Source organism: Dryobates pubescens, chromosome 2 (genome assembly GCF_014839835.1).
Source record: "Dryobates pubescens isolate bDryPub1 chromosome 2, bDryPub1.pri, whole genome shotgun sequence".
In the NCBI taxonomy this organism is placed as follows: Eukaryota; Metazoa; Chordata; class Aves; order Piciformes; family Picidae; genus Dryobates; species Dryobates pubescens.
In genome coordinates, this window is record NC_071613.1 from 36,010,831 (window position 1) to 36,155,009 (window position 144,179).

The 144,179-nt window shown below is 38.6% G+C and overlaps 2 protein-coding genes across 3 annotated transcripts in view; both read left to right on the forward strand.

Moving 5' to 3' along the window:
• The first annotated feature begins 10,399 nt into the window (after window positions 1–10,399).
• COBLL1 (cordon-bleu WH2 repeat protein like 1) lies at window positions 10,400–91,898 on the forward strand. 2 transcript variants are annotated; one of them, XM_054175035.1, is made up of 14 exons: window positions 10,400–10,704; window positions 54,347–54,526; window positions 62,544–62,745; window positions 63,755–63,983; window positions 65,586–65,624; window positions 66,480–66,574; window positions 66,702–66,941; window positions 75,231–75,375; window positions 76,417–76,485; window positions 81,907–82,165; window positions 84,664–84,749; window positions 86,060–87,672; window positions 88,278–88,460; window positions 90,820–91,898. In XM_054175035.1, exons 1-14 carry the CDS (start codon window positions 10,661–10,663, stop codon window positions 90,904–90,906), a joined length of 3,471 nt encoding a protein of 1,156 aa, XP_054031010.1. In that variant the 5' UTR covers window positions 10,400–10,660; the 3' UTR covers window positions 90,907–91,898. The 2 variants fall into 2 exon arrangements, with proteins under 2 accessions (XP_054031010.1, XP_054031018.1); XM_054175043.1 differs by lacking the exon at window positions 65,586–65,624.
• A 22,417-nt stretch (window positions 91,899–114,315) lies between these two features.
• Window positions 114,316–144,179, forward strand: part of GRB14 (growth factor receptor bound protein 14) — a 59,834-nt gene continuing 29,970 nt past the window's right edge. Inside the window, exons 1-2 of the mRNA XM_054175056.1 lie at window positions 114,316–114,614; window positions 116,262–116,394. Coding sequence (XP_054031031.1) covers window positions 114,472–114,614; window positions 116,262–116,394 — 276 coding nt within the window. The 5' untranslated portion in view covers window positions 114,316–114,471. The remainder of the gene's footprint in view (window positions 114,615–116,261; window positions 116,395–144,179) is intronic.

The window sequence follows — 144,179 nt, forward strand, 5'->3', positions numbered from 1 at the left end:
TTAGATAGTTTGAGATAACTTCCCTTTCCTCATTATTCTCTGAGTGACTCCTAAGTCCTGTCTTTCATCTGCTGTTCTGAAGTGAAAGAATTGAGGACTTAAATCTGTGAGAATTCTTTGAGAAATTAAGCTTCTAAGTCTGAATCATAGGAAGAAGGAAATCCCTGAAAACACCTATGCTTGAACCTTGAAACGTCAGGTACATCTACACCCCTAAGAATCCCAAAGGATCTTGCCCTTGAAGGCAGTAGGTTGGAGTTTATTCGTGATGTCTGTATGTTCTGCCTTGGTGGCTCAGTAGAATAAATTATTTTCTAGAGTTATTTCTGTTTTACTGGAGACGCAACATATGTTTCTGTGAGTCTGACTTAGAATAAAACAGGTTCACTTTCATTGTTTGTTTTCAACATAACAACTGAATAAAGATGCATTCAGGTTAACTATTGTACAGAAAAAATAATCCAATCTAGAAGTTACTGTTCGCAATGAAGACAGAGTAGTTCTGTAAATCTTTATTCAAATAAAGGGAGAGTCCACAGTTTCCCTTTCATCCTAAATTCCCAGATACAAATTTCCCGCTCCCCCATTGGCTAAGGTACTCAGGATTTAGTCTTCCTGATACACCTATGTGGTAGGTTGAGAGAGGGCTTAGCTCTCCCTCCTCCACAGAGTAAGAAACCACAGCTAACTCAGTCGAAGAGCAAAAGCTATATATTTACAAGCATATATGGAAAGCAGGTTATATATAACACAATATATACAGGTATTTACAATATATACACAGAAATACACAGCAAAGACAAATAACACAACAAAAATCCCTCCCTCAGGGAGGGATCCCCTCTTTGGAACCCCCTCTCTTCCCCCCTTACCTCCCTTTTTCCCCAAAAAGGGGTTAGAGAGAGAGAAAGGCAAGTTACTAAGGAAAAGAGTTGTTAGCAAGCTTCAAAAGCCCATGCAGGATTAGTGTTTGCTTATCTGAAGGCCAAGTCCAGCAGTTCGCAGAAGAAGCAGGCAGGGAGAACAGGCTGAAACACCAAACTCCCCCAACTCCCAAACCGAACTGAACTGAGGAAAAAATTTTCCAACCGCTTCACAATCTAAAGCTGAATTTTTGTTTATCAACCAATGAAATTCGTTTAGAATATCAGAATGTTTTGGTTCTAGTACCAAAAACATTAGCCAGTGTGTTCCAGCAGTGTTTGTTCTTAAAGGCACAGCCTCAAACGACCACAACCTACTACATGCACCCCTTCACATGCAACCCCCCTGGTATCACGCATTGTATGTTCATTTAAATTAGTTTCTTCACTTCTCTGGGTGAAGAAGTTAATATGCAGAAGTCTGTTAAGCTTGCACGCCATCCTAAAAGTTCAGAAGTTCAGACTGTGTTCAGTGTCTGTTGTCTTCAGACAGCCCCCCCCATTGATTTACAGCAAGACCCCAGATAAGGCAGAGGCTATTTGTGATTTGCGAGCACATAGATAAGGTGAACTGTATGGTTCTTTCTGTGTTATTTCAACTCCCTCTTAGCCAATTCTTCATTTGCAAAGACAGTACCCACTTTATCACTATTAGTAGTTCAAATCTTTATGAGCTAGAGTTTACTTTTTGTCAGCTACAGATTTATTCTGTAACAGATACAATTTTTATCATAAGGATTTTATTGAAAAACATGGGCAAAAATAATTTAATTTTATATTCAGTCATTCCAGACCTTAAAGAGTACCAGCATTAAACTGTTTCCTTCCTGATTAAGGATGAAAATGTGGCAAAACTCACATTGCGCTTTTCTTTATGCACTCTGCATTTTTTTCATCAGTGGTTTGTGAAATGGAAAACGGTGGCTTGAAAAAAGTGGAAAAGATAAAAATGATAGCTTATTTGCTACAAATAATGACCAATAGTTATACAGTCTAGCTTAATAGTCACTCTTATTTGGAAAGGACAGAGTGACTTGGGGATTAAAGCCTCAGTATGCAAGGTTAACCATCTGTCCAGCCTAAGAACAGGATTTTTTATTGTGCCATGAATCTGTTCCTATAACTTCATGTTCCTTGACCATGTAGCCTGACCTTGCTGGACTTTTTAAACCTCTTAATTCTCTTCCTCTCATCTCAGTCTTTATATTTTATGCTGAAAAATTACCTGTTTGCTTTTAATGTTGATAATCACAGTTTATATTTCAAAACAATTTCTGTCTGCCATCACAGGAATCTATCCCCTGAGCCACATTCATTTTCATTCACTTTAAGTGTTTCAAAAACTTTCTGCCCTTGGGGCAAGGATTTTCCAAGGTGTGTCTTGAATTACTTAAAACAGGTTAAGCAGCAGGGTTCTGTCTCTAAAATCAAGAGACAAAAGTTCGTTCCTTTGAAAATGGTTGTGTGACTCAACCCAAACTGGTATCACTTAACCAGAGTCTAGAGCTCTTTATTTCACAAATGCAGTTTCATAAGTAGCAAAATAAAAAGAAGTATAAAACATTTAGGGTGACTCTTTATTTCCCCTTAATTTCTTCTACATCTGAACAGTTCAACCCTGTTTCAACCTTTTCTCTTTAACTGTTTGGTCTAAATAGACTCTGATGCCTTTATTAGCATATACATGTTTCCTTTGGTGAATCTTAGCCTGGAATGAAGCCCAGGAACTTGTATCTGACTATAATGGGCTGACTTTCAAGGTTCAACCAGGTCAATAATCGTTTCATAGACTGCTAGAGAGAGATAAAATGTCTCCTTGTCCCAATGCTGACATTTTCACACACACACGCCTCCAGAGTTGTCAATAAGGCCATTCACCATCACCACTTTACATAGAGCTTCTAAAGTCAATAGCCAATCAAAGCCATTCAGCAAAGCTGTAATTTACCTTCTAACATCAGCAAACTGCCTCTACAGACCTTTGAATGCCTAATGTATGAAAAGTGTGGTTCATTACAATGTGAAAAATAATGCTGAAGGCAAAATCTTGAAATACAGCAAGTTCAAAGGAACCACAGACATCTCTAGAAGTCTCTTACCTTTATTAAAAAGTGAGACATTCCTGTTTTAAAGTCAAATCCCCAAATTTACCTAGAAGAATCTCGTAAGAATGGCTTCTCTGTCAGAACTAGTATACTGTCTCAGACAATGTCCAAAAACGGATGTCAGGGAACACATAAATGAAGGGAAAGTGTACATACTTCCACAAATATCCCTATTATCAGGCAATCTGTTGGTCAGGAACTTCTTGATGCAGAGATGGTGCTTTGTATTTAAGTAACTTTTGATGGATTTCTTTCCCATTAACTTGCCCAGTCTTCTTCAGGAAGAGATAAGGGAGATAAAACTAGTGCTCTTTTAATTTTCTAACCTTTATTTCTGGGAAAAATACTGACTGCATTCCACAAAGTCAGAAATAGATGTAGTTCTGTTACAGCAGCTGAGTTGCCTGTGGCTCCAGTCTAGAATGATGATGGCAGTTTCACAGCTCCTGGTATAAATGTGTGACACTAGAGCTGCACATTGGTCATGGAGTGGGACTGACTGATGCATTCAAAATCTTTTTACCGTATTTAGTTTTGTTTGTTTGTTTTTTGGTGGTTTTTTTTCCCAAAGGAAAAGGTTAAAAGGACCTTCAGTGAGCTACTTAAAATTTGACACTTTAGATCTTTCAATTGTGCAGTTGTACTGCTATGCATAAAACATTGCAGTCTTCTAAATCTAATCTAATGCCCAAGTCAGTTTGGTTGAACTAAGTATGGGCATTTCTGTTTGGTGGTTCCATGTGGAGCATATAAAGCTGTAGCCTACCTAGCTTGTGTTTTGGTGGTTGTGTTTTGGTTTTGTTTGTTTGGGTTTATTTTTAATGAAAATATCTGGAAAAGTGCATAAAACCTTTGTCTCTGATTAGTACACAGTGCTTAACTAGAGTGAATTAGTGGATATTAATGTACAGTAACGTGCAATGTAAATTCCTGCATGTATACACAGTAATTGCATGTGAGAATTCTAAGTATCATTACATTTATTTTTATCCATATTAAACAGCAAAACCAAAATAGATGGTTAATGGTTTTTTATACCTTCTCACTGTGTCAAGCTGTGAACAAAACTTTACAAACCATGGTGTAATTAGTGGATATAAGCAGTGACTTGAGTGTAGCAGTTTGGAGGGAAGGAATAATTAAAGAACAGCAGGTCTGATGCCAGGAAGAGTGCTTCTTATGGTGTATAGAAAGAATCCCTCAATAAAAAAACATTTAAAAAAGGGGAATACTAGAGCTAAAAAAAAAGTTTCATGTATTTCTTAAATAAAATTAAACTTACTTAACTGCTTAAATTAGATATATTTCTAGATGTTGAATATATACAATGCAGTTTGGTAAATCATTAGCAAGTAGGTATGCACACAAGTTATGTTTTTATACAACACACGCAAAGACAAAGGCTAGACAGCCTTCTCAGTCCCTGTTGCCATGGGCTCATTGTTATGTATGGCACTACTTTGCTGCTTAATTACCATTTTTTGTTTACAGGGCAGATACACTGATAGGGTGCATACATACCAAAGAATATACTTGGGCTACCCTTGAGCTATCCTGTCCTATGTACTGCTGCTAGGCATAGCCAAAGAGATATACTAATTTCACTTCTATGTTCTCCAGGAAACTTGGCTCTGAAAATGAGTTGTTAGCACGTGCTGAGCTTCACGCAGCTGCTACTTACAAACAGTTTTTGACATGTCTGCACAAGCTGTGTTGACTACACATAGATGCTCACTAACGAGGTAATTCTGTAAGAAGACACTAGCAAACTGTTGAAACAAAACAGAGTCAGAGCTAGGATTTGAAATTTCTGGGAATTGTTTACACAAATTCTCAAACTCAGCAATAATTTTTCAACTGAAGACCTCAAAAGAATTTCTGCAGATGATGTTTTATCTCTGATGTGGCAAATGCAAGAAAAAAAGCAACATTCAGCTGTAATACATGGCCTTGAGCTCCTGTCCTTGTTCATTCTTGCTTCTTAGAATCACAGTGATAAGCAGTCTACTTGGAAAATGTGTCTGACAGGGTTGTGGGAATTACCACAGTTGGTAAACTCTGACAGGTACTGTAACTGAAACCTTTATATAAGTATCTGTTCATGATGTTTGATCAAGCTTGTCTTGAAAAAAAAACCCACCAAAATCTAGCTTCCTAAAAGCTTAGAGCACAATAATTTCTGGATCTATGGAGTGGCATACATGCCTATGGTGTGAATTTACGAAAGAAAGTGGCACAGTGTTGTATTCTTGAAACTGCCTCCATTTGAAGGTGGGATGAGTCTTTTATTTTTCTTACAAGCAGATTTCTTCAGGCCCCTAGAATTCACTGTATGCACAATGTGACCAGAACTATCTTGGATTTGCCTGTACTGAACATCTCAGTACCATCCTGTATTCAAACTAGACATGATAAATGCTTCCCTTTGGAACTCTGTTGTGGAATCCATTCCACTAGTAGGTCCTTAAAGTATACTTTGCACATGCACATACTTTGCACACAGAGCAGCATCTCTTTCTTGTCAGCATTCCAGAGGAACACCTCTTCCCTCTCTGCTCCTTGTGCATTCAGTTGTCTAATTAGAGTCCACAGTTCATAACATCTAAATGTTTAACTCTCCATGCTTCAGAAGCATCTTAATATTATATTAACACCTCATTCCACATAAATGTACATTGTGTCTCAGGACATGTCCAGAAAGCATGAATGCTGCAAAGTTATCCAGGCTAGCTCTGAGCAAGCTAGCTAAGGTACAGCAGTGCAAAGCTTCTCCTGAGCTAAAATACCTTGCTTTCATGAAACAGTACAACCATAGCAATATAGCTTTCAGGACTTAAGGTAATGCCTCTACTGATAGCTTAGCAATTGCTACATATCCTGTATCTCTGTTGAAGAAATTCTCAAATCTGGTTTGGGTCTAAGTGTATTTTTCTAACAGAAGAGGGAGATGATCTTTCTTGCACTGGTCTTGTATGATCCAGTAAGACACAAGGTAATGCATTACTAATCACTTGATCAAATAATATGAATTAATTTTTTTCCCAAAGACATTTTTCTTTGCAAATATTTCTTTAATGTTTAGACTTTACAGGCTTCAGTGTTTTAGTACAGAATACTTTTGTAGTTATAACTGAACACTGATAATTTATAAATCTAGTGCATGATAGCAGTTTAGTGAACTTGTAGTTTCTTATAAACTTTAGGTAAAATGAAATTCATTCTTATCTATCCTTCATTGCAGCTATTGTGGTTAACATCATGCAGAAGGATTAGACAAAGCTATTTTAAAAAAATAATAGACATTGCAACAGGAGACTTCAGGGCATAGGTGATTCTGTGTCTTACCTCAATCCCTACTACACCTCACCTGAAACTTTCCTGGCACCTGAAACTCAAGTGCAGCAAGGTATTTTTAACTACTGTCTAGTGGTAACATTTTACTATTTAGAAATGCTTCCCAAGCTCCTTAGGAAAAGGGTGTTAACAAAATGTGTATTTGTAAATGAGATCTGCGTAGTGTTTTTCAATTAAGCCCACAGTTTAAATGGACACAAAAGCCAGTCCGTGTGCCTACAGCAGTTTGCAGTGGCTATATGCATGTGTGCGCATGCTTCCCTAAACCTCACCCACATGCTGGAATGCAAACAGAAAAGACAACTCTTCAACAGGATGCAGTGGCAGCTGATTACCTGCTCTGTAGAATAAAATCACATACAGATTCAGTTTTCATTTAAATAAATCAAAAGTCATATAACAATTTCTTGTTTTATCTATAAAAACCTGATTTTTGCCACATCTGCTACATCAGCAGAATAAACCATCCTAGGTTCCTAATATACTTTAATTATACATCATAAAATACATTCAGAAGGGAAAACACACATCAGATCTATATTCTCTTTCATGCCAATTTTGCACAATATTATTCAAAACAACTGCCGTGTGATACAGTATGATTTTCAATGTACCAAGCTACACTAAGAGAGCATTCAGGTTACATGCTTAAATCACAAAGTGCCACTAGTATGCTGTTACATATGAATAAATGTAAAAAGAAAGACCTTGTAAAGAGATCCTTAAAACAGTGAAAAATACTGTAAAACCCCTGTTGTCTGTTTAACACTTCTAAATAGCTTTAACCATGGGCAATAATGGGCATACCTGTTTGAAAATCATATGGTCTGTTAAATTTCTGCAGCATCTTTCATCCCAAAATATTTGTATTCCACATTTCTTGCAACCTCCTGTACAGAGGAGAGCAATCACCAGCACTATCCTACTACGTGGGTGAAAGCATGGAGATTTTCCCAAAGCCATCTAGGACAACCTCTGGTTGTTATGAAAAGTGCCATGGGATATTACTGCTTTTTTGAAACATGCAGGACTTTGTTTTCAGTAATTTAACTTGAGTGAAAACCCCATAGTTAGCTACCTGGAACTCCATGTCTCTATTTAAGATAGTGGTTCTCCTTCAATTAGCAGTAGTTCTCACTACAAGTGTACCTTGAAGGTTATGCTAACAGTAATCAGAACTGGGTATTAATCTGCAAACATTTATACAGAATATACAATGGCACCAAGTACATTCATGACTGCAGTTAGGTAGCAGCTCCTCACAAGGATTAATGCCTCCAGATAAATAAATGATTGTTTTACCTTGAACCACAGACAAAAGATGACATTACTGCAACTGTGCAATTAACCTGCCAATTTATTAACCACTACAAGGGTATCTTCACAGATCTGCCTGAAAAAAAGGAAGGAAATTTTTCTTTAAATGTTTTTTCTTTTGACTATTCAATAGGAGAGACATGGATAGTGTGTTAATAGCCCACTTACTTGGCATTCTCTGTGTATGATACATTTGCTTTATATGAGCAACATTTTGAGTTCAGGACAAAGCTGGGAACTTTATAAAAATAGAAAAATGTAAAAATGAGCATTTTACTCTGTCAACATCCTTTGAAACTCAAGCACAGAAACTGTTTTCTCTTGTTTAAAAAAACGAAGTGCCATAGGAGTCTGGAATTAGTTTTAAAAACCTGAGATCCCTAGGACAAATGGTATCTCCAATATCTCCTAAAGCCAGCTATTTCAAGTCTAGTCATCATAAAACGGTCACTGCAGAACATAGCATGCAGGCACTCAGGTTCAGAGCCTACAGCGTTTCTAGTGATCACTATTTCAGACCTGCTTAGTTAACAATGAAGATTTGAATGAGGTGGTTTAAGAAGGTAAGTGTAACCTCTTAAGTGGGATTGGCATTATTCAGTGAACTGCTTTTTTAGATAATTCCCCAGTGTCTGCTGGAAACTGCCACCACTAACAGAGTTACTATTTTAAGGCTGTTTCCCTGGTGTCACTTTTCTCCCTGGCTTTGCCGAGTTTCTGTTATTAGTCCCTGAGAGCTCAATAGATTGCAATCTTCATGACGTAAGTACTTGCCAAAAGAATTAGACTATAGCACATAGTGGTTTTCAGATGAGATTTTAAAGACAATGTTACAATAGTTCCTTATCTCTGGTAGTCTGGCAAAGTTTATCAGAAGGGATGACAACATCACACCGGTTTATGTAATTAACTCATATATAATCATCTGCAGTGGTCTTCAGTTCAGTTGAAACACCGATGTAGTATAGAATCATCTCACACCTTTGGAAAAGGGAGTTTAATTACCATTTAGAAGATGCGGTCATGTCATGGTTTTGCCAAGGAAGGTACTGGTTGGAAACACAAAGTTATTTTGTACTTAAACCAAGCCTATGGTCCCAATGCAGAAAGTTACCCTTCCCTGACTGCAAGAACAGCCAACATGCAAAGGAATTATTTGTCAACCTCCATTCCAACCTATGAAGTGGCCAAATGATTTGAGGAGTGTGAGAAAAGAAAGTTGACTGTCAGAAAAAGGGTCAGAGATTTACATAAGGTCTTCAGAGGTATTGTTCTTGAGATTCATTTTACTGATCAATTTCTTGACTGTAGTCTTTGAAAACTGGACCATGGAAAATCCATCTGACTCAGCAGTGAGGTTTTTTTTTTTTTGGTCTGTTTAAGAAACGTACACAGATTAATGGGGTGTGCCTGGTAATGGCATGTGGTTATTTAGGGTGTCAACAACCTCCAGAGTATATCAAAACAGACAGCTTTAGGAGTTTTCAATATCTGTTGAAGAAGCAGAAAATAAAAGCAGAAGAACATATTTATTGAAGTGCAAATGCGAAGGGCATACAGGGAGAAGCAAAATGTTACTAAAGTACTGCATTACCTTATATACAGTATTATACTTGACAATGTCTGTATTATGAATAGAGTGGCCAGTTATAATAGTTTTTCCAGATGCGTAATCTCAGAACTAGTCAGAAAAAAATAATTTCATTCTAGTATAAATGTCTTACTTCCTCTGTGTAGGGGGAAAAAAAACCCGAAACAACCAAAACCCATTTAGCTTTTTTGTTGGCTGTTGCCAAACTTCTGTTAAGCACAGGCCAAAATATTACCTGCATAAAGAGCTGCATTTTACGGTGCAATGTCATCTCCTGATCCCACGGCACTGGAAGGGTGCTCAGTGCTGGCACGGACTGCCAGACCTACTCACTAGGAGCAAAGGAGCTGCAAAGGAGCAGCTCGGCACAGGGAAGACTGAAGTGTCATGCCCAAAGAGCAAATTGATGGTCTAGTAGAAACCACTCTAAACACCAGTGGTTAGTTACCCTTGACAGGCGTAGGTCATGCTGTGCTCAGTGCTGCTGCCAGCTCGGCAGACCCTGGCACCTGCCGGACCGAGGGACGAGCCTAGGGAGGCGGGGGACAACTGTAAGGAAACTTCTAAGCACACGGTCAGAACACACACGTCCCAGGCGCGCTGCACAACAGGCATGGGATCTGACTATTCACAGCAGAGCACTTTGCGGGAGGGCGCTGGATGCGCCGCGGGGTCTGACTGCCGCCCCTGGCCTTGGGCTCCCCGCCCGGCTCTCACTACCTGTAGGGATTTCGCTCCGCGCCCTGGTGGCTGGAATGGGGAAGGACCGAGCCAAAGGCGGCCGCCGGGACTCTACTCGGAGAGGAAAATTCCAGCCCAGAGAACCGGCCCTGCCCCCGCTGGCAGCTGACAGCCCCCGGCTGGGGCCGAGCGGAGTCTCCGTACCGGTCGAGCGCCGGGCAGCCCCTGGAGAGAGCTGGGTATGCGGAGGCGGGCAAGCAAGCGAGAGGACGAAGGAGGAGCTGGGACGGGAACAGGGAGTGTCTGTCTCTGCGCGGCTGCTGGAGAGGGGATCGTTCTGCGTTTCAAGTTTCTCGCCGCGAAGTTGATTTTTATTTTTTCCCCTCCCTCCTTCTGTGGTCCCCCCCCAACCCCCTGCCTAAGGTGTGGTCCAGTAAGCGGCTGCCCCAGCGCAGACAGCCCAGCGGAGCCGTGTGCGTGACCGCCACCGCGGCCTCCGCCCCAGGAAGGCGCCCCACGGCCACCCTGTAAACAGCGAGGAATGCCTGGGCTCGGAGGCAAGGCGGCACTGGGGGTGGCAGAGCGGAGCTGCCTTCTTCAGCCCGCCCCGAGCAGGTGAGGCGGGTCGCTGAGGCTGTGCGGGCGGGTCCCAGCGACTACGCCCGCCCAGCGCTCACTCGACTGCCGGCATGGACGGCTGCGCTCAGCAGGCAGCCGCCCCATCGCCTTCAGGGTAAGTGCAACTCACCGCACTGATGGGAGGCCTGGGCACCCCACGGGTCCGGGGAGGCTGCTGGCACGAGGCTGCGGTCGTGCCAAGTTGTTTGTGAGGACGGGTGAAGAAAGGTGTGAGGGGGCAACTTGGGGAGGGAAGGCTGTTACTGCGAAGGGTACGGCGTTTGAGAGGGTACCAGTAGCGAGGGGCGGCTACCCATAGCGCCGGGGGGTGAGTGAATACACCCCTTCCTCCGGCTTCGGAGCGAGGGAGGCGGAAGGTCCACGCGGGACCGCAGCGCCGCGGCCGAGTCGAGGGAGAAGGCGGTAGCAGATGGGGCAGCGCGACCGTTAAACGGCTGCCGGCGCGGCGGGAGCAGGCTGGCAGCGCGCCTTCTCCGACGCCTCGACGGCATCGCGGCCGTGCTGGTTCCCCTGGCCGAAGATGGGCTCTTCGGCGGGACGGGTCCGCCGGCGCCCTCCTCGGCGGTGCCTATCCACAGCGGCGGGTGTGCGGGCTGCAGCGCCAGCCCTCGCCAGTCGCCTGGGGCATTTCTACGGGGCGGGCCGTGACCTGCCTGTCGGTATCGCCGTCCAGGTACTGCTGCCAGGTTGGAGTATTACCAGCAGGCGCTGGTGCGGTAGCGAGCGCTTCGTGAAGGAACTGTCGGTGACGCCCCGTTTAGCCGTGTGAGCACCCGTAAGGTGCGGTACGCCGGCTTCCAGTTCGCTCGCTGTGAGGTGTGGGGAGCTGGGCGGTTTTCAGTGCTTTGGTAGCTCTCATATTAAAAAACAACAACAAACCAAACTAACCAAACAAACCCCACCAAGCAGCATCTTTTGGGAGAAATAAAATCACAAAGGGTTCGTTTGTTTAAGTGTTGGGCTTCTCTGGAGAAATGTAACTTTACATTTTTACATCTGAGTAAAACTACTTAAGTAAGAGATCAGGAGGAGGAAGGAGGACTTGGCATTGAGTTCAGGCGTGCTTAAATAAAAAAAATCATGGAACTTCATTAGGAACTTGATTCAAATTACAAGATTACTGGAGTGATACATAAATAGAAGGGACAAAATACATGGTGAGTGTATTTTTTTTAACCCCAAGACTTTCTTGAAGCTTCCATATTGCTGCAAAAACTTATTGGATTTCAGAGCAAGTAAGCACAGGCTAAACAGGTGCAGTTGATGGTAATTTGCAGTAGCAAGCATCATTTTGAAGTCGTGGCTCTAATGGATATGGAAGACCCATGGAGGAGGCGTGTTAATTGATTTAGGCCTTGTAGCTATTCTATGTTTATGTATGGCCATTGAGAAATGAAGTTTGTATTGTTAATCAGTGTCGAAGGTATAATTATGTTATAGATAATTAGTGCATTTGTAAGGCTTTGGGTATGTAACCACAGTTGAAAGGACTGAGTTTAGGATGATAGGGGGTGGTACCAGGTTAGGAGGTGACTAAAACAGTATGTTTTGAAGGTTCTCAGTTTTACTTCTGGGCAGGAACATGAAAACAAGCAAAAAGGCATAATTAAAATTTTGGTGGTTCTGACAGTTTCTGTAGGCCTGTTAGCTGCTCTAAAGCTGTTAGCTAATACTGAATTTTGGCTGCTGCTTGACTTAGGTAAGTCAGGAAAAGGAGTCTGTTTAATGTGACAAAGTATCTGTCAACATTTACATCTTGGTTTTGAAAAACATAAAGCTAACAGCAGTGCACATTTGCATTATAGATATATTTTCAGGCCTTCTATCAGATGTTCCCATATAATTTGGTGCTTATGAAATCAATTTACCATTCCTTTCTTGGTACAAGAAGTTCTGTATTGGCAGTAAAATTATTTCCTGAAGGTGGTCTCATTTGCTCATTTTCCCCACTGGATGTGGGGAAAAAAAATCTGGACATAGTAACGAAAACAGCAACTCCCAGTTTATTGAAAATGATCCACAGGTACATTTTTGAATAGTAAGCAGTGCTGTGGTTCTGCTTGAGACAACAGGATACATTGTGCAATCTAGTAAGAATTTGAGTCAAAATATCAATTTTGTTTATTACCAAATGATGTGATACTACATTATCTCGGCTTGTCTGGCCAGGTGGAGAATGTTGTTAATCCATAGCTGAAAGCTGTTAGGAAGTAAATGTATTCTTAAATCACTATTTCAAGTTACATAGTTTAATTGCTGAAAACTTCACAGCTTAGAAAGGCTGTTTATGCTAACTGCCAAGAAGGATGGAGGTATTTAAGGTGGGTTGTGAGTTTCCAAGCATTAATATTTTCTTAGCCTTTGAACATCTATATAACTTAATCATTGGTGGCTTTTCAATATGTAGAATTTTCTTATCTGTTCTTTTGGGACAAGCTTTGGGAAAGGATCCTTTAATTGTATCCTGGATGACAATTGTTTTTGCACGCAGGATTATACTTTCCCGTGGAAAAATTTTTTTATTAAAACCCATACTGGATGAAAATTTTTGCTTCAGTTTGGGGAAAAACAACATGCCAGTGTTGTTCTTACTGTAAAATCAAGGTAAATTAGTAAAGATTCTTGTAAAAAACAGCCTGTGCTAGATTTTTATTTTTTTTTTAATATGATGAATAGAAGGTGTGCCCAGTCGTTGGCTGGAGTTTTTTGGAATATGGTGAATAGTAGGTGTGCCCAGTAACTGACTGGATGTAACACAGTTTCTTCTCAGAGCAGAACAAACTTGGCTAGACTGACTTTTAAGGCATTTTATGCCTCATCTATTTTGCCTTGAATCTGAGCAGCACTTAGAACAGTGTGCTCTTGCCAGGTTGATTGCCACAGTCTGCTCAAGTTGATCACAGAGCTGGACTGGCTTGTATTGGCAGTGTTATGGAATGATAGGGAAATGTCTGTTTTAATACTGATTTTATTTTTTTTTTCTTAATGGCAGTGGTTGGTATCCCACTTCTTGAACACAATTTTCTTGCTGTTGCTAGATAACAATCCTGTGCTGTGGAGTAAATAAACTTTTACATTACCAAGTAGATGTCACAAGTTGACAGGGGCTTTTACCATGAAGAACTGTAATGCAAGTTAATATGCTGTTCAATTACTGGAGCAAATGTGGCTTTTGATAAACAGAAGATTTCCTCTGAAGTATTAGAATGTGCATTGGGGTCCACCTGCCGTGCTAATCAGTTTCTGGTAATTTTGCATTATTTTGTAGTAGTGTTTGATGTGCTTTGCCTGAGAAAAAGCCCTGTGTTCTGTCATTTTGTGTGTCTAATGAAAACAGGCTTAGGAGATAGCAGCTGCTCTCCAGGGGCTGAAGAGAGAGATGGTTGTGGGGAGCAGAGTCAAACTGAGCTTTGGTTAGGTTACTGCCAGAAACACTCCTTAGATGTGTCTTTGTGCTCCCCTTTCCTGGTTTCTTGACCTAGTGGATGTATTTGAAAGGTTTAATAAGAAGAGCCGGTGGTAATACTTTTTTTTCATGGTTAGTGCTAGCCCAGGAAGTGAGATATTTTTTAAAAGAACAAGAAATTTATCTTTCCTCTTGAGTCTGTAACTGTTGAGGTTTTATACAATAAATTAGATTATGCATCTCTGGAGACATCAGCTGTGGCTCTGAGAAGTGTTTGGCGTGAAGCATAAAATGCTGATTTGAGCTTTCTTACTCTTTCATGTTGGCTGAGTTGGTTCACAATGTAGCCACAGGTTTGTTAAGTATAAATGAAAATTTTCTCTGTTGTGGAGCATGGGAAGGGCAGAAAATACATCAATAGCTTCAAACCGACCATTCTATTGCCAAGCCACAGTACCTGGCTGGCATGGGAGTGAGGGGGAGTGTGTCTGAATTTGCTCAGTTTGAAATTTAGGTCAGGGCCAAAACTACATTTTTATCTTGCAATGAATTAGCTGCTGTTGTTGCTCTGTGTACTGTGTTATTACATACACACATTTATGAATAACACAAGATCTTTTGTGCTTGTGCTACTAAATGGTAATGCTATCTAGGGTCAGAAGTTAGGCTGGCATTGGTCTGACAAGTGGTCCTTCGATGTGCTTTATCTCGTAGACTGAGTAGCTTATTTTTTATCATCTCTGTGACCCTGATGAAGATCAACTAATTGAGCAATAACAAACTGGAAAGAACTTTGAAAGTTTGTGACCAGAGAGTTTGCTGAATGTTTGAAACAGGGAGTTAGCTTCTTTGTGGGTGGATGCCTGTCAGGAGCTACTTGAATACTAATCATTCCAAGGAGTAATTTGCCAACTGAGTTCTGAACATACATGTAATATTTCTTGAAGCAATTATGTTGTTCTTTTTATGTTCTCTGCCTTAACCTTGTTAGGCAGTATCAAATAGTTCCATGACATGGTGTTGCCATGAACTGAATGTTATATTTAAAAGCTGTTTTGGTTACTCAGACTTTTAAATCTAAAGTCATAGCTGGGTGCCTATGGAGTAGTCAGTGGTAATGTTCACTGTTGGAGTGTGTGGCTGTGGGAATGAGATCAAGGAAACATTAGGGGGTTGAGGAATGTGGATACTAGGGTGAAAAAATGTGTGGGAGGGTAATATGCAAATAGAGAAACCAGCAGAATTATTTCAAAGATTTGCCCAAGTGTGGTGGTATCCTGTGAAAAGTAAAAGTGAGAGCTAGTGAGCAAGGTATCAAAAGCATGTGAGGGGAGAAAGTGCTTGAGAGTGAAGGTGAGTTGGTGTTATTTTAGAATAGCTTCTTCCTATTGTTACTGGACTTTTTTGGTGAACTTTAAAGGAGATTAAGGTATTTGTTGTAAACTTGAACAGTTTGTGTTGAGTAAGCACGAATGTGTTAAATGGAAGAAGAGAACCCATTGTAGAGCACCAAAAGCTTAGATTCCAGGGGAAACTGAACATATTGACAGGATTCTTGTTTTCTGACACTCAAGGGCTGTTTTAAAGTCACAAAGAAAAGACTTCTGTAATCTGGCAATAACTAAAAAGGTCTCCCTTCATGAAGGCCAGTAATTCTGACTTTTTTTGACTTGTATATTGAAAGAATGTTTCTAAGCATACAGGTTTTTCTAGCTTCACTGCTGTTGTTTCTGTTTGACACTGTTGTAGTTTTAGGTGTGCTGGGGAGCAGCAGATGCCAAATTATCCATCCAGTCATTAGAGTTTTAACAATGTTAGTCTGCTCAACTAATTTTTATATATTTTTTTTTTTAATTAATAACTCAGTAAGATGAGTTGCTCTGTTAATATTGTGAATACAAGGAATGCTTAGTGTTCTCTTTTACGGCAGCTTGCAAGTTAAAACAGATCTGATTGTGTGCTTTATTTTCTTTTCACCTGGCTCTGACTTTCTTCCCCAACAGCTGACCTGCTACTCTGAAGTTCACATAGCTGCCTGCTGTTTGAGAAAGAGTTGCTCTTTAAGTATTTGCTGTACTGCTCTAAAACTCAAGAGAGTTTATTTTCTCCTAAAATAAGGTCCCACAATTAAAAATGCAACTCTTTATATGAAAGTGAACCTAAACATCTACAGGAACTCCAATTAGTAAGGGCTTTCAAACTAAAAATCTGCATTGGTGGTAGACTAGCAGATAGAAGTGCGTTTTTTTTCATAGCTGAAGAAACATATTTTTTATGCACTGTAAGTGGAATGCCATGGGAATCTTTACAGAACTGAGAGTTCCTATATTTGTTTTTTGTCAGGAGGTTATCTAGTTCAGAAGGGGCATGTGCATTTATGTGTCTTCTGGTGATTGTAAATTGTCGAAGTGCTGTAGGTGGTTGAACGATGAATCTTATCTTCAGAGTGTCTCTCTGGGGAGGTTACATATATGTTGACTGTGTTACAAGACTAGGGTTGTCAGGATTGCTGTTTCCAGTTAAAGAAAATAGAGTAATTAAATACTTTTAGCTGGGCATAACTTTTCTTCTGTCAGAAAGCATTGGTTTGTTTGTAAGCTTTAGTTCCGCAGAGATTTTTCATTGAAGAAATAGTTTTTGAGCTGTACTTTCTTAGCTATATTTTTAAACTCTTTTCTGCACATTTATTTGAATTTTACTTTGGAAAATACAGCTACTTGATTTGCAAAATATGGATCAATCTTATTTGAAAATAAGCAAACTCTTCCTCCTCCCTAAACAATGCAAACAATTGCTGTATGCTACACAAGAAACTTTGTGAGCTTGAATTTTTCTCAGATACCAACAATTGTACAGTTTTTGTTCTTTACTCTACATTTCTCCCAGAAAATGATATGGTCTTAGTTAAAAAACCCCTACCTCGCTATCTCAAAATAACAGCATTAGAAATGTATTTTTCTTTAAATCAACCCCCTTTTCAAGTCAATATTCCTGAGTATTGATTTATTGTTTGAAAGTGTTTATGTGGGCCTTGGTTTCCTGTTGGAAATTAGTTTTCACTTTGCAGTTTTTACCTGGATTTCATGTTAAATCTTCAGATGCATTTTTTTCCCAAAGATTAAAGCTTTGTACATTTTTATTTTTTTTAGCAGGTAACTTCAAAATGTTTTACTATGGGAAAGGTATAAGTATCACTTTTACTTGTACCTATAAAACAAAAAGTTGCCTGGAGGAACTGCTTTTTCTATTGTTTTTGCACAACGAATTAGTTTTTTGTGTGTTGCATCCAGTTTGACCTTTTTTTTTTCTTTTAATTTTTTTTTCTCTCTCTCCAGTTTGATGGGCTGAGAGCTTTGCTGATGAGTTAAATAAGAATAAATAAGTTCAATTAAGAATATAAGAATATAAAGAATATAAATAAAGAATAAGTTAAAGAATAAATAAGAATAAAAAGTTAAATAAGAATGTTCAAGGATATAGGGGACCATCAGTAGGGTGGTAGTGGTAGGTGCATTATCTTTTTATGTGGAGGCATCACCCATTAGAAGTGCAGTAGGGCAGAACACAGTGCATCAAGTTTGGTTTTTGTAATTTCTGTTTTACCATGTGTTTAAGTATCATTGTATTGCTTCTGATTTTTTAAAACCTGGTAGAGTCTTTCTGTGTTGTCAAACTAGACTGACAAAACAACTGAACTTAATACTGTAGCTATAAGATAATCACTGAAGTATCTATTGTTGAATCATTTGTGTGAAAGCAATACTGAAAGCAGTTTTTTACTTGGGAGAAACATTGTTTTGTCTCTGGATGTAGGAAAAAATACTATAGGAGATAAAAATGTCTGTTAGTAACAAAGTTCAGAAAACTAATGTTTACAACTCATGGTACTGGGTTGTAACCCCTTGAGGCAAAAATGAAGTACATTTTTCTTCACTAGTAGCTTAGGACTTAAACCTTTTGTTTGTTTCATTAAAAATGCATGTTCTATGGACTTAAAAATGAAACCATTACATCTTGCAGAGCATAGAAACTATTCGCATGCATGGGTGATATTTTTAGTTCAATAATTTTCAAGACAAACAAAGTGTGTGTTAGTGACTAATTGTGTAGTACATTGAATTTCCAGAAGTGGAATTTCTGATGATTTTTAGGAGCTTGTATAAAATCAGAAATTTAAGCCATGACAGAAATCGGGGCTTTGACAAGTCTTTTTCTTTGTTTTTAATTCAAACTTCAGTTCCTCAAAAATCAGGTATCCCTGTTGTTGGAAGTTGCCCCTAGGTTCCCAGGCTTTTATTTCTTAGGAGTTATTGCTTTCTTCATCTAGTCTATGAAGCCTCCTGACATAAACTTTTCTGTATCTTCTCCTGTTCTCTGATTCATGATTTCTGACTTCCCTTTGTCTCAGTTTTGATCCTTATATTTACATGGACATGGAGACTATTTTCATTGTGGTGTTTCAGGGGAGAAAGGCTTCCCAGGCCCTTTCTTATGGTAGCTGTTCTTGTCTGCTTGCTTATCTCTGGTTAGGTAATGCCTTAGACATAGCAGGGCTTGGAGCTGAGATCTTGAAGCAGCAGTGATAGCTGGAAATATGAAATAGGATTTGTTTTATTATTTTTCTTCTTTCACCTAAATCAGAGTTTACTTATGACCTTTTTGGGGGCAGTACCTGTCATTTTCTTAGTCTGGTGTATACTGACCTTCCTCAGAACTAGATATATTTAATTTGATGTCTACATGACAGGTTATCAGGGCATTTGGAGTAGAAATGAAGTGATGGAAGTGGGTTAGGTGTGTTGATATTCCTTTAGCTTCTTAATGCTTGTCTTTTGTTTCTTGCTGCGTGGGCGGATTTTTAGGGAGCTTGTCGAAGGAACTGTTTTTTCTTCCAAGTGATACATTTGGGGCTCAGAGGATTTTGAAATCAAGGTAACTTTTGGCCTTTGTTTTGATTGTTCTGTAGTGTAGGATAGATACCCCATAGGTTTCCTGGAGAAAGTGTCAATACACCAGGCAATGCATGATGAAAATCTAGAAGGTTTGGAAAACCAAAGCATTTTGTAAGAAGTCCTTCAGAGCTGATTGTCAATAGTTAGTGAGATAGGAGAGAATATGAACCAGCTTAGCATGTAAAACGATCTGACATCATTGTCTGAACTGCTGAAATCTGTCTTATTTCTAAGCATCTTCAACTGTTCTCCTATTTCTGTCATGCAAACATTCTTACAAACTTTCCAGTCTGTAATGCCACTTTATCTGTTAATCTCAAATTAATAAAGGAGGAGGAGGGAAACACAATGAATTGCAAATGTTAAATGAAACGTTGAAAGTATATGGTCATTAGTTTTGGAAAAAATTGGGGTTTGATGCTATCATAGTTTTAGAATTGCTCAAAAAAAATCATCTGTTCTTGTTTTTTTCTTTATGATACTGTTGATAGGCTTCTGTCTTTTTTTTTTTCTCTCCCCCCGCCCCAGCTTTTACTTTCTCTGATTCTGTAGTGCCAATACATAAATCCTGCCATCTAACAGGTTTACAGGAGTTTTTTCTTTTCACAATAACTTGCCAGCACTTAATCCAGAGTAAGTTTATAGGGTAGAACTGACAGTGTTTGGAAATAATGGCACATAACATAAATGCTGCAATTTCATCCTACACAATGCCAAGCAGTATTTTATACATGATGACTACAGATGGAGATTTTAAAATTACTTGTTACTTTGAGTGGTTTCATGGAAACATATATATAGTGTCAGTCAAATCAGTGTCCCTCTGCAGAAGAGAGACATGTCCTGCATGCTGTCTCCACTAAAGAAATAGATTTTCCTTCACATTTCTTGAATAAAATCTGTCCGCGCTCTTGACAAGTTGATGCTGCTGCTTCCTAGCACAGAGATGTGTACTAGGAAATCAAGTCTCCAGTGAACCTTTTATGTTGTAAATAAATGTTTGTGAGAGCTACTGGAAGAACTTTAGCAACTTAAGGTAAAAATACCCTTGAAAAATCCTACCCTTATTAATAGAGAAGTGTATTCATTTGCCAGCAACATACTTTCAGAAAGGAAAATGTGTGAGATGCGTTACATGCAAACAAAAGCTCCAGGGTTAGAAGTAATAATTTTTCATGAAGTTTTAACTTGCATTTTTAAATTTAAAAAACAAAAAAACCCACACCAAACCTAATGAGATGTGGAAAACTCTATCTACAGTTATTGGCCTTCCCCACATCCTGTCACATCATATTTCACATCTCAGTCATACAGTGAGAGTAAGTATTTTCTTGAGTCTGTTTGTGATATCCTGCGAATGAATGTTCAAGGTGGTAGAAGGATCTCTAGTCTATTTGTAAAAGAGCATAGGAAGGGACAGCTACATGGTGTAGCATTTGTTGAAATTGAAATTGTAAAAAATCAGTCATTAAGCTCAATCCCTTAAACTTTTGGCAGCTGACAGTAGAATGAGATCGTCTGAAAACATGAATCATATCCTCTCATTGACATAGCTGTGTCAGTCTTATGCGCCATGGTGTTTATCTGTGACTGCTTAGCAAATATTTTCAGTGAAATATAAAGTGGCAGTGAGGAAGAAGTGGTTTGGTGACTCCTTGTGAGAAAGACTGATTCATTGAGGGATCTAGTGCTGGATATGGAGAGTCATACTGCTCCCCACCCTCCTTTGTTTATGAGTTTTTTTGTTATTAGTGGGCTTTTGTGGTGGTGTTTTGTTGGTGGTGGTTTGGGGGTTTTGGTTTTTTATTGTTTTAGGTTTTTTTCACAGAAGTTAAATAGGTTGCATACCTATCTTTCTCACTTATGGACAGTCTAGTGGAAGGAATTTTCATTGCCTTACTGTGAACTGAGTAGGTTTGCTGTTGTTCAGCTGGTACGGTAAGTTTGTACAGTGAGTTTTATGTTGTTCAGTTAAAGTCAGTGATAAGTTGGTTCTAATCACAGAAGACCTGCATCTGGGTTGAGGCAATCCCAGGCACAAATACAGGCTGGGCAGTGACTGGCTGGAAAGCAGCCCTGAGGAGAGGGATTCGGGGGTGCTGGTGGATGAGAAGCTCAACATGAGCTCTCAATGTGCACTTGCAGCCCAGAAAGCCAATCAGAGCCTGGGCTGCATCAAGAGAAGTGTGGCCAGCAGGTCAAGGGAGGTGATTCTTCTCCTTTACTCAGCTCTGGTGAGACCCCCACCTGGAGTACTGCATCCAGTTCTGGAGCCCCTGTAACAAGAGGGATATGGACCTGCTGGAAGGTGTCCAGGGAAGGGCCACGAGGATGATCAGAGGGCTGGAGCACCTCTCCTATGACGACAGACTGAAGAAGTTGGGGCTGTTCAGTCTGGAGAAAAGAAGGCTCCGAGGTGACCTTATTGTGGCCTTCTAGTATCTGAAGGGGGCCTACAAGAAGGCTGGGGAGGGACTTCTTCAGATATCACGTAGTGATAGGACTAGGGGGAATGGAATGAAGCTGGAGGTGGGGAGATTCGGACTGGACATGAAGAAGTTCTTCACCATGAGAGTGGTGAAGCCCTGGAATGGGTTGTCCAGGGAGGTGGTTGAGGTGCCGTCCCTGGAGATGTTTAAGACTAGGCTGGATGAGGCTCTGCCCAGCCTGATCTAGTGTGAGGTGTCCCTGCCCATGGCAGGGGGGTTGGAACTAGATGGTCCTTGTGGTCCCTTCCAACTCTGACTGATTGTATGAGTCCAAGTCTGAGGTAGTTCCTTTGTCATTTTAACTTCAGACAAGGCTTTTGTTGCTTTAGGCCCTCTTCCCTTGCCTGTATTCACCTTATGATACTCTTTTAATTTGAGAATATTTTAGAAGAAGGGCTACCTTTGAATTTCTGGATCCAAAGAGATCCATTCTATTTTAAGGTAGTAGTACTATGGTGGTGACTTTATATCCATGTGAGGTGAAAAAAAAACCTAAAACAAAACCAAAATTTTAGTCATTGTTTGTGCATCAGAAGAACAGCTGGATGGCCATTAGCCACAGCTTGAAACTGTTCTCTGATAAGAAGCTAGAATCCTTTCTGTGGATTTTCTCCTCTGGGTGGTAATCAAAACGCAGCCCTAACTGGGGAGGGGGAAAATGTGGCACTTGGGAGCAGTCAGTGGGGTTTAGATTATTGGAATTTAGAGTTTTACTTGGTAGAATGAGGGCGAACTTAACAATTTCAGAGTTTGTGGCTGAATTTGAGCACTTTCTTGTGTCTCATTCTGCTTCTAGCTTCTGTCATCTATGTAGATAGCCACCTGTAAAATTTTTTTTTTCCAGGTGGGTTGAGTGCTCCATAAATTGAGGTTTATAGCAATGTTTTACGAAGCACTGATCTACTGCAGTTAAATTTGGGGAATTTGGGACAAATTTTGGGGCAATTTTAGTAAACTAACAATTGGCACCTTGTCCGTGACCTAGCTCCTACCACTAAGACCAGGAGTAGAAGCTGTGGTCTGGGTGATGCTCAGATCTACATACCTATCACTGAAGCTTCTATTGCTGTAGTTGCATTGGTGGTAATTTTGTTTCTCACCCGCATCACCTACCCCACCCTAGACCTTTTATGGCCAGGGTAGACAAATTTAAGGTTCTTTAGTGCTCTTGAATCAGGGTCATTAGTTTCCATTTAAGAAGCTTGTTCCATATTGATTTAGTAATTGCCTTTTTGTTTTCACTGACATTTGGCTGGCATGCTGCTTGCCACTTGCTTGAAGATAAATCAGTAAAGATTGTGGATATCCTCTAGATATAACTAGCAAAACAGTCTTCATTTATAAAATTCCTTCTAAAACTCTTTTGAACTAGTACCATGGTTAACAGTTGAACAGTCTTGACCTTTCTATTTCTGGAGTGTGACAACATGCAAGTGGTATGTTCCTGAGTCCCTCCTGCTTGGTTACAGAGTATGAGCATGTAAAGTGTTCAGAGTGCTATTAGGCTGGTTACTGTCATGATTAGAGGAATGTGGAAAATACAGTATTTCTGACAAGGGTCTGATTGTTGTAATAACAGAGGATACAGAATTATCAAATACTTAAATTAGGAGGTGACTAATAAAAAGAAGTTTATGCATACATTTTATGCATGTTACAGAGATTACATTCAGGGAAAACTAAATCCAGGGGAAACTTACAGAGATGATTTCAGATCTTAGGAATTTGTGAGTGTTTTAAGGGCTTTATGAGATTTTTCAGCTTAGATCATTTGTTTCTATCCTTACCTCTGAAAGGGTAAATTAAGAAAATCCTTTTTATCTGAATTTTCTTGGGTGTTTTTCATATGACTTTCTTGGTGGGAGAAATGTTACCTTTTTTAGGTAATATTTATGAACGTAAATCACATTGTTTGAAACATGTAATATGCTCTGTACATCAGGCAGGTTCCACATTAGGATTTTCAGAATGGAAGAACCAGGAAGGTAACATGCTGCTAATTGGATAGCCCTACTTCTCATAATAAGGAGGCACTCAGTTATAGGAACTCTGTTAAATAAAGCCTGTAGCCTAATTGCCCAGCTGTGCTTTAAGATGAAAACAGGATGTTGATGGTATTGCTGGAGGACTAGTGTATAAATCAAAGGATATGCTATTATTGCTGTGTAAGGAAGCTGTACTCCCTTAGAGCAGTCCTGTGTATAAAAGAATAGAAATTGCCATGCTTATCAAGGACCAGCAGTTCTCCTTTTCCAGTTGTGACCTGGTGAATCTACCTCTAGTTCATGACTTAAAACAAAACATTGCCCTATTTTAATGCCCTAATCAACAACACAAACAGAATGTGGTTATTTTTATCTGTTATGGTTCATTAGATTATACAAATAGACAGCCTCTTTTCTATATTCAAGCCAAGGGTGGTTTCTTGAAGGTAATGGGGATTGTTTCCCTAGTGCCTGTTAAGCCCTGCCAGTTCAAGTGGAGTCCACTTAGTCACTTCATCAGATATTTTTTTTGCTGTTTGTTTGCTTGGGTTTTATTGTTGGTTTGGCTTTTTGTTGTGAGTTTTTGTTTGTTTGGTGGGTTTTAGGTGGGTTTTTTTTTTTGGGTGTGTGTGGTGTTTTTTGTTTGGTTGGTTTTTGAGTTCACTTGTAGCCCTTTTAATTTCTTTTTTTGGATTGTTTATTATTTTAAGGTCTTCTAAAGTGCTTCTCTGCCCCTCTTCCACTCAGTATACTGTTCTGTCTCCATGCAGACCAGAATGGTGTTGCCTTTAATTTAGTTTCAATAGTTTTATGCTTCCAAGTACACCTTCTCTCTTTAGGAAGGAGGTATGTCAAATTATTTTTCTGCTTATGGTTCTACCAATTTAGTTTTCTCTTCAGGGAAATCCTAGAATTGTTCAGATTGGAAGAGACCTTAGAAAATCATCCAGTCCAATCCCCATGGTAGATCTGTAGTATACTGTAGTGTAGCCTAGACTGGTATTTAAGAAATATTAGCAAGTTTCTGTTTGGCAGCAGTAGCTGAATCTGGAAGAAGAATAAGTATATGGATAAAGGTTAATTTGATGTTCCAGTAATTATACATGGGTTTTTACACATTTTTTTTTAAATTAAGTCCTCAAAACCAGAATTCTTTCAATAAGGCGATTTTAGCATAGCAGTTTCCACTGGTTAATAGAGCCTCTTAGGCAGCCTTGTCAGCCTCTTAGTATTTGTACTGAAGTGCAAAGTTAACCTCCTTGCAGTAAGGTTCCTGACCATGAATCAAGATACGAAACCAGTCCACACTGCTGATGCCTACACAGTAGAGGAACAGAATCTGGTAAGAAAGTGAGGAGGCAATGGTGAGTCAGTTACGCAGAATTGTAAGGGAGAACAGGTATGCCTTGATCTTGAAAGAACTATAACTCTTGAAGGCTTTACAGCATAAACTTAATATTATTTTAATACTGATTTTACTTCAAGTTTGAAAGATGAATTTATCATGTAATACATAGTTTTTATGAAGTTATGACCTATCATTTGCCATTGCTTACCTACCATTCTCTGAAGTTCTGTAAGAATGATGTTGAAGGAACTGTTTAAGACTTCTATAACAAGTTGTCATAACAGCTGAGGAAAAGTACATCTGTAGTATAATGTTCCAAAAGACATTTCAGTTTTCTTGTTCAGATGGCAGCACACTTGAAATAGCAACTTCTATAAAGGGCTAGGGCTATTATTTTAGAACGTTGCTCATTACTCTTAAAGTTTTTGGAGTTGACAGAACTGGTTGTATTAGGTTAAACAAGCTATGCTTCTGGTGTTTGGGCTCTTCTCTAAATCACATGTACCTTGCCACGTGATTTGTGTACACTGGAAAGCTGTTCAGTCAAAAATACTGGAGGTGAGATGGTCTCGGGGGATCCCTATTGGAGTACTTTCTACTAATTTTTTTAAAAGAAAATACTGGTAAAATAACTTTAGATATAAACCTTGAATGCAATTTGTATACCAATATCAATTAACAAATGTATTTTAAAATCACTAATCTGCTGCTTTCTGCTTTTTCGCAGAGGTGGAATAGGAGAAGGAAGTCTCAATCTTGAATTTCTTTAATGTCTGTATTAAACAGTTATGGGAATTAATCAGAAGTTAGATCTTTTTGTAGAAATGCAGTGAGCTCTGTAGTACAGATTGAGTTATATCAGTTGTACTTGGGAGGATACCATATTACATGTAAAGAGATGGAGGAAGAACCTTTCCTGGGGTCAGAAGCTAATTTACTTGAAAATATATTTGTCAGTTATCAGATCACTGCTACAGACAGCAAGACAAGGGTAGGTAATGAATTTAGAGTAGACCTGTAATTTGTTTTGAGTGATCATGTCCTATAGTTAGTAAAGATAAACTTTAAATTCTAGCTGTTCATATAAATGCATGGTATTCTCTAACAGGCCAGAAGCCTGGTTATCAGGAGATGTGCCTAGGAATTACCCTGATGTGACCTTGTAAGTGATGGATTTGAAAAGCATTAAGCATTATTTGAACTGGTCCAGTACTCTGAAGGCCTCTTAATTATACTGCCAGTATTACTTTACTTCCCCTTTCCCTAGAAGTTTGAAGAATTCTGGAGTTCTTGTCTTACTCACAGACAGCTGTCACTGTGCAGGTTGTGTTGTAACTTGAAATGATTGTGATTTGTTTGTTTGTTAACAGTTGTCACAACTTTTCATCCACAAAGCAAATAGCTGTTGCTTCTGATTAGTAACTTAAACCTTGGCAAGTATGTAAATTCCTCAGCAGGGCACTGGTTTTGAAGAGCTACTTATGTTCCAGTGAAATTATTTGAACAGGACATGTGATTTATTATTTTATGAATCAAAACAAAACCAAAAAAACCCCAAACTTTTTTCCTGCTTCTGTACTACATTATCTGCACTGATTTACTCCTTTCCTCCAGGAAACACATTTGCATTAAAGATCCGGTCTTATGTTTATGTAGTTCCTTCTGCTTATTGTGTCCATGGGATTTTCTTTGACCTTTCAATTAACAGAAAAATAACTGATACCCAGGGAATTAAATACAGAAGAAAATAAGTACAAGGAGCTGATAAATTCTGATCCTTTCATTAATCAAGCTTTTATTTTGATATGCAAAGATCCTCAGTAATAAAAGTAAATAAAAAGATTTTCAAAAACCCCAAACAAACACATAAGGGACATGTTTTTCATAGCACCTCTGGTGCTGCCTGGAAGACTTTAAACTGCCGGTGTCAGGGATATGACTGGTTCCAACTGATAATGTCTTTATCATCAGAAAAAGTTCAGGTGTACTTGCTGGGAAGTACTCTTAACCTGGCCTGAGCCAATTATTATTTATCTGATCTCTTTTGGCTAATTACATTTTAGGTAGAATATTTGCATTGTACCATAGTCCCAGCTGACATACCCCAATTTCTGTTTTAAATTGATCTGCTGGTATAAGGCTTCTTGCTGCAATTAGTGCAATACTGAAATAGTAGTAAGTGTAAGAGATCACTCAGCTTGCTTTTAGGTTTCATGATGTAGCAGTGATAGTTTTGAGATCTTTGTTTTTTCTTATTTCCAACAAAATTGTAATAACATGGCTGATGAAAGATAATACCACCATATCAAAGAGTTTATTTTTGATTGCAATGTTGTCTGCAATGCTGCTTGAAATGTTTCGGCTTGGTAATTTAGACTGATTTGACCGTAAGTGTCGCATTTGAAGGCAGAGTTTGCCAAGAAAGGAAGGAGATGATTTACATCCCTCAAGATCAGGAATTTGACTATAAAATACTCAGTTTTTTTTAGAAGGGGCTACATGATAAAACAGGATAGGGAACATGAGCCTGCAGTGTGCCCAGGCAGCTAAGAGGGCCAATGGCATCCTGGCCTGCATCAGGAACAGTGTGGCCAGCAGGAGCAGGGAGGTCATTCTGCCCCTGTACACTGCACTGGTTAGGCCGCACCTCGAGTACTGTGTCCAGTTCTGGGCCCCTCAGTTTAGGAAGGATGTTGACTTGCTGGAACGAGTCCAGAGAAGAGCAACAAAGTTGGTGAGGGGTTTGGAACACAAGCCCTACAAGGAGAGGCTGAGGGAGCTGGGGTTGCTTAGCCTGGAGAAGAGGAGACTCAGGGGTGACCTTATTACTCTCTACAACTACCTGAAGGGAGGTTGTAGACAGACGGATGTTGGTCTCTTCTCCCAGGCAGCCAGTACCAGAACAAGAGGACACAGTCTCAGGCTGCACCAGGGGAGGTTCAGGCTAGATGTTAGGAAAAAGTTCTATACAGAAAGAGTGATTGCACATTGGAATGGGCTGCCTGGGGAGGTGGTGGAGTCGCCATCACTGGAGGTTTTCAGGAGAAGACTTGATGGGGTGCTTGGTGCCGTGGGTTAGTTGTTTGGGTGGTGTTGGATTGGTTGATGGGTTGGACACGATGATCTTGAAGGTCTCTTCCAACCCGATTTATTCTATGTATTCTAAGCCCTGTAACTGCATCCTTTGGCAACTAAGCTCCTATGGCCCTTTTCCAGAATACAGGAAAGGGTCTGTTCTGCCTTGGCTAACAGCCAACTTGTTTCACTTTCTACAGTCTTAAGTTTTACAATGTACTTGCATGTTTAAAAAATCTAAGAAACTTCAATTTATTATCTTAAACAAGTTCTATTGTACATCCTTAGACTGGATTCTTCTGCTACTAACTCAGACTAATCTTAAATTCTAGTTAGAAGACCCAACTGGATGAGGCACTTAGTGCCATGGTTTACTTGATTAGATTGTGTTGGGTGATAGGTTGGACTTGATGGTCTTGAAGGTCTTTTCCAACCTGGTTAGTTCTGTAATACCAAGCCTTGCTGTTTGTGAATAGATCAAATTGTGTTTCATTGCAATGACAAAATTAATCTGTCTGTACATCCATCCACATTGGTGTATGGCGTAGGAGTGTGTTTTGCAGGTAAAAGGATCTGATTCTAAATACTGCTAGAATCACTGGTTACTGATTTGAATCCTGTTGATTTTTACATATGCTTACACATATACTTTTTGTATACTCTGTGCCAGTGTTTGAATTCAAGCATTTTCCTGTATTTTCTAGAGCTTAATCTTACAAGTTCTGCATGTTTTCAGATAACAATGTTGTATATGTTGGCACTGTTAGTAGTTGCCAACAGTAGAAATAATCTGCCAAAAGTTAAATTAATTATGATTATACACTTTCCCTCACACAGCTTTTCAAAGAAAGCTGTGTGTCTGAATTCCAAGTACGCAAACCACTACACCCAATATATGCAATCTTCAGCAGTCTCTGGTGACAGCTGTCACTGACCACAGCATTGAGCTTCACCTAAAATCGAGAACCACCATTGTTCATCTTAGTTTCAAATTCCATCATCAGTTGTTCATTTAAAGGAAGACATTTTTATTCTAAAAAAATTAAAATGACACACAGCTGTTTAGCCAAGTGACCCAGAGGAAATGAGTTCCCAAGATCTATGTGTATGTGCAAGTGATGGGGTCCAGAACTTGGTTTTTTTTTTTGTCCAATAATTCAGTTGAGCATGGCCTCAAGGGACCATGTGGCTATGCTTCTGGTACTGTTAACTTTCCATGGGAATATGTAAGAATGTCTCACAGTGCTGGCTAAAAATAGTTGTGTGGAGTGGTTGGTTTTGCTTTTTAGAATGTCTTATGTCTAGTCCTGTGGGTTGTTTAGAAATTTGGGCTTACATACAGGTTGCACTTTTGAGAAAGATTGTAAAATTGTGTGATACCATGGTTTTTAAGAATTGGACATATGTTTTATATTGCAATGTCAAAAGCTATGATGCAGCCACTTAATTTCTGTTCTTCATGTTCTTGAACAAATACTTCTGTTCAAGGACACTTAAGAAAAAAAACCAAAGAGAGCTATTTAGTCATCTGCATAAATAAATAGACACAAAGTTCTCAGATGCCCAAGATACGAAAACATAGATTCTTTTTTTGTTTTTAGTCTACAGGGGGTTGAGTCCTACAGGACTAGGACTGGCAGGATCCTTTCTTTGGTATTTGATTTTTGTGAATAAAATTTTATTTTCTATTTTCCTTTTTCATGGAGTGTATCTCATCTAGAATCAAAAAGCTCTGTATTGGCATATTGTAGATCAAGTGATGTGCAGGTTACTAATGGCAAACTGCAGAAGCTTAGTGTGTTGGCTAGTTTTGAAATTCTATTTAGCATTTTGATCAGTAAAATTAACAATTGCATAAGGTGCCTAGTGCCATGCTGAGATGTTACTCCAAACCTGTGTGAAATATGTACAAATTAACTAAGAATGCTTCTCTGCCTTAAGGAATGCAAAAGAAATCAGAACTTAAACAGAAGACATGCTAGTTACCCCCTCCATATATCGTATTTACACAGCTTTCTCAGAGAACATATGTTTAAGGGCATGGCCTTGATGAGCTAAGTTTTTACTTCTCGAATTTGTTCAGTTTAGCTTTCCATTAATAATGGTTATTGGTGGCAATGGAGGTGGACACAATACCTATTTGAAGCACTATTAGATTATATTCACTGTGTTTGTTTTTACCTTAAATAATTTATTTTGAATTAATGGAGCTTACTTTGTTTAGGTGCATTAGTGTATGACCTTGCTGTGTTATATGTAAATGTCAGTTTATGTAATTGATAAACTGGCAAGTTACTCTATGAAGTAAGTTGTGTTTTGTTATTGTTTGGTGGATGTTTTGAGGGGATCTTAAGTACTTTTCAATTAAATACATGATTTTTAAGAATTAATGACTCCAGTCACTGAGGTTTGGCACTGAAGTCAATTTGTTTTATCATGTCACTAACTTGTTAATTGTTTCTTGGGCACATGTTCTGAAACTTTGTTAGGATATAGAGTGCTTTAGTACACAAGTCCATGAAATAAGTAGAGTGATAAATCAAATTTGTATAGATTTGGAAATTATTACTATTGCATAACCATCAGCCTTATCTAATGTTTATGTCACTGCTATATTGGCGTATTTCCTTGCTGATATATTATTGTCATGCTATCTCATAGCAAAATAATCTCTGAGTACAGATAGCTTCCAAATACCAGAAGCAATCTTGTAGCTGGAAGAATGGTTTATAGTTAGTTGAGAGTTGAATTCGAAACAAATACAATCCACTCTTGAACTTCTTTCTGTCTGAGAGAATAAAACCTTGTGTTTTTAGAATTGTTGCCCTCTGGGGTAAGAAAAATGACAGCAGACAAATTGGTATTTTAATTTAAAATAGATACAACTGAACTAAAACACAACTTTTTAGGAGGATTCTTACTGATCATACTTTCAAACTGAATATTTGAAATGATCTAGGTCTAGGTGACTAAATGGTCATGCGTAGGTCATGTATTATCTGTTAGTTTAGAATTTATTGAAATATCAGGTTTATACTTTGAAAGGAACCTTTTGTTTTATGAAGTGAAAAGTAACTTGCAATCCTGGATGACTTCCAAATCTCCTTTGAAAACTATTTTCTTCACTAAGTGAACAGGAATAGCTCTTCTTGCAAATGTTTTGGTTTTTAATTCCAGTGCCAGGGACTTGAAATGTGGGGGGAAGCCAACAGAGCAAATTAGATTTCTAAGACCAGCTTTGAAATAATGCTTTACTACGTCTTCTATTTTGTATGAAATTATGTTTCAGAAGACAGAACTGGTTTGAGATTTTCCCATGTTAACGTTGATAAAAAGCTAGTTTCTTGTATGAAAATGCACATACTGTATGAAGACTTCTTTTTTTTTTTTTTTTTTTTCCTTAAAACAAACTTTGACAAACCCAACCCCCCTATCAATTCTTGGAGCATTATTACAATAGCATTCTTGTGTTAGGCTCTTATAAATTCATTAATTGGTATTTAAAATACCCTGATATCTCTGCAGTAGAGTACCTCTTTTAAGATATGATTTGTACTTTTGGGATGTTTGTTGCTGGACAGCACAACGCTTGATGAAAAACTAATGAACCAGTCTCCTCTCTTACACAGATGGGATTAGATATGCTCTGATTTGCCTGGAAAAGAATCAGCCTAGTTGTTCCAAACTACAGCCTACCTGCAGTGCCACCATGTGGCTTTTTTGTTTTCATGACATCTCTTAAACTAACCGTTTTTGTTCCCTCATTCCCAGCAGGAATATTATTTGTGAATTTCTAAAATACCTATGTTTCTGGCTGCAGAAACCAGGGTAGTACAGTGCATTTCTTTGTGGAACTTCTGTGAGGCAGCATTATTTTTCTCCGCTGAAACTTGCTTAGATGGAGAACCAGAAAGCAGATTGCTCAGTAATACCAGTTTATTCATCTGACTCATCAAACCTCTAACCAATTTGGTAATTGAAAAGAAAAGATGTTGTATCTGGAAAGAAATTTAGAGCAGTAACTTGGAGTATGTTATTTAGTCTTACCTCTTCCAGCAATAGTACCTGTGCATATAGTTTATTTCTAGGGAGTCAATTTTCTAGGAAGATGGTTTTATTTTAAAATGAGATTATTATTGAGGAAGAAGCAGCATTTATTATGGATATAGTTGATGGATATTATTAGTTATGGATATTGTTTTGCATTCAAGACATATCTGCATTTTTCTTGAGTTTTAATTAAAGGACATCAGAGAGGTGTTGTTCTTAAAAGCACCATTATGCTTTGAGATATTTGTTCCTTGCCTTGTACATGAGATGCACAAACCTTGGTGGCATTAAGTACCTGCAGCTTTAAGATTGTAGTTTCTGGTATATAGGTGTTGAAGGTAATTCACACCAAGCAAACATATCAGTGCTTCACTCTACCTGGCCTGTTTCATAGAGTAGAACCTGTTTTCTTCCTCACCAGCTTCATTTTGCTAACATTTTTGGATGAAAGAAAGTTTTCCCTGTCTTTATTTTCTTCCTGCCATTCTGGAAGGGAGCAGATCACACTCTTGCCCCTTTTGCCTAGGTGGCAGTGTTAACATCATTGCTCATTGCAGGTGTTTGCAGCAGTTCTCTGGACTTGGCACCACAGGCCCATCACCTGTCCCCAGTATACCAAAGCTGATCTGCCATTCCCTAATCCAAAGTGTATTTTAAAATGGTACTTTTAATGTTGAAAGATTTTTTAAATTTTTTTTTCTCATAATGCTTTGAATATGCTTTCAGTTAGTTAAATGCTTCAGTGACATGAACTTTGCACGCTTGTATGGCTCTGCTGCTGGCCACATCGCACTCCATTGGTTCCATCACTCTCAGAGCAGTTGCTGCCTGCCCCAGAGCTACTCACATGGGCAGAGGCAGGACGAGTGACTAAAGGGACAAATCTAGTCTGGGCTAGCAAAACCTCATCGTGTGTTATTCAGGCACCTCTCAGCTTCTGTATCATCATTGAGGGCTTTGTATTTTTCTTTAATAGAAATGTAAAATGTGAGAGCTTGGTAAGTATGAAGCTATGTATTTAATGTTTATAGACTTTTCTCTGGTAAGCAGGTGCTTTTAAAGCTACTTGTGTCTGAATTACAGAAGTTATACTTGGTCTCTTTGGAAAGTGAATGTTTTTTTCTGAATACACATATTTTGCTTTTAAACTAGAGGTAGAGGCTTGTGAATGTAAGATCTAGGGTCGTGCGCAATCCTGAAGCCAGCAGTAAAAATACAATACTGCAATCTGTACCTGTAGGTTGTGCTGTTTATGTGGAGTTGCAAAGTCTTAAGTAGAGAGAATTAAAAATGCAGAGTTTTTGTAATTTTGGTGTTGACAGAAGGATTTCCATTCTTTAACATGAAGTGTTGCATTTTTAAAAATAGTTGAATATAAATGCAGTGTATAGCTATGAAAAATGAGGAAAAAACAAAGGCATAAACACTTAAAAGACTCTGTTTCTGTAAAACAGTTGAGTGGTTTAATACTTGAGTTAAAGACATGGTTTTGGAAGCCTGGATTTTCAGGTAGTAGCAACCAAGGATAAAAAAGTTCATGTGAGGGGAAAATAATAGAAACTTTTTGGATTACTTTGCTTCATTTAGGAAGCTTGTTTCCTCTTTCTACCGCATATCATGCTTCAGCAGTGTCAGGGATGTGTGACACTAACGGGTCTGTGATTTGAGATGGTTACTGTGGAATCACTTAAGGCTGCTATAAATCACAGCACAAGAAATAGGTTCTTTGTGCTTTAGATCTTGGGGTTTGTTCAGTGGATGTTTTTCAGATTAATCAAATGTAAATTATGGACAATTCTGATTTACTCATTCTTAATACATATGCATGCATCTTCTTGTCTATCACAGGTCCTGCTTTGGAGTCCTTCCTTTATTAGAATTTTGGCTAGCAGAATATCTCACTTCATACCCTAAAAGACTGCAATTTTAAGAAAATATACTTAAAAACTTTTATACTCTGTGATTCCAATTCTAGTAAGATTTGAGCATTGTGAATAAAAGTCTATTCGTGTCTGTGACAGCACTTTATTTCATTGGGGAACAAAATTATCCTCACTGTTGTAATAATTTTAATAGGTAATTTTGTTTATGTTTTTCTTCAAAACTTTAATGTCTTGTGAGCTCATCTGTAAAACCTTCTATCTTTAGCAACACTTATGAAAGATGCTTTTGGGGTTTTATAAATAACCTACCAGGGGGAGGGGAAGCCAAAACAAAAACCCAAACAAAACCCATGGTTGTTTGATAGCTGCTGTTCCTTCAGATGTGGGATATGGTGTGTCTAACTTCGACTGTTCCTTGATAGAAAAAAAAAAAAATAATTGCCAGACCTATCCGCCTACCCTAACTGTTTGCTTTTCTATTGAAGGCTTGCAAAGTTTACTGGGCTAAAGCAAAACACTGAATCATAAAAACTTGGGTATATTGTACGCCAAAGTTTAAAGCAGAGAATCTCAGGTAACCAGACCAAATGTTCTGAGGCTGGTTTATCGCTCCACACAATGGAATGTTTTTTGTGTTTTTTTTAGCAGCATATCAAGACAAGACACCTAGAAATATTTGTGAACTTACTGTGCCATAGGAGGTCTGTACTGCATGAGTAAATAGTTTTGTTTTTCTTCTCTCGCTACTCTTTGCCCAGCAGAACTCAGCATCGTTAAATTGTGCTGTTGGTGTTTTTTATTTCCCCCTGCTTTCATTAATTTTGTTCTTTGTAAACTTTTTCACTTGATAGGATTTCAGTATTTGTACTCCATGCAAATAGAAAGTTGAATACTTGCATCACCTCTCTCTTTTTTTTTTTTTAAACCTTTTCTGATTGGGTAGAAAATCAAGCTGACAGTCCTGCTCTCTGAAGAGCTTGTAAGAACTTGGGATGTTTTAATATATAAAATGTTGTTAAGCATCTGGTTTGTACACAGGAGACAATCGGCGCAAGTATGATGAGCTGTACGCACATGCAACACAATATAGGGTGTTGTACCTAATTTCTAGACTATCTGGTTTATCTGGTAGCAATTTCAAGGAGCCTATGAGCTACTGCTGAGGTAGTGCAGGGGAGGTTTCTACATTCAAGTGGGTGTTCCAGCCAAAACTTAAAATGGTGGAAGATGAAACACAAGTTCTGTCAACTTTGCTAATGAAAAATATGGGTTCTGCCCTGACATAATAGTTATGGTAGGAGAATTTTTCTAGGATTAGAATACAGATTTTATAAATAAAATAAAAAAATAAATCCCAGTAGTATAATATGTATTAGAGAGAGAGTATGACCAGAGCACTTGCACTTCTAACAATTACTCTGGAATTATATTTTGAAATAAGCAAAATAGCAGTTTTTGTTCTTTCTAATTTTAAATGATAATGGTACAAATAACACTAACTGACTTGTTATATTTGATTTTCATTAAAATCTTTTAAACTCTTTTGTTAGTAGTACCATGCAGTCTTGGACAAATCTTAAATTGAGTTAGAATTGTTAATTTGTGCATTTTGATTTTGAATGCTAGAGAAAATCCCCAAACATAACTAGATGTCCTTTCCAGAAGTGGTATGCTGCCACTTTAGTTGTTCATGATGCTGATTCCAAAGATACATACTTAGCTGAACTTTAGTTCAGCTTGTGTGTGTGCATATTAAGTAAGAAAGTACACCACCGTTTTCTTCCTCGTTCCTGTCTTAAGGGTTGCTTGAAACCTCAGGCATGTTCCTTCCAGCATGCCATCTTTGCACCTGTGGCCTTCTGCTCCCCAGGTGACTTTTTACCCCTTTGGAATGAAGGCCTTCCTGTAAATCAGTTTCAACTTCTGTAATACTAACTCTGATCTGAATTATGTGATATTATCATAAAAAAGATTTAATTACAGATTTTACCATTGATCTCAGCGCAGTTATCTGTGTAATTTTCTCATTGTTTCATGTTTACTTCACTTTAAGGAAGTATCTGAAAGTTGCCTGAGAAAGTTTATAACTGTGGTACGAGGGACTGCTGGATGAAGCAAACACAAGGTGTTCTTTGAATGTCCATTGAACCATTGCAATTATTTTTAACTTTTTGTTTGGGGAGAAGAATGAGTGTTGCTAAACTTGACCAGAAGTACAGGTTTTTAAAAACATCATTGTACTGCATATAAACACTCAGAACAAGGCTACCCCTAAAACCCTTACAGCAACAGTTCCATAAAATAGATCTGAAAGTTTCTGAATTAAAGCATGGGATTTTCCTGAAGAAAATCACTGCAGGAGCTTTATTTTGTCTGTCACTTTTTAGTGAACTTTCTAGGTCTCTGAAGGTGCTTTAAGGAAGTGCAGTAATTCTGTTTGGAGCTGTAATTTACATATCACTGAAAATTCTGTGGAGATTTTTCTCCCAGTTGTTTGATTTTTGGGTACATTTGATTGTTGAATCCCATAGTGACATTTAGTCTTCCAGAAAGTCTTTGTTGTGCAGGGCTCCTGCTTCCTGTGGTTAAGGAAGATAATAGTTTCAGTTTTCCTTAATCTTGTCTAAATAAATTTTGAAGAATGGGAGGGCTCCAGAGTCTTACAAAATACTTGTAATAATGATGTGTTTCCTTAATGTGTTTGTTAGCAAATCCAATTTTCTTTCCCTGCGGTTCTGTTGTAAATACATTTGGAGGATTAAAAGATATTTTTAGCATTGCAACTTTTAAGTAGTTGGCTACTGTCCCGCTTCAGCTATGGAACTTCAGTCACAAATGAAGTTTTCCACATTGTTTCATAATGGCTTGGCAGTAGCTATTCTCCTTTGAACCTCTAGCGCTTCAAAAGCTGCATGGTTGTTACCCTTGGTCTTTGCTTGGTAATTTGGTATGTTTGTGCTTTTACAAGAGTGCTTCATTTTTTCAGTGTAGGTTTTTGGTGATGTCAGTTGAAAAAACCCAGCAAACATGGATATTGCTGCTGAAGTAATATTTGGGGACCTCGTTCTGCCAAACCACCAGTTTTCTCATGCTTTAGCACTAGCATAGGTATCAGTTACCTGTATACATGCCTGTATAATCCAGCAAAACCATAGCTGGAGCACTGGTATGGCTGTTCACTGCAGCTTTAATTTTGTAGTGTGAGTAACAATAATGAAGGTTCCAATAACGAAGGTTCAGTGTCATCAGTTAGTAACTGATGTGTGGATTACTAAATCCCAGAGGGCGCTTTTGTGTTAGAGAAACAAACTAATTATGGAAATAATTGGAGTACAAGATCTGTGGTGATTCTTTTTCCTCATTCTAGTTCCCAGATCTAGGTCTATGCTGGTGTGCTGCTAAGCATATGTCATATTTCAAACTTTCCTGGGGGATTCTAAACTGGATTGTTGTTTTAAAAAGGAATTATTTAAGTATTAATCAATAATTTTATGGTAACATTGTAGCAGCAGACTAAGAGTGGTTGATTCCAGCTTTTCTGTAGTGTTTGGTGTAGTGTGTATTGGAACAATTCTCTTAAGTTCATATCTAAAATAAAAAAAGGCTGAAATTTCCCAGGTGCAGTTGAATTAGGCCTGTTCATGGCTTTTCTGCCTACACAACGTGAAATAATACAGTTGTTTCACAGAGCGAAGGTTATAAAGATAGCTTTACTGTGATATTAAAGCTATCTTGAGAGCTTTCCCAGTAATATGAACACAGTAATTATATGATTAAATAATAAGGAAACTTTTTGGGTTGTGCACTTCCTCAGGCTATTAACCTAACCACTAATTAACCAACAGGAAATTCCAGACCTGAAAGTTTCATTATTGCTATACTAAATTGTGAAAATATGTGTTAATGAGGATTTCATTATAGCCATCTGTAACTTGTTTTTAGATTGTGTTAAAGCAGGAAAAACATAATATACCATCTGTTACCTAGCCATGTCAAGTTAACACAAAAATATTAGAAGAAAAAATAATCCCCCAATATACAACCTCAATTTTATCTCATTTCTTATATGTTATGTCAACCACCATAGAAATTATTAATTTACCTCTTAAGTGATCTACTTAGAGTATTGAAATTACAACATAGAAATTGCAGAGAGGAAGAGGTGCTGACTTTCCCAAAGGGTAATGACCCATACATTTCAGTTTCACATTCTCTAAAATACGTCTTAAATACCAAAACTCAGAAGCTGGAGATTGTCTTGCATTGTTTTGTGCTTCTGGTCTTAAGTAAATAAAAATTTTAGGATAATGTCTATTAGTACTCTCTCTGAGCAGTGAGTATGAATTGAAACATTTTGCTCTCATCACACACTGGAAGTTTTGCTGTTCTTTTGATCTTAACCTTGGAATTTCTCTGTAGATCCTAATCTGTGCCACTTTTCCAAAGTCCTTTGACTTGTGATTCACTTTGGCCTGAAAAAGAAGAGTAGTTGTAATAGATTATCACACACTTGCCAAGAAATATTACAGATTCTTAATTGTTGGGTGTTTGTAGGTGTAGTGCAGATAGCCTTAGGTGACAAGGAGGTGGGGGTTCCACGGAAAAAGTTACCTAAATTGCTCTTGGGAAGAATATTGGCACAGAAGAAATGCTAAAACAGCTGTGGGATAGTGAGGTGGATCCTTTGCAACTGAGGTCATAAAGTGTACTGATGTCTGCATATTACCTTTTGTGCTGAGTAGAGAGAGGAGTGATCTGTGATGTGAAAATGAGGGTAAAAGGTCAGAATTGTGGTAAGAGAAGTGGAAGGGTCATACCGCAGTTTAAGGGAAGTCATGCTGTGGACAGGCAGCCCAAAATCTGGGTATGGGCTTTTCTCTTTCTCTCTAAAAGTTTTCTCAGTGGGCATCTTCTTTATGCCCTGAATTTGCACCGCAACCAGCACAGCTTTGGTGAGGGCTCTTAAGTACTTGCCTTAGGATTCAAGACAAACTATAAATTTGGTGTCTGAACTTATAAACAAAATCTGTTTCTCTACAGACTGTGATGCAACAAGCAGTTAGAATAGAATGAAGAACTGTGTAAATGTCTTAATGTTGTGAAAAATAAAGTCTAAATGATGCACTGACCACATGGTCTTTCAAAAGACTCTTCTACTAGTTTCTAAGCTAAACCATTTTAGGAAAACTAAACAAACGTGGTATAAGATGACAGACCTTGCATGACTAAATTTGCCCCAGAATAAGAACAGAGATATGAGAAATGGTCTACTGTGAATGTGAGGAGAGGACACTTCAGATAAAGGTAATACAAATAAGTTTGCCCTGAGTATTTGTAAGGGAACAGAAAGAAAAACATGATTATGCTACTGTATAAATCTGTAATGACCATACAGTGCATAGGTCCAGTCACTGTCTACTCCATAAGGATGTAGCAGTACTGGAGAATGTCATGAATATTCCTTTTAATAATATGCCTGACTTTTTTAGTCTTACTGGTATTTTGCAGATACAGCAGAACTGGAGAGGTTTGACAGGGATGTTCAAAGATATGCTATGGCTTTCATAAAAGGGACATAATGATGTGGTGTCTGAGCTCTTGTGTTCTTAGGTTTACTATTTGCACCTGTGCTAACTTGTTGTTCTGACTGTTCCAAGTAAGTGAAAAGACAACAGCAGAATTGTCTCATGATGCTGCATAAAATCCTTAACCCAAATGTGAAATAATGGAAAAACAATTAAGTCTCCCTTAATGTTAAGGGATTATACAATCTATAATCAACTTTCCTTGTTGATGTGTGACGTGCATAGGAAGAACAAGTTCTTGATCTGCTTCCAAGCCATTTGGAAACCTCTTGTCTATGCTCTCTTCTCCAGTTCTTTTTGATACAACAAAACTATTTGCCTTTCCCTGGAGCTTGATCCATCACAGTAGGTGCAGTGCAACTGAAGAAATGGACTATTTAATAAAGCAGGAATTTAATCTGGAGGAATACCTATTCTTAGCCTAGTAATCCAGGTTTCCTGCTATTCTTGCTGCTTTCAGACTTTAGTTTCTCAAGGATATTATTTTGAAAAATAATCATTACTATTTCAGGGTTGGATGAAGTACCAGTTTGTAATAAACAAAAGACTGTTTTTTAAAAAGAGACAATAGGTTCAAAGAGCTTCCAGCTTCACAGATATGTCCCTACTGGGGGCTTTTGAAAACCAGATAATAATTCTGACCAGCTTTTCCATATGCAGATAATTGTTGCATGTCCGTTGAGTTCTAACAGCCTCTTGGACTTCTGGATATATTAGTGGGATTTTTTCCCCAGTGCAGAAATACTCCAATCCTCTGGGTAACCGCGGACAAGTGAATCTGAAGGTATTAAAGATCTAAAAATGTTGGGAAGCTTTTGTTTCACTGCTCTCAGTAGGAAAAGCAAGTCTTTGTATTGTTTTGGTCTTGAAGCAATTCTGCAGATTAAAGAGCATGAAACATCTGTGCTAAAAGTACAGGGACCTCTTTAGAAGGTGTTTTGTATTCACTATTAGTGTTATTGTACTTCGCAGAACTAGATTGTTCACTTTTAAAGCATACACACAAATAAAATGAATTCCATGTATATGATCCATTCATGTTTTTTGTTGCTGATAACAGTTCAGTTAATGCTTCCTTTTTAGGGAATGTTTACTAATGTAATGCCAAGATGAATAGGTAGATGGTTTATGGAAATATGAGAAGTATTTCAAATGTCTAATGCTAAAGAAATTCTAACAAAATATTTTCATTCCATTTTCTTAGTTTGGAGGTTTTTTTACCTGATACCCTAAGATCACCTGTCACCCTAACTTTTAAAATTCTCAACATTTTGCCTTTCACAAGTGTTACAGGAATTACAGGGGGGAAAATATTAAAACACTAGTAGCCTATGCTGAATGATGTAGGTTGGGGAAAAAGTAAAAGTAACTTCTGTGAGGCACAGTGTAAATAGCTAGGTACATACTTGTGGAAAGGAAAGTGTTTGCTATCTTCCCTTTCAGGTTATCTGCAATGTTGGGCACTTGCTTATTGTGGTCAATGGATTAAATTTCATTGGTAACTCCCTGAGTGAAAAAATGGTATGATTTTTCAACAGTGTAAATCTGTCGCTCAGTATGTGAAAGCCACAAGAAGGGAATTGCTAATTAGATGAACAGTATGGAAAATCTATTTTAGTATCTTTAATATCTATTTGCTATTTTAATAAATAACAATACCTATTAATTTAATATTTTTAGCTACCCAGATAGTAATCAATGCCTCCAAATGGAATTCTCAAATGTTTTGTCTTGTGTAGGACATACTAGCCATAGGGAATGGAATATGTTGGCATTTCAGGTAACATCGATACCCTGTTCGCAATGAAACTTCTGCTACTGGTGATCTAGTCCTGCAAGTCTGTTGGCTTCGGCTGGCTTTCTGCAGCTTTTCAAGCAACTGAAATTGCTTCAAGAATTTCTGTTCTTTGTATTGTTAACTCTTGAAGTTTGGTTGCCGAGTACTATTGACTTTTACTTGATCTAATTGTTTCATTCAACCTTAGATAAAACTGAATTAGGTTTCTGTTTGGCCTGACATGATAGTGGATGGATGCTGCTGATAGGGCTTCTAAGGTAAGATGGACTAGATAAGGAATTGTCTGGAGTGTTATTCACTTGGCATGCATGCACTCACAAAGATGTTATCCTCTCACTGTAGTGGTATACAAGCTGCTTAAGATCTGTGTGACCTATTACAGATGTAAAAGCAACATTTATCAGTGACAGGAACCTGCAGGATGTTGCTGTTGATGATAGTGCTTGCCCCAAAGCGTTTGTTCACTGCATTCCTTCCCATTTCCTGGGAAGACTTGACTGTGAGCAGTCCTCACATGGTTTGACTTTTGAAGAGGTAACTGAGTTCAGAATTGCTGTTAAGCAGCTCCTGTGAGGTCAAGTATCTGTAAATTATCATTTAATTTGTCCTGCAAAAGTAAGATGTGTAGAAAAGAGGATTGGATTCTTTTTAAGATACAAGGCCACAGAAGACATAACAGAGCCACTTAATGCTGTCTTTTGAATTGACTGAAGTAGATATGTCAAGATTAATGTCTATACAAATCTCCAGATGTACTCTGAAGGCTGTTTGGTCAGGTGGTGGGATTATAAATAGGTAGGCTTACTGATGTCACCAGTAGCAGAAGGGCACAACAGTGAGCTTGCCATGCACACACACACTCTCTCCCTTCTACCTGGATATGCTATTGAAAGAAATCCACTTGATTTTAATGGAGAAGAAAAAGCTGGTTTATCTTGGAGGTAAGCAAAAAAGCAGTATAATCAATTTTAGCTGCTATTCTTCCCTCTCCTTGCTTAGATGATCAGCAGAAAGGCTTCAAAGTAATACTTGTATTATCTTACTGGGGAGTGTCATAATAACCTAATAATTTTGTTTGCTATACACAGATAAAACCGACCCACAGAACTCTTGTGGCTGGTGTAAATGGGAATTCTGGAAGTGTTTGTTGATGTGAAGTGACACATTTTACAAGACTAGGATGCAAATACTGGTATTTACACAGCATTTCCTTGCTTGTTTGGTTGAACTTGTTTCAACACCTGCTGTGAGGAAAAATATTTACCAATCATTATATCTACAGCAGCATTGATGTCATTGCTCTCTCAGGGAAGGCATAATAAATCACACTCTAAAACAGGACAGACATTACAATTTTTGTATGAATTTCTTGTCTGAGGTAAAAAAAAAAAAAAAAGAACAACAAACAACAAACCAAACCATTATTTATTCTGTTTCTGGATCAAAAATGAGAGTGTTTATAAAGACTTGTAAATTTAGCCATGTGTTGCATTTTTGGATATATAAGCTATTGTGTATTTTATTTTAAGTTAGTAACTGGGTTCTAGAAGCTCAAATGAGGTTATTCAGATTATGTTAAGCAAGGAATTAAGTTATTTCATGCAGACTGTAAGGCTTTTCTGACTTTGTCTTTCATCTGATTTTAATCTAAAATTTTGTTTGGAATTAAATAATTTTTATGATTTTTTTTTTATTAGATCATGTTTATAACAACATGTAGAACTTAATGCCTGTAGTGTTTGACCTGGTATAGCCCTTGCTATGTATTCTGTGTATTCCTTGAATATTCTATCTCACTATATCATAGAAATCATAAAAATTCTGTAGTACCTCAATGTACTAAATATGTAAATAAAGGAACCATGTCAAGATTACTTATAGTAAAAATGAAAGAGCTTAAGAAGTCCAATTCAGTTGAACGTCTTGTGAAAGTATGCTTTGGCGCTGAATCGTATGTTAATATGTTAAAAACTCAGTAAAAAGTACTGGCGGTAAACTTGTGATAGTGAAAATTGAAAAGGATGAAGGGGTCAAGGCAGGATTGAAGTATAGTAGTTAAAACAATTTTTTTCCCTACTTTTATGTTTGAAGCTGAAGTTCTGGACCCTTTTCCAGAAGCTGTGTAATAGAAGTGATGGATCATCCAAAGTAGTTTTGTTTTTACCAACATCATGCAGGGAGACAGTTTTCTTTTGAAGAATTATCTCCTTCCTTCCCTGTTAAAAGAGACTAATAAGAAATGGATCTGGGAGGTTTTGTGGGTGCAGAAGAAAGTGGAGAAGAGGGCTAATGACAGCTCTTGTTTGGGGAGGAAGTTGCATTCATTTGGGGCCCTCAGTTGCCAAGCAGTGAGGGGGTTTAAGGTAAGGTAGGACAAAGGGGAGAGAGCTTCTGCTGTTAGCAGAGCACAGGTGGCTGTGAAAACTGCTGGTCAGGCTTATGCCATGAAGAGAGCTGGGATAGAACTTCTGTAGGAATAAAATTAGAGAGGCAAAGGCCCAGTTGGAACTGAAGCTGGCCACCTCTGTGAAAGACAATAAAAAGCACTTTTACGAATATATTAACACTAAAAAGAAGGGCAAGAAGAACCTCCACTCCTTATTGGTCCTGGAGGGGAACACTGTGACTGAAGACGAGGAAAAGGCTGAGGTCTTGAACACTTTCTTTGCCTCAATGTTTAACAGCAAGGCAAGAGTTCAGGATGAGTGGCCTCCTGAGATGGGTGTTGGGGTCGGGGAGCAGTGTAATGCCCCAGAAATCCATGAGGAATTAGTTTGGGACCTGCTGAGCCACTTGGACACTCACAAGTCCATGGGACCGGATGGGAGCCATCCTAGGGTGCTAAGAGAGCTGGCAGATGAGCTGGCCAAGCCGCTCTCCATCATTTTCCTCCAGTCCTGGCTCACTGGAGAGGTTCCAGATGACTGGAAACTAGCCAATGTGGTGCCCATCCACAAGAAGGGTCAGATGGAGGCACCTGGTAACTCCAGGCCAGTCAGCCTGACCTCAGTGCCAGGGAAAGTGATGGAGCAGATTATCCTGGCGGCAATAACTGCGCACCTGAAGGATGGCCAAGGGCTCAGGTCCAGCCAACATGGATTTAGGAAGGGCAGGTCCTGCCTGACCAACCTGATCTCCTTCTATGATCAGGTGACCCGTCTGGTGGACGTGGGGAGGCCTGTGGATGTAGTCTACCTGGACTTCAGCAAGGCCTTTGACACCGCCCCCCACAGTAAACTGCTGGCTAAGCTGTCAGCTCATGGCTTGGACAGCAGCACTCGGTGCTGGGTTAGGAACTGGCTGGAGGGCCGAGCCCAGAGAGTGGTGGTGAATGGTGCCACATCCAGCTGGCAGCCAGTCACCAGTGGCGTCCCCCAGGGATCAGTGCTGGGCCCCGTCCTCTTTAACATCTTCATTGATGATCTGGATGAGGGGATTGCATCAGTCATCAGCAAATTTGCAGATGACACCAAGTTAGGAGTAGATGTTGGTCAGTTAGAGGGCAGAAGGGTCTGCAGAGGGATCTTGACCGACTGGACAAATGGGCAGAGTCCAATGGGATGGCATTTAACAGGTCCAAGTGCCGGGTGCTGCACTTTGGCCACGGCAACCCCATGCAGAGCTACAGGCTGGGGTCAGAGTGGCTGGAGAGCTGCCAAACAGAGAGGGACCTGGGGGTGCTGATTGACACCCGCCAAAACATGAGCCAGCAGTGTGCCCAGGTGGCCAAGAGGGCCAATGGCATCCTGGCCTGCATTAGGAATAGTGTGGCCAGCAGGAGCAGGGAAGTCATTGTGCCCCTGTACTCTGCATTGGTTAGGCCACACCTTGAGTCCCGTGTCCAGTTCTGGGCCCCTCAGTTTAAGAAGGACATTGAGATGCTTAAACATGTCCAGAGAACGGCAACGAGGCTGGTGAGAGATCTCGAGCACAAGCCCTATGAGGAGAGGCTGAGGGAGCTGGGTTGCTTAGCCTGAAGAAGAGGAGGCTCAGGGGTGACCTAATTGCCCTCTACAACTACCTGAAAGGTGGTTGTAGCCAGGAAGGGGTTGGTCTCTTGTCCCAGGCAACCAGCACCAGAACAAGGGGACACAGTCTCAAGCTGCACCAGGGGAGGTTTAGACTCGAGGTGAGGAGAAAGTTCTTCACCAAGCGAGTCATTCGTCATTGGAATGGGCTGCCCAGGGAGGTGGTGGAGTCACCATCCCTGGAGGTGTTCAAGAGGAGATTGGACGTGGCACTTGGTGCCATGGTCTAGTCATGAAGTCTGTGGAGACAGGTTGGACTCGATCATCCTCGAGGTCTCTTCCAACCTAAGTGATACTGTGATACTGTTGTGCTTGGTACCATTCGTCTCCTCTGACAGTGCGTAAGCAGTCAAGCTTGGGGTCCAGCAGCAGCACTGACATTTGACGAGGTAGCAAATGTGACCCTGTTCCTAAAGGTAAGAGGATTTTTGTGGAGGATGCAGGGATGGGAGTGAGCTGTGAAAGATGGTCAGGAAGATCTGGTGGTAGATAGGTGTGGTAATGGTTGCAATAAGCAGTGTGAGCAATGTGGCAGTGTAGGCCTAGAGCCTGACATGATGGTAGGCCGTGTCCAGCATGGGTGCAGAAGTGGCTAGCAGTATAGCAGAATAGTGCTGTGCCTGCACCGTGTAACCAAAGCAGGACGCTGGTAGCTGTAAACATAGAGAGTTATCTCAGAATAACAGGACGCACACGTGCATCAACAATCTTGCGTGTTATTACTAGTTTAACCAATAGTAATAGTGTGTGGTCACTCGTGAGGGGCCAATGAAGCCATGCCAGCAATGCCCTCTGAGTTGATATAAGTTGTAAAGGTTTTCTTACTGCGCACTTCTCCTATGCACTTCTATGCACTTCTTGCCTGTCAGCTCTACTGTCTGCTCTGTACTATGCTTGCATTATAATCGAACAATACTGAAGCAATAAAGGGACAATACTAGATCATACTGGCCAGCTGTATTGATTCCATCCTCCGTCATCACTAAAGATAGGCACTTGGAGCATTTCTTCTTAGTTTTTCAAGGAGTATTAGCTGAAGATGCTTGCTGCTTCTGTTTGGGGAACTAAAGCTATGTACTCATTCTAAGTTTCCACATATTACCTGTCAGCTGTCTTGTAAAGAAAATGCTTGTTTTAGTGGAATTTCTTAGCTTGTCTTTCATTTGCTTTCCTGTAATGAACTTAGTTGCCTTGTTTACTGACACAGCTGTTTATGTAGGAATTCAGTCCATTCTTCATGTGTCGCATAGCATCTGTGTATTTTTTGTTTGTTTGTTTCCTTATTTATAAGCTTCTACCTCAGGATAGGACACTTTCCCTGCCTCCCATTCACTTCTAATGCCTCATACCATGCCTGTTCTGCAATTTAATAAACCTTCCTATTTCTTGGTTATGCAAATGTGTGAAAGACTTTGAAGCATTACCAAACTATAGGTGGTTTAAGGACATAACTGCGAAGAGATGTCTGTCTCCTAAGTGACTAAAGAGCTTTCTACAAGGAAGAAAAACTTCTTCTGTTACAAACACCTGCATGAGGGGAAAAACCCCAATAAAACACCCCCATCCCCCCACCCCCCAACAACAACAACAACAACAAAACCCACCCCAAGCCATCTAGACATTATCTACAGTGCTTTCTGAAGTTTCATTGCTGTGTTTCGATTATTCTTCCTGTAAGTAAATCTTATGCTGGGAAATGGGACTGTTGCAGCTGAACCCAACTTTCTGTATTAACTAAAAGGAACAGGAAGTAGTTTGTCTTCTGTTGTTACTTCAGAGCTTCCTAGCTGCTGTCCTGAATTATTTTTTTCTATTGACCACCCACACCTTCACCCAGGTAGCTATATTTAAGGCATGTGCATATGTAAGTTGAAAAACAAAACAAAAGGGTCCCTATGAGTTTTTTTCCTGGATACTGAATGGCTCTGCTTTTCTTTCCTTTTTCATCCAGTGCTTGCCTTCAGTGTTTCTTCTAAAAACACAGTTTTCAATGGGAGAGAAAAGCAGCAGCAGAAAAGCTCAGATAAATTGACAATTCTTGCCTCTACTGATGTTCAGAATAGCAGCAGAAAAAAACATGAGCAGATCTAGGTGTTTCATCTGCAGGCTTTGAAAAGACAGTGGTGTTAGACCTGCTTTCATGACTAGGAGATAACAGCCAGAAGGGCAGATTCAGGTTTTGCTCTATTTGAAAGCCCTTAATTGAATTTTTCTTACTGGCTATGGGAGAAAAACATCTGTTTGAGCATCCTTTCGTAGCAGTTCTTGAAAAAGATTTGAAGGTTTGTTCCTTTGTGGAGGCAGTATACGTTTGCTCGAGTTTTAAGCATTTGCTAGATTTATTAGTGTATCAAAGGTTAAGCTCCCCCTTTCAGCTGAAGCTGCTCTTTGTTTTCTTTTCCTGTTTATTCAGCCAGTTATATATTACTCAATTACTGTTACAGATTTACTGCTTTCTCTTCTCTGCTCTGTTTTCTGTCAGACCTTTTCCATACCTGTAAATATAATAAAGGCTAAGTGAGTTATATGAAGTTTTAATAATTTTGAATATCATTAAATTGTTTTGTACTTTCTTTTAGTAGTAGATTTGGTTGGGTTTGTGTGGTGTGGTTTTTTGGTTGTTTGGTTTTTTTTATTTGATAACTTGTGAAAATATTGTAAATAGATGTAATTACATCTGCTTGCTGCAGAGGTATGTTGTATTTGGATGTGCCAAGTTTGTATTTTGTGTTAGCTTTATTTACTTCAAATGTCTCAGTTCTTGACCTCCTTAGAAGTAGCATCATTGGACCTAATTTTCCACTACACATCATCTCTTTTGTTTTATCTATTAGGAGAAAAATAAATACTTTTTGGCACAATAGAAGGTGCTGTAAAGGGCATTTTGCATCAGTACACATTTCTACAATTCTGCAGCAGTATTAATAAACTTTGTGTGAATTTGCAGCATAAAGTATTTTTTATCCTCTGTTGCCTGCTAGGATTCCAAGGTCTTGGCTGTCTTCCTAAGAGCAAAGCAATTCTTATGCTGAGAGAGAAGCTAAATGTTGTTAGATGGTGCAAGACAAAAGTCGGTGATTGACTGCTCCGAAGTTTTAACTGAGCTTGAGAAGGTCATCATCATAATAGTTATGATTTGGCTTTGCACAGCAACAAATAATTATTCGAGAAGAATTTTAATTCTACCTAATTATGTTCCATAAGCTTATACTGCAGCTGCTGTCCTATTAAAGCTAACAGCACAATTTAAAAGATGTCTGTGCCATAGAGATTTGTGTTTACATTGCTTCTGAATTACCCCTTTTTCCTTGTAATAGGAGAAAACATTGCATGAATTATGACTCGAATACAGTGTCTTCTGTTTTCAAGAGTGCCACTACCATGGGGACAGACAAATCAGACAGGCCAGTGTCTGTTTCAAATGGTCTGGAGGGAACTGGAGGATTCATTTGCTGCTTTCTCCCTTTTAGTATGAACCAGACGTTTGAAGATTCCGTTAAGCTTTCACCTTACTGTCATGGTTACCGTCCCAGTTCTGCAATTTATTTCTCTCTAGGATGAGACTTTTTAAAAAAAGATTCTTTAGATCTATGAGACTAGTTGGGGAGATTCCACCCTTCCTATTGACTAAGAAAAAAATTTTGTTAACAGGAGCTTTGAAAACATGTCTTGATTCCTGGTGTGCCTCATTTTCTTGATCTAATTTATTTATGGAAAGAGTGGAAATGTAGGTATTACATGCCTTTCCCCCCCCCCCCCCCCCGTTATAGCTGTCGTCTGAATATAAATATAATTAAGAAAACATCTCCAGACAATTTGTTGTTTGAAACCTCACTGAGTAAACCTATAGAGAGAATCTTTGAGTTGAATATTCTTATCACCTGTAGCATTACTGCTGGCATGTCAGTTGGTATCAGTTCCACAGGCTAAACAGCCTGCCCCTATAGGGGAGGTATTCCAGTCCTCTGATCAGTGGGACCTGCCCCAGCAGTTCATTGTCCTGCTTATTCTGGGAGCACCAGAACTGGACGTAGTACTCTAGGTGAGGCCTCAAGAGAGCAGAGCAGAGTGGGAGAATCGCCTGTCTTGTCCACCTGGTCACACTTCTTTTGATGTGGCCCAGGATACAGTTGGCCTTCTTGGCTGCTAGCACACGTTGCCAGCTCATGTTGAGTATTTCATCAACTGACATCCCCAAACCTATGTCCTCGAGACTGCTGTTCATGCACACCTTGCCCAGACTGTATTTGTGCTTGGGATTGCCGTGACCCAGGTGTAGGACCTTGCACTTGGCCTTGTTGAATTTAATGAGGTTGGCTTGCACCCACCTCTCAAGCCTCTCCAATTCCCTTGGACGTCTTCCCTTCTCTCCATTGTGTCAGCTGGACCACATAGCTTAGTGTCATCCACAAGCTTACTGAGTGCTAAAATTGGGACAATATAACTGTAAAGATAGCAGGGACTTCCCATTCCAAGTTCTGATCAGAGATTCTAAGATAAATCCTGTCTATACTCATACATAGATTATTTTGCTGTGCTAATGGGGCTAGGCCTGGGAAGAGTAATAGTGCTGGTTTTGGGGTACTTTCAGTTTATCACAAGGTTATGGAGTGTCTTTACATCACTGTAGCTACTATAACAAGAGAAGCTGTGCATCCCATTTCTGAAACTGAAAGAACAAAGCTCTGCATGGAATAGATGTGTCACTCCAATTGTTAATATTCACATTGAGAACAATAGAAATTAAAATTGTGTATTTAATGTAGGCCTAAACTCTTGTTCTTCTGTTCCTTGGTTAAGGAGAGATGCAAGATTTCAGCTGTCTGCTACTACAGCAGAGCAGTGGAGCAGCATTATTGTGATAATTGAGAAATAACTACGTGCTGTAAGAGGTCGAAAGCAAGAAAAGCTTTGAAGAAGCTTTGTTGAAGTGGCCTTTTTCCTCTCCTGATGTGATCTTGCTAGAGCTAGATCCTTTTCTGCCTTTGAGTAAAAATAAAATGGAGGGCTGTGTTTTCTTTTCATATATATGATTTGGTTAAGTTTGATGTGAAACCAGTGTTCTTCACGATGTCATAAGTCAAATTAACAAATCTATCTGTTGTGCAGTAGAAGATTTTTATTATGCTGTGTTTAATGAACATTTTCAAAACCTGAGAGACAAGTGAAATTGAGGTCACTATAGAAAACTTGAGACACAGTTCTTATGTTAGAGGTTAGAACAAAATTTTAGTGAGAGAGCTATCAAGCTGTCTAGTGTCTCATGTAATTGTGTTCAAAACAGTAAATGGGGTAAACATCAATAGTCTTTGATATCAATATTTGAAGAGGTAGCTTTTTTCCCCTATGCTGTTGCTTTTGGTTGTGCACAAACTTAGTAGAGTTTTGGGGAAAGTGATCCTTATGAAAAGGAAGTACTGATGATAACCAGAACGTCCAGGTCATTGTCAGTTCAAATATTTCTCATTATTTTAAAGTGCTTTTTTCTAGTTACTGATAGTTAAAAACATACTGCTGCTTTCCAACAGGAATGTTTTGAAAAATCAAATAAATAGATGCTTTATTTATTTGCTCTTCCAGACCCTTTAAAAAGTGCTTTGACACATTTAGATCTCTGACGCTATTGCAAGCAGGAAATAATGTTGAGATTCAGCAAGGGCACTGTCTTCTGCAGAAGTGGGATATGAGGCACATAAAATGTTGACTTTATGGCCTTTCATTTAGTTTTAAGGATGTATTATTTTTCTTAACAAAAATCACTAAGCCTATTTGCATTTTGCTGAAAAAAAAAAAGTTTTAATAACTTAACAGGATCTGTACCCTGCCACAAAAGATTGGTGGGAATTGCAGGTGGGACTTCACAAATTTAAATGTCTAAGCAGTATTAACCAATTCTCTGGGAAAAGTAAAATTTCTTATGATGATGGCTACTTGTAAGACTTGGTATTAGCAGTGGGCTTCTGGTGCACTGGGAAGAAGCAGAATACAAATTATGCCCAGGCTGTACCACTTGTTGTTTGTGGGACACAGTAGGAGCATTGTGGGTGTGTCTCTGGCTGCCTTTTCCAGCACTAGACACAGTCGTCTTTTTTTTTTTTCCCCCTTCCTGATTTATCTTATGCAGCTGATTAAACAGATAATATTCAAGCTGTTGTAGTGTAGTAGGTAGCTAGAATTGTATCTGGTGATAAACAGGAGGAAGCACATTCCTTCAGGTGAGTTGAGACTGGCACTTCTAATGTATGGTGTAGGGAAACTCAGTCAATTGATAGGGCTGGGACCCATGGAGACATTGTGAAGGATTCTGCAGCAGTTTCCAGAGAAGTTTTCATCATGAGTTGTGCCCTTATTTGGTTGAAAATGGCTCTTCTGACTCCCAGTGTGTCACAGTTAACCTGTGGGAAGAATCACAGTAGAGTTTGCCTTTGGTTTTGCAGTAGCCATGGGAATAAAGAGTGTGTTTTCGCTTGTTTTAACTCCTCTGAATGTTTAGAGTAAACATAAACTATGTCTGCTTAGCTCCTAGCATATCTGAACATAAAGGGTGCTGTGAGAGAACCCACTTACTGAACACCTTCTTCCTGACCTCTTAAAGTGCTATTTTTATATGATTGCAAGTGTATTTCCAACATCCTCTCACTTGCTGCTCTTGATTTGCACCTATAGATGTAATCATGGTAAAAAGTTGTTCTTGCTGCCCAATGCCAGCCCTGGGACCCTGGAAGGACGGGGCTTCCATTATCTGTCAGGCAGCCTTTCCTATGGCAAGGCAGAGACACACAGAGAAGAAACAAAGCTGTAAGATCAAATGTAAATACTTTGGGCTAAGAATGAGAGAATTGTTGAGAATGAAGAAAAAAGAGAGACAGCATCTGGAAACAGAAAACGAAAGTATTGGATCCCTGTTGTTTAACAAAAGGCTGCCAAAATCTCAGCATAAATTCTGAGAAACTGTACTTAGAGATTTTTCCGCCTTTGTATAGGGCAGGAAACATAAGCATGACTAACCAGAAGGAACACACAGATGTGCTGGAGATGAGTAGAGTAGATAGCTCTGTATGTGGGAATTTAGCTGACCTCATTAAAGTGCCTGACTCAAAAGTATGTGTGTGTATGTGTTCTTGATAAATACTTGATAAATAACTTTTGTCTGTCTAGCTTTTACACACAAATCTTGACAAGATAATTTTACCAGTTCTATTTCTCTACAGTTTCAGCTAAACATTATATAAATCTGCCTCCTTTTTTTTGGTGGACCATGCATCTATCACTGTGTGTGATTAAGCAGAGTTCCAGCAATAAAATGGCCAAATGTCTACTTAATAGAAAGTGGAGTCTACTAGCATTTGCAAACAAATCCTTCTGTAGCATCTAGTCTTTGAAGATCAAATTCAAAGTTCAGTTGCAATAAATACCTTTTAAGGGTCATTGAAGTCATATAGAATAAAGAAGGGGAAAAGCATTACTGCTTCACTTTGGGTTTGGATTTTTTGGGGTCATAGGGTGTCTTTTTAACTTCCTAATTAAAAAAGAAGTAACTTTATAGACGCTCTTTATTGACTAATAATTTCTTTCTGGTAGCTACATGGAAGCTAAAAATCATGCCAGAAAACATCCAAACAGGATGGGGAGGAGTAAAATTAAATTTGCATCATAGATTTTGCGACATTCACGTAATGCAGAACAAGCCAGGCAAGCTGCTGTAGAGACCAAAGTGGCATTTGCAGCTTTTTTTTCTTTTTTAATTGCATGAGCCAAAACTAATTTAAAACATTAACACAGAGGATGTGTAATTTTTGATGGCAAATCCTCATTCAGCATATTTGGAGGTCTGAGAGTATTCCTGATTAGCTTGGAGAGGCTGTGAATAGTTAATTATTCAGCACAGAGTTCTGAAGTTCAAAACTCTAAGCACTTTCAGCAACAGGTCAGTCATGTGAAGTCTCATTACACAGTCCTCTTTTGCAGTGCTGCTTTGGACCTTGTGTGCTCTTCATTGTGAGTGACTTTAAACTTTGTTTAAAAAAAAAAAAAAGAAAGAGTGTATTTTTAACTGTTGTATGCTAGATCTTTCATTTCAGTTCTGTATGACAGTTATAAAAGTTAATTTCTTAGGTTTCGTTTAAGGTAAATAAAGTTTGGTACGGCTCCAGAATCTAAGTTGCAAGTGTATTTTTGGAATATTTGTGTATTAGGTTTGAAATGTATTTTAAATTTCTGTGAATGTGTTTCCATTCAAGCTCTTTAATTTCTTACAAATATTCTTTTAAAGATACCGTGATGTAATGTAAGTCCACAGTGTGACTTGTGTAGAGTGAATCGTGGACAGTTGTTATAGTCCAGATTCCTCTTTTACTCTATGTTGTATGACACGATGAGAGTCCTGCCTTCAGAATTTACTGTAACATAAAGATAACATAGAGAGTTTTCCTTTCATACCATTTTGGACTTTGTTTAGTCAAGTAAGTGGAACTTGTCACTCTATGCATTCAAAAGTACACTGGATTGTCACTAAGATAGTAGAGGATAGTGAGAAGATTAAAATAGGAAATCAGCATAGGTGAGGGGAAAGTGTGAAAGCATGTCGTGCCTGAAATGTCAAGAAATATTAAGCACAATAGTATTGATTATACTGCTTACTTTATTATTGATTACTTTATAGAAAAAAATAGACCACAGCTGGTAGGATTTGATTGCATAATCAAAAGAAAAAATTGAGGAGGAAAAGTGTGATTTATTCCCTTGCCTATCTATACTACATAATAAGTATACTGTTAGTGCAATTTGGCTTCATACTGCGTAGTACAGTATTTCTGTTTATACTAATCCGGTAAATCTGTTTGCCGAAAGCACAAGTAAGGTCTGTTGTGTAACCCAATGGAGGAGAAGTAGTATTTAATTTACTTGTTAATGTTTGGGCTCGATGGCTTTTTAAAATATGATACCCTAGTCTATTGTCTTCACCAATTGTATGTTTAAAGCATTGTCTTATCCCTTCCTTGTGTGTATCACTTACACAGTGAGGGTGAAAAGAATTAACTGTGGTTCTCTCCTGTTCTGAGACTTTTTAGTTTGTCAGTATGGAATCGTATATATAAATACATACTTGACTTTTCATTTTTATCCATTTATTTCAGAAGAAAATCCAAAGCACCTCCCCCTCCATCTGAAACAAAATCTGTTGCTGTTTCTCCATTTGATGACACAGAATCGGACAACCTCATAATGGAACAGAAAGAGAATGTAATTGATAAAGACATTGAACTCTCAGTGGTCCTGCCAGGAGATGTAATCAAGTATACTACAGTTAATGGAAGGTAAGTTACACAGTATGACCGTTCTGCTTAACTTTCTTCTCTTGGCATGGATTACTTCAGCCTTCATCTATTTTTTAATCATTTGGTAAAATACATGGAGTGTGACCCAAAGAAGGGCAAGAAAGCTGGTGAAGGGTCTAGAGAACAAGTCTTAGGAGTTGCTGCTGAGAGAACTGGAGTTTAGTCTGGTGAAAAGGAGACTCTATTCTGTTCAACTACCTAAAAGAAGATTGTATTGAAGTGCGAGCCAGTCTCCTTCTCCCAGGGAGTAAGAGATAGGATGAACGGAAATAGCCTTAAGTTGTGCCAGAGGATGTTTACATTTGCTATTAGGAAATAATTCTTGATTGAAATGGTTGTCAGGCACTGTAATAGGCTACCCAGGGAATTGGTGGAATCACCATCCCTGGAGATATTTTTAAAATACTTGTTGTTGTGGTGCTTAGGGACACCGTTTAGTGGTAGACTTGGCAGTGCTGGTTGTGCAGTTGTACTCAACAATCTTAAGAGCCTTTTCCAACCTGTATGTTTCTTTTTCTACTATGATTTTGGGGTAGAAACATACACTTGATACATTTACCTACATTTTTTGGGAAGACTTTTTAGAGATTGGAAAATTCTTTATGGCATCTATCGGGATGCATAACTATACCTGTTGTTCTTTTTAGTCAATGCAAGTCTCTAGAAAAATAATAATTTGTGTGAGTCACTGAATTTTCCTAGTGAGTTTTCCTTATTAGACTTAGAGATGAGTTCCTGTGTCTTATTTGGATACAAAGTCAAATCCCTATCACTTTCTCAGCACTACTACATGCAGGCTACTAGGAGTCTTAAAAACAGGTGTCATCACTTCAGACAAAATTTATAATACCTCAAATAATTTTTAGTTTTGGCTTTGGAATTAGTATTTTTGTTCTAAACAAATATGTTTTGCTTAAGCCAGTTTTAATCTGAAATAACATTTTTCAGTCCATTAACTGGTAGTACAGATTGTGCATATAACTCTTATGTCACCTTTAGATCAGAAACACCAGGACATTGACTGGTGAGGTGAAATGATAAATCCTAGGACTTAAAATGTTATATTAATTATTGTAGCAGACCTACTAAGAAGGCTCCAATGTAAGGCCTTGTATGGATCAGAACAATTAGGATGCCACTTTATTTACGAAGATGAAATAAAGAAGCGATCTGTATGTTGTGCTTGGTGTGTTGTCAGTGTCATTGCCACTGAAATCAAGCAGGCTGTTGATTGATGTAAATCAGGTTATGTAAATGTGTAGTTACATCTGCTTCACCTCCTAATGAGAGGGCAAGTCTGTCTGGAGTATGTTTGCACATTTTGTCGTTTGCTAGAGTTCATGAGGTTGTTGCTTAGACATCAAATACCAGAGCTGCAGTGGCTGAGATTTGTGGATTCGCCTTCACTCTGTTTCCATGTGATTTTTCAGGATAACTTAAATCTGAGAATATATTTCTCAGAAGAAATTTTCTGAAATAATTGATGACTTTAGTGCTTTATGGTGTTCTTGCTGTCATGTTTACAGCAAGGGATATTGCCGTCTGTAAATATGGTTCCTTCCTCTGTTTTCAGAATTTCTTAAAGGTAAGATTCCCTGTGTACAGTGTCAGACACTTCTTCTTTTCACTCCCTTTGTCCACACTTAGAAGTGCCATGTGCCCTTTGTCTTGCTTTGTTCAGAACAAACTGCCAGAAAAGAATGTTGCAGATATCTTTACTCAGTTAAATTACATTGTGGATAATTACTCGGTGTTTAAGATAGGCCTCACAGGCTTATCAGTCAGTTTTATTATCTCACAGTTACTGTTGTGGTTTTTGTTCAATCAAGATACTGTATGTGATTGATATAATAAATTACTTCCTTGCAAATAAGAACCTCTATTAGCACTGCTAGGCTCACTCAGAGTGAGGGGAGATACTGTACAGGACCTGTAGTCCACTGTGAAACATACTTCAAACTGTTTTTTCTTCTAGTTCTGCTTGGTCTTAATAGTTGTATTTTGTGGGCAAATAGGCAAGATCCCTCTAGAATTAGCTCAGACAGCTAAATTGCTAATTCATTTGTTTGTTGCTCGTAAATCACAGATGACAGTCTCAAAGCTCCTGAGGAGAGAATAGCTTTTAAAATCTCATGGTAGAAAAAGCAAAAATATAGGGTTATACAACCATGTGCTCAAATACCATACTCCACTAGAAGAAAGTACTGTTCTCAGATGAAGTTGGGTGCTTTGCTTGCTGCTTTGGCCTAGTGGATAGCAAGAGCGATGTAGAACAAACCAAGATGTTACACAGATAAATATCCTGAGTAGAAGTAGGCAGAAGAGGGTCAGAATGACACTTAAAGGGGATTTTAGAGGAAAGGATTATGAGAGATTAAGTTGATTATTACAGTATTGCAGTACATTAGAGGTTGGAAAGGACCTCCAGAGATCATCAGGTCCAACCCTTCTTCCAAAGCAGGATCACTTAGGGTAGTCTGCACAGGAATGCATCCAGATGGGTTTTGAAAGTCTCCAGAGGAGGAGACCCGACAATCTCTCTGGGCAGCCTGTTCCAGTGCTCCATCACCCTCACTGTAAAGAAGTTTCTCCTCAGAAAGAGAACTACAGAGTTGAGAATTGAAGAATGCCCAGAAAGTTAGTTTTAGGGGAATGTTAAGTCTTAGAACAAGGACCACTGTGCTGCAGAATCATAGCCAGTATCAAAAACCAAACTTGGCAGCTTAGGTATATTTATGATAAAAAGGAAGTCAGGTCACACAGCTCATTAAGTATTTTGGTGTCAGGACGTAGCAGAAATCTCTGTCTTTAATATCAACACAATTAATTGTTCAGACATGACTGTGTTTGTAATTGTTCAAAGAAAGAGTTGAGGAAAGGTTACATTTGAGCAGTCTAGGTCAAATCACAGAATCACATAATGTTAGAGGTTGGAAGGGACCTCCAGAGATCATTGAGCCCAAACCCCCCCTATCAAAAGCAGGAACACCTAGGGTAGTTTGCACAGGAATGCATCCAGATGGGTTTTGAAAGTCTCCAGAGAAGGAGACTCTGCAATCTCTCTGGGCAGCCTGTTCCAGTGCTCTGTCACCCTCACCGTAAAGAAGTTTCTCCTCATGTTGTGGTGAAACCTTCTATGTTCAAGCTTATGTCCATTGTTCCTTGTCTTATTACTGTGCATCACTGAAAAGAGATTGGCCCCCTCCACTTGACACCCACCCCTTAGATATTTATACACATTGATCAGATTCCCTCTCAGTATTCTCTTCTGGAGACTAAATGGCCCCAGGGCTCTCAGTCTCTCTTTGTAGGGGAGATGCTCAAGTCCCCTAATCATCTTTGTGGGTCTCCATTGCAGTCTGTACAGCAGGCCCCTGTCTCTCTTGAACTGGGGAGCTCCAAACCGGACACAGTATTCCAGATGTGGTCTCACTAGGGCAGAGCAGAGTGGGAAAAGAATCTCCCTAGACCTGCTGGACACACTTTTCTTGATGCACCCCAGGATACCATTGGCTCTCTTGGCCCCAAGGGCACGTTGTCCCATGGGGAACTTGCTGTCCACCAGGACTCCAAGGTCTTTCTCCATGGAGCTGCTTTCCAGCAGGGCAGCCCCTAACCTGTACTGGTGCATGTTGTTATTCCTCCCTAGGTGCAGGACCCTGCACTTGTCCTTATTGAACTTCATGAGGTTTGCCTGCACCCAGCTCTCCAGCCTGTCCAGATCCTGTTGGGTGGCAGCACAGCCTAAATGGGTGTCAGCCACACATACACACTGGTTTTGTCTCATCAGGAAACTTTCTGAGGGTACTCTCAATCCCTTCATCCAGGTCACTGATAAAGATATTGAATAAAACTGGACCCAGTACTGATCCCTGGGGAACACCACTGGCCACAGGCCTCCACTATGCCACTGATGACAACCCTCTGAACTCTGAGTAGTTGCCTGGGTCATCCTTCTTGCCTTTTTTGAAGACTGGAGTGACATTTGCTTTCTTCCAGTCATCAGACACCTCTCCTGTTCTCCATGACACTTCAAAAATCGTGAAGAGAGGCTCAGCAACAGTATCAGCCAGTTCTCTCAGCACTCGTGGATGCACCCCATTGGGGCCCAGGGATTTGTGTGTCTTCAGTTGGTACAGGAGATCTCTAACATGGTCCTGACTGACCAGTGGAGTGTCCTCTCCTCTCTAGTTCTGTTCCCTTGCTTCCAGAGACTGAGGTTCCTGAGGGCTGGTCTTGGAGTAAAGACTGAGGGAAAGAAGGCATTCAGCAGCTGTGCTGTCTCTGCATCATCAGTTACCCTATCTCCCATATCATTCTGTAGTGGGCCCACCTTTTGCCTGTTTTTTTCTTTTATAATTGATGTATCTGAAAAAACTCTCCTTGTTCTTTTTCATCTCCTTGGCAAGACTCGGTTCCAAGAGGGCCTTTGCCTTTTTTGTTGCATCGCTATGTACTTTGGCTATATTTCTGTAATCCTTCCAATCGCCCAGACCTTTTTTCCGCATATTGTAAACCTCCTTTTTATTTTTGAGTTTTTCCAAGAGCTTCTTACTTATCCATGCAGGTCTTCTGCCTCTCTTACTTGATATTTTTTATTTTTATTTTTTTTTTCCTTCAAGGTGACCTAATTGTGGCCTTGCAGTATCTGAAGGGGGCCTACAAGAAGGCTGGGGAGGGACTTCTCAGGAGATCAGGTAGTGAAAGGACTAGGGGGAATGGAATGAAGCTGGAGGTGGGGAGATTCAGACTGGATGTGAGGAGAAAGTTCTTCACTGTGAGAGTGGTGAAGCCCTGGAATGGGTTGCCCAGGGAGGTGGTTGAGGCCCTGTCCCTGGAGGTGTTCAAGACTAGGCTAGATGAGGCTCTGGCCAGCCTGATCTAGTGTGAGGTGTCCCTGCCCATGGCAGGGGGGTTGGAACTAGGTGATCCTTGTGGTTCCTTCCGACCCTGACTGATACTATGATACTATGATTTTTGCAAGGAAGGCCATTAAGCCATAGGGTTTTGGTAATTGGAGTCTCATGACAGGAAGACCTTGTTCTGAAGTTTGGTATAGAAATTTTTGTTTGTTTGTTTGTTTTGAGAGGACTGTAGAAATTTGATGCTGCTTGTCCTTTAAACACTTTATTCAGTATTTGAATTGACACCTTTCACTGGTTACAAACCTAATGTACATTCTAGGTGAAGTTTCATCATTTAACTCTCAGTTATATGCTATTAGCTGCTTTTTGTTATTATTTAGTTAGGGAAGAAGAACCAGACAAAAATGGTTAAGAGATGAAGAGCTGCAGCAATATGGAAATACATTTATGGTTAGAGATTTCCAGAAATCTAAGTAATGCAGCGAAGTTAAAGAAGTTACAAATAAAGATTTTACTGACATTAGATAAAGGAAGGCATGCAAATGAGACAAACGAAGGCCACTCTTTGAGCTTTTACTGAGTTATGGAAGCTCTTGTGACGTACTGTGACACATGCAATCCTCTGCCTGCAATCGTTGAAGGCTTTAGCAAAAAAGTAGTTTTACAAGTATGGAAGAATGTGATTACTTTTGTAGCACTAAGAACTATCTAAAGCAGTTCTTGAAGGTGTCTTGTCCTCCTGCCCAAGAGGGTAATTTTTGGAAGTACCAATGGACAGCAAATTTGCGCGGAATAGCTGTTTTCATATACTAATTTGCATGTATATGTCTGTAGTTTGTGAGCAGTTATGCTTTGCATTTCCATCCTGTCACTTCTTGTTGCTCTGGCTAATGTGAGGGTTTCTCCTGTCACTGCCATGCATTTCTATAGTACAGCTTTCTCTGATCCTTGATTATGAGTTCTTGATCTTGTCCTCTGCAATGTTCTCACCCTTCTCCAGTAACAGAAAGCCAGAGGAAAGTCATCTTTTAAAGCATGTAAAAATGCACCAGAAAAAAAGTGATGGGTGAGTTATTGGATAGACTGGTAACCAGAAAGGTCACTACAGAAGTAGTCCGCTGTCTCCTCTGGCTTCCTCCTCCCCTGCCCTGACCCCAGTGAAATGGGGGAATGATGTGATTTGCACCTGTAACTCTTTTCTTACTAGGGTGAGATGGATGCATTTGTTCTATTATGGGTTAGAAGTACAACAAAGTAGCTCCTTCTTTTATCTTCTAATCAGAGCAGATTGTGATACATGCAAGGGAAGAACTGAAATAAACTTTCTAGTTCAGCTGTGTGAAAAGGGAAGAATAGCTACTTTTCTGTAGTGCTCAGTGCATTTCTCAGGCTGATACATGTAATGTAGGTGAAGGCAGGGGAGTGTGTTACATTCTTCTGTACTTCTTTTTGATACCTTGGAGCATCATTTCTGTACATTTTTTGGCTTTATTGTTCCTCCTGCCTTTGTCTTCCGAGGTAAATATTCCCTTGCCTCTTAAGCAGATAGAAACTGCCCTCTGGGGGAAGGGAAAAAAGTAACAGTTCTGCATTAGCTATTTCTGTCAGCTTTCAAACTGTTTCATTCTTCTGAAAAGTGCACCATGTGCACCACAGAGCTTAGGCCTGCTTCTAGAAATCAGAAGACAATTCACTTAACAAACCTGTATTTATTTGAATCAACTGAAAACAGGAATGATATTCTAGGGTTAATTAAAGGGGTAAGGGGAAGGTAACAGCATTCACAGTGATTTCTAACAGTGAGTTAGTTTAAATTCTTGTTTTACAGAACCATATAGTGAAAAGTCTGTTTTAAATTCCTACTTAATAAACATATTTGCAATCTTTATATTATATAGAATTCTGCTTAGCTCAATGGCTCTTTGTAGGAGCTCTGTATTTCCACATATGGCTCTGCTACTGCAATACATGCATCTGTTACATCTAGATTATGTCTAGAATTTAAGGTGTGTGATAAAGCCATACCAGTGAAACTGTGTAATTTTATCTTGGATACTTCAGTGTTATTTTCAATATAACATTTGATTGCTTCAGACTTTTAAATTATCTCATAGTATCATCCTTGTGAGACAGAGCAGGTGATAATTTCCCTGTTTATAGCTGTAACTGAGAGATGCAAAGGATGTAAAAATCTGAATTCTTCTCTGAATGCCCCTTACAGATGATTAACCAACTCTAAAAACTGAGGAATGACCAATTCCAGTGACCTGATAGTACTATAACCTGATTCTGTTGCTGCAGCATGTAGTGTTAGGATACTCTCCTTACCTTTGGTCTATTTAAACTTCCATGACGCTTCTGTTTGAACTACAACTTTGACAAAGTTATTCCAGTAGCAACCAGAAATGTTAATCTTATCTTAGTGTGATGTTCCGCATGCACTTCACTGAGCATGGAAAGAACAAGGACATAGCGACTACACAGGAAAAATTTGATTTGCCATACTTTGCTTGTATAAAGGACATGTGTGACATTACACAACTTCTCTAGAAACTGTGTTCAAGTACTGTCTTGTCATTTAGCTTTTTCCCTGTCTTTATTAAATACCTGTCTCTCATTTTGTTTCCCAGTGCAAGACCTCCTTAAAAGGTGACTTCCTCAAACTTAATTTCTCTTGCTTCTTCCAAATAGCTCATGCTCAGAATTTCTGAAATAAAGTCCTTTGTAACTTCAGAATAGATACAAAAAATTGGGGGCTTTGGAAAATGTTCTCACTGAATAGGAAGGCATTTAGCATCACTGCTACAGTTCCCATTATACATTAAATGAGGTAGCTCATCTACATGTCCCTGCTGACCTCAGGGAAAGCAGCACTTCACACAAGCAAAAAATTACCCCCTTTGCTCAAGCACTTAGAATCTTTTGTGCAAGGTGTTTTCTTTTTAGTGACTATGTTTGGACTTAGGTTGGTGGTTGGGGTTTGGTGGTTGTTTTTGTTTAATGATCTTGAAGATACTCTAAGTTGGGGGGTTGCAGTGACTACTAGTCATGGAAGGGAAAGTGTTTAGCAGTATGTTTTGCTGTAGCTTGCTTAATTGTCACCTGATGTGACATCTGTTTGTCTTTTACAGGAAGCCCATGATGGACTTGCTGATTTTTCTCTGTGCACAGTATCATTTAAATCCATCAAGTTATACTATAGAGTTGATATCAGCTGAAAATAGTCAGATTAAATTCAAACCAAACACACCAGTGGGAATGCTTGAAGTGGAAAAGGTGATTTTAAAACCAAAACAAATTGATAAGAAGAAACCTGCTCCAGTTATACCAGAGGTGAGAAAATTAAAGCATGGTGAGAAATTAGAATCACTCTTGTAGTCATCAAGTGAGTTGGTAGTTTAACCTCTTGTTTCAGCTTTTCCTGTTGTCTCCAATCCTCTGGCTGTGTGCCTCTGAAATGCTGGGCTCCATGTTCTTGATAAGCTGCTCTTAGATAAAATTGTTCAGTTTGTTTCATCATACATCTTTGCTACTGAATGAAGGAAACATTACAATATTATTTGAAATCCCATGCCTTACTGTCCTTTTGACAAATTTTGCAGATGAAATATGGCTGAACACATCCTTTCTCAAACTGAAAATCGACAACTCGTACCACCTGTCATGCTGCCATGTAAATGCATGTCTGGTTGTATGTTAGTTTTCCTTTAATACATACTGTACCTTTCTGTTGTTGCTCAGCCTTAACAATATACCCTTAAGATGGCAAGAACTTTTAGAATAGAATAGAATTAACCAGGTTGGAAAAGACCTTTGAGATCATAGTCCAACCTACCATCCAACACTATCTGATCAACTGAACCATGGCACCAAGCACCCCATCCAGTCTCCTCCTAAACAGCTGCAGTGATGGTGACTCCACCACCTCCCTGGGCAGTCCATTCCAATGGACTTCTATGTAGAATATTCTATTTCAGTTTGTCTAAAGGACTTACCCAGGGCCAGAGGAATTCTGCTGCCCTTTTGTCCTACAGCACACATGCACATTCTCATGGCTCATTGGCTGATATCTGTAGCTACTTAATGTAACCTAGCAGGGCCTCTAACTCCTTGCATGTACCTTACTGGACAGGCAAATGACAGATGCTAAAGGAGCATCAGACTGTGTCCTTCTGTAGAAAGGAACTGCAAAGTTGTTAGTTTCTTCTGTAATGTTTCTGAATCTATAACATTGGTGAAGTTGGCTGTAAGTGGAATTCCTGTGACTGATGTAAGGCTGTTGTAAAAATGTGAGTTGCTTCAGAATTTGTGCTGGCATTTATTGGAGTTTTCTTCTATTTAGCAAACAGTAAGAGTAGTGATAAACTACAAGAAGACACAGAAGACAGTAGTAAGAGTTAGTCCGCATTCACCTCTTCAAGAACTCGTACCAATTATCTGTAGTAAATGTGAGTTTGATCCCTCACACACTCTGCTGTTGAAGAATTACCAGTCTCAAGAACCCCTTGATGTGACAAAATCTCTTAATGACCTTGGACTAAGAGAATTATATGCCATGGATATCAGTCGAGGTAAGATAGTTTTTCTATATTGCAGTTGTAGAAAAAATAGTTACTTAATATTTCAATAATTTATATGTTTTGATGTTGGTTGTTTTCTTTTTTTTACTTAGTAAGAAATTAATTTCTAACAATTTAGTACATTTTATTAGTCTTCCAAAAAATTGAAACTGAGACAAGCTTATCTGTATTTGTATTTGAGAAGTATAATGTAAACGTTTTATTTACTGACAAAAGTGGCGAGTACCAGCAAAGATGGCCAAGTACAAAATCATCACTTAAAAGTAACACAAACCTTTCCCACAAAGACTCATAGAGAACACATAGGGTCATGATGAGCTGAAAACAGAAACAGGAGTGAAATTTAGTTTTATTTTTAAGTTATTTAAAATAGAAAGAGTTAAAATGTTGTGATGGTTTTATATATACAATTTCGGAATGGTGTTTGTGAAGGAACAATAATTCCCTTTGTAATCGTGGCCCAACAGGGGCAAAATAAACAAACTTCTTTGTTTTTGTTTGGACATTCTTGTGCCTGGTTTTAATGTGGTTGTAAGCCAATTTTTTATTTTTTTTTTGAAGGGTCTCTTGTATTGTGACACAAAATTTTATATGGTGTGGTTTGTCTATTTCAGACATTAATAAGTGGAAATTTTACCTGAATATAGAATGTAGTAATATTGGCACTCTCCTATTTTTGACCACTGTTCCATTTGCTTGATTTTTGCTTTAAAACTAGAGAGGTTATGCTGGGTTTTTTGTTTGTGCTTCTACCTAAATGCAGTACCCTTATCATTTGATGGTTACAGTTTGAAGAGTTCTCTCATTTGCTTCTCAAAGGCAAGTTATCTTGAGCAACAGGACAATGGCAGATTTGGATAATATGTACTTTTCCCATGGAGGTGACCAAAACTAGGTATTTTTCTCTTCCCCACTGGAAAATAATGTATTTTAACTTGCTTAAGCATGTTACTTGGGCTATATATGCCCTTAGTGGGTTGTCTTGATTGTTGTCTGGCTACTGCTTTCATCTACAGCCTGGCAAAGCTGGCTTTTGCACAGTATGACATGTGCTTCATTTGAATCAATGACTAAAAATCCTTAGGTGAGAATAAGAGGGCGTGTATGCTTTCTACAGGAAATATATACTTTCTGCTAGGAAATTTAGATGCATTTCAGCTCTCTTGATACAAAGTAGTTCAGCATTTCAAGTTTGCAAGCAGCTTCAAAGCTCTGAATTTTCAGCTTTCTTTATGAAAGTAAATGATGAGGTACACTTTTGACTTAACTGAATTTAATTTTTATTTTATTCAGAGTATATTTTTTTACATTCCTTTTTGTTTTCCAAGTTTGGATCATCAGATCATCAGGCGGTCCAAAATTACAGAACAAACTATTCTGTGTATTGCTAGCTCTTGCCTTATTTATGGGATTCCTGTCAGTGTTGCATGTCTTCAGGCTCAAGTTTTTAAATGGTTTATAGTATTAGGTAGTCAGGATACACACCCTTTTTCCTGAAGGTGAAGATTCACCTTGGTGCTCTGTATTTGTAACTTACAACTGTATGCTTGATTCAGATTCACATTTTCTGTCTTTCTTTTTGTCTTTCTGTAGCCACATCACCAGTTGATTTAAATTTACCGTCTTTGCAAGGTACGATTTACTGAAAGAGGCGGTGAAACTGTTGCACTTAGGTGACATAACCATCAGCTCCTACAATAACATCTGCTTGACTGTGACATGAGTAATTATCTCTGTCCCATCATTAATGCACATCTACAAAGATAATACAGAAGTGGATATACCTAGCTATATATAAAGTATTTCTGTATAGTTTTCCCTAGGTTGGTTGATTAAATGTACAATCATGTTTGTATTGATACTTGTAGCAGGAGCCCAGAGTTGCCTCGCTCATTTCTGTTGCTCATTGCATTTTCATTCAGTGGTATTTCTGTAAGAAAGTCAAATGTAGTAAAAATCAAGAAGAGACAACCTTTATATTTTGACATTGTCTGCATGAATAAGCCAATGCAAAATACCAGAATGGACCTGACTGCCTTTACTATGAGTGCCATGCAGTTATGTGTGCAGTACCTACTAGGTGTTTCGGTGATCTTTCTCACTACCCATGCCACATGGAGGTTTGTGCCTCACTTACCCACCTTCCACTTTGCCATGAATTTAAACTGGTAAGAATTGAGGGCTGGAGAGGCTTATGCCCTTATTCCCCATTTATAGCCCTTGTGATATGAACTATAACATATGACATGTGCAATGGGATGCATTAAATAGCAGCTGAAATTTATCTATTCTGAGGTCTGAGAAAGGCAGGAAGAACATGGATGATGGGAAAGCTGTTTTGTAGCATTTAGAAACACTATTAATATAGGTGATTTACGGTGTGTTTTGTATATCCTTTCAGGGGGCTTATGACAGTGAAATAGTATGGATGCAGGAGAAATAATCTGTGCAATAAATAACATCTTAAACAATTGTTTTCTGTTTTAGACTCCTACCAATCTGAAAACTTGGATGTTCTGAAGGAGAAAGAAAACAAAGGATTCTTCAGCTTTTTTCAGCGAAGCAAGAAGAAAAGAGAACAAGTAAGCTGTAACTTCATTTAAGCGAAACTAGAAACATTCACATTAAGCAATGAATCCTGTTCACTGTTTTCCAGAAAGTACAATTAATTTTGATTTATTTTTTCACGTCTTCCTCCTGCACCTCAAGGCTGCCAGTGCCCCAGCAACCCCACTGATGAACAAGCCAAGGCCAGCATTTATCACAAGATCTAACACTGTTAGCAAGCAGTATGATTCAAGCACTCTGCCATCTGAAATGCCAAAGAAACGGAGAGCTCCTTTACCACCTATGCCAAATTCTCAGAGTGCTCCCCAGGAACTTGCACAAGCCCAAGTCAGACCAGCATCTGGTATTGTGAAATCAAACAGCCTTGATAGGAATGAACAGGTTAGTTACATTTGCTTCATTTCTCTTCAGAAGTTTAGACATAATAGTACTGATAACCCTGTTGATACCTGCTGAGGCTTGAATCACATCCTTGGGAAATAAAAATGTAGGGAATTTAACTACAGAAATTGAAAGATGTTTCTCTTAAACTTTATAGTCTGTATCCAAAGGAGCTACTACATTTGGAAAAAGTAAAACCAATTTACGTAGGCTGGTATTGTGTGCACCTTTTGTTCTTTTGGACTAATAGTTTGTATATTTAAATGTGAGAACATTGTCTCACTTTATCATGTCTAGTAAGTGATGCTTTGATATTTCCAGTTGGCTTTGATGTTTTAGTTGTATGTCATAACAAACAGCTTGTTCATTACATTACTAGAAAAAGGCTGCTATCTTGGGGAGCAGTCCTAACATTCTTGTGCTCCTAGCAAGTCAAAATAAGGCTTTTATTTTAAACAAATAGGGAGGTATTTAATTGTGGACTATTTAAGTAACCTGTATATCCCATCCAATGAAGAAATTCTGCTGAAAGAAATGGGGAGAGTCGATGAATTAAGTACTATCCCCTAGGCTAAAATTGTCATTATAAATGTGTTGGGGTTTGATTATTTATTTATTTCATACTTTGCTTTGAATACAGTGTCTAAAGGTAGTCTTTAATGAACGATGTTATTACCATGTTAGAAAAATGAAATGCAGAACTAAATTAAATACCAGTCTAAAGGATTCATTTTGTTAGACTTGAGAAACAAGAAGTTTCAAACTGCCATTTCCTTTATGTGCACTGATTTACTCTTTCATTGATGCACAGATCCACAAGAGAGCACTGTTTAGCAAAAGTTCTGAATTTGTGTATTGTGTCCTGCTGAAAAGCTTTATCATTTGAAGAAGACAAAGGTTTCTTTCTGTATTCTAATAAAAAGAGCCTTTGGGGGCACAAAAAATCATGATCTTTTACCTCAACATGTTTGTCTTTAATTGAATTTAAATTTTTAAAAAAAATTATTAATGTCAACATGCTTTAAATGATTAATATCCTATTATGTCTAACAGTAATGTATGACTGCTGGGCTAGGATCTGTCACTCAACAAAATTGCTTAGATTTATTATTTTGTACTGACATTTTTTATTCATCTAAAGTGATTTGACTGAAGTTGAATAGCTCAGAAAGGAAGGACAAAAATCCAGATTAAATTATATTTGTGTGTATTTTCTATTTCGTACTACTTTGTGCAACTCCCGTAGAACCTAGAAGCCTTTAGAATGTGGGGTGTTTTTTTAAGTTGACTTTTGTTTCACTCTGATTTGATTGGTGAGTGATTTATCAGTGAATACATAGCTTAGGATTTAAATGTGGGCAAATACTTGCTCTGTGCCTTGAATTTTATTAATTAATGTCAAATAATTTGTCTTTTATTATGTACTGTCCAATAAATATAATCTAGTGAATGAATTTGAACTGAATGTACATACACATCAAAGCATGGGTATCAGGTTGAGGGAGGTGATTCCCCCCCACCCTCCACTTTATTCCACTCTTGTGAGACCCAACCTGGAGTACTGTGTTCAACTCTGGGACCCTAGCATAAGAAGGACATGGAGCTGTCGGACTGTAAGATGGAGCTCCTGATGAGATGGTAGTGTGGCCAGTTTATGAACAACCTAGATGATGGAATTGAATGCACTCTCAATAGACTTGATGTTAACACCAAACTTGGTGGAGAGACAGGTATACCAGAAGAGCTAGGCTGGAACTGCATGAGGTTTATGAAAAATGCATGTGAAATTCTCTATATCTGGAATGGAGTAATCTCAAACACCAGTGCAGGCTGGGGTCTGTCTGTATGGTCCACCTTGAATCCAGTGTATTCAATATGTTTTAGGTCACGCTAGTGATACTATGTCCCTGTTTGATACATGCACTTCAAGGTAGAGATTTTTAAAAGGCAAGAATTCAGGGGAAAGGCCACCATGCTGTTTAAAGGTTGGAGAATGTAAATGTTCCAGTAAAAAGTAGGCTCAGATGGGATCTAATCATCTTTTTGATACCTATGAAGGTGCTACATGGAACATAGAGGTATATTCTTTACAAGGATATGTAGTGACAGAGCAAAGGACAGTGGGTACTAGTTGCTTCACAGGAAACTCCATTCAGATTCAGGAAGAAAACTCATCCCTATGAGAACAACTGAATATTGGAATAGGTCACTCAAGGGAAGTGGTAGAAGCTTCCTCACTGGAAATGTTCAAGATGTGCCTTCTCAGGCTCATGCAATAACCTATTATAAGGCATTGTGCCTGACAGGAGGTTGGACCAAGTGGTCTCCACAACCCCATTTGTAGTTCACATGAGCGAATTGGACTCTTGATTTTTCAAAACTGAATGTGCGTAATTAGGAGAACAGAAAAAGTAGAACAGGGCTCCACCATTAACAGAAACCAAAAAATACTTGGATTTAGCACTGCCTTAGTAATGATGGGAAGGGAAAGATGTGGAAGTTTGTTACCAAAAAGGTATCTCCAGCTATTGAGATTTCTAGTTTCACTTAAAGCACAGTTCCCTTAATAAGGCATTAGATGAGTGACAATGTAAAATAATGTTATTTCAATAAAAATGTAGTTTACAGGATTTGCAGTAGTATAGATGAAACTGGTCACTGTTTAAATACAGAATTAATAAAGAATCAGTCTTTAGTCCAAGAACTGAAATCTTATTTGTGGCTTTTGAAATGGAATGTATAAGCATTGTAGAATAAAGTCAGTTTTGTTGTTTGTACAGCATTTTTTCTTCAGTATTACAGTCCTTCAGTATTTTCTCAACCTGAAGTGACCAATTTACACTTGTTTAATCCAAGACAATTCTCAGTAATGAGGCAAGTACAATGGTCATACAATGGCTCCATTCTAAACAAAAGAATTTAGGCTGTTATTTTGCTCACTGTTGAAAATGTGTGTCCTGCTGGTAGGATTTAAAGTCTTTTTCGGGTTGCTCCCCAGGCTGATTGGTGTGTTTGCTGCAGGGGAGTTTCACTGTTATTGTAGTGCCCCATTAAGTTAATTTACAAAATTTGGGATCCCCCACCCTTTCTTTAAGGATTGCTTTTACTTGCTTTTTCCTTACAAGAAGCATCTCCTTGCAAATGATAGTGTTTTTAAGAACGCCTGAATGGCAGCCTGGATGCATTGTTACTTCTATGGACAAGGATGACCTCCTGCATGTGCCTTATTATGGACAAATCTCTTTTGTAACATCCACAAGGAGGACCAAGGGAAATGTCAGTTTTGCCTGGATAAACTGTTTGCCTGGTTTTGATAGAAACATACCAAGTAGTAATATCAGACAACAGTGAAATGAGCCAACTAAGGGAACAGAGATCTTGCTGTTGTCTTTACAGTGTATTATACTCCAGTTTCTCACAGTATGAAAAAGGATTATTATGTTTACCTCCTACAGCTTTTCCACTTCTTTTCCCTTAAAGAAACTGCTTTCTCATTTTATGAGCAACTATATTCTGATCTAAGGGTTGGATGTTTTTCTGTCTTAATTTCAGAGTGATATTAAAATTAGTTTTTGGAGCTACATTCCTATTTTTAGGGTAGGAACTAGTACAAAGGGTAGCTTTTACAAGTTATTGCTTAGCATGGTTTACTCATTCTATATGAGAGTCAGAAGATTACTGGTAAGCTTAAAGACCTGATATTTGTCCAGCAAATTTCTGTGCTAAGTCAGATTGGAAGTGTTGGTCTCTAAAATTGAGATCTCTCAACTTATTCTTCAGTTCTAATTTTGGGCAAGATGGCTCTTGGCAAAGTATGCTCAGAAGAAAGACATTTAAATACACTTGTGAGTAGAGAGGACTCTCAAGGGTTTTCAAAAAGTGCTGTTGTGTAATGCAGTATGTGTATCTTCACACTTTTCATAAAAGTGGATGCAATTTTTTAGTACTAACACTTAAAAAGAAATAAATCTTTTAGCAGAAACTCGTTTTATTATGTCCAAAATGTCATTGCTGATTTTCTTCCTGATACTTTATTTATAAAAACTAGACTGTGATATGTTCTTTTTATCCCATGAATGTTTGTCTCCTTACACTGTTTTCAGTTATTGTCAAGGAGCATACGTAAGCTGTGTTTGGGTAGGACTATAAAGTGGAGATTTGTAGTCAAAATGTTTACAGTTTTAAATGATGCATAGAACCAGTAAGCTTGCTTTCATTTGCATAAGCCAGCTCCTAAAGAAATAAACTCCAGTTTACCTCTTAGAAAAGGAGAAGATAGGAGAATGAGGGAGAGGTGTGAGAAGCAACTATTTCTGAATGGACTTATTAGCCACTGTCATGAAACAGCTTAGTTAAGATTTCTGGGAGGGATGAGTTTCATGCTCAGGTATGAGGCTCAATTGTCTGAAACAAGATGTTCATCCCCTTTAAAGGAGAGGTTGGGCAATGATGCAGGAAGCACTGTGAACGTCAGGGGACTCTTGAATAGAGACAGGGTTACCTGTCTGTCGTAGTTTGGGCTGGGTGCCCTCTGCTACAGGGGTGTTTCCTGTGTCCAGAAGTCCAGCCCAGTGGGTGGACGCAGGAAATTAGGTATTTCTACCATAATCCCTTGCACCACTATAAATTTTGCGGTGGGGTCGGGCACTTCCTCTTCCCTTCCCTCTCCAAGACTTGGTAACTGGGGGAGAGATCTCCCGGCCATGGGCCTGATTGGGCCCAAGGCCACAGGGGGATGGGCAGTCTCAGGCCTGGCCAGCTGAGACTAGCCCAGCAGAGGGAGGGGGAAGAGGGAGCCCTGGGGGTTTTGAATGCACCCTCAGGTAGGGTTTGGAGTCTTTCTGGGTTTACTTTGGTTCCTTTCTTGTCACTATGTTTCCTTTTGTGCACACTCACTGTTCTCTATTTAAACTCTCCACTACTTTTGCAATCAGTTTGTCTGAGTCGTTATTTCTGCCTGTGGTGGGGAGGGGGTCTGCCCCAACCCATTACACTGTCAAAGACAGTAGCTCCAAAAACTAATTCAGAACTGGTGGTGAACATTGCATCCATCCACTTTGCAGAACACCAAGTGCATAACCTTGTCCTCTTACTGTATTTACTTCTGTATTGGAGAGTATGTAGATAAATCATAAAAGATAATAGTGATATCAGCTGTTTGAACAGAATAACACTAGCTGAGTTTCTCTGAATAGATTCTACTAGCATTATGGCTGCAACGTGGTTTGAAATCTCCTAAACCTAGTTCTTTATGGAGCAAGTGGTAGGTACTGGTGGTATGAAAATGTGTACATAGTGAGCCCCTTGGTGTTAGGTATGCTTTCCAGCACACTGAAATGCTCCACTACTGCTACAGTTTTTCTCAAATACCTCTTTTTATAATTTTTTTTTTTCTTTTCCTTCCAGTTGCAAAATAACTGTGGCTTAATTACCACTCTTTTGATTTTGAAATTATAATTAGGGCCTGGCACCATGTCTGCCACTGCTTATAGAGATCTGGAAGCACTAGCCTTTGCAGGTGTCTGCTTGGGGTGTTGTGGGATTTGTTGTCAAACTTGTTCCACACACTTGAGGCTAAAAATCCTTATATTCATCCGTGTTTGCTCTAGGATGAGGAGACTGTGTAGTGTAAAAAGTGGAACTCATACATATGTTGTGGAAGTCAGGACCGTTCACTAGTGTTTCTGACTTCAATGATTCCAACATAAATTTTAATGTTAAGTGTAATTGATCAAGGCACTGGTTAGCACTAGCAATTGGTATGACACATGAGCACCCAGGTATATGTTCCCAAACTTTTGTCAGATACATCTTAAAAACGCTTCTTTTAATTTTTTTCCTCCCCATCTGTTTCAAGTACTATTTTCACATTACAGCCTTTGTTAGGATTTGGAGGCTCTTAATATTCATACATTGAATAATTCTTGAGAAAATCTGTTCAACACTTGAACCCTAACTGGAACATTTAGTACTTTCTCAAAATCTTTGCAAATCATTTGTTTCTTTGGATGCAAAGGGCAGTGGAAAGGCTTATAAAAATCTTCTAGTAGCATGTGCGCTCTTATGCTGAGAACATTATTTCTCCCCTACATACATACTCTTTCTATGCAGGAAGGAACTCTGGTGACATCTGTTTAACTGAGAGAGTGTGCGCAGAACTCTGCCAGCTAAGTCAGCTGAGGAAGCCTGAGCAAAGCAGATGAGGGTGCAGACCTTTGAACAGAGAAACAGTGTTTTTTTGCAGAGCAGAGAGGCTGCAGCCTGGAGAGCAGTTACCAAAGAGAAGAAAAACAGGACTGCCCAACAGCAAGGAGGAAGATGATTTAACAGCAAAAAAAACCTCATTTAGGGAAATAATGTTACATTTGACACACCCCACCCCCCCCAACCCTGTATATTCATATGCCGAATCCTTTTTTTCTTTCTAATTTTTTTTTTTTTTTTGGTAGAACTCTTTGGGAAATGTGATTAAGTGTAAAGTTATTGTCATGTGACGTTTTAATCCAGGAGCTGACTGGTTCAAAAACTAGTCAAGCATAGAAGTAGTTTTAATTAGGAGTGGAGTCCTCAGTCCATATCCACTGCTGTTCTTAGAAGAATGTTTCAGATCATACTTTTTTTTTCCTCCTTTTGAGTCGTGCTTTGCTGTAAAAGGCTTCAGTTTCTTTGGCATTAAAGTGTTTGGTATAAGAATTGGGTGAGCATTGTGGACAGTTGCTCCTTACAGTGCAGTAAAGTGCCTAAGTGATCTTTCATAACTGGTGTCATGGTGGGACAAAACAGATGACTGAATATGCCCAGGGTAGCTCAGAGGATGGTTTTTACTACCCCAGCTCATTCATCCAGGTGTTCTAGTTAGATCTAACAGGAACTGCCAAACACTGCTTCACAGACATCTTGTGCAAGTATCTTTTATTTTGTCTGTAATTTTCTTTATAGTTTGATTGTGTACAACCAAACACTCTAGCTTTTGGTCTTCAATATTGTCCTTGCTATAGAAAATGTGTATTTATTCCCTAGTAGTTTTCTAAATGATAAGCATCTTATTCTATTAATATTGACACAGTCAACAATTGTTTTTGAAAGGATTGTCAGTGAAACAAAAATTTATAGGTGTAGTTGTGTCATCCCTGTGTCTTAATGTTCTTCTTTGTGATGTGGGCTGGTTAACTGAAACACAAGAAAGTTCTCTACAACCAGTTGCTCTGTGGATCTTCCTAGCTATAAATGAATGTCACTGATGGATTTTTATTACATCATTGAGCAGACAAGTGATAGGGGTCAGAATTACTACAGAAACAAGCAGCTGTGTCTTGTGCCAAAATACACCCCTGTATTGCTTGAATCATGAGTGTTATCATTGCAATAGATAAAGAAATACAGATTTTCCTCCTCATAAGACAAACTGCAGCGAAAAACAACATGTAAATTTACAACCACTGTCTCTTTGAGGCACAGAATGTATTTTTAAAATAATTTGCAATGCAGTTGGACTGCTGTAGCACAAAACTATGAAGCATTCAGCAGGTAGCCTTTGTCTGTTTAATTCTTTTGATTATTTGTGAATTTTGTCTTTTGCTGCAATAATGAGGACATTATTACACTTTAACATCAATAGGTATTATTGTTTTAAAAACTAGTAATTTAGTTAAATTGTATTATGGTTCTAAGGTAATTGTACTTTCCAAGGTAAGCTTTAAAAGCTGGCATTCAACTTCAATAGAAATTTTTGGAAGTATTTAATGTAGGAAAAAAAATCCTAACAGTTATTTATAAAGCCAAATTAGAACTACTGTTGAAGGAGTGAAGGAAACTTGTCATGTCATTGAAGTGGGGGCATAATTGAAGCTTCTTCCAACAATAATCTTTATCTACATTTAGAAGAGAATTATTTGGGGTTTGTAGAATAGCTTTTGGGCATAAACCAATATAAATTCTGTTTTATACTGTATGTAACAACTGATTTTCTTTTACAGCTTTATGTTGTACTTTTGTGAATATATTCAATTAGTCTAAGGGGGTTTTTTTGTTATTTTTGTGGGGGGTTTTTTGGTGTTTTGTTTTGTTTGGGGATTTTTGTTATTGTTGGTTTCTCTCTGTCATTTTGTTTCTTAAAAACCAAGCCATACTCCATGAGAAATTAAGATGAGAAGTTTAATATGTTTGGTAACAAGTATGTATTGTCTCTTTCCCAAGTGTACGTTATAAATACTTTTGGAGAATAATTACTAGAGCCATTTTACTGTTCCTCTTTGTTAATAATCTCATTTCTCCCGTCTCCCATCTTAGGACCCCTCAGGATTAGTACGGAAAGGCTCTCTGCCGCTCAGCGACACCGCTTCTGTGAATTCCTCTCTGCGGAGGATGAAGCGCAAAGCACCCTCTCCACCCATTAGAGTACCAGAAGATCAAAGTGAAAGCAGTAATGAGACTGGTAATTTTTTTGTGCAGTTTTAATTGGAAGGCAACAGAAAGTATGGCCATTTCATTAATGAAAATCCACCCTGTAAGATAAGAACCCCAAGTAAAAATATGAGTGCAAACCATCTCATGAAGAGTGCTTTTAATACTGCTTTTTCAGATTGGCTCACATAATACATGTGGGCTGGCACAAGCAGGACACAGCATCAACCACAAAACCATGGATAAAAAGCAGAATGAATCTGTTTTCATTAGCTTGCCAACAGTGGGATCCCTGGAGCCTCACTCAGGCAGAGGCACACAGGCAGGGACTCGGGCACAGTGGAGCTTAGTCAATGCTAAAGGATCACCAAACCCACTGTTTTCACCTGGATGTCAGGGATTAACACAGACACTGTGCTTTCTCTCCCACAGCAGGGCAAGCATGTTCAATAGGCTGCCTCTAAATCTGTCACAGGCCTATGTTGTCTGAACACAGGTGTTCCACTTGTCAAACACCTAAGATTAAAGAAGGGTTAGTATGATGTGAGTTTTTCTACATCCCATCTGCAAGTCACTTTAGTAAGTTTACAATCCTCCTTGCCAATCTGCTGTTATTTTGCCACAAGTATGAGATATCAGACAGGTTAAGGGCACAGATCAGAAAAAAAACAAACTGCAAATACCAAATTAATTGTACTTAGGTTAACTATAGCAATTGTGATTCTATTAATGAGGTGGACATCTTGGGATGGAGGGAAAGATCTAGCTTCTCTTGATCAGAGAGAGTTTAATAGGAAATGTAATGAGAAGAAGAATTTTAGGGAAAGTTTTGTATTGTTCTCTTGTAATTCTTCCATTCGATCAAAAATTCAGTTTTCTGATTCAAAACCACCTGAGGAGTTGAGATAAAAATATCTGGGGAGAGTAACAGTGAGCACCAGTTGCTTAAGAGAAGGCTTATTTCTTGAAGAACTTGGCAGTCTGTAAGATCACAGTTTAACATTTTATCTAGAACTTTTGAGGGTGCAGAAATTGAGAGGCAATAACAAAGCTTGTTTGATTTTTATTGCAGTATCACGGTGTACAGAATCAGCCACTACTAAAGTAGAAGAAAGACCCCCTGAAATACCATCTGAAACAGGTTGGTTTTTTTTCCAAATGCCCTGAAAAAAATCTACTTCATAGCAAACTATGATAATTTGTAGTGTAAATTACTATACTATTAATGTCATATAAAACTACTTTTAGTGTTTCAGGTTAAGTTTTCCTTTGAAGTACAAATACAGCTTTCTAAAATAAAGATAGTTTACATTTAATATCATCAGAAACACATACAATATATTTTATATTGGTCTCTGTATTTCGCATTTACTGTTTTCTCTCCTTCCCCACAAGTTGTAGACAAGAGCAAGCCAGAACTTCTGTGATTTTTATATACTTTATAGCAGACCTTGCAAAAGCTAAGGCCCAGTCTGATTTTCAGAACCCCACCTTATGCTACCTTTTTCCTGCATAACCTAGGGGAGGACCAAATCTGTTCCTGCTTTTTGATTTCCATCTAAACAGTCTTTGAAAAACGAAGTTGTAAATATAAACTGTGTGCTTAAATACATGTTTATACATTCAGTTATTTATTAGGAAAAAAGTGATGCCTGAAAGTATTTCTGTTCAAAATACAGTTTTCAAGCTGCTGAATGTCATGCACTCGGTGATGCTAAGTACTCGTATTTGTAAGCATTGGGCTGTAGGGTTCAGATACAAGATGAAGCATCTAGAAGTCTTCTAACATTTGTAAAACCTTCTAGAATATTCAGTGCCAGTGCAGTCTGGAAAAAACCCCACACAAAACCAAACCAAAATAAAACACTTTTCAATGTATTTAACCACGAATGAAATATATAAACACTAAGCATGTGGAGTGTCACTGGCATTACATGATGCTGAACATTCAGCCTCTGTGCTACTGGACAAGATCACCCAAGTAGTTTTCCAGCTGTTTATTCAGGATGCCATTCAAATTGACTTGGGAGGGTAAAGTACAAATGTACCACAAGAATTGAATGTCACCTGTCACTAAGCCTTGGCAAAAGCGGGGGGGGGGGGGGCAAAACCAGTAAATTTGGGCTTGGTTTGTGTTTAGGGTGATTTATGTAAATGGTCAGAAAAGACCTTTAATGGAAATTATATGTAATATAATAAATGGAAAGTAGGAACCTATACTGTGCAGTCTGAAGCGGAAGATGTAGTGAACCTGTGACCTTTCCTGTTTCTAGCTATTGTAGCAGATGAAGGGCAGTCACTTCTCAGTGGCTCTTAGTGATGTTTATTAGTACTTAATTTTTGGTGTTGAAAACTGTGTTTATCTACATGTAATTGGTCCAAGATGATGAACAAAGTTAATCATACTATGATTTAAAATTAAGGTGCTTTTTTTGTTTGCTTTCATGAGCTTGTTTTTATCTAGAGATAGTAGACCCATGCTAGAATTTCTGCATTTCCCATCACTGTTAAGTCTGTGCTGCATAGATAAACAGCTCTGAACTTCATAGAAATTGTTTGTTTGCTTTTCCATAAATCTAGGAACGTGTGCTTGAGGCATTTCATTTTTTTTTAATTTAAGTGTCATAATGTGATATGTAATGGAAAGAAATAGAAAAAATATATTCACGGGGCTTAGAACAGTCTGTGCTGAGCCCTGGGATTTACCTCGGCAGTTATTGACAGTCTTCATTCTCTAGATCTGCTGCTGATGTCTTCACACAATCTTCTTTGCTGAAAACTTAATACAATGTATTTGTTTTAAATACAGAAACAAGTCACACAGCACAGCTTCATTGTGGTGGGTTTGAGGCTTTTTTTCTTCTTATGTGATACTGCTGCTCTCTGGTGGCATCTCTGAAGCTGTCCTGAGGCCTATGTGTAAAGGGCCCTTTTAGCCAAAGCCTATCAGGATGTGAGAACCAGTATTTGCCAGCAGCAAAATGAATTGCAGTATGCTTGTCGTGTTCCTAGTCTGAAAACGATGCACATTTGGGTGTTGTTTTAAATAGCCTAAATAGTTCAATAACTCTTTAACTGCTAAGTTGGACGTAATTCTAACTTTACATAGACTTGGTAGTTCCTTCTTTTTGGATTAATACTGCTTTGATTTTCAAGCTTCTAGAAGCATTTGGAGTTTTTACTCAGCTGTTAACTGGCATTCCCAAAGTAACTTGGTTATTCAGCAGTGCTTTGGCAAATAACTAAAAAAAGTTAAGCTCCTAGTAAAGCTTTGCCTTCTGGCCTATAATGGACTATTACATACATTCAGTTTGGTGTGGAAGTAGTGCATACCTAATAGACATGTATACACTGAGTGCAACTGTGCAATATAATTTGAAACAAGTAGAATTTCTGTTGTGAAATGACAGTTTTCCCATGGTATAAAACCAGCCTGTACCTTGACAAAAGTAGTTTGAAGGCATGCATCTGCTAGAATAAACATTGACACAGAATTCATTTGAACATTGGGATTGTAAACAATTTCCCCCCCCAATTATGTTTTTGGGGTTTTTTTGGTGTTTTTTTTTTTTCCTTCCCAAAGTAATGACTGCTTTGTCTCTTTTTCCTAGGGAACAGAGTGAAATGGTGTTTTAAAAAATAATTTTAAAATTACAGATTTGAAAATAATTTCCCATTTAACTTCCCAATCACTGAAAACAAATTCCTTGATATAATCTTGGCTACAGTATCTCTTTAGAACCCTGTTAAGGACTGTAGTCAAGAGGAAAATTGTGTCAGGTTTGCACGGTGTAGTCAGGCTTCCTGGCTTTGGTGCTTACAAGCGTAACAGCTCTCGGAGCAGTGCTAGCCTATTCGCTGTAGTGCACAGAGTGTTCTTACTGACTCAAAGGAGACTTGCAGTTGGGATGTTAGTCATCAGGTATGCCTTTGTAATGTCATCCTGCAGGTTTTAACAATGTTCTTCAGGGCTTATTAAAACTCAATGACAAATTTTCATAGAGAATACATTAAACAAGACAAAAATTCAATTTATAGTTATATAGAATATAAGAGCAATAAGGCAGCAGTACTTCCTAGTGATGTTGCATATAAAAACTATAAATTGAGGGTTTGGAAACAAGTCATAAATTGGAACTGTACCTCTGGGGAGTTAACTGAAGGATGGCTCTTAAATGTTGTGTATGCATCAGATGCATTGAGACTTCATTGTGCTGTGGGAGCGGTGGCCCAGGCATGAGATCCAGCAACAGACGAAAAACCACTAGTTGAAATAAAGTCTAAGCAAGGTTGACATTATGCTGACAAATTAAGTAAAATCCTTTGGAGAAAGTGTGAGGTTTCATTGTGTTTGATAGTATACATTTGTAGGTCAGATTAGTCCACTCCAAAACTTGGAAATGTTCCTACCACAGCAAAGGACAGGCTTTCACATAGCAGGAATGTCAGGAATGTCTCCTGTCAACCCCAGCTAAGTTTCCATCCCATCAGTATAGATGTAACTCAGTCTTTGTTATACTTGTTTTCAGAGGAAAAGGAGGGAGGTGACAGCAGTGTCTGGGCACAAAGCCATAGTAACTCCAGAATGCTTCCATTTGTCTTGTCAGAAGTCCTGGCTGTGCTTTGTTGTAGAATTCAGTCTTCCACAGAGTATTTAGACTGAACTTCTTAGTTCTTTGTTCCTGTGGCTGGTGATGGCTGAGGCCCATGGCATAATCGTTCAACTTGGTGAAGACAAGTGTTCTTGAGAGCTGGTTATGGGCTACAAAATAGTTTCAGCAGGCACCATGTTTGTCCACATTCTGTTATGCTTTGTTTGTACTGTGTGACATTTATATTTATTTTATTTTAAGTGCTGTCACTTAAATAATCTCCTAAAGTATGATGCTGATGGCATGACTTTTTCCTAGATGGAGATTAAAGGTTTTGGTAGGGTGGGAAAAGAAGGCAAGGCCTTTACTAATAGTAAATTCTGAAGGAATTAATTTAATACCAGTGTGGCATATGTACCTGTGCTTACATCACATGGAAGCAGCTCACCTGCACTGCTTCGCAGCCCTACTCCTCTTTCCCTGGGCATCTAAACCACCTCTGCATTCAGCACTGTAATGCATGTTGATCGCTTAATGTGTAACTATAAAGAATTTTTACAAAGTGCAATACAAAACAATAGAATTAAATGGTAAACTGTTTGGGTTTTGTAATTGTTCTGTAACTGAATGAGTAACTTGGGTATTACTGAACTCTTAACTAATGACCCAAGTGGAAAAATCAAAGTTTCTGTTCTGTACTGAGCCTTTCTTCAATACATACAGCTTCCTATTATGTTTCTATCATGGTGTACTTCTCTTAAAGTCCTGGAAGCATAGTAGGATAACAGTCTGTACCAAGAAAGTCAGTCTAAGATTCTTCATATTCTGGGATCTGCTATTTTCTAGTGTGCTTGCTTTAAGCCAGTATTTTGTTTTCATTGTTAGCCTTGGCTTACACGTTGCAGTTTACAACAACACAGAAAAGTCTGAAATGTAACTGCGTGAGTGCAAGGCAGGAATACCCGGGTCAGGTCAGGCTGAGTGCGCAGCTTGAATGGCTCAGTTGTTGCCAGAAACCTTCTATGGCATCATTTTCCACTATATAGATGGAATTATCTTTTTTGGTTTTTGTGTTACAGAATACAAGTTGCAAAGGCAGGAGCCTAACTGTATGGTCTACTTGCTAATGCTTGAAAAATGCGTGAATCATTATTTTGTATGAAGATTGCTGGCAGGGTTGTGAAGCTAGAGATAGTTAATCAAAATGGGTGGATTTACTAGTTTAACTTCAGGAACACGGATTTACATGTAATCCAGTAACTAAACCTTTTGGTTTTAACTGTGCTTTAGCTGAAAGCCTTGTTGTTTTCATAGATTAACACTTTTGTATGTACTTGTATTTTTGTGTATTTCTGTTGTAACACAGGGCACTGCCTAAGACAGTTCTAAGTACATTTTAATACATTTATGACAATTGTGGGAAATTTTTGATAGTGATGATCAGATTTGTGTGAGATTTTGTTAGCTCTTTAGTTCTCTAGTATACCTAATCTGATACAAAGGAACTGTGTATTTTAAAACACATAGGAGAGCCAAAGACAGTAATAAGAAATCTGGGTTAAATAAACTGCCTGCCTCCGTGCAGTGTGATTATGATACTGGCAAATATATTTTCATCTATCCTAATCCAGTACTTGGATTAAACAAGGAAAATGTTATACAGTAGTTGCAGATGCAGAAACAGATGGACAGAAGCATGACAGTGAGCATAGTCTCATGTGTAAAAAGAAAGAATTGGAAAGAACCAGAAAATGCTGTGAAGTTAAAACTCTGCATAAGTAATTTTTATTTTTATTTCCTTTTTTTTTTTTTTTTTTGGTAACTGGAATTATGGAAAGAAGTCTCCATTTTCCTTCTTCAAACTATTTAGGCTGATTTCATCAGTTTCTTTGTATCTACTCCCTGCATTGAGATGTGTGTGTGTGTTTGGGTTTTTTGTTTTTTTCCTTTCTTTCCTTCTGGGAGTGTAGGTGGGAAGAGCTCAGACTACAACCTGGAAGAAATTGATGAAAAGGAAGAGATGAATGTGCAACAGAGAGAGGACAATGAAAGCACAAATACCTCTCTTGGGACAGGAGAGGTTACTGCAGCCCTCAGCTCTGCTGAGGTACCACTGGAAACTGAAAAAAATGATCCTGCTTCATCAGCTCCAGTTCCTGACAGTGTTTCTGTTGACAACTCACAAGGCTTCAAGGAAGAAAAACAAGAAAATATGAGCACAGATGGCAAGTAAGTACGTTTTGTGACAAAGAAAGGAGCACTGGGGAGGGAATGGGTGGGGCAAATAAAACGTAGAGTGCTCCTTCATTGTGGAGTACAGAATAGAGAATTGTGAGAGGATTGAGCTTAATATACTTAGCTTTCATTGCAGCATTCTTCTGTGCACAGCAATTCATGAAGCTTTTCAACAAAAATGACAAAGAAGTGTTCTGCAGGCTATTCTGTTTAAGCCTTCCTTTCCTTACTGCTCAAACAACCAGACCCCAGAACAGCTGAACTCAGCTCTAAATCACCCAGCTATTTACTAGAGGTGCAAAAGCATTCAGATTGATTAGTTAAATGAGAATTTACAAATTTACTCTTAAAAGGTGAGGAAAAACAAGTACATCAACGATTTCTGTTCTTCTAGGCACAGTTATCTATTACTTGCGTATCTGTTTTGGTTTTAATTTTTCTTTTGTATTTTCCTTATATCTTAGGCTGTTCTCTTGACCTGTCTCAATCCATCTGCTTTCAGAAAAACAAGTTAATTCTGCTTTTTCTAAAGAATAAACCTATTCTTTTTCTTAACTGCTGTTTTTCCCTTCTGGTGATGCTGTACCTTTGCCCTTCAGCGTGTTTGTTAAACTACCTGACTCAGCAGGTTTCCAACATGAATTAGTGCCTACTTGAAATAAATGTTGATTGTCCAGAGAAGTCCCATTGTGTTAATGTAATTCACTGTTTCTGTTCCCTGGGGCAACTAAACTGGCTACTGTTCCCAAATTAAATTGAAAGAACTATTTCAATTATTGTACTGAAGCCAAAATGTGTGACAGCCATAGTAGCTCAGAACTCTCAAGGTATTATGGAGAGCTTTGACTTGTGTTTCAAGGTTTTGGGGCTTTGCAAAAATTACTGGTGCTCTATCCTGACAAATACTGTTCCAGTTGCTTGAATATGTCAGCTCTATGTACAAGAGGGAGGATCAGACATGTTGTTTTCAAGTTGTCTTGGACTTTCAAATTATCAGATCTGTGTTACTGAGCCAGTTTGGCCAGTTGTCCAGGGGATGTTTCTTTTTTGCACCCCACTAAACTTGTTATAGCCTGTTGTGACCTGTAATCCTGGTGAGTATCTTCTAGCATGCACTGTACTCTACTTTAGAGCTTGGCAATCCTTTCTTTCCTGATATATCACAGGGATTTCAGAATAAGGATTAGGGTTTCTCTGACATTACATTTCTGAAAACCTTTTGATTATTCAGATCTTTTGTAAAAGATCTAGTTACTTTGAAAAAGTGCTTTTTAATAAAAATAGGGATATGTGTAATATTCCAGGCAAAGTCACTGATTTCTCTAAGGCACTCTGTGGTCTTCTGTAGCTTTTGGTTTCATTATTTTTTTTCTAAACAGTTCAGCCTGTTTTGAATACTTGCAGTTCAGTCCTTCAGCTGCATTCAAGGGAATGGAGATAAGCAAGAGTACAGCATGCAGGACTGAGATTTAACTTTTTTCCAAAATTATGTTGAGTATATGCTCCTGCTTAGTGATTTATTGGACACTTACAGTATTTTTTTGGGCTGTATTAGCAACATGAGAATCAGTGGTTCTTGAGGAATGTATAATTTTGAATTATTCAAACCAGATGTTTCAGCTCAAGGGGCTGCTTTCTGACAACGAATACATTTGATGTGGCAAATGAACCAGAATCTTCATGATGCTAGTATTTGTAACTACAGGAAATAAAAATGGAAGTTATAATAATGTTTTTTTAATGATTTTTTTTTAAGAGAAATTTAAATATTTTGGCCCTTCTCATTTACCTTTTTAAACCAAGGACAGTATCTCCCCCCCAAAATATAAAGGTTTTATTCAGGATTTGTGCAGTTCTCTTGCCCCGCCCCACCCCCCTCCCAGGATCATAGGACAGAAGTTGTATGCATTTACAAAATGTTTAGTATGCAAGTAACATGTTTATATGTTTCTTTGTTGCACTCAAGGTATTTCTTGGAAGGGACTGAAAACTTACTGTTTGGAAAAGTTTGTACTGCACAGTTCACAAGCTCACAGGCAGTGGGAGTCTCTTGCATCTTCCCGTGTATTGTGGCAGGGACAAAATCAAGGACACGTTATAAATGTGGGGGGTGTCAACAATTCACATTAAGAAGGCTGTTATATGAATGGTAAACCATTGTGGCTTCACTGAAACTCAGTCATAAAGAGACTTGTTCAAACTGCAGAAGTAAACAAAAGGAGGGGGAGAAGTGAAAGAAAAACTGGTCATTACCTTGCACAGAAAAGTGAAGCTGCATGCCATTTTGGTAAAATATCATAGCAGCATTTTCTCTCTCTCTCTCTCTCTCCATTTTTTTTTTTCAATATTCATTTGAGTACTCCAGTGTTTGGCAGAGTGATTCTATTTTGTCCATCTGTGTTTGGAGAATATTGCCAGTTCTCTTGCATCGTTTCTTGTGTTTACTGAAACGAATGATACCAGCATATTTAATGTACTGTTGTGCTTTGCAGAGGACTACAGACTAAGATAAGCAGTGAGCAAGCTGCATTTGAAAAAGACAGGAAGCTTCGAATTTTGGATCAAAATAAAAGTGATGGTGAGTACTTCCCACTCATTTTAATACATCAAAGCAAGGCTGAAGAGAACTTTTCTACTCCTTTGAGAAATAAACCCACAGCAGTACAATAAACTCTTGAATTGCTATAATCAGATTATTTTTTTAATGTTTTCTCTATCTCTAGTATATCATCTCTGAGATGACAGGAATTGACCAAAGTTTTGGATGGGGTGGCAGGGGAGAGTATTTATTTATTATAGCAGTAGTCAGAAACTGCATTGCATTGTGCTGTTGTGCAGTATGGGTGGAGTAGTGCAGAGGGGAGGGAAGGCTGAACACAGATTATTCTGTCACGTGGTATGACACAGGCACTGCACCACAGTGGGGGAGTACAGGACATCAGTTGTTCTTTGCTTACAAAATTAGCATGAGTTTTCAGCAAGAAAATACAAGTACACCAGTAGAACACCAGTAGAACAAAGTGACACACTGATTGGAAAGGAAATTGTGACATCCTGTGTACATAATGGATCGTAAATGTTTCTGTGGATTTCATGGCCTGACTGATTTGTTCTACCCTTTTGTGACACCGATTTTCAGATTTATATATTAGGCCTTCCATAGTCTTTTATATTCAGCACAACTCTGTTTATAAATAATATCATAATGCATGAATGAATTGCCATTTTATAACATGTTTGAAATTAGGACTTTTTTTTAATGCCATACCAAATGATTATTCTTTAAGATTTCTTTTTTCCCTAATACAGTATTTAAAATAATTTAACCCAAATATTTTTGTGTTTTGGAGAGAACTATGTGTTTAGTCCAGGGGTAGAAGATTGAATTATCAGACTTGCTAAACAGTTTGAAAGTTGCTTTTGTCCACATGTTTTCCAGTTATTTCTTCGCACAAATACCTACAGTGTGGTTGACAAATAACATTTGTAATGTTAAAACTGAAGGACAGAAGCCACAAATGTGTAAAACTAAACAAAAATTGCAGGTAACTTAATATTGAATAGGCCTCGAGCTCTTCAGTCTCTGATGCCTATGTAATCAAAATCCATTAGCACTTTCAAAATAATTATAGAAAAACCTATTCTACAAAGTTGATGCATGGTGCCAGTAGCCACTTAGTTATTAAGGAAGAATACCTGAGTTAGAATACTGTTATTTGGCAATAGTAGTCAAAGATGCTATATCTTTCAATAGCTTTTAAAAAAAACTGTTCAGGAATTTTTTTTGTATCGGTGAGGAGCCAGTCTTCGTAGTTAAATACTTCATGATGTATGGGGGAAGGTGGAATCTTTTTGGCATTTGTATTTATTTTGCAATTTCTCTTAAAGATCACAGTGATACAAAACTCCTTCCAGCAACAGAAGAAAGAGAACTTCAGACAGCTAAAATTAAAACAGTAGATTTTAGAGAAAATAACAAGCTTGAAGTTGACAGACTATCAAACTGCCAAGCATGTAAAAATGACATCTCTGTAAGTCACAGGAATTATCCTCATCTGATTCCAGAAAAGCAAGATCAGAAAACAAATCAAAGTAGCTTGGACACAGTGAAAACTCAGGATGTTGCAATCCAGACAGGTCCAGCAGATAGCAATTTGGGAAGGACCACACAGAAAGAAATCGGTATTCTTCAGGATCGTGAATCATCAACATTCAGGGGACTGTTCTCTCAACGCAACATGGATGCAAACAACCCCCTTCTTCAGGCGACACATGGAATACAAGAGGATAAAGATACTACAACAGAACAAAATTCTGAGAGACAAGAAGTTACCCATGAAAAAGTAAGCCCCATAAAAGATCTGAGTCACATTTGTGTAATTGGCAGTAGTTTAGCTTCACCAGAAACAACTGCAAACAACTCAGATGGCTCTCCTGTAAAAGGTTACCCTCATTACAGACAGGACAGCAAACCTAAACCCAAGCCTGCTAACGAAATTACAAGGGATTACATACCAAAAATTGGTATGACAACTTATAAAATAGTACCTCCAAAGTCCTTAGAAATAATGAAGAGCTGGGAATCAGAAATTCCGTCAGATCGTAAGGATCAGGAGATACCTACTATGGTAAACTCTCTGAAGCATGGAGACCCCAAAGAATTCATAGAGCAAGCTGAAATTCCTCATCTTCCAAAAAGTCCAAGTCTACAGGTTGTTTCGCAAAATGAACCTGCAGTAGGAAATGATCTGCTGCACAGAGTGAACACCGTTTCTGAACCTGTTGTGATGTCTGGAGCTGAGGCTACTACTGAAAGCAATTGGACAGAAACAGAATCTTCCAAACAGCATGTCCCGTTGATGCTAAGCATGGCTAATACAAATGCTTCTTCTGAGACTCAGGACAAATCAAATGCATTAAGCCCTACAATGAAGCCTAGTTCTTTTTTTCTGCAGATGCAACGAAGAGCTTCAGGTCATTATGTGACATCTGCAATTGCCAGAAGTACTGTTTGTGCTCCTAATTCCATTCCAAACGAAGCTAAGAATACAGAGATGGGGAAAAAGGTTTCATCATCTGATGCAGCTTTGTCTGTACTTAAAACCAGTACTTCCTCTCCTCCAGAAGATGAAGAAAAAGTTGATGATGGAAAAAAAATTGAATCCCCCAGTTACGTTGCAAGCAATAAGCCTTCAAGTTTTCCCTCCTGTCCACCAGCACCACTGAACCTAAGAACTCTAAGAACTTTTGCTGTTCCAAAGCCATATTCCAGTTCAAGACCATCCCCTTTTGCACTCGCCGTCTCATCTGCAGTCAAAAGGTCCCAGTCATTCAATAAGACACATACAATCACCAGCCAGGCAACAAAAGAAGGTTTTCCTGTTGAGCCCACCTCTGCCACTTCAGCAGCTGAATTCTCCTCTGCTACCTTCATGCCTGAAGTGAAAACCCTTTCCTTACAGACTGTAATGGCGGGGTCACAAAATAGTCTAACAGATAAGGTAAACTTTATTTCTAATATTGGATAACTTGTCGGTCCACTGTCTTCTAGTGTGACTAGTCTAGAGATACTCTCTGAACTGCTCCCTGATCAGAAAGCATTGTAGTCATCCGGTGTAAATATCTTGTGCTGTCTAGCAGTAGCACAGCATTGTACAGAGTATGTTAAAGGAATACAGAAAAAGTTAAGTGAAAACAACATTATTCCAATTATTGGAAATAATTATTTCTTACCATGATGAGTGTCCCCTATTTCAAAGGCTAGTGGATAAAATAGAATAATTTATGCAGTGTATACTTATTTTTGGTTTTTTGAGTGCTAGTGGGCTTTTTTATGATTGTGTTCTTTTCTTGAATATAATTCTGAGTTTTGGCTTTAAGTGATCATTGCACAAGCACAGCTTGAATGGGTTTGTATAATTGAGGGAGAAACTACATGCTACAGTGGAAATGTGGCTGATCTCTGAAACCTTGAATGAAGCAAGCACTAAAATGGTAGCGGTTTGATATGCAAACTTGTTCCAGGTTGACTTAATTTTTCATTTTTGACTAATTCAAATTAAAGGCTTGGGTTTTGTTTTTCCTCCCACTTTCTCTCTTTATATAGAAAAGCAGCAATGTGGATAATGAGCAAAAGAGTCAGGCGCAGTCAGGTGCTTCCACTGACCACCCACCCCTTGTCACTAAGAGACAAACTGCGATGATGTTCCAATGCTCTGACCCAGAACAGATCCACCAGAGCTTACTGGCTGCAATCCGGTCTGGAGAAGCTGCTGCCAAATTGAAAAGGGTGAGTTCTTTTCATCATTGCATCCGTAACAGTGTACTCATGGCACTTCCTTGGAAATTACCGTGTTAACGCCTGTTAGCTTTGGCACAAACCATGGCAAGAGAGGCGAGGAGAAGAGTTCAGTTTTGCAGAACAAGCTGGTGAATGTGCACACACAGCTTCATGTCCTTATTTTCAAACATTACAAATTCAATCAGAAATATTCCTGAACTTAATTAGAAATCTCTAATTTATCAATGAAATTTGTCTTTCATAAAATCAGGAACAGGTTCACTTATCTGTGTTTTATATGGTTTGAAGTGGTAGGGTTTTAGAATTAAGCAGCTTCACCCTAGACCTGAAGTAGCTGCTATCTTCTGCAGGCAGATAACATGCACAAGTTCTGAAGGTTGTGTTTTTGTATTTATTAGAAATCATACAAATATTTGAAGCTCTAGTTTCACAGTCTCTCAAAGGATGATCAGGTATAAGAACAATCAATTTCATACATAAGGTTTTGTCTCAGAATAGCAATGCAACAACCTCTCTGCAGCTTGTAGACCTTACATAATTTCTTATACTGAATAGGAAGATTCAGTTTCCCAGAAAAGTTACATGAGCACAAGTAATTTTGGCCTCTAAAAGTGGTGCATAATACACTGCAGTATTATTTCTAATTACATTTAACTAACCACAGCCACCTAAAAAACAGGATGAGATTAAGAAAAATATTGTTTAGAGTCCCTTAGAGGTCAAACCTTTCTGTTCTACCAGAAATATTGTTTGGATTTTGTTTGCATCTATTTTTATTGTTTAGGGATATTTTTTTTTCCTTCAATGCATAATTACATTCTGAATATACTGAACTGAGCTATTTTGCATAGTGCATGAACTTTGGTTTATGATTCTATGGGAGATGATTATAGGCATAGTTGTTAGCACAGTAACTTTTAACCATTAAAAAAAAAAAAAAGTCATTAATGTGTTTTTCAAAATCGGTCTGTTTCTATTAGAATAAAGATGAAGAAATTTCTCATAGAAATGTTCTTAGGGTAGATTTGACATGTAGTCTTTATCAGTCTAGGCACAAGCATGGGGAAGAAGAGAAAGATGGTAACTAAAGTCTTTTTTCACCTCCATTTCTCTTCTATGGATGGGAGGTGTTCTTCTTTAGTGTAGTATATATTGAAGCTGGGGGTGAGGAGAGAGCTATACTTTTCAAGGAGAAATTGTAATAATGAAGATGCTGTAAGCATTCTGAACCAGAGAAACCTGAAACACATTTCAACCCCGCCTCTGAAATGCACAGAAAATGCGGTGAAGAGCCCACGGAAATTTTGCAAAACATAAAACTCTGCATGTGGTGCAGGTCTGTCTGACAGCAGAAAGAGACATAAAACGTGGTCTCATTTTATGTTTTACATGGAGAACTGGCAGTAGTAGGAAAGATAAATGAAACATTTTGATTCAATAACTTAAGACATAGAAGTTATTTCCAGTATGAAAAGGACTTTTTAAAAGTATTCACCTCAGATTCCACTGTCATGCTGCACTCTGTGAAAGGAGTAATAACCTGATCCATTTGAATTGTGAAAGACATGTCAGGTGCTTGCTTCTCTTTTTCCCTCTTACCATACTCTCCCTTCTTCCAGCTTTGTGAGAGAATCATTAAGAAAATAAAATGCTGATACCAGTAGCCACATTCTTCATTTCCCCACGCCCCCACCCCTCCCCCCACCAAGCTATTGTACTTAGTATGTATCCATAGCCTTTTTAACTGCTGGCCTTTTCTGACCAGTAGGGCCCTCAGTAATTGCTAACTCAAAATGGATCAAATGAGGTTTCTTTTTAACCATTTTTTCTCTTCAGAATATTTTCACTGTGTTTAGTAAACTGTGCTGTGGTATGTGGCTCACAGGGCTATGCAGCATCAGCAGCTCCCATTAATTCCAACTGGAGTTGTCGGTTTATGCAGCTCCCCTAAAAATCAGGTCTTTGCTATCTATTTTAAAAGTTAGTTTGCTCCTGATGAAAGAAGCATTACCGTGATATAAAGGAGATTTACAAAGTATTTCTTTGCAAGGAAGTCTGGAGAAGGACAAGCAAGTATGCATATTTTCAATAGTTATACAATGAATTTGTAGGTAGGCTAAAATACGTTTTCATTTATTTCCTCCTCTGTAGCACATGTGCTTTGTTCAGAAAGCATATAGGAGTCTTTCATTGCAATGAGAAAAATGCTAATTGAAGTAACGTGATTTGTTTCCTTCAAGTAATAGTATGTAACATACTACAGAGAGCGTAATCTGAAAGGCTAGGTCAGTATTTCTTTTATCATATTTTTTTTACTTTTTTGTTTGTTTTCTCCCCCTGCCTTCAGGTTGGTCCTCCATCAAACACCGTGTCTGTCAATGGAAGAGCCAGGCTTACTCATTTGTATTCCACAGAAGCAAAAGCTAATCACTAAATATTATACCAAATATTTTGCACTTTACTCCTGCTTTCTAGGCCAATTTAATACGAACTAAAATTTTTGAAAGTGTAAATGCAAGTATATGTTAATATATTTCTGTCAATTCTTACAGGAATTTCAAGATGAGTCCTTTGATGCCTTAGATTATTAGAATTATGTAAATTCAATAACATTTTTGCCTTTTTCTGACTATGCTGCTAAAAAGGTTTAAGAGCAGGTGCAGATGAGTTTTGCTTATGTTAAAGTGAGGAACAAAATTATTTTATTTTAGCATTCCAGACTGAACAATATGCAGCACTGTGCTGAAATTACAGATTTTAAGCAATCTTAAGAATTGTAGATCATTAATTTTCATTTGTGTGTTACTCTAACAGATTGTATGAATTTAAATTTGCCACATACTGCCTCCATATTACTTAAATTTGTAATTAGTAGAAAATATTAATTATATGCAATACTTTGTTTAAAAAAAACAAGGATTTGTTCCTCCAGCTGAAGGTAATAGGGATAAGTATTTTGATTTTTTAATTGCCTTTTAACGTTTTCTCGTTGGCGTGCACGCACAAAAATAATCAATACATAAATTATTGAAACTTTTGTACTGCTTAACAACTTCTCTTAACAGTAGCACTACATGATGTTCCTCATCAATTCTTTGAGTACCTGTATATAGTATTTACCTAGCACTCAGATAAGCAATACTTTTTGCGAACTAGATATATTCTAAAGGAGCCATCAGCGTATAGTCGCTTGCTGATAAAATGCAAAATCCATTTTTGCTACATAATGAAATAAAACCTGTTTTTCACTGGGAGTATGACAAAAGAATGAACGGCTTTTTTTACTTATTCCTGTAAAGTATTTTAATTTTAAAGCAGCAGAATAACACTCTTACAAAGCATTCTTGTGTCTGAGAGCATCTATTTATAGATTAAACATTAAATACCAAAATGAGAATATATATTAAATGAAAATGCTATTTGATGTTATATTTTATCTATTTTGTGTTTCCTGTCAAGGCTATATGTTTTGTGGAGGGGATGGAAATACGATCGTTCTCATGATGAAAAAGATTATGGATGCATGCTGGGGTATTTGCCATATCAAAATATTTTCTTGCTGGACTTGATTTAAATAAAAACAATTGTATTTAGTTTCTATTCTTTAACAATATATTTATTTTGTACTTCAGAGACATTCTGTAACAGTTTCTGAAACTGATCTATATATGCATTTCAAAGGGTTATTAGTGGTTTGCTGCCAGGTTTTTGTGCAATAATTTCTAAAAGGTCTTACTACTTTTCTAGTAGAGTCGATTATTGATTACAAATAACAGTGTTAACTTAATGCTGTAACCCTTCGAGGAATGTCATAATAAATAAAAATTAATGAAGAGAGATGATGAACTTCTGTTCATTGCTGTTCTCTCCTGGTTTGTCTTCTATATCATAGTCCTCTGTCAATGTGTTTCAGCACTTCCCTCTCCTATTTGTTCTTATCTGCAGTCAAGGACTATTTCCAAGGGTGGAGGGAACCCACATGGTAATTAAAAACAATCTATTTCAAGGTCGGATTGCAAAAGAACACTTCATCTTTCACTGGAAAATGGTGAAATAGAGGGAGGGCTTTTTCTAGTTTCTAACTGGGACTTACATTCTAGGTTTCACTGTGTCTAAAGGAACAGACTTAACTCCAAGGATTCTAGTGTTGTGTTCATTGTCACATTTGAAGTCCCTGTTCCAGGCATTCTTATACAACATGCTGATCTGTAACTGACACAGAGAGGTTGCACTGTGAAAGGAATCTCCTTTTGTGTACTTCGGGTGGGAGTAGATTATGCCCACATACTCAAAGCTTGGTACTCTCTGCCAAGGTGACAGATAAGATGAATTTAATCTCCATCTGTGATAATACAAGTCTATAGGACAGTTCACTGTTTCAAACAAATTGGTGGAGTCCAATTATTCTGGTTTGTGGGAAAGCTCAAATATCTATGTTCTGTTGGGGGTTTTTAATTTTTTTTTTTTAACTACAAAACTCTGCTGCTCAATGTTACTTAGTCCCATACATTAAAAGTGCATTGCCCTTTCATGTGAACTGCAGAAGGGAAGTATCAGCTTATGTAACAGATTAAAAATGCCTTGATTCAATTTTAGGGTTTCTTGTTTGTGTAACTGAACTTGCTTGATAAATTACCTGAAATGTCTACATGTGCTATAGTACTGTGAAACTCTTCAGTGAGATTTTCTGTTGGCAATATTGTTTAGCAAAATTTTCTTGTTCCCCCTTCTTCCAACATATATATGCAAGACATTTTTAAATCTTACTACTGTGTATCTAGAGACTTACTTTTTCTTATAAACTATTATTAAATTCTACCCAAAAAACTCTTGTTGATGGACCTCCGCATGTTTATTCATTGTTCAAATGAGAAGACATTTCTGTTCCAGTAACAAGTAAGTGTTTCTAGCAACCTGCTAGCCCACATTAATAGTAAAGTTTGGTTGTGGATACCTTACGTGCAGGGAAAGCAGACCTTTTTGGGATCCAAGAATACTTGCAGTTAGGGCAAGCTGTATCACGGATGTCTTCCAAGAGAAGGCAACTAGTTATGTCATAGCACTTACAATCCTTTTGCTGCTTTTGAAAGGCAGTCAGAAAGTTGGGATGTTACAGTAAACAGAATCGGTGTTATTGTGCAGACAAAATAGCAGACCCCAATAAAAGTGTGCATAGTCATGAATTCTCTGAAGAAGTAGCAGGTATCTATGTACCACAGTGGGATCTTGACCTAGTTCAGACTCCAGGCTTTCCTATGTAGAGGTAAGGTGAGGGGAAAAGAAATAGTAAAAAATATCTCATTAGTTATGAGAGATGATAGCATTTTTATTTATTCTACAGGAGAATAAAATTCTAAGATTACAGATGTACTTGGAGAAGGGAGCAGTTTTGCTGGAGAGCATCACCAGGTAATATTTGGAAATACTCTTGTGACAGAGTTTTTAAGGCCAAGATGAGCTGAAAGATTTTAACCCACTGGATGCCTCCAGTGTTTTGGGCATGTATTTAGTATCTGTGCTCTAGTTTTTCCCAGCTATTTGTGATTTGTGCCCTAGCATACAATACAAAGATCTCTGTACCGATGCTTGTTAGCACCCAAACAAATGTTTTCAGTCATACCTGCTTAGAATCCTGTTTTTCATACTCAGTTGCTGAGAAGGTTCAAAGTATTCTTGTAAATAGAAACAGAGAAAATACGCTGTTGAGCATCTTTGAATGCTTGATCAGAGTTCTCCTATCAGCTGTTGGACAATTACAGGGAGAGTAACTGTAAATAACTAAATTGATGATTTGGTAGCCAGACAGAAGGGAAGATGTGTCTTAATTTGCAGATGTCTGTGTTAACAGAATGCAAACCTAAAGTCAAAATAATATATGTTTGGACCAGAGCCACCATCTTCACAAGAGCTGGTGTTTCAGTGAAAGAGTATGTGAACACTTCATTCCCCTCTCTATCACCCTTGAAAGACCATTACAACTGTTAATGGACTTAAGTATCTTGAATAATTTAGGAAAAACTAAGAGAATAAAATTAATGGGAGGGGGAGAGAGAAGGGATGGAGAAAAAGGAATCTGCTTATGTTGGAGAATTAACACTTCTTGAGGACAGGCAGAAGGGTATTTCTTCGCCTCATGTAATGCACAGAATAATCTTCTATAGGTAAATTACCAGTTAACATACTTCCCAGTGGAAGGATGTAATTTGAATATTCCTTAGAGCAACTGGTAAAATAGATGATGAGGCTGTAGAGGATTTATTCATTGGAAAAATAACCATTTCCGAAGAATATGGTCTCATCTTACACTAAATGTGACCCAACTCTCAGTAAAAAGTGGGCCTGAAGAGGTGGGGGAGGTTGGAGTGAGGAACAGGAAGCTTCAGGATCCATGTAGTCAAACCTCTCCAGGAAGACAGAACTTGCTGATGGATGATTCCCTTGATCCTTCCATTTGAGAGAATAAACTGAAACACCTACAATTCAAAGCCTTAATCTTTGATTTCATTGGCATGATTCTTCATAGTGTAGCAGACTGTGTTATTTATTAAGTAAGTATCATATTCCCTTAGTAAGTAGCAAAAAATGGAGATTGATCACCATATGAAATATATAAATGTGTTTATATAGCTATCAAAGATTTTTGTCTGCATTGTTATGCAGCTGTGGTATCTAGTTACATCAGACTATGTGAACTGTAAAGCTGTAAAAAGTCTATATATAGTCAGTTTACTGTGAACATAAGAATTTGCATTGTGCCTAGAAATGATCATTAAATATTTCATCAGTCTTCAAAGTTTCAACTTAAATTTTAAAAACAGATCAATTGTCAGTACAAGTGGGTTCTGCTTCTGCTGTTGCCGTGCTCAGAGAACGGGGCACTGCGTCTTTAATTGGATGGGTTTTTTTAACCTGATGTTCATACTGAACTTGAACAAATGGGTAATTGTTAAAATGTTTCACTTTAAGTGTGAAAGATGTTGAACAGTATATAATTAGGTGGACCTAATCATTTATTCATTAATGAAATACTGTCATGTAAAGTATACAGTAGCTTTGATTAGAAGCATTCCCTTATTAAATGGACTAGAACAGCACCTGAGGATGACTACACCATGTCAGTGATTCTTGAAATATTAAGCTCTTCCTGGTTTAGTAGTTATGGCACCTTTGCAACTGTCTTCAGTCATTTTTAAGGTGTAAATTCATGCCTGCTCTAATTTATGAGTGAGAACATGGTGTGCTGCTCTGTAACTGGCTTAAGGAAGTAATTAGTTGCATTCTGTATGTGAATTAAGATGGAACTTTATTATTACAAATTCTAGACTTGATGCAGAGATTGCTGCATGAGATTATACAGTGTGACCACTGCACAGGGCTAGTGGGTCACAATGGTACCCTATTTTAATGTGACTATGAGATACCTGAATTGTTACACATAATAATGGGGGAGAAGAGAGTGTACTCTTATCAGTACACTGTATTGAGTTTGGCTGAGCTGGAGTTAATTGTCCCCAGAGCATCTTTCATAGTGATGTGTTTTCCCTTGCCCATCTAAGAAGGGGAGTGGTAAGAGTGGGTTTGGTGGGCACTTGGCCCCCAGCCAGGGCCAAACCACCATAACATACCAGAATATTTTGTTAGTTTTGAAGTAAGCTGGTGCAAAAGCAGGGAGAGGAAAAGATAGGATACAGTGATGTATTACAAATAGTGAGATGTAACTAAAAAGACAAAACATGGGGTTATGTGAGTACTTACAGAAGTCTGCCAGCTGACAGTTTTCTGTTCCAATAAGGATTGGAATGATTTGAAATACTGAAACTAAAATCTCTGGATAATTGTGTTGTACTTACAAGTCAGATGTAGACTCTAGCATTAAAGCGTTGTAGAAGTTTTTTGCAAGTGTCAGCTGTGCAGAGAGAGTATAGCTAATTAGAATACAGTGTGGCTAGAGAGCAGATGTTTCTACCTCTAGAGAACTGATTTTGACATGTCTAGTGACTAAACAGAGCTCTTAGTCCATGTGTCCTGTTTTTTATAAACACATTTTAATGCAGTAGAGGGTTCTAGTATTGTTTACCAATCTGTAACACAGTATATCAAAAAGCAAAATAACGCAGCACCCTCTTTTGTACCACACAGAGGGTAATGGCACTTGTTTAAAGTCTTTTCTCTGAGTATGAAGCAGGGATGACCTTGCTTAGCTTGTGGTATTTGATACTGTCATAGCCAGAGCAACAAGAACAGGCTAAAATACAGTACATACAAGGACATTTTCACAAGTGGCAGAACAGTTAAAAGAATGAGAATGTAAAGGAATGGGCTTGCATATGTGATATTGAACATCCAGAGGAGTAAAAGTGCTGAAATATACAATAAGCTTAGGGCAGGGGGAGAATTTAAGTCCAGAGAACCTGCAGTTGTAACAGCTGTTGAAGAATCAATCTGGCCAACAGTGGCTATTTGCAAGCACATAGTGTACTAGTGTGGGTATACATTAACCACTAGTGGTTAATATATTCCTAGTTGAAAAAAATAATAAGCTATAGTTGGGCTCAAAATTTCATTATCTGTCCTCAGCTAATGTGTGTGTCTGCCAGTTTGTTTACTGTCTCTCTCTTTTATTTTCCTTTTTTTAAAAAAAATTTTTATTTTACCCCCCTGTGTGATCCTAAGTGAGAACAAAGACTTAATGGCTACAGTCTCACTTAATCTGAAGCAGTAAAGCAAAGGCAACTGAATTTATTTCACTGCTCCTTAAGGCTTTATATAGCTCTGATTTATCAAAAATACAATAAAAAAATCTTTAAAAATACTTATGCTGATTGCAGTTTTCTGCGTGAAACACTCGAACTGAACAGGAAGATGGGGGAAGGAATACGGAGAGAGCTGCGGTTGGGCACCTTGGTTAAACAGCATGATTGATCCCATCAGCAGACACCTTTCCATTTCTTCAAATGCTAAAAGCTAATTAAACACTTGTGTTCTGTAAACTGAAGTGTATTTGACTACACGAATGTGGATCACATCAGAGGACACCTGCAGCTACAAAGTGAATGTACCAAGCAAGTCTGCCTCTAAGGTATGCATGCCAAGCTCCTGCAGTTCTAAACTCTAGCACCTAAGTGATAAAAGGGGTGAAGCAAGAGCTAAAGAACTGGACTGTAGACTTCCTTTTTACATTGCAGGGGACTGGGAAAAAGATGGGCACCCAGGCAGCTGCTCAGTTAGGAGACTCACTTTGAAGGAGTACAGTTAACCCTAATTAAAAGTTAGAGTACTGCCAGGGTTTGTTCCTGAATGGTCAGAAGTCTGTTAGGAGACAGTTAAAGAGACAGTCAGGCTGCTGCTGACCCCTCATACAGCTGGCATTTTTTAATCATCTCCAGAGAGCTGAGGACAGAAAGCTCTGAGGCACTTTATCTGGTCTCCCTTTACCAAGTCTCCTGGTTTTAACTCAGCTGGCAGCTGAGTCCTGGCAGCCCAGTTACCACAGGGGGGTTTTCTCCTTCCTTTCCGCCTCCCTCTTTGGTGGTCAGTAAGATAAGAGGCCGAAAATAAGAATAAGGAAAGGTGTGCTAGACCATATTGTCAGGAAAGGAAAAAAGATGGATCATCTTTTGTGTAACTATTATATTAATTTAAAAACAGTTTGGTGGTGATGTGAAATGAAAATTGCCTTCCTCAGTAGGGAATACAACAGCAGAAACCAAACCAATAATTTTGTCTCAGTCTAAAAAAAAAACAACACAACACAAACCTAAACAGTTTAAAGCAGCAGATATCTTACCCTGAGTTCTGGCTCTTTAGATTGACAGTCTAAAGGTGGAAGGCAGTCTGGGCAAGAAGGAGAATAAAAGAAGTTATAAGACTCTTCTACAACATGTCAAGAAAGACTAAAGGAATTGATTTGGTGTAGTGTGTAAGAAAAATCCACCAAACAAAAAAATCCCAGCCAAACAAACCACAAAGAATGAACCCTGGTCAGAGTGACAGACTTGGTTCAACATTAAAAAAGCTGCTACACCAGGCAAGTGATTAGTCATCCTATCTTCAAGCTTGTCTGTTCCAGCTCTAGACCATAACTGAAGAGTGGATGTACTAGGTGAAACTGTTACCTGGCTTTTGACAATGGTCAAAAATTCATGTATAAGGAAAACTAATAAAAAACCCAAGTAATACTTCCCCTGAGCATGCTTAGCCTTCAATAACTTTTAGCTCTGAGAATGCAGTAGTGATATTTATGTGTATTTCATAGTCTCAAATAATCTCATTCAAGAGCTTTGCCACTTATTCTCTCAACTGTAAACTTTGAGCAGTGACAGTACTGTGACACAGAGTTCTTTGACTTAATGTAGCCTCATCTAGTAGGTGTCCCTAGCCATGATGAGGGAGTTAAAACTAGATGACCTTTAAAGTTCCTTCCAGCTCAATCCATTCTATGATTCTGTGATTAATGACACTCTTTAATCCTTTTTCTGAAAAACACATTAACTCTTACAATCCCCATTCATGCTCTCTAGGCCACTGATGTTTCTACATAAGGGGCTGTATCTTAGGCTTTTGACACTTGTACACTTTTGCAGTTTTATCTGTCAGATGTCACTGAGATTTGTCAAAACAAAAATGTAGGTCTGAGTATGCCTTATGATTCGCTTCCCAAGATACTGAGAGTATTTTCTCTTAACCACATTTATTTTTCAAGTCTGTGTCCCTTTGCAGTTATGTGCCATACTGAGTCACCTGCAGGATAAACCTATCTTCTGTACCAGATCACAGCTGAACAGAAATTCTAAATCCTACTTCCTCACAGATATGACCATCTTTCAATCAGATGATGTCTTCAGTTCTCTGGTCGGAGAAGAGTGTTTAAAACCTTGAGGCTATGATGCATAGATTGCTTAGCTTAGTGTGATAGTTGATTTAGTTTTAACTTAATGAGGTTTCTTTGGCAGCTAAAATGTGCCACCTTTACGTGTAAACTTTCAATCTGTTTTTTGTGATAGGAATTTGTACTGCAATCTACAAGCATACTGTATTTGATCAGAACTGCCCACCTTGTATTTCCAATTCATCCCTCAGCAATTTTCCCAGGAGTTACCAAGGCACAAATGAGATGAGAAATCAAGAAGCTTAAGAACAGCAAAAACAAACCCACGCCAAGCAAGCATTCATGGTACTTCCCACCTGAGCACCAAAAGCTATTGCTCCCAAAGGGATTACAAGTCAGAACCCACTGTGGTAACAAAGGTACCCTGCTGGGCAGAGCCATGTTCCATCATCCCTGTGTGAATGAACAGGACAGGCTTGAAGACAGCTGCTAAAGTCAGCCAAGAGTTCAGATTACCAAACAAACAGGAGGAAAAGTCCATGGTTTTAGGTACAGACCAGCAGGTTTATGACCAGACACAAGCCTGGATACAGCAGGAACTGTAGCTCAAGCATGGACAAAACACTACAGCCTCAGATCAAAAGCAGAATGGAATGGGCTGCCTGAGGAGGTGGTGGGGTCACCATTGCTGGGGGTGTTCAGGGCGAGGCTTGACAGGAGGATGCTTGGTTGCACGGTTTAGTTGATTGGGTAGTGTTGGATGATATGTTGGACATGATGATCTCGAAGGTCTCTTCCAACCTGGTTTATTCTATTCTATTCAGTGTTACAGATTTATGAATTTGTCATTAATATTCATATTTGCTGTATTATAACATTAATATGAAAAAAAGTATGAAATGGGTTTAGTGTACAGTTAGAATAGATAATTACAGTGGGAGTGCACAGTATTGGGGCAAATATAACAATTTTAGCAATTTTAAGCAACCGGGTCGGAATAACAAAAAGAGAATCCCTGGGAGCAATATGGCACTCAGCCACCATAGGCGGAGACTCGACAAGAACTGTTAAGTAGGCAATGAATTCATTACTCATGAAAGGTTCTACCCCAAGCTGGGGGCTACTGCTGCTGTATTAGCCTTTGGGCCTTTGGGCACCAGGCATGGCTGGTTGCCAGCAGGAATGCCATGTGGTCTCAGGGCTGCTGTGGCGTCGGCAGGATGGTGGGCTCTTTACAATGCTATTACTGCAACGGGCTCAAGCATATTTGTGGGTGAACTGAGGCACGGCTCGAAGTCTAGTTGCAAGGGGAAGCAAGGCTTGGCTCCAGCTCCTAAGGCTCATGGTTTCTCTAGCTTGCAGTATGTAGGGCTTGTGGTTTCTATCCCAGGTTTTGGACCAGGCAACTCGAGGCAAGGCAAATTAAAGCAAGGCAGGTTCAAGCATGGCAAAGGCAACTAGAAATCAGCCTGTATATATATCTTGCCCAAGATTCAATTGGGCCAATGGGGCAACTGAAGCCAGCAAACAGTTACCCAATGAAAAGAGATTCTGCCAGACTGTGGCCATAAAAGGCAGAAACATAGGCCTAGTTGGGGAGAAGCAGGGACCAGTACACATGCTCTTACCCCAGAAGGAAACTTGTATACCCAGACATGTTTGGGCCTCTCTTTTGTCCCTTTTCACACATTACCCTGACTCCTGCAAGAGAGAGGGAGGAGAGGGGGACCATGTCTAGACACATCAGGTCCTGTCTGGGTTTGTGCTGGATTTGTTTTGCCCTACCATGATAAGCAGCTCCCCAGGAAGGGGACATCACTGAATACCGCCTCCCCAGGGCCACCAGCCTGGCCTTGAGCTCAGAGAGCCAAACCCACAGAACAAGGGAGGATGTTCCTGGGACCTTGATACCTTGCTCTGATGGAAAGTATGCCCCTGAGTGGAAGCAGGTACAGGAGAGTAATACAGTTCATCCATGGAAAAACATTTTGCTAGCAGATGCTCACCAGTTCTTGTACGAAAAGCAAGGAGTTGTGGGCACATTACTAACACTGCTATGGTTTTCTCATCCCCTTTCAATCCTCATCCACCAAACTGAATGCAGTAGGCCACCAAGCTATAATTCATACTCCCTCTCCCCACTTTAAGAATCATATTTGCACTACAGTCAATCACTATGCTGAAGGTTATTTTAAATGAAGATCATGAACTTGTATGATGAACACTTTTGCTTGCAAGTGCAGGTAGCTGTCCAGAAATCTGGAACAGGGGAATATTAGTGCCTTTACTCCAAATAATCTTCTAGTCTGATTTGCAATCAACAACAGTGTTTTTTCCTGAACCATTCCTGCTGATTCATTATTAGCTTATTTTGCGTTGCAATGTTTCACTTCAAAGAGTTAAAGAAGCATTCTTTAAATGAACTACCTTTGTGGCAGTATTTTTAGATGAGGTTTTTGATGCCTTTTTAATGGTACGTTAAAACTTAATGAATGCTGAGTAACAGTAGAACCCCTATGGAAGCACATATGGTATCTACATTAATACTGAATGAATGCATAATGATCAGTAAAATTCCTGTGATTTCCACATGAATCAACAGTGATGAGCCACTTAGTGTTACACTCAATTACATAATGCTTAATTTATGTAGCATTGTTTGGACGTTATGTTTAAATGTCTTTACTAAATCATTGAGACTCTAATTGAGCCTCCATTTCAGTGATAAATTGCACTGTAAACATTAACTTCACTCTTTTACACAACAATTAATTTATGTTGAAGTCTTCATGCAAGGGGTCAACAATTTCATATATTCTCACTGTTACTACCTCAAAAATGGAATCCTAGTATTAAAACCTGTTACCTTATATCTGTTCCATTCATTATGCAGCAGCCAGGCACTAGGTATTCATTAGGTCCTTGAAACTCTGGAAAAAATGGCAATACCTCAGCTGCTCTATATATGATTTCTGCCAAGCAGTTCAAAAGACCTATTCAGGTCAGCATACCTTATCCACTTCCATGCAGCAGATTCAGAAGAGTTCTCCACAATACTTGCTTCACTGCAGTGTTGCACCACCTTTCATGTGGGAGAAGTGGTGGCCCTTGAATAAAAGGGCCAGGAATAAAAAGGAAAGGTGGTGGAAGGCCCTTCTAGCACATCTGTGACTCACTTGGCAGTGAGTCTCATTTTCTCACTTGCAGTGAGTCACAGCACAGCAAAATGGACCATGCCACCAATCTGCCAGAGGTAGCCAAAGAGTTGGTGAGGCAACTTACATCAAATGCAAACATTGTCTTTCAGCTGTTCTCACATACTGTGCAGTACTAAGAAACAAACATCTGTTCCCATGGTGTTGATTACCTGACAGCTCCTGCAGAGCCATATAATCTTGTCTTACTTCCAAAACGTTACCAAACTATGAAGACCCACTACCTGACTTCATCTTTCCTGTTCTACATGCCCTGGGGCATAGGTTACCAGTGACAGGAGGCTGTAGCCGTCGACTGCTGTCTTCCACAATAACTGCTGCAGCAACAGAATTGGGAGTGAAACACAGCAGAGACATAACAGACTGACTCCACCCAAAGACTAGAGATATGCATGTATCCAATCACAGTGAAAAATAATACAAGCAAATACACTTTGTAAGGGAAAACTGGAAATAAAGTAGGCTTACTTCAAACCTCCCTAAGAACAGTAGACTTGCCCTTGGCTTTTGCTTTTTCCTGAGATAATTTTAACAGATAAGCTCCTGATGAACTGTTAAATGAGTGTATGCTTATGCTGGTTTTGGAGATGTTCCACGGCAGGTCTGTTAACACTCATTCACAGAATAAGACTGGTCTTGCCTATTTTACTCAATCAGCTGTTACCTAAAGAGCAAACTGAACTTGTCTGACTTTTGGCAGAGAAGATACTCTCTTCCACTCCTGCAGAAGAGGTCTTGCGCTCCATTTTCTCAAACTGGTCCTTCTTCCTGTTAGTTTAGGCCAGCAAGGTCTTACCAAGTCTTTTGAACTGTAACATTCTTCTCAAGTAGCTGTTCAAAATACAGTAAGCTTGAGAGGTCTAGTTTTAGGGGAGATTTTAGTTGTGAGATGTTGTCTAGTCCAGCTATCTCAACAAGAAATACTGGAAGAAAAGAAAACTGGATTTGGAGACAGAATCTTATCAGCTATTTACAAACAAATCCATCGATATATTTTTAGTGTCTGCAAATTTCCTGCATTAGCTTCTAGCAGTAGGCAATGCATCCAGCTACTGTAGACAGGATTTACCATCTGTGAGTATACAAAGCTATCATTTTAATTTGCTGTTCTTTTTGATCTGATGTGAGATTATCTGGTAACTGGCAAGGCATCTAACAAACAGTTGACCAACAGCTTTGTTAGAAGATCTGTAGATAAAGAACTTTATAATGATAACAGTCATAACAATAGCTGCTCTCATTTCTCTCCGTTTCTGAAAAATGCAAATTCAGACCTTTAATAATTGCAGCTCAGGATTTAGTTTCTGACAATAAAGGGAGAGAGAGAGGAAAAAAAAGAATCTTTCCATCCTAAGAAGCTATAAAAGAGGCTATCAGCTTTTAAAAAAAAATATAACTCACTACATTCTTGTTAGACAAATTTAATAAATGAAGCACAAGAGAGAAAAGATACTTATGGAGAATCTTTTAATTTTGCTTCAAGAAGTCCCTTTTTTTTGGTTTAGATTGGCAATTTTAATGCTTCTCATGATTTAGTAGTTCTATGCTATATTAACTTAGTTCATCTTGAATTTGAATAAAATATTGGCTGTCTTGCTGGGTATGATACAAAATGCAAGTAGTCCTTAAACAGAAAGTGTTTGAGATATATAAAATAATCTGAAATATTCTCTTCGGTGTATGCCTAAGCAATATGGTGATGTAACTATTTGTAATTTGTTACACAGCTAAATATTTTTAAAGCCTAACATGTAAGAATACTTTTTAAATTTAGAGATAATGAGGTTATAATTCCACTATAGCCTTTGGAATAACACCAAGAAACAGTACAAGAAAATAATTGAATGTATGCCTTGAGCTACATGATGACTGTACAAACAGACTTCATGGCAAATTAGATTTCCTTGACTAATGTTGTGGTAACAGTGATATAATTCATGTTTCATAACTCTGAAGAAATAATGGAGACATTGTAACCAGAAATGTGTCAATTTGAATAAATTTATGATGAATTGCTTTGGTTCTAAAAGCTCCCAATATGTTATAATAGAAGCCTACGTTCTCGCTTCAGAGCCAGCCAAACCCTCTGTGGAAAATGGAATGGGGTTTAACCCGTTTAATTTGTCAGTTAGGAAGTTTCATGTATCACCTTCAGCTACACATTCTGCTTTAACATGATTTCTTGGTCAGAGGCTTGATACTGGCTCTGAGGGCATGGCATGACAACACGCTAAAATGGGCTTGAGCCCTTGAAGAGTTGCCACAGGAAGTAGACTCTTCAAACGCATTCTGTTCAAATTTGTTGAGAGATTTTCAGTGGATTGAATTTTTACCAGTAGGCTTTTTGCCACACCAGATATTGTCTGTCCTCCCACAATACACACAAATTCAACACAGAAACATGAAACTGCTACAGATACTTTATCATGTGCTGTGGCTAATTTGACAGAAATGTCACTGTGTGTTTATTCCTTCTGTGGAATGGGTAGGTCATCTTGAGTGATCCAGTAACACAGAAATTGAGTCATGAGAAAGAATACCAACTTCTGTGTCTAGTGCAGCCTTATAAAAATCCTGGACTTTATGAAAAGGGAGTAGTTGTTCTTGGCTGAGAAGATGAAAGTTCAAGTGGGTAGGAATTCTGAAATTGCTATTGTTTTATAAAATAAGTTCAAAGACTGGAAAAGCAACAAAAAAGTATATTGCTTTCTCATATTTGGATTCTCAGACAATTACAATGGATTGAGCTACATTTGTGGAATTGACATTTGGCATTGAAGGTTGAATTTAAAAAGAGTTGAGTGGCTATCACAATTTTCCTAATTTTAGGTGTGATCTCTGTTGTTCTCCAGCTCCTCAAATGAGAAACATTAAATTTATTTGAAGCCAGGTGCAAATTACTTACGAACTAGTTCAGTATCTAGCATTTCTTTCATTTCCCCTCCCACCCCATGGGAAATTTTGTAAGACTTTCTGACTTTTAAGTCGAATTTGCAGGACCACTTTGTGTAACACAATTTTATGCAATGATCTCATGTTACTATTCATGTATTGTGTAATGTCTCCTTTATAAATACACAAAAGTGAACTAGAAGTTGCTTACTTTTAGAGTTATGAAATTGTTCTATTTGTCAATTAGGACTATTAGAGAAAAAAAATCACTTTTTAAATGCAGGGGAGTTTCTACTAAGTAACTTCATAGTACAGCTTCAGTAAACATGAAGTCAGAGGAAAAGGTCTTTTTGCTAGCTCAAAGGTGAAATCTGGACCAGATTTAAAGATGGCTTATTGTCAGGAGTACTGAAGTATTAATATATTTTAACTTTGTCATTTTTAGAAACAAGAAACTTTCATTAATAGTTACAAAGGACAGCCTGATTGACCTGATTTTGGACTTGGAGTTTGCATTCCTCAGCCACAAATTCCATTAAATCTTGAGAAAATCACTTAGTAAATTATTTGTATTGTCTAACTTTCAACAGCGAGCTGAGATGCTTAAATCATAAGACAATACTCCCTAGGTTTCCCATGTGGTGAGAGAAAACAAAAAGTTATTATAGCATGGCTGTCAGTGCTAAAATCCCTATGTGTTTTTCAGTTGATCTCTGGAGTCTTCTGTTTCTCTCCAAGCAAGTTCTATGCTTCTGTGATAAATAGCCAGCCTAACCTGGTATGGTGTCTAAAGTCAGGTATTCCGAATACCAGCGTAGGGTTAATTTTTAAACATGTCCAGGCACATAAAAATGCAAACATTTACTTATCCGCATGAAGGGAATGGATACATTAAAATATTAGGTGCACTGGTGTTGCAATAATTAGATTCATAGTAAGTGCTGAGATTGTCATTGTTAGATAGGGTTCCTGGATTACAGACATTTGCATTAATAACCTTTTAATATAATAACTTCCAAGTAGTCAGCGGAATGCTTTTAAAATGTGAATGGTGGGTTGGTGGTTTTTCAAAGGGGTATTGAATACAGCATTCTTTGAATATAGATTTTGTGGAAAAACTCTTGAGAGAGCAAATGCCCCTTCTCTGTGTAAACCCTGCAGGATTAATTCATTCCAAAGAGTACTAAATGTCCTACCAGGTGATGAATTAAAATGATGGCAGATGTGTTAAATACAGTAGCACTACCTTAGGAATTCCAGCTGGCCAGATAAGCATTTGTTTGTACTACTTGCTATCATTTGGGAGGAATGTAATGAGTCCATCATTAAGGTTCATCAGAGCTTTCCATTTCAGAGCCCATTTTCAGAACATTCTGAATTGCACATGCATAGGCAGATTGATTTTGAAATTGCTCAGTGAGGGCTGGTGCAAACTTGGAAGTGCAAATCTGAGCTAAGTTATTCTAGTGATTTTGGAAGAGAGAAATTCCTCCTCCCCTCAAATATATGCAGATATTCATACAATCACATCTTAAATTTGTTACTATTCCCCAATTTAGCAAAACAGCTCCTAAGATCTAACGAAAGCTTCCAAAACCCAATTCCACAATTCAGTATGTCAGAGGTTACTAGACTTTGATTTTGTTTCCTGATGTCATGGATAGTCTATTGCAAGCTGCATGTTACAGAGGCGGGAAAGAAATCGTATGAGTGAAAACCAGGCACTTAAGTATAAGTGTCATATGTAATGTCCAAGGACATCTGAAATATCCGCCCTGGGCTGTCATGAGTGACAGTGGATTAACAGGAAAGCCTAGCCTTCTAGATCACCTTGGTGATTCTGTGATTACAGGTTGGACTTGATGATCTTTGAGGTCTCTTCCAACCTCGGTGATTCTGTGTGATAGAACAGGGATCTAAATTAGTATTACATGCTTGCAATTCAGAATTCATTTTGTCTTTAGATTTCATGCATCACATATCACTGATAGGTATGTTAAACACAAGGAGTACCTGATAGCAGAGTCACCTGCAGCCCTCCCTCCATAATAATGACAAGTTTTTATGCAGTGTTCTGAAGGTATGTGTTACAAATAAAGGGGTGCAGGTATAAAAATATAAATTATTTTATTAATTTAGAAATCCTTCCACCTGTGTAACTTACACACAAATTTAGAAAAATATTATTGACAGGTTTGTTGTTTGGCTGCACAATTATCTCCCAGAGTACAGGAACAAGGTATAAATGGTTAAAGATCAGTATTTGGAAAAAGACAGAACCCAAGAGCAGTACTAACAAGAGAAGCTATTCCCTGGAGACTTAGGCAGGTTCCAAATATACTCACAAATCTGGTTCCATTTGTGGGTAGTCCTCCCAGTGTCTCTGTTTCTTGAGGAATCCTTCTGGACTGCAATGTGTGGTCCGCATGTGCGGGGGAGAAAATCCCAGGAAGAGCCTCCAGTGCTCCCTAGCAAACCCATTTTATATCAGCTCATGGCCCAAATGTCCTGTGTCGCAAATGCCACAGATCATATGCCACATGCCAAAAAAGGGCAAGAAACTGAGCAGCATCAGGTTCTGTGTTGTCCAGGCTTGTGCTGGCCCGGGCCTCTGCCCCCGAGATGTGACTTGGGGGAAGTGGCCCAGGTGTCAGCTGACACGGCCTTGAAAGGTGGGGGAAGGTGTCTTCCTCCTTACCCCTCTTCCCATGCTTCCTGATCTTCACCCCCATCCTGACTCCACAGGGATGGATTTTGGATGCATTGCCACAGTATGTAAGGTCACAATTTATATTCCTTGTGTGAGGCAGAGCAAAAGGGCTGCAAAAGGTATCAGCAGTGCTCTGCTGTTGTGAAACATCATCTGTTAATCTAAATATTTCATCACTTATGTAATGTTTAAAGTTATCCACTTTTCACCATAGTTATTTCAGAGGAACTAAACATTAATTATCACAAATATTCACAAGAGATTAATAAGAACAGAGAAAATCATTAAAATAAACCCATTTCTTCCATTACAGTACTATCATTACAAATGTTTGGCACTGCTAAATCAGTTCCCTGAGACTTGCAATATCACCTCCACAAATAACTACAGCAGTGTACTACCCCACATGCATGTGTGGTAGGAGTTAGAAGGTACTTCTGAAGATCATCTAGTTCAACTCCCCTGCTAGAGCAGGATCACCTAGAGTAAATGACACAGCAACATGTCCAGGTGGATTCTGAATTCCTCCAAAGATAGACTCCACAACCTCTGTGGGCAGCCTTTTACAGTGCTGTGCCAATTTCAAAGTGAAGATTGTTTTCCTTGTGCTCATATGGAACTTCCTGTGTTCCAGTTTGTGTTCGATGCCCCTTGTCCTATTGTTGGACACTATGGAGAAGAGTCTGGCTCCAGCCTCCTGACACTCACTCTTTAGATTTACAAGCATTAATGAGATCCCCTCTCAGTCTCCTCCAGACTAAACAGCCCCAGGTCTCTCAGCCTTTCCTCCTAAGGTAGATGTGCCAGTTCCCATCATTTTAGTGGCTCTCCACTGGACTCTCTCCAGTAGTTCTTTGTCCTTCTTGAACTGGGGAGCCCAGAACAGAATGCAGTATTTGAGACAAGGCAGAGCAGAGGGAGAGGATAACCTCTCTCGACCTACTGGCCATTACATGGTTCATTCATCCATAACTACCCAGAATCACAGAATGTATTGGGTTGGAAGGGACATTTAAAGGCCATCTAGTTCAACCCCCTGCAGTAAGCAGGGACATCCCCAACTAGGTTGCTCAGAGCCCCATCCAGACTGACCTGAAATGTCTACAGGTATAGAGCTTCCACTACCTCCCTGGGCAACCTTTTCCAGTGTTCATAGTTAAGAGCTTCTTACAGCAAGTCCAGCAAACTTAGACATGAAGACCTAGCCACTGTAATCCATATATATGTAATATTCACCCTGGAATATTACAGTTCTTTCTAGGACAGAACTTTATGCATTATAGAAGTTAAAGGTTGGCCAGTGCAGATCATGTCCGCTAATACACAGCTTATTATAGATGCTGCTGAATGATTGATTTCATGTATAAGAGAACAGAAGACAGTATGTCATGTTGTCTGACCTGCATCTCACAAACCCTATATGCCTCCTAGTCAATACTTTGCTGAACCTAATTATTTGGTTTTAGCTACAACTTTTCAGGAATCATAATCTCATGATTTAATTTTGATTGATTTAAAGGGTATCATTCTTATTCCAAAATCCGTACAGACTTTAATTCTGTTGTTGCGTTACAGTTCAAGGCAAAATTCCAGCAGGGGGATGTTCTGGGCTGAGGACAAAGCTGTCACAGGGAATCACACAACTTGCTATTCAAATAGCAAACACTGTTGTCAAAGCTAGCAGTAGAATCCATCCCTTGACTCAAGTTTCTTACAAAAGTATGCTAAAGCATTCATGCTTTTCAATAGCAAAAAATGCCAAGCCCAAACCGAACACTCGAGAAAACACAGTGCAAATCTGCTTCCTGACAGCAAACGCAGAAAAGGAACATCAGAGCATTACCGTGCTGTGGTTTAAGTGCACACAGAGGCAGTTACAGATTAGGTTGAAAAGCAGATTCTGGAAACAAATGAGGCTGGTGGGAGTGATTTACTCTCTTGGAACCTTTTCTTTATCTGCAATAAAAGATACACATTTTAGCAGTAATTCTAAGCTTAACATTCAAGGCAAGCTATAATAATAGGAAATACTCCTCACAAAACATTCAACCACACATAATTTTCAAAGAGTTATGCTCTACTACCAAGCAGTTAGCGATATCTCTACTTGTGCTTATTGGATAAATTTGTCTCTCATGAAGTACTGCCCAAAGTTAAAAATGAGCTTTTGAAGTGCTCAAGGACCAAGAATGCAGAGCTGATTGCATCGTGGCCCAAATATGTTGCAAATATATTCTAAGTACATTGAGATAATAAATACACATAAATTACAAATTCAGACTTGTATCTTGGGGCATGCTTTTTTCACTGGAGAAATAACTACTATTTTCTTAACATGATCCTCTACATCATTAATTTAATGCAATTTATTCTGAGGTGCTTGTAGAGAAAACATTATATCGCTAGACAAGGCCTAGTTATAGCCTTGCAGTGGGAAAACTAGCAACTTCTGTGGCTTCAGTCTAGTACGTAACAGAGATAATTATTTTCTCAGCTACTGTGGCTATGACAGAAGATGATGTAAAGGTGTGATATTAGTTCTCTTAGTGTAATCATATTTAAGAAATTATGGTGAAGCTTTATATGGTGAAGACATTGTACATACAAAACCACACTGAAAATGTCTTGATAAAAGCAAGGAGGGGATGTGTGGAAAAGTGAAATAAAAAAAAATCCAACAAAAGCCTTTACTGTTTTCAGAGATAATCACAGACAGTTTGGATTTTTCAAACCTTCACTTTCTCAGTAATAACTGTGAAAGTTTACTCTAATTAAAGGCATAATTTTGTCATATTAATCAAGAGCACAGGCTTTTGAGAATGAGCAAGCTTGATTTCCTGGAAGTGGGGTGCATACTGAATAGCTTGAATCCATTGGGGTTTTTTCTCAATATGTTTTTGTGATTTTATGTGATAAACAGCTGGACCTGATTAGGGCTAACAAAGGCTAAATTAAAGGACAAAACAAAACTACAGAGTTGAGAATTGAAGAATGCCCAGAAGGTTAGTTTTAGGGGAATGTTAAGTCTTAGAACAAGAACCACTGTGCTGCAGAATCATAGCCAGTATCAAAAAACAAACTCGGCAGCTCAGGTATATTTATGATAAAAAGGAAGTCAGGTCACACAGCTCCTTAAGTATTTTGGTGTCAGGATGTAGCAGAAATCTCTGTCTTTAATATCAATACAATTAATTGTTCAGACATGACTGTGTTTGTAATTGTTCAAAGAAAAGAGTTAAGCAAAGGTTACATTTGAGCAGTCTAGGTCAAATCACAGAATCACATAATGTTAGAGGTTGGAAGGGACCTCCAGAGAGCATTGAGCCCAACCCACCTGCCAAAAGCAGGAACACCTAGGGTAGTTTGCACAGGAATGCATCCAGATGGGTTTTGAAAGTCTCCAGAGAAGGAGACTCTGCAGTCTCCCTGGGCAGCCTGTTCCAGTTCTCCATCACCCTCACCATAAAGGTGTTGAGGTGAAACCTTCTATGTTCAAGCTTATATCCATTGTTCCTTGTCTTATTCCTGTGCATCACTGAAAAGAGATTGGCCCCCTCCACTTGACACCCGCCTCTTAGATATTTATACACATTGATCAGATGCCCTCTCAGTCTTCGCTTCTCAAGACTAAACAGCCCCAGGTCTTTTAGTCTCTCCTCATAGGGGAGATGCTCAAGTCCCCTAATCATCCTTGTGGGTCTCCATTGGACTCTCTCTAGCAGATCCCCATCTTTCTTGAATTGGGAAACCCCAAACTGGACACAATACTTCAGGTATGGTCTCACAAGGGCAGAGAAGAGTGGGAGAAGAACCTCCCCAGACCTGCTGGACACACTTTTCTTGATGCATCCCAGGATACCATTGGCCCTCTTGGCCATAAAGGCACATTGCGGTCCCATGGAGAATTTGCTGTGCACCCGGACTCCAAGGTCTTTGTCTGTGGAGATGCTCTCCAGCAAGGCAACCCTTAACTTGTACTGATGTCTGCTGTTATTCCTCCCCAGGTGCAGGACCCTGCACTTGTCTTTATTGAACTTCATGAGGTTTGCCTTCACCCAGCTGTCCAGCTTGTCCAGATCTCATCAGATGGCAGCACAGCCTAATGGGGCATCAGCCACCCCACCTAGCTTAAAGCTCCCGCATATTAGCCAAGCACAGGCAATCTCTTGTTTTATCCTTACAGTTATTTGCAATGAGAGACAGTAAGTCAGGAGAAACTTCAATTCACATTCTCACCTATGCAACATTTCCAATGCTATACAGGACCTGAGGCCTTTCTGTGTCTGAGTTTTTGAGTGACTGCATTTTTTGCACACAACACTATTCTCACAGAAAGCACTGAAGGCCACAAGCATCATGACAAACTATGAGAAACAGGAAAAAAAAATCAATCAATGTGTTCCATAAGTGGCTACATTCAAGTGAAATTATATTAAGATTACAATTTTTATTGATCTTTCCTACAAGTGGGATTTTTGCTGTCACGACTCATTAGAATCCCAGCAAACTTATTTTGAAACTCTGAAGTATTTAATTTGCTAATATTCCTTCCAATTGTGCTGTTTATTTTCCTGACACTTAAAAATGATTACACGATTAAGCCAAAGACACAAAACCGTACCACGTATGTTAGGTTGGATCTATGTAACAAGTTGCACAAACTGGATGAGAAGCTGAAACGTATTTTCTTTTTGTGGGTGAACTTTTAAAATGCTGATTAGTAGCGGCATACAATTGCCACTGGATGCTTTTTATTATCCTTTTTATTTAATTTTTTTATTTTTTAAGACAATGAGGTTTATCATGCCACATTTATGCTAGTAAATCAATTAGGCAGAAACACCCCAGAACTCTGGTCTGTGCAGCTGTGTAAAAAAACTATCTGTTTGTGAGCAATGAGCAAATCTAGTCAATCATCTGACACTATGAAATTCCATCTATATTTGCTACTCTCTCTGCAAGAATGGTTAGCCAGCTTGGACTTGCACTTCTGCTGCCAGCATAACATAATGAGCTGTTAAGAGGACAAGGAAACCTTCCTTTCACTGAAAATAGATGTCCTGCAAAGTCATCTGTGACTCAGCCAAAATGAAACCTGTGAATATTGCTTCCATGTCAGAAAAATCTTTCTCCAGAACTGAAATTTTGGCTTTGTGTGTGATGATTCCTTCAGCTGGTTCAGGAAAACAGCAAAGCACACATCCCAAAGCATTCTGTATTTTCATCAGTTTGACATCTCGGTTGCTGTCCTTGAGCATGCAACGTACAGTCAGGTTTCTACATCTGTTTTTAGCAGGGGCTGGGCTTTAATTTTTTAACTTTCTATCATATTGAATTACTCAATTTTACCCACTCTGCTTGGTGCCATCATCAAACTGTTCATCCTACAGTGAGGGGCTATTTTTATTTTGCAATAGGATTGACACCGATAAGGGTGATTATGGAATTGGCATATAGGATTCTGTGTACATAAAACAGGGCAGTGGCTGGGTTTCTCAGTGGCACAAGCTGCTGAGGAGGAGCCCAAGGCAGAGTAAAAACCCTTCCACTTCTGGCTGTCCTCGGAGCTGGGGTTAAATGTGACTCCTGGGCCCAACTGGGCAACCAGCTGCCCAAAGATGTGTTCCGTGGCTTCGTTCATGCCTTCTTTCTCCAAAGCATAACCATAAATTCCCGACCTCACCGAGGGATGGGGCAAATTAGTTAATGTTTATCAGGCGCGTAGACAAGTGCCAGGCCCGAGCAAGCAAGATGCCAGCGCCGGTCAGCCCGAGAGAGAAGGTTACCGGCCAGGTCCGAGGCTGGGCAGCGTTACATCTCCGCTCAGGCCAAGGGGCGAAGGTACACGGCGGGCAGTGCCCAGGCCCGCTCGGGCTGCCTCCTAAGAAGAGGCACGGTGGCACCCCCTCCTCGCAGTAGCACTGACACCCCTCTCAGGCCCAGCCCGACGCCCGAGCTGGCTGGGTGACACCGAAGGCTCGGGTTCCCGGGCCACGCACCTGCCAGGGCCCGCCTTGCTCTGCCACCAGGGAGCGGAGCGCAGCACTGCCCGCCGCCCCGGCGCGGTGCAGGCAGCCAAGAGGGCACGGCTCGGCCCCCGCCCGCCCCATGTTTCCTCTCCGTCGCATCGCGGAGCCGGCGGCCGCCCGCCCCCGCTGCCGCCGCCCGCGCACGTGTGCCGGGTAAGGCGTTCGGTGCTGCTCGCCACCCGGGCGGCGCTTCCCCCCGCCTCCCCCATCCTCCGCAGCGGGAGCGGAGAGCAGCCTCCGCCTGACACGCCCGGCAGCGCCGGGGCCGCTCACCGACGTGCCTCCCGCGCCGGGCGGTAGCGCAGCCAGGACGTCGCCGCCGCTGATGGCCGCACCAGTGCCCGGTGTGCCGCGCGGCGCAGGACGGACGGTGCAGACCGCGGGCGGCAGCCTCCGCGGCGCGGCGAGCTCCCCCTGCCCGCTGCCCCGGCCCACCGCGGGGGACCCACCGCCCTCGCCCCCCGACAGGTAAGGCCAGAGCCCGGGCGGGCGCCCTCAAGGACCCGCCTGCTGCCGTCTAGGGGCTGGCCGGCTTCCTGCGGGCGGGAGCGCGGGGCCTGAGGGTGCGACTGCCCTACGGCTTGGTCGCGGCGGTTTGGGGAGGGGGCAAGGCACAGGAGGGAGCGGCCTGGCCCAGGACAGGCCCACGCCTCTATGTATCGAAAAAGTTGTTTCCCGGCCCCGGAGAGACTTCCTCAGCTGCGGATGCGTTCCCCCCCCACCCCCACCCCCACCCCAGACACCCCTCCGTGGGTTTGGTTTTTTATTTTATTTTTTTTTCATTTTTCCTGAGCTTTCCTAGTTAGAGGTGAACAGACACGACGTTGCCGACCCTGCCTTGTCAAACTGAACCAAGCCACTACTTTCTCATTGTAGTGTCTTGCTTATAATGTTCGTGAGTTAAACGGCTTCCCTGTTAGGGATGCCGCTGTAATAGCTGTCAGTGATATGCACCCTGTCTGTTACTTCTCAGGCTGTTCTTAAAGGCATTGGTCTCTATTGTAGGTAAATGAAACTGTGAACTAGGTTTTCCATGAAGCGTCTGAATTTTGGTAGACTGAAGTTTGCAAAATCTTAAAATACTGCCTACAGGATTTTTCACTCCTTAATGTTAAATATCACTTTAAATTAATGTTTGATGAGGATTCCCAGAAAGCAAAACATCTTCATTCTGCATTGATGGTTTTCCCCCCTACCAGTTAGTATCTGAAATTTGCAATGATAATAATGAAGGTAATGAAGCTAAATAATAAGCTTGGAGTCATCAACTTGCACATGCAGAAAAACGTGTTTTATATGTTGGTAGACTCAAATAGTTGAGGTGCTTTGTATGGTGCTCTGAATGAAATCAAGTAGACAAAATGCTGTTCAGTATTTTATGTGAGAAAACCATGCACTGTTAATGCACACAGCAGTCTAAACAACCACGTTATTAATGTGATACTTGAAATCAGTGCATAACTGAGCCCTTCAGCAAGTAAAGTAGTGATTATCTTCACTGCTCTTGCAAATGCTGCTTAGTGATACTTCTGACACAATCAGATTTAACTACCCAGCAACTACTAAGACATTCATTTTAGATGAAGCTTTGGAGATTCTAATGCAAAAGTAATTGAAAACAGAAATGAGTATTGTTTTGTACTATTTTGGCTTGTCAGTTACTTTGACTCCTGATTCTGGTGAAAAAAAGTTTCCATTTGTTTAAAATATAGCTGTGATGTTCTCAGGAAATACTACTGAGAAGTTACATGCATCCACTGTTGTAATATGTGTACACAGGGAATGCCATGAGCACAGGGACAACAAAATATTTGCTAATGTCCTTAGGAGCCAATATAAATATATCTGTGCTCTTACTCTGCAAACTTACACATACTCAAACAACTTTATGTTCAAAGCTGAGTACTTGGATTTCTTTCAAGCAGTGTTAAGCTCTTGTATGTTAAATTCAGCCTACTGATTAAAATAAATAACTGTACAAAACCAGCTAATTGCTGCAACCAGGAAGCATCATGGTGTTAGTGCCTTATATTTTCATGCGTTGTATTTGGATATTGCAATTTTAACAACAATTGTTACAGTTACCACTTGATATTATGTATTTTGTTGAAATAGGAGAAAAAAGAAAGATGACAATATTTTGGAGATCACATCAATTCCAAATCCTTTTCCTGAGCTGTGTTGCTCTCCATTTACATCAGTTTTGTCAGCCAGTCTGTTGCCCAAGGCAACTTCAAGAAAAAAACAGGTAAGATGTATAAATTATTATTTAATAAATTCTAAATTGGTTTCATGAAAGTTTGAGGAAAAGCTCAGTTACTTATGAAGTTATATTTTCTAATAAAGGTGTTCCATATTTCTGTAATTTGGTGAAATTTTCTCTGTAGGTCATTGACTGTAGAAAATGAGGTTTTGGAATCTGAGTTAAGATATGATTGTTCTTTCACAGAGTCTGCTTGTGACTGTGCGATTTTTTTTTAGGTAAAGCCGAACCAGGGGCAGGCAGGCGGTACTTTATGTCCTTAAAAGAGAAGTTCATTTCTTTCTTCCCTTCCTCCCCACCTCCAGTTACTGTAATCGATGCTGTAGCACAGAGGGTTTTAACAGTCACTGAGCAGCTTCTTTTGTCTGAAGGTCTAATTTTGAATAAAACCAAAACCGATGAAGGAGAAAATTCTGTCTACATGGCTATATTTTATACGCATGTGTGTTTATCTGATGCTACTGTATTTCTATTAATACCTGAAACTGTAAGCTAAGGAAAGTCCTGAGTGGCCTGACAGACCTGGCAGTGCTCTGTCTTAGTATTGTTCGCACACACAGTGTATTTGTTATCCTGAGCAGGGCTAAAAGTTCAAGAGGAAGAGTTTCCAATTAATGGAGATTACTGGTGTTGAAGATTGGGTTCACTCTTTGAAAGCTTACTTATTTCTATTTTCTTGAGACAGGAAAGCGTTCTTACAAGGAATACCTGTGGGATTAAGGGTACTATCTCCTTCACATTCTCTTTTTATGGTGGTCTGCAAGATCCCTGTCTTAACAGTTTTAGAGGTGATATTCAAGGTGTAAGAAATTACATTGCTGCTGCTTATTCCATTTTAGATTTGCATGAAGAAATTTTCTGAAAGTTGAAATTTCTTGTAGTCTTATTAACTTATCTGAAGTTGGTAAGTCATAGCTGTTACTCCACACCTGCAAGCAAACTTCACTTAGCAAAGTCTTGGCCAGCACCATAAGGAGGAACCTTCTCCCTCCTTCTCCAGTGAAAAACACGTACATATCTGAGAAACTGCGCTGATTGTTATCGTATTTTGCATGTTCTCTAAAAATAGTTATGTCGTCCTGGACTACTTTTATTGCCTTTGTTTCTTTCCTTCAACAGTGATACTAATCTGAAGCATTTCTGGTCAGCATGTAAATGTTGCTAATGCAGTGAGGTAAAATTGTGCTAGTTTCTTTCTTGGGCAGGGTGAAAGAACTAGCTCTCTGCAGAGGCAGAAAAAAACTCTGAATTGGTAACATTACCTTTCTGAACATACTGATAGGAGTCACATTAAAAAACCCATGTTGCTGGCTTAAACTGCACTCGTGTTAATCTTTGTGCTTGCAACTGGAAAGTAGATTTCCCAAGCATGATTTAACATACAGAGGTCAACTATCAGCTCTTATGACCTATCATGTTTAAAATCACTGACATGATCAGTTAAGCCAGCTAACTGTTAGCTTCAGGCTTTCAGAAGCTGAACCTCGTAGCTTCACTGATGTCACTCATTTCTTCATATAGGCTCTTCTTGTGCTTTCTGTGACAATTTCTGCTTCCTTCCATTTCTCCTGGTTTTCCATGCAGAAATGTATGGCTTGCTCTGGTAAAAGCAGGATCAAAAGCAAGTGGTTACTGAAGGAAGTGACTAAAATAATGATAGTGTCTAGAGCTTCATCCATTTTCCAGTTACTACAAGAGCTGAGAGAAGTCTTCCTGTTATTTTCCAGAGGCATTATAGCAAACCTATGTTTCCTGTTAAAAAGCCTTTCATCTAGATGTCTGTTTATGGATGCTACCAGAGAAATGGTACTGGGCTAAGCAGACCTTTTGTCAGACTCAGCATAACTGTTCTTGCGTTCTTTATCTAAAGTTACTAAAGGTTAAGGCCAAATGGCAACTGTTGAGTTAAACTTTTATCTTTGACATTCAGATTGAAATCTACTATGTTTATAAAATTACTTAGATTTAAAAAGGAGAGAGAGAGAAAGCGAATCCTAAGCAGGTATGTAAGGAGAAGTGAACTGGCTGTGACTTTGACTTCCCACAGTTGGCTGTGGAGGCTGTGCTTGGAAATGTCATGTTTCCACCCTGTGTTCTTATTTTGCCAACATTGTAACAGCTCTGTCTGCAAATACACAATCCACATACAAAAATTTCATTGACTATAGCCCCCAAGTTCATGACTGTTACAGTTTGATAGTTTCCTTACTCAAGAGAAACCAGCTACACTTAAGCACTCTTTTTTTTTTTTGGGGGGGGGGGGGGGGGGCGGCGGGGGGAATAGTGTTGACAGCTGCCAGAATTTTTTCCATTGCCTCTCTGATGATCTACATATGTTTTCAGTGATTCTTCTTTTACATTGCTTTCTTCCTCATTTGATTTCTTCTGTGTTTTTAATTTCAGGAATACTAAAGAAAAAAATTCAGAGTGAATTCCTGCTTATGTCTAGTAGGTAACTATTCTTAAAATGAGTGTGTCTAAAAGAAAAAGAAAAGAGGAAAAAAAAACACAAAAGGGAAAATAAAGGAAAAAAAAGTAATAATAATAATAATAAAGTTATACTTTTTCTGGCTTGTTTTTCTCCCCAGGGGGAAAAAAAAAACCAGTATTTTCAAGGAGAAAAAGATATTTTCATAAATATCAACTCTTTTATCATAGCACCTGTGAAACCTTTCCTCTTCTGAATATGCCATTAACATTATTTTGAATTCTGGTTTTTCAAAGCTGAACTTCTTAATAACTTTTGATGATCTTTTATCAATAGCCTTTCAAACCATCAAACATGCTGCCTAAACAGCACCTTTGTGTCTGGGAAATAAGTTTATAAAAGGAGATTGGTGAAAGCCACTTAGCAGAATAATGAGTTGCCTCTGTGCTTGGGAAGTAGGATGTCTCCATGTCTGAACATTATTTGGACTGCCTTATTGACAGAGCTGTCCATCTTCTTTCACCCCCTGCAGTTTGGAATAGTTTTGTGTTGTATCCTCACAGAGTCACAGTCATGACATGTTGACAGTAATTAGAACAAACTTGATTTAAGAGGCAACCTTGACTTTTCTGGTTTTAATTTAAAGAATGGTTTGGAGATCAGCTAGTTCCAGCTCCCCTGACAGGGGCAGGGCTACCTCTCACTAGATCAGGTTGCTCAAGGCCCCATCCAATCTGGCTTTGAACATTTCCATGGTTGGAGCCTCCACATCCTCCCTGGGTAACCTGTTTCAGTGCCTCATTACCCTTGTGGTGAAGAATTTCTTTATAATGCCTAACCTAAAGTTAGTTTCTTCTGTTACCCCTTGTCCTATCAGTACCTGCTTTTGTTAAGATGTCCTTCTCCAAGAATCCTGTAGGCCCCCTTCAAATATTGGTAGGCTGTTATAAGGTCTTCCAAGAGTCTTCTCTTTTCCAGGCTGAACAACCCCAATTCTCTCAGACTGTGTTCACAGGACAGATGCTCCAGCCCTCTGATAATCTTCATGACCCTCCTCTGAACCTGCTCTAACAGCTCCATGTCATTCTTGTGTTGGGGACTCCAGACCTGGACACAGTACTCCAGGTGTGGTCTCACAAGAGCAGAGTAGAGGAGGAAAATTACCTCCTTCAACCTGCTGGTCACACTTCTTTTGATGCAGCCCAGGATGAAGTTGACTTTGTGATCGGCAATTGCACATTGCTAGCTCGTGTCGAGCTTCTCATCAAGCAGCACCTTCAAGTCCTTCCCTTCAGAGCTGCTCTCAATCCACTCATCACCCAGCCTGTGCTTGTGCTTGGGATTTGCACAACCCAGGTGCAGAACTTTGCACTTGTCTTTGTTGAACTTCATGAGGTTGTCATTGGCTCCCTTCTCAAGCCTGTTTAGGTCCCACTGGATGACATCCCTCCCCTCCAGGAAGGTGTTATGGACAGACTTGCCGATGGTGTGCTCAATCCCACTGTCCATGTCACCAACAAAGATATTAAACAGCACTGGCCTTACTACTGACCATCCCTCTTTGAGTACAATCATCAAGAAAATTCCTTATACATTGACTGGTCCATTCATCAAATCTATGTCTTTCCAGTTTAGAGACCAGGATGTCATAGGGGACAGTGTCAAACATTTTGCACAAGTCCAGGTAGACGACGTCAGTTGCTCTTCCCTTCTTCACTAGTGCTGTATCCTTGTCACAGAAGGCCACCAAATTTATCAGGCATGATTTGCCCTTGGTGAAACCATCTGAGCAGCCACCAATTACCTCATTTTTCATGTGCCTTGGAAAAGTTTCAAGGAGGACCTGCTCCATGATCTTGCTGGGCACAGAGGAGAAGGGAGGGGAAATGATGGGGTTCAAATTATGAAGCAAAATTCTAGTCAGCATAGTGACATATTTTATTCTAGAGGGTGAACTATGAGCTTGAAGAATAGAAGGAACATGCTGAGGACATGCAGACTTGTGCCTCAGATAACCTGTTCTCAGTGCAACCTTTCATGAGGTGACTGTGGAGCTGATGCTACAGTATCACACCTGTGTTTGGGAAGGTGGAACTTTGAGATGTTTCACAAGTGAGAGTGAGATTATGTATTTAACATCTTCATCCTCAAGTGAATAATATGGAGATGAAATCAACAGCTGTGAGTGTGGATGGCAAGGCGACTTTCTGAATTGCGTAATCCGCTCTGTAAGAAATCATCATTTGGCATCCTTGGAAGAAGTGTAGGAGGGAGTTGGGTGCATTTGGCATGCATAATGTTATAGTTATATATATTCAAATTAACTGAATTTTGTGCTTCAGGATGGAAGATATTTATTTGAAAAGGCTGAAAAACCCAGCTTTCCCCTCATGTCCAACACAGCATGGTTGACTAGGTGCATGGCGAGAAATGTTGCATTCCTCTGAGGAATTGATCTTTTGCTGTTATTAGGTGCAATTTGTGAACTCGTGCAGAAAATCTAATTGTGTCTTGGAGTCTGTATTCTCTGAGAAGTGACAAGGAACTGAAAATGTAAAACACTTTGTACTTTTGTTTCTAATTATGATCAAAATGGATATTAGTATGGAAAACTTAACTGTAAGAAAACAAGTTCTGTTCTTTAGTGTACTTTTGGTTCTCTTTGGTCAGATGAACTAAAAATAGGTTACTATGGTTTTGTGCAAGCTTAGTTTTTAAGTCTTCCTGAAAACAAAACCCCAAATTATTTGCCCTGGAGTGACAGTCCTTGCCTTGCTCAAGGATAAGCCAAAAAGTGTTTCATCAGTAAAGTAGTTCAAGGTAATTAGTGCCTTGTTTCTTTAAATTAAATTAGAAGTGCAAAAATAAAACTCAAGTAACTCTCAAGGTGAAGAACACTCAAATCTCTGGAATTTTATCTTGCCTCTTTTTTCTTTCTCCATACTCTAAACAAGTAGATATTTTTATCCTTTAGAATCCAAATATACTCCCACAATGTTCTTTCCAGGAAATCAATTGTATAAAGAGACCTCAAATACACATTTGATTGTAGTAGACCGTCACTTCTCTTTTTGCATTAACAAAGATGTTCCGTGAAGCTCTCTGACAAAGAAGAACTGAGAGGAACTTAATGACAAAGAGCAGATGTTCCTTTAAATGTGTGCTAAGTTTATGAATAATATTAAACATGAGTTGTAATTGGAGTGCCATTTTATGGCAGTAGTTCAGCATCTGCTAGAGTGCCCACTTGAAACCTCATTCGTAAAAATTTTGCCTGTAATTCTATTAGCAGACATAAATGGCTATGTATCTGGTACTTTTTCATAATAGATTTTTTTTCTTTTTCTGCTGAAGTACCTATTTTCTCTTTAAACAATGCAAAAATGAAAGAATTTTTATTGATGTGTAGTAATTCATGCAATTTCCAAACAATTTCCAAGGGTTAAAATTATCATTTCCAACCAAAACATGACATTAATTAAACTTACTCTGTAATTCCAGTCTGTCTTTTTCTTGTAAAATTTCTTTCCAGGTTGGAGACCATTATGCATGCCCTTCTTTATAAGATCTCAATCTTTTTTTCCTTCCAGCTCTGGGTTTTCTGCATCTTCCCCTTAAATTACATAAAAAAGACTGATTTTGGAAGGCAGAAGGGAAGAGAAAATGTCTTTCCAATCAGCTTACAAATTAACAGAAAAGCCATCCTGTACAGAAACAAGTTAGAGATCAAGGTTTTAATGTGAAGTCTCTAGTGTAAGACTTGATTCAGTTGGATTCCTTTTTTTGTGGTGCCTCATCTAGTGGTCTTCTGCTTTAGTTTCTGTGTTGTGCTCTTCATTTAAATGGCTGTGTCCTTCTACCAAGGAAAGATTTATCGCTGTTACAGTAGATTAAAATGATTTAGAGCCTTACTAAAATTTGCTATTTTAATGTATCTTTGTACTTTGACTAGACACTTCAACAGTGTGGCAGAAAGTCACAGGTCTATATAGGGAAAAAACAGGAGGCAGAGTTGAACAATCTCTCATTTTAGCAATACAGAATATCGCCTGGTTTATATTGAGATGGCCCAGCACAAGCTGTCTGATATATTAACCTGGGGAACATTCAGAATAATCAGCTGTGTATTTTCTTTTACCTGCTTTACATGGATTAATTTGTAAGTGTATCTTTCCTATAGAGAAAAGAAATAGCTTTCTTCCAAACTTCACATCACTTTCAATGTTACTGCATATTAACTGTGTACTTTGTTACTGTCCAAAAACAACCAAGCAAAGACTCTAAACATTGTAGCTGCACAAAAATAGCATGGCTTTTCTTCTATTTTCATTCTTTCCCCCCCTCCCTCTCTCCCCCCCCCCTCCCCCCCCCCTTCTAATGAACAAGAAAACAAGGTCACTCTAACTTTTCTGGTTACTAAGATATTGCATCTGCGAGCTTGTTCCTTAATTTGCTTACATCAGGAAAATCTTAGGCTTAGATTTTTACTATTTGTAGCTATATAAAATAAAAAAAAAAAAAAGTCAGTATTGTTAAAGATTGTGGTAAACACTTTGTCAAATTAGAATTATTTCAGACACCATTTTGATTATTTTGGGCCTCATCAGACTGGAAGTCAAAACTGAAGTTTCTTATCTTTTCTGTTAGGACTGTTTTCTCAATACAAGAAACTGTCTCTTTTGTGCCACTCGGGAAGTTACATTTGGAACAAGAAACCTCTGATACACTGCAGTAGTTCTAATTCTTTCTGTAGAAAACTTTCTTTGGAAGGTTTTTTTCCTTTTTTTTTTTTGAAACCTTGATTCTTCAAAAAGCAATTCTTTGATATTAATCTCTTGTATTCTGAGTTGACTACCTGATACTTTTGGTCCTGTGACACCATTGTAGTGCTATGCAATTATGAGGTGGTTAGAGCAGACAATGATTAAAACAGTCTCAATTTCTTTGAACATACGAGAGACTTGTCGGTTAAAGCCAGCTGAATCTACAGGGACGCAGGAACTACAGGGAACTTCTGCTCTGATGTTGCCGAGTCACTTTTGAAAATGTGATTTTATTGAGTTTGGCTTAAAAGATTAAACTCTGATGAATGGAACTTGAATCTCATAATTTTCAGAAGGGAATGAGATGTGACAGATACTTACACTATTCTGGTTCATAGTTAGTCCAAGAGATAGGTGCATTTGTTTGGAGTTAGAGAACTGAGACGTTCAGGTCATTTTGATAGCAGCTCCATACCTGTGTGATTAAGTTAATATTTCATTGACAGTTTGTTTGTGTTTTTTTTTTTTCTTTTTCCTCCAAGTTGGCTTCACTGGGGGCATTGTCAATGATTGATATTGTGGTAAGTGGGAGATGCAAGATGTCAGTATTGTTAATAACAGAATGCTGTTGACATTTTCCCTTTACTGACCACTGCCTGAATTGTCTTTAGATCGAAACAGATCAGCATTCTCATCTGCCTTCCAGGGTCACATAGTCTAGATTAATGAGAATAGTATTTAGTAACATTCATAATTTAGATCAATTATTCTAAATTATAATTCATATTGAAGAAATTATGTGGATTGCTGTTTAACGGCATTATTAAACTAGAAGACCCAAATTGTGTTGCTTTTTGAAGCAGTAATCCTCCCAAAGCATTGAAAGTTTTTCTGTTCCCTAAAGGACTGGTCTTTACAATCTCAAAATCTTAAATGACAATTTTTAAGCATGCACATTTCCAACTGAAGTTCATGTTTGTATGTGTGTGAGAGCTCCATAGGTCATTTTCCTGTTTTGTTGCCACAGCGGTTTCCCTTTTCGACCAGATAAAAGTGAGACCAAGCTGTATGTACTTTTGTATTTATTTTGATTTTTTTCTCCATTTCAGTTTTTCTTTAAATTTCTGGTTTTATAAAATCTTTGTAGTCTTCTGCTCTGCTTTTGTCATCTCATTGTCGTTTTGTAAATACCTGCTTTACTTTCTGTTCTACTATTTTTATAACATAAACCATTTAATAGTCAATGTAATATTGAAGGAGATGAGAGCAGTCAATGAGTACCTAAATTACCTGAAACGCTATGGGCTTTGTAAAGCTGGCAGCTTAGGTGTTTCTCACTGAACATTTACAACTTTGACCTCTTTTGAATTAAAAGCTGTGTAACAGATGGTGAAAATACCAACTAGTTTACCATATATCTTACAGTACTTTAACATAAAATGATCAGAAGTTTTGATTTTATCATAGTAAAGCTTCATTATCCTAGTGTTGGGGCATTAACATTGAATGGAGTTCAGAATTAGATTGATGTTCTGTGAATTATAATTTCTTCAGATAAGAACTTGAGAACTATAGAGTCAGCCAGGGGAATATCCACATCTTTCAGTGCATAAATTCTGCTCCAATAAGACTAATGTAGATTTTGAATAAACAAAGTGTACCTCTGCATAAACATCAACGTTAAACCTGTTTAGCTTTCACCAGGTTGAATTAACTTGATTGTACATATAAAATAGTCTTAAATATTTGTGATTGGTAAAACAATTTTATATTTGTTGTACATGTGGATCTTCTTGTAAGTTATTTGCAATAGAAGCTGAGGACTTGTTCTTTCACGTGCTAATTCCAGAGCCACTAATAGAGTATTGTTTTGGGGGCTTTTTTCCCCATTTTTGCTTTGTGATCTTTTTCCCTCTTTGTAGTTGTAATGTTTATGCTGTGCTAATGCCTTGAAGAGATCTGTCTAGATTTGTAACAGAAATGGGGCCAATTGGATATGGGACTACTAGGACAGAAAAAAGGACTTCTCATGTTTAAGTTGCCTCCTTAAATCTCTTCTGTGCTCTGCTTGCCTTTGCTTTCAGGACGAAGTTTCCCTTGTGTATGAAAAGATACAGAAACTGACAATAAACATTGAGATTTCTTATCATTCTCTCCACCCTATTTCATACAGTGTGATAGCAGACAACTTATATCTGTGTCTTGACATCTGCAGATTACTTAGATTAGTATCTTTAGGGTAACAGTAGTCTTCTCTTTGGTACTTGTATAGCAGGAACCATGATGGCCAGGCAGTGGATGGACATCAGAATCCTGCTGTTAACAGTTGATGTTGATCTTGTGTGTATGCACATGGAGGCAAGAACTGATGCAGCTTCCAGCTGGGGATTGCAGGGTTCAGGGATTCCAAACTTTGTAGCAGATGAATATTGTTATTATTAACAAGATGGAGCATATCTCTAGCAAGTGGTAAAATCCTGCAGTGATTAGTGGGAGGTGACAGCTGGCCACTGGCTGTGTTTTCCTTGTTTGACTTCAACATGTTTAAAACTAATACTTCTGAGGGAATTAATGCCTTTATGGCTACTGTTTATTTGGGAATGAAGATAAAGGCAAGCCTTCAAGAGAGAATACTTAAGTGCGTCTCTCATGTCAGAATCCTGATGGGAGTTATCTCAAATGGGAAGATTAAAAAAACATGCTAATCAGGCCAAAGAAATTTTTTGAGAAGGGCAGTTGTGGGAGGAGGAATTAAGAGGGGGAAGAAATTAGACCTCTCTGCTTTAGTAACAGCATGAACTTTCTTTTCTTCTGTTTCAGTCACAGAACATTCATTTGCAGCAAATCAGCTCACATTTTAGCTTAATAGTGTACATGGTATTTATTACTTAAGTCTCTAGAGAGAAATGTATATTGGTTATCTTGGAGGTGTGTCTCTGTTTCTAATTAGGATACTGATGGATTGTTCCAGCCTGTTTCTGGTATGTATGCATATGCTGCATACGGGTATGTCTATTTCTTTGCTTTCTAACTTCATATTATATCCACAGCAAAAAAAGGTACATTAAACTACCTTGGATCAGAATTGCATTTTTAATGTCTGCATTCTTAGGCTATAAATAGCCTTTTTTATATGTGTTATGTTATGATAACTTCTGTTACTGCTAACATTAAGACATGACATTTATGAACAGCTGCGAGCACTTGATAATGGCACAGAAATGGTATCAACTGCTGAGAAACAGGCTGGAAGTTTGCAAGAATTTATTCTTAAAAATCAATAGAATTTACTGCTGTGTAGTGAGAGGGAAACCCATGCAATGTGAGAGTTTTCTTATAACTCAGTTGACAGAACTTTGTTATCATTGACACTTTTCAATCAGGCTTGAACTGATTGATTGTGAAAATAGGTAGCTGAAAAACTGCAAGGAATATGTGTAACAAGAGTTTAAAATCCCACAAGTTTGTGAGGAGACTTGGTGAGGATGTAAAAAAACTTCATTATGCTCTTTGATACTGCAAAATTTATAGCTACACTGAAGAGTGCTGTTCAGCTTTTTGCTGTTGTTCTTGCAATGTGAACCCTTCCATGATCAGTTGAAGGGGAAATGGTGTTAACTGTGCTGCACAGAAGACAGACATAAGTTGTTCTGAAGTAAGAGGTCTTTGGAACAGCTGAATGATTGAGGGCTATTTTTCATCTGTGGTGAAGATTTCTCAAATCCTGAGTGAGTTTATAAACCAGAAAGTACTCAGCTTGTTGGGCCCAAAGGAGGGACATTTGCAGGATAACTGCAAAGAAGCAGTATCTAAGTTAGTGGAGAGGACTGTGTAGGTGTAGACTTTTTCTATGGAGGTATTGTGGAGAGATGATAAAAATACTCCCAGTCTTTGTATCTGGAGCTTGTACATATTGAATATATTTTAATCTCTTAATAAACAATTCCAGCACCATAACAGTTTTGAAGTAGGGATTATACTTACCTACATAGAAAAATCACAACCTGTGAAATTATTTGTATAGACACGCCTAAAATTTAAGAGAATATGTACTTTTGTGGCTCTGAGATAAACCACTTTACCAATTCAGTCCCAGCAGTCTCGATACATAGTGAGGAAAATACATGGTTTGTGGAGTGCTACTTGTGTGAAGAGTAGAAAGACAACAGCACAGTCGCTTTGAAACCTTTCTTTAGTGGGGTGGCTTTTTTAAAAAAAAAAGTGTTACTTGTCAGATGTATGCAACTATGTGGAAAAACAAAACAAAACAACCTCAAAATAACAAACTGCAAAAAATACATTGATGGTATCATCTGGCTCTTCTTCTAGTAAAGAGACAAAGTGACAGGCTGTGCCAAGCAGATAGGAGCACTCTCTCAAGGAAGTGCAGATAGTACCACAAATAACTTACCTGACTTTACAGAGTCATAGAATCATTTTAGTTGGAAAAGTTCATTAAGTCCAGGGATTATCTAACTGCAACAAGTCTGATGCTAAACCATGTCCCTTAGCACGACATCTCTGCACCTCCAGGGATGGTGATTGAACCACCTCCCTGGGGAGCCTATTCCTGTGTTTGATAACCCTTTGAGTGAAGAAGTTTGTTCTAATACCCTACCTAAGCCTCCCATGGTGCAATTTAAGGGCATTTCCGCTGGTCCTATCAGTTGCAACCAGGGAGAGGACACCAACATCCACCTCACTACAACCTCATTTCAGGTAATTGTAGAGAGCAGTAATGTGTCCTCTGAGCCTTGTCCTCTTCAGTTGAAACAACCCCAGATCCCTCGGCTGCTTTTTATAAGACCTCTTCTCCAGACCCTTCAGCATCTCCATTGGCCTCTCTGTACCCACAGTCCGGGATCTCAGTGTCTTTGTTGCAGTGAGAGGGCCAAAACTGAACATGGCACTCAAGGTATGGCCTCTTATGTTTGACTTCTGTAGTAATCTTTAATCTTGCATCTTAGCTTAAAGAAAAGATGAGTGCAAAAAACAGCATCGGAGTTTTTTAGAAACCTTAATGAATTTATACTCTGCAGAATTTTATTTGCATCTGCTGAGTCTGATTTGTTCTTTTTAACTATAAATGCCCATATTCCTGTGTTATGTCTGGCAGAGCCGGGAATAGATCATTTGTTGTGACTTCATATTCAGTATCTTCAGTGCATCACTGACCTTCGTCTATTAGCAAGATATCTCTATTCCATATGTTATAAAAACCTTATTTGGAACTACTAACTCTTATTAAGAACTTTTCAATTCTTGCTGACTCCATTTAGTTACACTTTGTTTAGTAGCAAGAAGTAGAAGCAGTTTACATTTTGAAGTATCTACAAAGTATCTGCACAGTGTTTACAGAACTGTATCTGGTAGCTTAGTGACAAAAATAAGAGTGAAAAGTTGCGTGAGCACAGCCATTTTACAGAGCCCTTGAGTAAGTGATCTGATTTCCTTCGTGTCCACCAGCACCAGCAAAATTCTTTGCAAACCTGCTAAGGACAAGTCAAATCTTTTTGCTGCAGAAGAAAAAAATAAAGTAATAATAATAAAACAAAAGTGGCTATATATATTTCTCTGAAGGCATAATTGGCTTTCAAAGCCTTCCTATAGCTCACATTTATCAACAGAACTCTTCTTGACTTTCACATGGTAAAGTGATTCTGCAAGGCTTGCACTTAGAACTTGAGATGTGTTTTATCTTCTATTTTATTAACTAGGTATTTGTGAAATGTAAGAGATTAAAGTATTCTTCAATGTAATTTTTATTACTCTTGGGTGCAACTGATGTGTACTTTCATTCGTATAAGTAAATAACTTTAGTATTTTTGTTTTAAGTCAAGTAATATCTGAGTATTGGATTCAAATGCAACACTGAAGTTTTTGCTTACTTCCTAAATAGGCTTGTATATCTGATTGAAGAAAATATAGATACAGATAATCTCAATGAGGAAAGTAATCCTCTATTTCACCTTCCAGACAATTAGGTCAATATTATTCATAGAATAAAAAGCCACATGTGCTTGCAGGAGCCAAGGACCTTTAATACCCAGGGGTAAGGAAAAATGGCTTGGGTTATTTTTGTTTCTTTCCCAATAAAGCCACTAATGCAATGCACCAAGATTTACTGTTAGCATTTTTCTCTTAAGATCCAAGGTAAAAAGGTTGCAGAGAGAGTTTTTTGTTCTGGTGGTGCAAACATGCATATCTAATATTCAAGCGGGGAAGATGCCTACAGTATCAGGCTGTGGTACCACAAGTTGTTTTCAGAATCTTAAAGCAGAATTTTGAAGCTATGTTACAGAATTTTGAGAACATACTTCCATAGGAAATAAAAATTGTGTGCCTGAAAGATAAAAACCTAGTTGCAAACACTTGACATTTATCATAGCTGTCTCTCATAGAAAAAGATGTTAATTCCAAATGTTACAGAACTAATGCTTTAAACTTGATTCTAGAAAAGGCTTTTATTCTTCTGATGTCTTAAACCTAGAAGATTAGTTGCTATGGATCTGTTGGTGCTATAAACTCAATGTAAAACGAGTCAAAGTTAAAACTGAATATTTCTGAGTGAAGGAAAAGGGTAGTAACTGCTGTGTTTTAACTGATTATATGGCTTTATTAAAAGGTCTTGTTTTAAAGCTGACTGGAGAAGGATTAAATGTCTGTCTTCAAACAAATTCTCTTTGTGACTTGGCATCACTTTCTTATCAGATCTCAGTCAAGGACAGCAGGCTTTGAAAGTTTAGGAAAATATTTATCTTTACTTCCTATTGCTTGGCAGTATTGTATTACTATTTGAGAGCTGCAGGTAAAATGCATGTGTGTTCCAGGTTTTAGTTGTTGAGGGGGAGCTGCATTTACTCTTTTTGTATTTACAGTGTTCTTGTTAAGGAAAGTGATTTAACAGGAAAACAGATATTTTGAATCCATGGATTCTGAAGTATCTTGCTGGTACCAGTGACTGGTGATGCAGATGTTATTTAGTACAGATAATTTTGTGCAGAATTTCTGCAGTCTCCATTTATGGCGAGCAACGTTTTTGATGCAAACTTCTTGTTCAAGAGTTGCAAAAGAAGTATCCACTGTAACAGTTTTAACATCTGTTTAATAATTTGGTCTACAACAGGATTATTGCTTAGTCATGCTGCATAACAACAGAGTACTGTTATTCGGCTATTAAGCATGTAATGAGACCTTTAAAAAAAAGATTATAGCTTGCCTGATCATATAAGCAAGGCAAAATTTTATCCTTGTTGACAAAGAAGGAAAGAAAAACCCCTGGCTTTCTCAGTAGAACCACATTGATGAAACCAGGATTGTTATGCAGATATTTGATACATAAGTAAACTGAGTGTGGGTGATCAACAACTTGAGTCCATAAAACAGTCTTAAATTTAATTAATTTGAATCATTTTACATGCTGCCTTTTTATGCCTTTGTTGCATTGCAAAAGTAAAAATTGCATTACTTCAAGTAAAAGGGAAATTTTGCTGCTGCTTCGAATAACAATAGTGAAGAAAATTAGAATTAAACTCTGTGGGTTCAGTGCATCTTTTCTTATGCTTAGTTACTTTTCTGAAAACCTAAGGTCAGAAGCACTGAAGAATATTTGCCGGAAAAAGCCTGGAAAGAAAACCCCAACACTGTAACCAGTGTAAACTGCTAGAATATAGTCTTCTAATGATTTGGGGTTTGTTTCTGTTTTGACAGTGAAGATAAGGTTCTGAGTGATAGAAATGCTTATTTTTATAGCCAGAGATATCACTGTGGGCCTTTCCAAGGACAGAGATGAATTTTCAAGCTCTTTGGTTGGCTGATTTCTAGTTAGTCCTACCTCAGTATCTTCTGTAATTGGGCTTGAGTGAGACTGGGTTCACATAAACAGTGACATTTACTGCATTCTTAGTCTCTTCTTTGCACTGACTCTCTAGTGTTTGGGTTATGAGAAGTTAGGCTTGAAGCAGTATTGCTAAAATTCTATCACCTGGATGAAGATTGATGAATTCTGTGAAAAGCAGACATGAGTTTGTCTTCAAGAAGAGTTACATTGCCTGCAGTTACACCACTAACTCTGCAGAAATGGGTATGGCATCTAAATTAGTCTTGTAATTCTAACTTTAGTATGGATAGGTAATACATTTTTTTAGTGTAAATAAACAACATTTGAAATAAAGAGGGATATATTTAATTTTTTACTAAAAAAAAAAATCTCTAGTGTAACATAAGAATTTTTCTTTTCTGATAAATGTAGATTAAAAAAAATTCATAATGTGAAATATATCAATGTAATATACACAAATGTATGATTATATAATTGAATATTTGTTACTGTGCTTTCTCCTCTGTTACTATAATTCTGTATCTTGTGCAAGAAATCGATTTTTCTTATACATTAATGTAGGTTTTTTTAACATAAAGTGTTGTAAAATGCATGTGTAAAATGCATTATACCTCTGTAGAAGGGGTTTATACTGTTCCCCATGGAGGATTATTTGGGTTTGCTTCCATAGGGTTTGTATCAGTCTTGAACGCAACATGCTTTTTCATCATCCTCTCTGGCTAACTCCTTAGCTCTGGCTGTTCCGACAGTATATTGAATACATGGGGTTTTCTCATTTTTATTGCAAATATCTAATATGCTTTGTCCAAGGAGTCTTTTAGCACAGGCAGAAAAATTGCTTGCTTAATCAGCATGGGGAAATATGCATATTGAGCACTATTAGAACCAAATTTATAGTGTGTATGTAGACTAGACATATAATTAATCCAATGTGGTTAGAATGTCTTCTTTATCTTTTGTATGAATAACTTTGTACTCCTCTAAAACTGTTTTTAAGAAATTAGATTTAAAAGGTCATAACACATTCAAAACATTGTTCTACAGTCAAAGATCAGTCATTTATTCAAGATAAACACCCACAAGTCTAGCAGATCTGTTACAGGATAAGTAGAGGAATACTTATGCACCTGACATTGGATGAAAGCTGTGTAAAGTGGTGAGAGCAGAGCTGTAGTTCTTTCTACAGCAGCTCGAACTTCATTGCCTACTAGGTCACATGGTGTTAAAAAGCCTTGGGTTCGTAGGAGCTATGTATTGCAGATGAATATATGCATTTCCAGTGATTCTTTGGAAAGTTTCCATAATGTCTTTTAGATGGAAGAAATATTGATTAGAAAATGAGGGTGTGATTTAGATTGCTCAAATCTAGGACTAGTATAAGCATGCAAATTTCAAGATTCTCTTGCAACTTTATTCAGTCTGTTTTTCTGGCCTGAAATCATGTGTGGCTTTAATTAACATTAGCCCCTCCCCCAGGGAAAGATAGTTATTCGAACCAAATTGTACTGAGAATTAGTAATGTCTGTCTGCAAGGCTAAGAGCATGAAAGTGGTTTTTCAGTCTTACATTTGGGGCCCTGAGATGAAAGGCCAATGTTCTAATCCAGGAATTTTACATAAAGCACTTTAAATGACATGTTAATGGTGTCATTAAAGGGATACCATTTATTAGACAACTGGGGGCAGACAAAGCATTCATGTATGAAACATCTCTTTGTGAGGACAGTTTCAAAAATAGTTGCTTGAAGATGCATAAACACCACCCATGCCCTTTTTGTCTTCTGTACAGTAATAAAAATAAATGCAATAATAAATAATACAATTTTTAAAAAAGATACATCCTGCAACGATTTGAAGACAGCTAAGAGGTTTAAGTGGGAGAGGGACTTGAGTGTGCTTTAATGACTTTAGGAACAGTGTTCAGAAAACCTCTGGTGATTGAGGTGAAGTATTTGAATCACTGTAATTCAGGAAACTGGCAGTGTCTTTTTTAAAGGAAGTTTCTGTTTAAAATTTTTGGAAGGCCAAGCTACTATGCAGGCTCAAAGAAAAGCCTTGCCATCTTTGTGTGTTTAACCTGTGCTAAGACAGGTGCATTTTGTGTTGGGGGAATCTGGAATTCTTGTTTCCTTTTGGTAAGACATTAAAACGTTGTAGAAGTAGTTTTACAAGTATCTACCTCACACACATGTTTGGGGGAGCATATGACTGTCATGTTAGCTATGAAAGAATTCATTAACTGCCTAGAATTCAGTCATCTGTCAATATTAAGCTACCTACTTGTGATAGAGGCTGTTGTGATGCTAGAGATTCAAATTGTGGATGCTAGGGGAAGGAGGAGGGTTGCAGACTAGCATTTTCTGTCATTGTAGAAGAGGTTTGGTTAGGTTCAGGGTCTGTTTAGGAGAGACCTACTGAGAGGGCCTGCTCTGGGGAAGTTATTGCAGGACTGTTCCCTCCCTGATGGTGTTGACCAAATAACTCTAGATTGTTGCTATACTTGAGAAGGATTCCAGGGCAAATTTTTGCTTTGAATATGTACACTTTATACTCAAGCAGGCACCTAAACTGGATTTTGATATAGCAGTTTTATACTGGTTGGCAAGTCATATTTCCTGCTTTGAATAACATGAAACCAGTAAAGCATCCTACCATTCTTTGTGTTTAAAATGATCCGACATATATAAATGAAATAAAAATTGGACAAACTTTAGCAGCCCTTACAGTTCAGCTACTGAGGTTGAGAGGGAGCTTTTTTTTCTGTCCTGTGGCATTCCCGTTCTAGAAGCAATCAAATTTGACAGAGTATTTTATACACAAAATTGTCAGCTATCTTGGAATTCAAAATGTATAGCACTATGCTGTATAGATAGGGATGTATGTATGTGTGTGAAAGGGTAATAAGTGCACAGAGCTTTAAGAAAATCTTTTACAATCTCAGTTGTTTAATACACTTGGTCATTACTTGTCCCTTGTGTACTTTGACAAGGTTTAGTGGCACAATTAACATTGCACTCTCTCCTCTCTGTTTTCAGTTCTCGAACACATCTTTGATGTGTTTTTCAGTTTCTCTTGCCGCCTTTGAGCATCTAACATTCTTCATACAGTAACCAAGGAAATTGGCAGTATTTAGTGCCTAACTCTGCTCATAATCCTTTTTTGTTGGCAGAAATCCTTTGGAGAAAAAAAAAAATCCAACAACAAAACAGCTTTTTCATCAATTGAAAAAAGTGCTTGGCCATTTTCTAGCTTTTGTACTTTAGTCTCCTCTTGGATAAATTAGGCTTCAAAAAGTCAGGACTTGACCTCCAGACTGCATTATAGCCTTCAAGTATATCAAGAGCTATTGCTGAATAGTTATTTCTGCTGGTAGTAAACCCCATACTGATCATGCTGCATTGCTGTCTATGAAGAGACAAACTCAGCAAACTGCACACAAGGTGTTGGTGTCAGTCTTATGGGAAAAATAAAATTTTCCCTACTTACATGTCTTTGAATGTGCTGCCTAAGCAGGTATCTGACAAAATTGATTTTATTTACTTTTTTTATATAAATTGAAGATATATTAATGAATACAAAGAAAATTCATCACCTTGCACCAAGAAATTATTCGTATTTATCTCGCTTTATTCCTCGTTTTCATGCTGTTGCTATGGGTACTAGCCATGCCCTGTGCTCCCCCAATCCTTGTTTTTCTGCCTGAGGGTCAGTAGCAGAGGGAGGACCAACCTAACAAAATGCCAGCTGCCTTAAGGACCTAAAAAAAAGTCATTATGACCATATGATCATGTATTATATTTATGTGGCAAGGGTTTGCTAGCAGAGTGGCTTCTGTGAGAAGCTGCTGGAAGCTTCCCCTTTGTCCAATATAGCTAGTACTACCCAGCTCCAAGCTGGACCCTATTCTAGCCAAGCCCGAGCCAATCAGTAGCAGTGGTAGTAGTACCTCTGTGATAACATATTTAAGAAGGGGGAAAAAAACCCTGTGCAACGACAATTGCAACTGGACAGAGCAGTGAGAGTGTGTAAGAGAAACAGCCGTGCTGACACCAAGGTCGGTGAGAAAGAAGGGGGAGGAGTTGCTCCAGGCACTGGAGCAGTGTTTCCTTTGAAGGCTGTGGTGAAGACTATGGTGAGGCAAGCTGTCCCCCTGCAGCCCACCGAGAGTAACGTTGGAGCGAATATCCACCTGCAGTCTGTGGAAGACTTTATGTCCAAGCAAATGAATGGCCAAAAAAGGTTTTGAACCCATTGGAAACCCAGGCTGGAGCAGGTTCCTGGCAGGACCTGTGGTCCCATGGAGACAAGTCCACACTGGAGCAGGTTTGCTAGCAGGACTTCTGATCCCATGGGGGATACATACTGGAACAGGACAGCACTCCATAGAAGAGACCCACACTGGAGCAGTTAGTGAAGAACTGCAGCCCTTGGGAATTACTCATGTTGGAGAAGTCTGTAGAGAGCTGTATCTCATGACAGGGAGTGTGAGGAGTCTTCCCTTTGAGGAGGAAGGAGTGGCAGAGACAGTGTGCAATGGACTGACCACAACCCCTATTCCCCAGCACCCTGTGCCACTGAGGAGGGGTGAGGAAGTAGAGAACGCAGGAGTAAAGTTGAGCCCAAGAAGAAGGGGAGGGGTGAGGAGGTGGTGTTTCATGATTTGGTTTTACTTCTCATTAGCTTACTCTGATTTTGGCTGTTTGACGGTAGCTGCTGAGTGATCTCCCTGTCCTTATCTCAATCCATAAGCCTTTCATTATATTTTCTCTCCCCTGTCCACCTGAGGAGTGTGATAGAGTGACTTTGTTAGACACATGGAGTCCAGCCATGGTCAGACTTCTGAACCAATACAATTCCATTTTAACACTGGAAATTTTATACTGGTCCCAGTCCATCTTGGTCTCGTACAGCTGGTATTGACTTCCTAAAGTTTTTGTTTTGAAGTTGTGCTTGTTCAGTCGCTTTCAGCCCTTTATTTATGTTTACATTATTTCAAGGCAACCTGTTTTTCATAATTTACAATAGTTACACAAGAACAGATTTATTCTGGCACAGTACAGAGCATAATGGGTACCTAGGGAACAGCGCAAAGCTAGGCAAGTCAGACTTCCCACAAACACATACCCAGCTTCTTGAGCTGGGTTGCCTCTCATCATATTTCTCATATTCCGTCCTGTTTCTCACAACATTTTGTCTCCTCTCTCTTGCAGATGCTAATGGCCAATACCAATATGATTTGTTTATTTTCCGTTTGGCACCACTAAAACTGTTCTGAAGGACTGAAACTTGGGAAGAAGTGTTCAGTTGACAGCCTTAACACTTTTCCTTTATTTCCTGCTAAAAAAAAAAAAATACTTTTTTTCCCCTCCACTGTTCCTCAGTATACTCTTAATTCTTCACATTTTTATCACTCCTGTTGCATAGTGTGTCCTTTCCACCTCAGACCTTTGCCCTAGCATAGCATTTGCTTTTTTCTTGGACCACTTAGGCTGCTTCCTGAACCATTTAATTCTCTTCTCTAAGAGGTTAACAATTAAATGGTATCAAAACTGAATAGCAGTTGGAACCCTCTCCTTGTCATGATTTAGCCTGACAGTCAGGCTTAACAAGCTCATCACATTATCCATGAGCTGTATATGTAAGCCCTCAATGTTGTCATTTTGCCTTTGATTCTATTGATTGTTGGGTTTGTGACTGCCACCATCCTTCTGGGCATGCTGTTTGACAAGACTTTTCGGATGATCATAATACAAGACTTCTAGGATGATCACACAAATAAAATACATACATTTATGATATATTGTGTGTGTTGAAGAGAAGCAGCAGCCAGACAACCCATATGAGCTCTGAATGTAGGGTAGCACAGCATGCGTAAAGATGGGAAATGTGGTACTGACCTCTCAGTTTTTCTGTATGCCAGGTGCTCCTGGCCTTTTATTTTTTTATTTTTTTATTATTATTTTATTTTATTGTTCCTGTTATGGTTTGTAATCTGTAATAATGTGATGTATATAGTTGAAGGTTTTACATGGTTTGAGTAGACCTACTAGATTTATTGCAGGATTTACTCTTTATTTGGATTTTATGATTTGGCTAGAGGGAGCAATGCCACATGAATGAAATGAAAGACAAGTTGAAAAGTGCTGGGAGTTAAAAATGTTATGTGAGAGTAACTGTTCTGCAGCAGTTAACCCTTGCTGCTGTATACCACCAGTGACTAGAAACAGATACCCAGAGACAGTACTGGGCTCAAAGGATGTTGTAGCATGACCCAGCAAAGAAAGTTTTTCAATCTTACACCAAATGACAAAGTGCTTCAGCTTTTTAAACTGTCTATTTATTATAGTGGGTTGATCTTCATAGCCTCTGGTCATTCCTTGTACCACTCCAGAAATTCCAAGGAAATTTCCAAACTGTATTTTCTTTAGCTAAAAATCTAACCTTTATTTTTTGTTTAGAGAGTCTACATTATTTTCTTCTTTAGTGACCTCCATGGGAATGCATAGGTGAGAAAGGTGATGGCAAAGGCATTCTTCAACCTGAAGATGTGTTATAGTTCAAGCCAGAACTTCTGTATAAAATTGTGAAAGAAAAAACTTTGTTTTTCCAGTTTGGTTGTTTTTTGTTTGTTTGCTTCTTTTTCTGTTTTGTTTTTGGGGTTTTTTTTAGATTTATTTTAGGGCTGCTGCAAATGAAATGCAAAACTAATTGGTCTGTTAATGGTGTTATTCATAGACATGGTCTTTCTCAGCTTCAGCAGGAGATTTGCTCTGCTGAAAACACTGCAACATAGTGTGAAAAACCTGGTAGAAACAATAGGTACTTCTTTTACAGCTGGTATCTCTTCAGAAACATAGAGTGCAGCCAGAACATCGCAGTAACAGATTTGCTTTCTCTTGTGCTGGAACACAGCATTCTATTTGTCTCTGACAAGCAAGAATGTGTTGGACAAACTGCACTATTAAATACAGAAAGCCTCATTTAAATAATGTTAGTGCTTGGACATAAATAGGGACAAGCTATTTAAACATGAGGATGATAACATTCTGCCCTTAACTTTGTTGTACAAAGAAAACAAAAGCCAAGAATATTTTTCTGTCTTTAAATTTCTTTCTCCCTTGATCTTTATACATGACTTCTTTAGAAAGTAGAGTAGTATGTGGAAAAGGTGTCCTGTATTTTTGGTTTAAGGGATAAAGAATACTGGTTCACTGGGAACATTTTTCATTTTCTATTTTACAAATTCTATTTTTTTAAAAAAGTGAAATACTGAAGTTCCTTCAAGTCAGATTCTTTGGGTCTTCTATTATGATTTTCAATTCCCTGTCTCTTTTTAAGTACAGTTAGTCTAACTGGATATTTTTCCATCGGTAGACATGTTCTAAATTTTGCTATTAAATATAGTAAACCATAAAACTGTATATTACTATTAAAGAGATAACAAGCAGTGTGGAAGCACATTTATATTAATCTTAAGGCAATAATAAAGTCTGGTCTGAATATTCATCTGTTTAAATTGAACAATAAGGCTTTTCAACTTGTCATAAAGGACTTGGTTTGGGAGCAAAATATGGCACTCTTAGCCACTAATATGAATTTGTAACTGGGTAGTTATTGTAGCAATTTTCTATGAATTTCATGAGAAATACTAAGGTAGCACCAAGGGAAGATAATGGGTCATAAATCGTGTGTGGATGTACTGAACTACATGAAAGACAGGGGTGGCCCTGACACTATGAGCTGGTGGTACAGGTCTTGTACACAAATACACTTATTCATATACTGTGTTCTCCATTGAGTTTTTCAATTGTTTGCCTTTGGTTAAAGAACTTCACCCAAGTGTCTCTGGATTGTCATCATAATTTGTTTATTTTCATTGGATAGGAAGATAAAAAACCTCTTGTCTTCTGGACTGCCACTTACGTGTCTGTCCTGGGTTCAGATTAACTGAGAAGCCTCATGTGCTGTGCACTGAGGTTGAGAAGTGACCTACATTTGATTAGCTGTCAGTAAGTATGTAGTACACAAGAGAGGAACAGGAAACCTTTTACATTTTCCAGGGCCAAGAGGATTTTCACATAGCTTTGTGTCGAATGTTAGTGTATTCACTTAGCATTGCTCAATAAAGTAATGAAAAATAACTAAGACTTATTTTTAGCATGGCTTGTAAGACATGGATTCTCCATTCTAATTTAAAGCTATGAGTAAGAGTCTGAAATTACTTGACTATAGTCAGCTGTTTTAAAGGTGAACTCTTCATTACAAGTTTATCTTTATTTTGCAGTCTCTCACTCCATAACTGATCTTCATAATGGCTCTTCTTCTGAAGGCCTTGGGAGAAGTAATTGATACCAATTAACATGAACTGCATTACCCCACTGAGATTTTTCAGAAATTATTCTGAACTATTCTAGTAACTGCTATGAAAAAGGTGGGAGAGTTTTTCATAAATTTAGGAGTGGCTGTACTTCTGCAAAGACAGATTCACATAATGTTAGTAGATTCTTACCTGTCTGCCTGGCTATGGTGTCTCAGAAATGTACAATACAACACCCCAAAATTAATCTTCCCCAATATCCCTTGGACTTTTCCTCTTTCTCAGGACTGAACAAAAATATATACCCTGTGCACATCAAATGAAGTGAGAGATGAAACCTGAGCCTCTATTTCCATTGATGTTAGGATAGACTGCGTTTGGCCATTTAAATGTCTTTAAACTTTAGACGGTATAACTTTCTGTTAACTATTTGGTTTTTGCTTTTTCATCTCCAGTGTCTTCTTTATTTAAGCTGGTAATTTTATTTCACCTCCATTGTGAATAATTAATGCCAATAAATCATTTTCCTTCGCTGTAGTGTGTTGTCTTGCACAAGTGATCATTTTACTGCTTAATCGTTTGGCAAACCTGCTAATTCTCTTTCATTTCTGCTATTGCATGGAATTGTAGTATTTGAAATTTTTGCTGATCTTTAAATTCTCTCACAGCTTTCTAATTATTCATACACATTTTGCCAGTTGCACTAGAAATTCCTTTTCAGAGCCATTTGTTTTGGTCTCCATAGTCTGAAAAAAAAAATAAATCTCTGGTTTACTAGACATTATCAGAATAATTTGATTCTCTTTGTTGAAATAAATTGTCCCATCCAACATTGCCTTTCCTTATAAATAACGCACATTCTTATAAAAGATTTTATTGTGGTTTTTACTTCTATATATCCCTCCGCTTTTCTTATTTCTGATTTGATCCTTAGTTATAGGCTGTTGAAGGTGATACATCTTCACTTTCTGTGTTTAATCTGCATGTTGTTACTGGAATTCTTACTTGCAGTATGACGGACTTGCAGTATGTAGCTGTTATTTAATTCTCCAGTTACAGTAACTCTTTGAACAAAGTATCATGTAATTATAGTTATCATACCTTTAACAATAATCTCACTTTCTAAAAGTAGTTGTACTATGAGTTAATTGTCCAGAATGTGGAATTTGCTTTCTTTAGTCCTTGCCTTGTGTTCATATTTATACAGAGAACTGAACTATTCTGTAACTCTCTTACTACTATTGATAGTGGTATTTTGCTTCTGTTGACCAATATTGAAAATGCGAGCATATGAAATTTAGGGTTAAGTAATGATATTTATATTTTAACTTTTCTGTTTTCTCTCAAGCTTTGTTTCTCTTCAGTTTTACTGACATTATCTCTTGGATGATTGCCTGGCAGCATTGTCCTCATTCTGCCATTTTTTCTAATACCATAATGTGTTTGTCATAACCTTCATTTGAAAGAACTTTGCTGGTATATTTTTGCATATAGCTTATTGTAATTTGGAGATCTGCATAATTTAACCTTCTTTTTTATAATACAACATAGAATACATAGAATAAACCAGGTTGGAAGAGACCTTCAAGATCATCGCGTCCAACCCATCAACCAATCCAATACCACCCAAGCAACTAACCCACGGCACCAAGCACCCCATCAAGTCTTCTCCTGAAAACCTCCAGTGATGGCGACTCCACCACCTCCCCAACATATTTACACGTCTAAAGCAGTAGTCATATGAGAGTATTACTTTACAAATATTAATGAGTTAAATCTGTTGTCCTGCTGTACAGGAGCAGTTTTCAGTTCCCCTGCCCCATTTTACAAAAAGGAACCTGAGGGACTAATACTGAGTTGATTAAAGTCAGATGGCAAATACGTATATTAAAACTAAGAATTGTAACTTTTATGCCTATAGGTAATCTCAAATATACTTCTTCACATTGCTCTTTAGTTTCTTTGGTGTGGGGGTTTTTGTGTTTTGGGTTGTTTGGGTTTTTTTCCAGTCATGGAGTGGTCAATCTTTTGCTGGATTAGATGTGGCACAGAGTCTGTACTAAGAGTCTGAGGGAGGGGAGTGTCTGCATGAGCTATAGAATACAGACAATTGCCATAATGTCATAGTAAGTTATCAGAAGACTATTAGAGAAAGTAAATAGAAATAGTTTTAGTTGATAATGTGCACACATTGTTTTGGGTTTTTTGAGGCTACAAATTAATGAATTGCTAGAGAAGTCTTTAAACTATATGCTGGGGTATTTAAAGGGCAAATCTTGCATTCACACCCGATAGTAAATTTTACTAAAAGGATTTTTTAAAAATCAGTTGTGAGTTTGCTTGTACTTAAAAATTTTTGTATAAATGCAAAATTTTTCTGATTCTCTCCTTAGAAACTAAGACTGTTGCTTCAAGTCATAAAATAGCTCAAACTGCTAGAAAGGTCCAGGTGCTTCCACTACAATCCAAATACACTCCAAATTCCCTTATCTTCTGCCAGTGTCAATAAACAAGAAAAGTTTTGTCTAACAAGGGGCAAGGTTGGAAGCTGGAGAACAAAGAAGAGTAGCCTTTCAACACTGAAGGCAGAGGCTACCACATTATCAGGCAGGATCTCAGTGGCACCTGAAGATTGGCACCCTGGAGTGTAAGAATTTTTAAGGGTTGATTTTGCATACAGTAGCTGCATTTATCATAAATGTGACTGAAATGGTAATGGTAATACAAAATTGCAATGTTTTGTTCATTGGGAGAAATAATTGTAGAATTGATAAATTAAAGTTAGGTGCTTCTTTCTCTAGAAATAAAAGTTACCTGATTATTTCTATTGATTTTTTTTTTTTTTTAAGGTTCTGACCACCTACTGCCTGATTGCTATATACAAATATTAAGAGTTGTCTGCGTGCCAAGTCATTTTGATTTAGGCACCTAAACGCAGACTCCATGTCCTGAGTGATTCTTTTTCCCTTGGGTCTACCTGGCATTTTTCACATTAGGACTTAGTTTGAAGTTCTTCAGTGCAGGCTATGGTCATTCCATATGTTTGTGCTGTTTCTGCAGATTGGAACTTCCAAAACAGATGGCTTGAGGATACTGAAGAATCAGACTTGGACATCTCTTTAAATTCTATAAAACACATTAATTACTGTAGTGGAGATGACAGTTGAGTGTAGACTTGAGAGAGTGTAGTCTAGCATTCTCTTGCTTCTCCCTCCTCCCACAATGATTACCTTATGTGTTCTTAAATTGATGTATTCTTTTAGTTTCTGATATTTTTTTGCTCCTTCTAATTATTTTTTAGTATAAAAGTCAAGTTGTTCTCTTCCCTTTTCTGTGTTAAATGCTTCATTGTATTTGTTGACATTGTTTTTTACATTCTGAGTTCAGATGATTAATGAAATGCAAACAATAGTAGTTTATTGTGAAGCAACACTTCTTATCAAAATAATATTTTTGAAGGATAAAAACATATTGCACATACTTCTGTGATCTTAGTTGATTTGTAACATTCTGAAAAATGGAAAGAGGCTGCTTAAGAAAGCTGTACCTCCTTACCTGCTCTCATGGGCAGTGAAAATGATCAATTCTTGTCATCCTCAGCTTGATGCTTTTCACTTATATGAAGATGTTGGAGCTGCCAATTTCTTACTTCCAACAGCCTAAATGGAAGCTGTCTAAAACCTCATATTTATAAACTAGACAAGCAAGAAGACTTGAGCACTACTGAAGCAACTTTTCTGTCTACTTACAAGTATAGTCAAGGGAAGTTAAATAGCCAGAGAGTGTGTTTGAAAACTGTAATGGCAGCTTGTTCTCAATTAGCAGCTCTTTTCTTGTGTCCTACTTCTCAGACAAATTTTCATGGGAAAAAAATGGAAGAAAGTGGCCAGCCTAATGCATGATGATAACTGCTAATAAAAACAAAGTAGTCATCACTCAAGCTTCCTCATCTCTGTAGGAGGTCAGCATAACTGCATCTTTAGTGTGATCCTACCATCCTTTACTTCTTGGAGCATCCTCTACTTCTGGGAAGAGAAGTATCTATTGCAACATATTTTCAAGGAAGAAGTGGATTTTGAATTTATCCTTTATCATTTGATCCAGTTCCCTTGGAACATACATTCCCTGCACATCCTACAATAGGCTTTGCTTCCAACACAGCAGAAAGCACAGACTGAGCAACTTTTTCTAATTAAACCCCTCCTCAAAGGTCACTCTAACTGATGAGCTCTACACCAGCACATTCAATTCATTAAACTAAAATTGTGACAGAAGTTCAAAAGGGTCTATTAGGTAACTGCCTGTCTGTTGTCTCCTGCTGTATTTGAACCCCTTACAAGGAAGAGAAAAAGGGCACAGCATTTGTGTTTTATAAGGTACCACATGCCATGGCTGTGAGCTGTTGTCCTAGACTTGTACAGGA

Excerpts from the sequence above, each read along its gene's own strand:
- COBLL1 (XM_054175035.1), top strand. The coding sequence starts at position 10,661 with ATGGACGGCTGCGCTCAGCAGGCAGCCGCCCCATCGCCTTCAGG. Across the intron at positions 75,376-76,416 it reads TGAAAGCAGTAATGAGACTG|TATCACGGTGTACAGAATCA; the intron begins GTAATTTTTTTG and ends TTTTTATTGCAG. Across the intron at positions 76,486-81,906 it reads TGAAATACCATCTGAAACAG|GTGGGAAGAGCTCAGACTAC; the intron begins GTTGGTTTTTTT and ends CTGGGAGTGTAG.